Raw genomic sequence first — 144,179 nt, forward strand, 5'->3', positions numbered from 1 at the left:
CTAACCGTATCTCTTACCCTAACCCCGTCCCTAACCCTATCACGATCTCTAACCCTAAATATCCTTAACCCTAACTCTGTCTCTAGCCCTATCTCTAACCTTATCCCCATACCTAACCCTATCTCTAACCCTAACCCCATCCCAAACCCTAACTCTATCTCTAACCCCAGCCCCATCCCTAACCCTATCCTTAACCATATCCCTTTCTCTAACCCTAACCCCATCCCTAACCATATCCCTATCTCTAACCCTAACCCCACCCCTAACCTATCTCTAACCCTATCTTTAACCCTAACCCCATCCTTAACCCTATCCCTAACCCCATCCCTCACCCTAACTCTATCTCTAACCCTATCTCTAACACTAACCCTTTCTCTAACCCCATCCCAAACCCTAACTCTATCTCTAACCCTATCTCTAACCATAACCCCATCCCTAACCCTATCCCTAGCCCAAACCCTAGCTATAACCCTAACCCCATGCCTAACCCTATCTCTAACCCTAAACCTATCCCTAACCATTATCCCTAACAATATAGCTAACCCAACCCTATCCCTAACCCTATCGCTAACCCTAACCCTATCCCCAACCATTATCCCTAACACTATCGCTAACCTTATCCCTAACCCTACCCCTGACGCTAGCCCCAACCCTTCCTATCCCTTACCGGGAAAGCGTGGCTGTTGTGCTTGAATATGGGAATGCTCATTGTCGTGAAAAAAAAACCAAGCATGCATTAAAGCACCTTTGAAAACAGTGAAACAAAAGTTGAAAGCGAGGTCCACTGAGACAGAAAGGTGCATTTGGAGAGTTTTTATGAAAACAAATTAATTGTAGCTGTCATTGAAATAAAAAGTTGCAAATTCAGATTACAGATTAAAAAAAATGCACGTATTCAACCTAGAAAATTACCTTGTTAGTTTTGCGCTCAGGAAATATAAAAAACACCCCCCCAAAAAAAAGAAACCAGAAAAAAAAAATTGGTGAGGGCAAAATCTAAAAGTTATGTGGTGTTGACCAAGCATTCAGGCGCACGGACCCCTGAAATTCGCAAGAAATCGCAGTTACCGGCTTCCATATAGGACTCTTCTGGGATCTCGGCCCACCACACTTCCTCCCTGCCCATCCATTTAACCCCAAAAAGAGTTCAAGCGACCATGCAAGGGAGGAAACGAGACAAGCCCCTAAGCCCTGGCCGCCGAGTCGGCCATACGTCTCGAACCTGTACTAAGGCGCTCACCTGGACTTCGCGGACAGTCCCAGCAGAAGAGCTTACCCCAAGGGCTAAGGTACTGCTGGTATTTGGCGGGGGTGAATTAGAGCCTCTTATAGCTACTGACTGACAGCAAGCTTTGGGAAAATAAAAGTCACCAGTGGGATTCGAACCCACCGTCTGACGATCTGAAAACCACGAGCTTAACCAGTTGACAATTTCAGAGAATTGCTTCTTGTCGTTCTTAATTTACGTAGATAACAAATCATTAACCAAGTTATACCGCACAGAATTTGGCTCTGCAAAGACTGAGTGATTACAACGCTACAATAGTGCATCATGTAGCAAAATGCGCGTGGGGCTAGGCACAAATCTCCCTGACAGCTTCTCCTCAATTAATTGGTAAATTAAATACGCGCGCATCAATATGAGAGAGTTCCCGGACTACACGTACGTCCGGACACGTCTGAGGGTGCACCTTTGCAAAAAAGCCTAAAATGTGTACGCCAAGTTCCTTAATAAAAGTTATACACTCAAAATATTCTATAGTAGAGTCCTGAGAGTCATGAAATCGAGGAATTGGAGAAATATGGCACTGAACCTCGAGCCCGGACTTTGGGCTTGCAATTACGAGCAACTTGGGTGCAGTCGGTTCCGTAAGTGGCACTATTTGGCCGTTTTTCAGAGGGATGGTTTTTCCAAATGGCCACTTTTCTGGGCAGATACATTTTCTTCATTTTTAGAGGTGGTCTGCTTCTGGTGAAAATGTCTCAAAACATCACCGGTCAACCCCACAAAAATTGAAAGGAAAATGAAAGGGGACATGTCGATCATCGTTTTTCTGTGCAGCCTGGACACCTGTGAGAGTTGTGAGTAGTTTCTAAATATTTGTGAAGAGTGGGGATTTATCATTGCTGTCTGTGGGAATTTATTTGTAGTGGTGCAGCCCTGAACTCTCGCAGGTTGCACTACACCATAATACGTGCCCATAGAAAGCACACACACACACAAAAACAAAACAGAGCGAAAAAGCGCCGCCTGTTGACACTCGAAGGAGGTTTGTCTCCTTCCCCCCCCCCGGAAATTCAAGATTATGGCCAGAAGATCACTTTTCGCCCGGCTCTGATTGTCGCCGCCCGCCTCTATCCAAATATTCCCTCAATTTAGGGCTTTTGCGAAAGAAATAACCCAAACTGGAAACTGTCAGTCCAAAATTCGGGATTTATAGAAATGTTTCTGTGATCCCTCACTCTACTGTCCCAAAGCCTATCCCTAACCCTATCTTAAATAAGCTCTGAAGGCGAAACAAAAAAAAATAAAAACAGGGGCTTGTGTTTGTTTCATTCATAAACACACAGTATTCAGGCGGGGCATTTTGCTGGGATTAGACCAAACAAAACAAGAAGAGGGAGAAAAGGAACAAGTAATGAAATGATTGATTGAGTTTAGCGTGAACACCTAAAAGTGCTCAGATACTTTTATGATGATAAAATGAACTGTATATATTTATCCTCATGGCCTTAAAGAATGCTCAATGAATCTGGTGAATTCCATGAACCGTAGGGTTTCGTTGGCGAGCTTATCAACTAAAAATTGTGTACTTGATAGGTATGAGAAAATATGAAAAAAAATATTAAGAAAACCACACTACAAAGTGGAAATTCAGGTCTCGTGATCTCTGTTACTTCACTTTCAATTTCGCAACTCTATGCAACTTCCAAGTAAAAAAAAACATTAAAAAATGCGATTGCGTTTCCTCTTATTTTCAACAGCCCCAAGAGTAATGGAATTGCAAATGTGCGGAATCATTCATTATCACCGATAAACTCTCAGTTTTTGTATTAGGCATATCCCGCGAAACGTTTCAAATTACATTTAACGATATCAATATTGAATCTTTATAGAAAACTATTTTACAAATACTCAGAAGTATCTCAGAAAGGTGAGTCATTTGTATTGTTGAGAGCCCCTCGTATGACAAGTTTTTAAAGGTTGACAAAACACCGGTTTAAGGGGTCTATAGCTAGAAGGATGCCTTAAAAAACCTGTGCTGAATTGTTTAAAAAACTCGATACGTTTTCATTTTTTGAGTTTCGGATTGAAAAAGAGCATTGTTTTCACAATTTCCGTTTGGAATACCAGTTGATTGCAAAGTTGCCATTTCATTGGAAACACTAATTTGGAAAAAATGAAGTTAATTTCAATAGAGTTTGGTTTCTTCAATATCTGCCTTGCATCGCGAGATTCTGCTGTATCTTTAATTAGTAGGTTGGTTACCTTTGTATGTTGCTTGGTTTTCAAATTTAAAAAAATGATATTTTTCTTGAACCTCTGCACGCATTGTGTTGCGCGATTTGTTATATTTGGTGGGTAAGTCATTCTTACAGCTGTGGGGCTAAATTAAAAAGGAACTGGTCAAATCAGAGGCATGTATAAAAGTTGCCCTGAACAGCTGCCAGATGACACATCTTTGCCCACAGAGCACAGCCATGTATCGTACGAGTTGAGGTTTTTGTAGAGGGATGAAAAACAGAGAACAAAGAGAAAACGTTCTGGGAACCGAACAGTATTTATGAACTCGTAAATGACTGTTTCAATTTCAGGAGGAATTTATTTATAAAGAACAAGAAACAGGAACAATCTGGTCTATTCAAGTCAACTTTTTTAAAACAACCTTGTAAAAAACTACTTTATATGTCAAAAATGTTATTTTTCTTTGCTCTTTCAAAAGGTATTTTGTGCTTTCATTGCGCACTTTCACGTGTAAAAGCCTTTTTTTTGGTGAGCAAAGCTGTGATGTCATTCAGAAAGAAAACTTCAACGTTGCATCCTGCTGGAACTTCGGATGGTTTCCTTTCTTGAATTTCCTTTTCGTTGGCGATTCATTGTTGTGTTCCTCACGGCAACAATCCAACTAGCAAAATTTCCTCAAGAAAGTTCCTACTAAGTATATTTTTGGTTAACAATTAACAATTTTAATTTCAAAGAAAAACGAAACGCAAATTGACCATGGCCCTACTTAGATGACACCACAACAGCAGCTAGTGTAACTCAAAAATTGAAATGGTGTTTCTTTCCTCGCCTTCCACCTAAGCAGCCTCAGTTCGATTCGATTATTCGTATTTGGAATACAAATGAACACGAATGGTGAAAGTTGGATTCTATGTGATCACATGGCCAATTACCGGTAGTAAACCCCAAACTGTCTGTACTATCTGTACTATCACTTGCTGTATTATTAGACATTCTTTACAATAATAAATCGTAGATATTGTCATTGCTAGTGCATGTACTGGATATACTAATATTTTACAGACTACTAAATATTCCAAAATTATGTTTTCATTCGATTTTTTAGTAGGGCAAATACAATGGAATTGACAGGTAAAAACTCAGTTTCTTTGAAACCACATTGCCATCTTAAAGTTAGTTCAAACCAAAATCGAGATGGCCTTTTAATCTTTGAATATATTACCTGAAATCACGTTTATCAAATTGCCAATCGGCGAAATCATTCAGTCAGTGTTGCTTTTATTTACAAACCAAGGTCGAAACGCTAAGCGCTTAAACACATCTTTCATAGATAAAGAAGTAGGGAACATTTGTTTTAATGGGTTTTTACCCTATTTATACAGCAATTTATGTCAGCATTTCTACTAAAAAATATGGTGAAACAGGAAACAGTATGTTACAACAATAACACAATGAATCCACTTTTCAAAACGAGACTACATTACCCTAACGCAGACCTACCGATATTACTCAAATATGTTGAGCTTTACTACTACAAATACAAGTATTGTAAATCTTTGTGCACTGAATGAGTTATATTGTGCTTTCTGGCATCTTTGACAGCTAATATTTACGGCGACGAGCAGCACCCATGAAATTCAATTGACTACTTTTTATCTGAAAGTGCACAATGCCGAAGCTTCTACCAATACGCACCTAGGGCATACTTTCAATGGCTCAACTGTCTGCGTATATAGTTTCAGTCTGTGAATGTATTTACCTGGCTCACAAAGTGGTAAAACACCCAAATAACTTAATCTGTTTATAGCCTGTAACTTCAACTATAAATTGGCAGCTGCCATTTTAACTTGGAACCAAGTTAAAAGTCCCGGTATTGACTATACATCCATGTTTACGAATAATCTGAATGCTCCTTAAAAATTACACATGTAAATTCTACTACGACTATTTGCCCAGTATCATGGAATGAACTGTTTCCAAGGATTTGGTCTTCATTTCAGTTGAGAAACGAGCCCCTTGATTGTTGCGCCGACTAGCCAAGGTGGTGTAGAACGTGTACATGTATGGATTGAGGGACGAGTTGATGGGTAGGATGAAGACGACAGTCCATGCGTACATATCCAGACTGATATCCACCACTCCGGTCTGGGACAGGATTCCCATGATGATCACCGGCATCCAGCAAGCAAAGTCCGTGCCTACTATCAGCGCCATCTTGACAGCTGTTTTGATCTCCTGGTCGCGGTGAGTCATCCGCCTGACTCTGGAGGCAGTGCGCTTGACCTTAACGAAGATCGCGATATAGCAGTACAGGACCACCAGGAAACACAGAAGGTTGACACCAAGAAAGAGGATGATGGAATAGATCCAGGCTGGTTCCTTCCCTCTACCCACAGGGACCTTAATCGGGTCGAGATCTGCTCGCATGTCGATTTTGTTCTCTGCTAAGTCGTAGCTTGTTGGCTTGGTGAGCAAAGGCAGACCAATGCATACATCAGATAGGCCGTACACTCTGGAGTCAGAGCTAACAAGGACAGTGGGGACGACACTGAGACTCAAAGCTAAAAGCCACAGACTGGCGACAGTGATTGCAGCCGATTTTTCCCCAAGTCGGGTCCGACTGAAAGGAAATACGATTGAGTAAAAGCTGTCGAGGCTAATGAGGGTAACGAAGAACACTGAAGCCTCACTTGAAAGGACCGAGATCACCCCCGCTATCTTGCAGATCGGGCTCGATCTCCACTCGCGGGCCTCGCGTGAGTACTTATTGCCAAAGTAAACGTCGGCTCCAGCTATCATTAACATATACACGCCCATCATAAAGTCTGAAACCGCAAGATTGAGCACGAGAAAGGAGTGCTTCCTTTTCCCGCCTTTTTCCTTGCCCTGGCAACACCTCCGAATGATGACCGCTGCGTTGCCGACAAGGGCACTCAAACCAAGAATCCACATAGAGACACGTAGGAAGTTGTTACGCATCAGGCTTCCGCAGAGATTCAGGGGAGGCTGCCGTTCAGTGGTGAGGCAGTTTGATACGTCAAGGCCAATCGATGACTTGAACTCACAACACAAACGATGATCGTCCACATAGCTAATAGAAAGATGGAGAGAAGTAATTTCAGAGTTGACTCAACATTAGTTCTATGCAGACCCGAAATAATATTATAACAGAGCCCCTTTTCCTCTTGGACAGGAGGAGTCGAGATTATAACCACTACAGTTTCATCCAAGGTTTACTTGTATTAATGTCCCTGGAATTTTCCGATTAAAAGTTACTATATAGTTTATCCATTTTCATTAACATTTTGTAATTAAAATACTTCGAACAATATGACTAACTTTAATATTCACACTGTATTCCTTCATATAATATCATCATAAATATACACTTAATTTTTGTGCGTGTGAGTTAGAAAGATTTGTCGTGCCATGAAGGATAGATTTTCAAAACATTATGATTTTTTTTTTCGAAGTGCGTTTGTATAAGATGTTTTTTCCAACCTCTTTTTTTACGAGACACTTGTTTCACAGTTCGTTTCTACTGGATATACAGTTAACAACATTCTTAGCCCCCTTACAAATTTTAGGTCGTTTTGCGTTTTTCTAAGGATTGAAAGGTGGGCATATAATATATGGGTCATCATTGAATACTTAAGCTGTTAGGTATAAAATTGGTTTTACCTCATTTCGATAACAAAGAGAATGCTATTCTAACACGTTCAGAATGTTCGTAGTCTTTACAATGAGGGTTAATATCACGGTTGTCAATTGCAAAGCCCTTGTTCTCGACATAGTCAATTGTAAAGCCCTTGTTCTCGATGACAGCATCCAGGCAGTTTGTGAGGCTGTTCACGAGGGTTTGGTACAGTTCGACGGGAATCTTGGCCCATTCTTCCTTGGCGAAGTCCTCTAGCTCTTTCAGATTGGATGGCCCGCGGCATGCACCTTGGACAGGTTTTCGATGGGATTAAGGTCTCGGCATTGGCTTGGCTGTTGTAGCACCTCCACGTTGTTCATAATGGAACAAGTTTTTGATTGCCTTTTTCGCACGTTTAGGATAATTGTCCTGTTGGTACCAGTACATGTATGTCCAGTTGGGGCCGAGAATGGGTATTTTCTGCAGGCTGCTTGGCATTGTCTTTCAGAATCGGGATGTACTACTCCGTTATAATTCCTACAACATTTACGAGATTGCCAGACCCAATTACAGAGAAACAACTCCAAAACATGATGCTCCCACCTCCAAACCTCACGGTCGCCACAGTGATCGCCACATTTCTTGCGCCAAACGAAGGAAACCACCTTGTGGCCAAACAGCTTTGTTTTCGTCTCGTCTGACCGTAATTATAACTGATGAAAAGAAACTTTGATCCTTGTCTCAGTGCCCGCTGGCGAATGCGAATCGAGCTTTCCGATGCCTGTGAGAAAAGAGAGGGGTCTTTCTTGGACGACGCCCATGTAGCTCTTCTTTGAGCAGTGTGCAGTGGATTTTCTGTGTGGAAACCTCGGTGCCCATCTTACCCAAAGTGTCCTGAAGTGCCTTGATTGTTGTTCTGGGGTTGGAAAGGACACTTTCCTAACCAGACTAAGATACACCTTCGGCTTCTGTCCACGCTTGTCGATGTTCTTCACCGTACTTCTTTTACTTTTGGCGATGCATTGTGAAGTGGAAATTGGTACTGTGAAGAGCTTGGAAATGGCTTTGTTGCCTTTCCCGTCTTTGTGGGCATTCACAATGCTCATGCGGAGATCTTTGCTGAGTTCAGTAGTTTTTGCCAAGTTCACAACAGCTGACGAAAACTCCACGACTGTACTAAAATTAATACTTCAGAATTAGAGTACTGACAATGGTATTCCACAAATTAATTGCAAAAGATGATATTCTTAGTGTCAGATTCGTAGAGAATGTATGCATTGTTGCACATATTCAAAACATTCAGAATCTTACGAATGTCAGGAGAACCAAAGTGTGGCCAAATACCATGACATGCAGACGGGTGTGAATAATTTCGAGCATTTCAGAATGTAGCATTCTCTTTCCTATGCGACTGAGGTTAAACAAAGCCATTAGTCATTGATGATAACAATAATATATGTGTTATAGTAACTAATGACAAAATATATAATGACATATACCATTGTAATGATAATATTAATAATAATATGTGCCCACCTTTCGTTCTTTACAGAAAACACACACACACAATTTACGAATAATTTTGTTAAATGTATATTCTCCATTTCGTTTTTACGAGGTATTTGTTCTTAGGAGGTCTACACTAATATACACTGTTTCCACTTATCTTAACGACTTACATTTTGGAAATTCTTTTTAAAATGATTTCGCTTTCATAACCCGGACGAAATGTCCCAAACCATAATTGATCAAAAATTATCTTTTGAAAAAACACTTTTAATAAATTTTCATAAATATATGAGTTAACTTGAGTATATTAAAAAAAAACACATCTCTTTGATAGAATTTGAACAAATTCACCTCATAAAAACAAACCTCGAAAGTAAAGGGCCGATACCCAACTTTTCTGGCAATGACACTTCGCGCCTTTATCTAATTATAAAAAAACTTGACTCTTGGTTGAAATTAGCCCAAACAATAGAAAATTTACAAAGAGTCTGTATTTCGAATTAGGTCAGGTTAACTTACAGTTTTTCCAAGCGCACTAAGTCTGTCAGTGCGCCATCTTTGACATCAACAGCGGACTGGCTGGATAAACTACGTCTTATCAAAACCCTAGATAGTATGAGACGTGATAGAGTAACTCCATGGGATCACATTTGAAATCTTAAGATCTTTATTTCAGGCGCGTTATTCTATACAGAATTGAACAACACAACGTCTTGCTACAAACTGTACAAGGTTTTTGTGGTCAAGAACTGTATTTTATTTCATCAAGAAGAAAAGATTCTTTTGTTGATATTCAGAGGGACAAGTTTTGCTGTGTCATTTTATCGAACAATGGAACATACGATAAAAGCTTAGATTTGTTGGTTGATGAGTAGACGTTAATAACATATGAAGATTGAATTTATTAAAAATTCTAGTTTCATTGCTTATGTCAAAATGTTACACGGAAAAAATGTTTATAACAAATGTCCAGATTACTGTAATCTGAAATATATTTAAATTTAAAACATATTTTCAATTTTACTTACAACAATTGAAGCATTTTCAGTCCATCAAAAGCCTTCTCTTCGATAGTTTGAAGGGAAATATCCATGGCAATCCTGATAAGGAGGTAATGGTAAGTTGCAAATTTGAAGGTTGTTACTAAAACTAAAACCTAAGCGTTGTTGCGTACCAATAAAATTTCAGATACGTTGATATCGTTTACACACACGTCAGAAATTTAGTCGTTAAGCATGATAATGCCTTGCCACGACATCAATTGTGCTCTATAGTTAGTCTGACATGAAGAACAATTGTGTGATTTTACGAGCATGTTTCAGAACTATGGCTTAGATAATGTTTCGATAAGTGGAACTGCTCTGAAAGAGTCCACAAGGAACCAATTTATTTTTGTAATTTGAGCAAGTGTAACAGGTAAAAGGGAATCTGAATGATATCAAGATATGTATATTGAAGAGCAAAATTGGCTGGAATTATTTCGGCCTTTTTCGCCAAATGGCTGTCAGATACCCTATTTGGTACAAGGACCCAACTATTGCAATGTGTTTAAGGCTAAAAGGAATCTGAATGGCATACAGATAACATGTAAAAATGACAGGAAAAGTGGCGACAATTTTCAAAATGGCCGACAAAAGGCCACATTTGGCAGAGTGGACCTATTATTGGGTGTAATCTTTTAAGCTTCTAAATACATTAACTTAGGGCTCAAAAATGTGAACTTAGAGGAGTGTGTTTCTTATTTGAAGTATGGGGGTATTTTTGCAACAAAGATGCATAACCCCAAGATTGGGCGAAATATACGTGTTACATGATATAACACGTAAATATATGTTTTAAAAAATGGAGGCAAGTGATCTGTCTGACCTTGTTATTATTAGACAAGCCGGGCCTGGCAGCGTTAAGCTGAGACCACCTTTTGACCTGTTGAGACATGTGAGAGTGGTCTGGCGGGGAAAAAAGCAAAATGACCAAACCCGCATCCTGTGGTGCCTTTTGCCATCCGTTGGTTTGTGTTGTCTTCAGAAAAAAAGCGTGAAAACGTCATGGGTCCAAGATGCAAAGTGCCTCCTCACCCCAATACGAGCCACGCCCCCAAAAGGACCTTTCCCCCCAAAAAATGCAATTACAGCCGGCATGATAGGGTTTCCATCGGATTTATTCAGAAGGAATTGGGAAAATATAATTTATGAGTCCCACTTTACTGCAAATGTGTGACCAAAGCATGTCCTGGGTGCTGCATATTCTTTTTGTGAGAAAGGTCTCACTACGATAGTTAGGTCCATGTGCCAATTATGGCATTTGGCCGCCATATTTTCAGCAAATTTTGCAATAAATTATATTTGAACTAAGCAAAAATGAACTTGACTCTTCAACATATATATCTGGCTGTCATTCAGGCTCTCTTGAGTCAAATATGGTATTTAGCTCGTACGTACGACATATAAGTCGTACGTACGAGTTACCTTAATGAGAAAAGAAAAGAATACTTTCACCGGAAATAGAAAGCACGACAAAGAAACACTGGACCACGTGAGCCAATGGGCTCGAACGCTGCATAAGCGCGCTGTGGACGTGTATCAATGCTCTCTTATAAATTTAGTAGCGTTTCTACATTCGCCTGCAATAGCGCATAGAAGCTTGGGACGGTTTGCAGTATGAACAGCCCCAGAGAGCAAACCACTGTGTTTGCATAAATTCCATTTGCTGAAAGGAATCCTGTTAATGAGTTTTTTGTAAATAGACCAATGCGGTCAAGCATTACCAGCGTCCGAGCCTCTCACTAATTACAAGGTGATGGTGAGCTAAACTGATTCTTTTCAATTTAATAAAAAGGGCGGAAAAGATATTAAATGACTTACAAGACCTCCAGGCTATGCAGTTCCAAAAAGGAGTTAGCATCAATGCTCGTTATACTGTTGTTCGAAATATCTCTAAGGTTGGAGGACAAATGAGCACGTAAAGACACTGATAGTACACGTTTGTATATGACAGGCTCTTTTGATAAAAAAAGAAAACAAATAAGACTCCTGAAAGCTCTGATGTACATCAACTGCCTTAGGGGAGGCGTTTTCAAATATTTGGTTCAATCATCATCTCAAGTTTGAGAGAGGATCGACCATGTAAAGGCTGTACTATGTGCACTTTCGCATATGATAGGCCAATTGAAAGAAGTCAAATTAGAATTAAGAACCAAATGCGCAAGATTCTGAAAAAAACTCTGAAGCACAGCATCTGCCTGAAGGAGTTGTTTCTATCTGTGCATGGCTCAATAATTGATTCAAATGAGCCAAATGTTCATTACACCAACAGCATAGAGGTTTCGGAAAAATCGGTATTAATTTAAGAAATAGTTAGCATTTCTTCGGAACTTCTTCCCTTAGTCAAGGAATGTACCTGTGTTGTTTATGTTTTGTTTGCGCTTTTAAGACAGAATCTGGCAACAAGTCTTCAAAAGGCAGCTCACTCAACCAGCCGACTGGATTCTTCAATGATTTTTAACGGATAGCGCAAAAGTCACCTTCCCCATTTTGAATAAGAAAATTCGAAATGCCACTAATCTCAATAAATTGGTTAGTTGACACAATTAATACTTTTTCCGTTCTTTTTCTCTGAAACAAGCTCATAAATACATCTTTCACAAATTTTGACACCAATGATAACTGTGCATTTCATCTTCCTTTCAATATAGGCCTAGTTAATACATACACAGATTGTCCAAATTGCCAAATTGTACCAGTGAAGGATTTTAAATCATAAACAGCACATGCACTACAAAGTGAATCGAGAACTCAGAGATTACTTACAAGGAAGTCAAGCTCGTCAGGCCAAGAAATGTCCCAGGCTTGATAGAGTATATATTATTCTTGTTTAGCCGCCTGCAAAGCAACAAAAGCAGTTTGTTATAGCTGCTAGCAGCATGGAGCCTTAATATTACAAAACGCTGGACGCGTTGGGGTAAGCGCACGGTCTAAATGACACGAACGCCAAAAACACCAACAGCATACTAGCAGTACATGCGCACTATGCTGTTTGTGTTTCTGGCATTCGTGTCATTTAGACCGGTTCCCATCCAGTACGAAGTCCCCAGACGTCTTACAGACGTCCTCCAAAGGTAGGGACTGGTAGTAAGCGATGCTTCCGGAGAAATCAGCCAATTTCATTTTTCCACGTACCACCATTTTATGTCAGCATCAAAGTTGTCAAAACAACATGTACCACTCCACCACCTACTTGTAATTAAAATCCTGTGACTACAGGTTATTGTATTTGTTGCAAAACACATCTGTTACGTTTGTGTTCATCATAGGTAAGGGTGACAAAATTTGGCATGCAATTAACAAATGCTTTGGTGGATCAGTAGTAATCTAGGAGCAGCTTGTAGAGTAGTACCATGATTAATCAGAATTGCATTTGCAATAATACTGCTGGTAGACAGGGAAAAGTTCTGACTAGGTTTGTGAGACAGTTTGGAGAGAGATGCACGTACTGCATCATTGAAAAAAATCATTCAAACAGCTCAGTCTCGCAGTACATGCACATGAATGCACATGCGCCAAGGAAAGAATGTTTCATTTGCTCTGTACTAAGTCTATACACAATAGGAAAACAGTTTTTTTTTTCTATCTTTTCTCAGCCCTAAATTAAAGTCTATTGGGCATTCCTGCGATGGAAATATGAAATGTAATGAAAATTGTGGCGAACCAGGGTAGCTCTGCAGACTTGTGTTTAGTCTGGGTCATTAATAATTCATGCACGTTTAAATCATGCCTTAAACCCGCATGCGCCACTAATCAGAAGCGCGCATTACCCTAGGTCTGGGCGCTGGCTGCGTGGGTTGCCAGGACTTCTCAAGATGGCAGCTTGCTAACAAGAGCTCTGCGGAGTTGTTGTTGGGGATCTACCTCAAGTGTACCTGGTGTGATGGGTTAGTGTGGTGCTTGTACTCATTGCAGGAGCTACCGATTATATCAGATCTCATTGAAGAATGGGGGATTGTTAGACAGTCTTGTTTATTTAAGAAGTGTTCGATTATAGGGCTAGGGAACCCGTGTGAACCAGTTTATTGGGGAATTAGCGAAGAAGGATTGCGTGCCGTTGTTCCACGCTTGTTGGCATAACGACGGTTGGTTGCAGTCCTGGTCTGGGAGTTTACTTTCCTCCTCGAGATTTACTAGGTGCAGGTTAGAGTCCGTTAGAGTCTGGTGAGGACTATTATAATCACCTTTTTAAACAACTTACCGGTGTTATTTCATAATAACGTGAAGTGGGTGAGGGTTTCTTAAATCACTTTTAACCTTGTTGGAGTTTGGGAACTGCTTCGTAAGGCAGTAGAGATTATTGTTGTAGTAGTCTACACTGTTGTACTTTATAATTACGGAGAGCGTCTTTGCTTGTGTGGTCAAGACTTATCAGTTATAAGCCATCGGTAGATTATTTATTTAGACTCGAGGGTTACCTGGTTATTTTGAGGGTTATCCTGATCACTGTGAGGGTTACCTGATCATTTAGGGTTACCCTGGTGTAGGGTGAGGATAACTAATCACGTTCGTGGTGCAGTTGACCACGTAGGAGTACCTACCCGTGAGGATCATTTGTACATAATTAATTACTTTTGTATTTAACTAAAGGAAAACTGCAGCACTGATATTGAATAATCCAATCATATAAATGCCTCAGAAACCACTGGTCACCGTGAGTTTTAGTTCAGTCCTGTATCACTTGTATTGAAACCTTTATTGACATTGGGATCAATTACCTAATCACAGAGTGGTTGTAAACTTCCACTAAACGAACAGCCCCGAAGGCTTAGTCCACCGTTCGTTAACTGATATCCTCCCTTGCGTTTGGATACCCGCTCATTCTTGCGTGAGGTTAAATAAATATATTTGTGGGGTTAGGCCAGGTCAATTTCATCTCCGATCAGGCCAGTCTACTGGTCAGCCACAAAAAGGTGTCAGTTGTCCCGCCACAAAATAAGTAAGGGGGAAGATGAAGCATTATTTTTGTATTACGCATTACAGCACCACTGTCACACTGGGCGGTCAAAACAAGCAACATGACCCGAGACCCAACCACTAACAAAACGTAGAAGGTAGCAATCCCAGAACAAATACACGTATGTTCAGAATACTGCTCTGAAGAGACTCAAAATACACCACGTACATTTACTATCACAAACCAGCTGCTTATCAAACCACTTTGGTCAGAATTGGGCCACTTTATGTTCATTGTTACACTTCTGAGAAGTTGCCACCGAACACCGAAAAATTCTTAGCATGCAAGTGACATTTTTTACACGTGGGTGTACCCTGACTCACTTAAGATTGGATTTCACATACTCTTCCAGACGGCACTAGGCTGATAATTTTGGTCTCTCTTTCAACATGACAATTTTTTAAATATTTTTTCACACTTAAACCAATTTTGCTTTTCTGGAAGATTAAAATCCGATTCATTTTTTTCGGGCATTCTTTGGAGTCAATAATGATTGTTATTAAATTCATGAGTGGGCGATTCATGCGCTGGGAGGAAATGTTGACTAGATCACGCTGCCATTTCTTAAATTTTAATAATGAGGTAACTCGTGATGTATTAATTAATGTCTCCTCGTACATCAGAAAGAGGTCATGGAAAAACTCACACTTCGTTCGCATGTGAAAAGTTTGGCAACCGATAATCCCTTGCATGATTTAGAAAATGTTTATAAATACCTTGGAGAGTTTCCCTATTCAATAACGCCCAATGTGACCGTTTATTAATATTTGATAATGCCCGCTACATGAAAAAGATGCTGGCACCTGGATACAGGACAGTTTAATGCATTCCTATTGGTCAAGAGTCGGTGTGTGGCGCTGCACACAGAATTTGCACTGCGAGCATCAAGCCCATTTAAGGAGATCCTGCTGCACTACTTGCACAAGGAATATACAATTAAAAAGAAAAAGTTGTTTGGCAAAACAAAAGTAAAATTCTTGAACAACATCCTTGAAAATTTATTGTATAATAACTTCTTTTGACTCTCTGACTAAAATGGCATTTTTTAATGGAAATAAATGTTTGGTTAGTCTTTAATGTTTTAAGAGAGTCTCTGGAGAATGAGCGGTGATAACGTCTACACCTGCAGCTCTGAAGTCCATCTGCCGGGCTTAAACGCATCTGTAGACCGACCAAGCAAATGATATTCCCTACCGTAAAACGCGATCAATTCCAATGATCTATTCATATTTTGTGATAATTGCGAAGGCAAAACTGAGCTCAAATTTGCATTGCTACTTGTCAAACCAAAAATATGTTGATCAACCGTTCCAAGACTTTATAATACCACTTTTGTTTTAACTACTACTTACAGTGACTTCAAATATGTAAACTCTTTGAAGACTCCCATTGCTAACAAATTGCCATTTCCTTCGGAAATCTCTCTGTTAAGGAAAAAGGGCCTCTCAATCAAATAAAAAGCGAGTACAATAAAATGTGATATCTCCTTTCCAAAGCACTACGCATGATTTATCTTGAAGTTCAACGATATAGGCGAGGGATTTGAGCAAACAACCTATAACAGCCTACATGTAATTGGAAAATGCTGTGCACGCATCATATTAAAACATAATTCAGAGTGTGTTATTGCTATCAACCAGAAAGCATATTAATTATGTATATACTGGGGATACCCAAAATGGATAAAGGACAAAACTATTGGGAGTGAGACATTGCTATGCCTCTTCCCTTCATCTGATACATTAGGCGCCTCACTCCCCCCCCCCATTGCTTCCCCTGGCCCTATGAAAGCCACAGTGTTAGATAACGGGCATTTTCCTTGTGAATCAAAACTTGGCGACGACAAACCAGTCAATAAGTATTTGTCCCAATGAACAGGTATCCCTTTTCTGGTACAACATGTGAATGACACGATATTCCTAAGGCACTTGTATGCTCGCGTCATCGCATCTGTACGCACCACAAACTTTGAACAGAATGTGTATGCACAGACCGGTGACATCCCAACGGATCTTACAACTCCAATGGCTCCATCTTTTTAAATAATGCTTGGGATATTGATAACCGAGAGCACAATTCCCAATGGAGGCAACTAACAGTTCTTTTGTTCTTTTGACCACGTTCGCCAAGGTGGACTCATTCCAACCATGCTTGCACTCGACTTCAATACTACCTTCGTCTATGTCACACTTGCAACCACCTGGGCAGCGCAGACCTACATGTGAACGAGAAATAAAACCCAATGACTTTTAAATGTTTGCTGTTGCCAAATATATTTGTCCTCAATTCCGTTCGTTTCGATTCAATTCAATTGCTGCAACATATAAAATGAAGGGAAAATTATTGGAAATACGTTGTATGCATTATGAAAACCCACCACATTGACTGTCTGCCTCGTCGTCTTCCATTGGACAATCAGGCTTACCATCACAGACCAGTGGCCAATGGACACACTTGGAAGAGTTCTGACAATGGTAGGACTCCGAACAAGAAATGTTTTCTTAGAAAGAATGTAATATAAATACCAATTTTCAAAATTCAGTTTTGAAGTAAACCTGATCCTGGTCATCTTTAATAAACTCAATCATTTTTCAAAGAATATCTTTCGAGGAAAATATTTCAAAGACGTTTTCATGTTGTTTTCATTTAATTTCCTTTAAATCTGGCTTGCTGAAGCATTTTTGACCTCGAATTGTCTGTCTACTCAAACGCTTCAAACAGCATTGGCCTGCGTCGAATCTTTGACATATTATTTGCCAACCTGACGTTGTTTATAACGAGTGACCCAATTTTTCTTTAATTAAGCTTTCCAGCCTGTTGCTTTCTACAACCCCACTGAAATTTGCACACATAGGTACTGTTTTTAGATACTTTAGGAAAACTATCTAATCGTAGATGAACAAATTTCCTTTTGTTCTCGAGATTGTGTAATCACAATCTGCATACAAGCCCGGCTGTCGCCAGTCGCCCTTATAAAAACTCAAAAAAGCAATTAAGGAATGAATTACCGGTAATTGGACTGACACGAATCAAAGTACCGAAGGAAAATTAATCCAATCCATTTTAGGCTCCTTCAATTGTGCTTTCAGTGGTTATCAGTCCATTTTCAGTAAATCATAAGCAATTTGTCTTTTTAAAGATACTGTCGTACATGATCTTAAACATTCTTAGTTTATAACAGCTGGAAATCGAAAAAAAAACATGACTAAGCCTTATTAAAATCGAAATGCACGCACGACATTCCAGTTCGTCTAATTCATTCGTCTGGCAATCTTGGAACCCATCACATCTTGCGTCTGGAGACAAACACGAGCCATCACCACAGTCAAAGTGTGAAGGGTCGAGGCAGGGTGTGTCTTCTGTGACATTTATAAAAAAAAAGCATTAAGAAACCTATTTCATAAGTCTCTAAAATCTTACAAAGGCATTGGAAGTACTGAATAATAATCGCTACTACCAAACCCTTGCGAAAACGTATGTCCTCTTCTAAAGACCAATTAAAGTTCATTTCTAGGACAAAGTTGTTGTTAACCAAGGTCGACTTTTTAAAACCTTGGCCTTCACTGCAAAATGGCGGTAAGTGTTGGTAAAGAAATTGGAACGCCTGTTAATTTTGTTTTTCAAATTCACGTATTTCAATCTGGGCAGGAGAAGCATTGTAGGCAGAGGTTAATATGGTTAATAGTGTCAACGGAACGTATTACTTGCAGTTCAATCGAACATCTTACAATTTGAGCTCAGGCAGGATGTCTCTGAGGTGTGTACCATGTCTTGTTTTTCCCCTTAAGGGGTGAGGGTTACAACATGATTAAGTAATCTCAAGCAAACAAATACATTTATTTTTTACTTTCAAGCTTTAAAAAAAGAGAAAATGCTTCTTTCAAGAGGCCTACCACATTAGCTCTCCAGACCAGGAATTAGTTCTAAGCTTTAAATAGGATTCATTCCAGTAAAATTTCATCGTTTCTTTATTTGATGTCCACTACCGGTAACCGTTTGTAGGTAACAGTCGTAGCAGTAACCCAAATTTGCATACTAAGCCACTGTTTTCGAATCCTTGTAAGGAAACGTTAAAATCGTAGAAAAAAAGAAATGTAAAAATCTCATTTTCCCATCGAGATTGTGTGATCACAAACTGCATACAAATCCGCTGTCACCATTTGTCTTTATGAAGAAACTCCGGTTGTTGAACTGAACAGAATCAAAGCACCAAAGGGAAATATGATCCAATCTATTTCAGTTCTTTCAATTCTGCTATTAGTTGATATCAGTTCATTTTCAGTAGATCGTAACCAATTTGTCAGAATATTCTTATACGTGATCTTCAAACTCTTAGTTTATAACAGATAGAAATAAAAAAGTAGTACTGAGCTTTAGCAGAATTGGAGTGTACGCACGACATTCTTGTTCGTCTTTTTGGTCCGACTGGCTGTCTTTGAACTCATCATATCTTGCGTCAGGACACATACATGGGCCACAGTCATCGTGTGATTCATTGATGCAGGATGTGCCATCTGTGGCATTGGTAGAAAAAGCCAACAATGTGGTTTGCAGGCGAACATCAATACACTATTGTTCTGCATAATTAGGTTTTTTCCAGTGACTGGTTTGCAAACTAGGACTGGCTGTTGGCACACAAAATCACGGAAACGCCTGTTTCATTTTTTTTTCAAATATAAGTATTTCAATCTGGGCAGATGGAGTATTGTTAGGCAACTGGTGATAAACAATGTCAAAGGAAAGCCAACTTGCAGTTCAACGATTTGATTTCAGACAAAGGGTCTTTGTGGTATTTATTTTGTCTTATATTTGTCTGAATGAGTGAGGTCTCAACATTAGTAATCTAGAACAAAACATTTTTTTCAATTTCAAGCTGTTAGAAAAAAGGGAAATGCTTCTTTCATGAAGACTAACCCGCCCCCTTTTTTAATCTTTTCTTTTTTTTGAGGTGCAATTACTGTTTGTGGGTAACAGTCGTAGCAGGAAACCCGTATCTTCGACAGTTGAATCGGTGGTAAAGTTAATGCGCACTAGCGAACAGAACTCTATGGTTCTGAATTTGGTGCTCCCGTCCATTTTGAAAAAAACGGGTTTTCCGTCCTGGGGCGTGGTGCCTTCAAATCGCAGGATGTCCCGAGAGGTTTCAGTTGCAAAGCTGACTATTGATATCAGAAATCTTTCTGTAGATTTGATTTCCCAATGGCAGGCGACGTCTGGGGGGTAGGCTTGTGGGTAGCCAGGAGAACGGAGATCTGTGCTGTTTCCCGAGAAGTCAATCACGCCACCGCACCCCTCGATTTTATCTGAGACGTAAAAAAGAATGGGTTTGGAAATTGCAAAATGAGCCTCAACCTACAATAAATGGCGTATCAAGCAGTGTGAGGAGGCAAGTCACGTGAAATATGTTGCCAAATTTCTTTATTTTATTTATTGATTTTATTTAGGAATTGAAAGCACCACCATTTTTGAAAAAGCAAACTGTCCTTACTAGAAAATAACAGTGCTTTATTTACTTACCGCGATGAGGACAGAATTGTATAATGTCTTGCTTGGAGCTGTTCCTAATACAAATCAGATTTTGTGTTTTGCAGGGAATTTCACCTTTCCCACACGAAACTGTTGCAAAAGGAAATTCAATATTAACTTTTATCATCCAATAGACGCACATCCTGATAACAAACGGCCACATGGATACCACGCAAAATTCCATATTAACTTTTATCATCAAGCAGACGCACGTCCTGCTACCTTCACGCAAACTATCTTGTAGATATTAGTCTACTGATTTGTGAGAGTTTTAAACAGTAACACTTTTTCGAAAACTAAATATGAAGTTTTCTACTGGAAATTGAAATTGAGTTTTTTTTCCGTGAAAATACTACTTTCGACGTTATAATTTGACTTAGACTGTACTGAACCAACCAAACACCAAACTTGACTGGATCTAGTAAACCTTGTGCAGGATCGAGTATCAAACGTGTCTTCATGCAGGATCAAGTGACACGTCTTCAAAGTTTACATTTTCGAAACCCAATGTCTCTCGAACAACAAGTTAGGGACCATGGAAGGTATTAACACAGTAGGTACTGATGGGCCGAAAGAACTCTGTTCCTATTTCAGAGTTGATAAACATAAGTTGAAAGGGTTAAGGTTAAAAACTACATGTAATTCAAGTCACACGAAATACCTGTTTCTGGGAGCTTCTGCTGAACGTTTAGTTGAAATCCTCTTTTTTGAATGATGGGGTCAGAGGTAAACCTAACAAACATTGTATTGTTTGTTGATGCAACCATGATTGGAAACCGATTCCTGAAAAATAGATACCAATCTTTTAAAATACAAACTTTTTTCTCTGTTGTATTTGTGCAGTGAAAACAACCAGAAACAAAAAGACACTCTTCGGCTAGTTTTGAGGGCATTATTGAATAACCTATGTCGCGAAATGTCCCTAAATTGAGAAAATGTCATTCAGCATAATAAAAAACGAAAACAAACAAAATGTCATCACGACAACAAAGTGCCTCCCATCTAAGGTATTCTTTTCGAACTGATGTGTAATGTGTCAATTTGACATACACTCAACATTCTATATTAAATATAGTGACGTCTTTTCTCCAGTTAAAAAAGCTCTTACAAACGAAAATGTTTACAATGAAGAAGAAGTGAAAAACAAAGTTATAAACAAAGTTATAACTAAGAAAAAATAACATTAATTTTTTTCTCACCCTGATAATTGTAGAAAGGCGTTATTGAAGCTGTCACCGTTACCACAATAGAGAAAGTCAAATGATTTCTCTAGGACAAATTCCTCAAAATACAGCACGATTTGGTATCCTGCTTCAGCCACCAATAACCATAGGCACTGTGTATGTGGAGGGTAATTTCTTAGTGGCCAACCAGGTGAAGTCAGTATCTTCAACTCACCGCCAGATAAGTTATAAAAGGATCCGTCGCAAGGTCCTGGTACAAAAAAGCAAAAATATAGTTGTCAGAATATTTAACTTTTTTCATATTTGCAAATAAGGCCTTCTTTGCTCAATTTTGTTTTTTTTTTGGGGGGGGGCTTTTCTGCAAGTTACAAAAAAGGCATTCTTTTTGTTCTGACTTTTTTTCCCTTCAACTTCTCCATGCTTTTTCTCTGCAAAAGTCCGTTCACTTTGTACTTTTCTTCTCGCATGGACTTTAGTCCCTTTGCACTCTTTTATTTAAATTAAACTTACACAAACCAAAGAAATCAAGGCACAAATGAGATTCGAAGTATGATGCCATAATGACGTCATCATTTTATTTATCAAATTTGGAGTAGTTATGTTTGCCTAATGAGTTTGTACACAATATTAAGGTGGTCTTTTTGTCAATCCAACCATGGAGCTATTAAACACAGGGAATAAAAATAAACAGAGATCAAAAGGGTCAACGATGGCTACCGCCAGCACTGCATGCACGTCCTGCACGGAAAAAGGAAATTACACGCCGCTTGCAAGCTACAAGGAATGCTAGAAGTTGCATTTGCAAAGGGTTGTGGGTACCGCGCATGCGTCTCAGTGAACTTCCGCACGGGCAACATGGCCGCAATTGAGACGGGAACCTCCGTTATTGGAGCTTACATTTCGACAACTTTATTCATTATTGTGATATTCCAACGATAATGAAAGCCTAGTTACGACTTTATATCCCCAAAACGTCTCTCTGAACAATAAAATACATGTAGTCTTACTGGCAAAAACAAATTTTCCAAAATACACGACAAGACACCAAAAGAATGTAGCTACTCCAAAGGAAAATGAAAAACATACAAGAACATGGGAAGATTTGTTGTCCTTTCTGTCATTGTCCGCAACTGTCTCGCCATGAAATCTTGCCACGTTGTCAAATGCATTCTTGCGACATGTTTCAATTTTTTTAACCGTAGGAAACCTAAAATTACGAATTATGATAGAAATATCGCAATTCATATTTTGAGTACATGTCCTCAACAGCCAGAACCGCAAAACGTACTTTAAAAACCTCCGATTTTTACCAAATAACCACCGTTATTAGATGTTTTCAAGCACACCCTAAGGACTACTCCCCAGTCCTAAGGACTACCGTAGAGAACTGTGCATCATCTTGGTGTATCTTTTCCACCATTTATTTATTCCAGAATGCAGCAGCAAAACACGCACAGTCTGTCGGTTACCCGGCGATGACGATCACTATGTACAAAGAATATCTTGGTTCGTCAGCACTACGGCTGATAACCACGCTCTGTCTATGGAGCTGACGGTCTGTGGGGACTTCGTTCTAACTCCTTGTGTTTAATAGCTCCACGATTCAATACAGGACTTTTAGTAAACAGTTAGTAAGAGTTCAAGACAACATGTACTAGTCCACGGGCATTGATCACCACAGAGGGTGTTTATGCTGATGTTTCTATAGGAGTGGCACTGCACGAGAACCGTATGCTTGATATAACAAAATGGTTTCAAAAGGAGTGCACAATGTCATATGGAGTGCACCTGTGAAGGTCCAATGTGTAAAAGCTATGCAGTAACGATGTTGGAAAAATGTAGAGGGGCCAGATTCCACCCAAGGTTCTGTTTTGTGTTATCTTGGTTCACTGCAAAATTGTGTACCTGTACTGGTTCTAGAGATAATAGAGAATAAGCAAAGAAATAAGCGTAGACATGAGCGCCCCGCTTGGGAATTTAGATAATGTGTCAACGTGCCGGTACCTACCACATCCCATCTCGTCTGACAGGTCTGGGCAATCGTTTCTGCCGTCACAGACACGATAAAGTGAGACGCATTCGTACCCCAAGCGGCAAGTGAACTCATGTTTTGAGCAGTCTCCTTCAAATATGGAAGATGTACAAAGAGGATGATAGTAGATTAGACCGAAAGACCCTTCACTGGAGAACCATAACAAAGCTAATATCTTCGGTGAACAAATGCACTGTTCAAGCCAGACGTTTACATAGAGTTTCCCCTCATCATTTTTGGACTCTTTAAATTCCTCAAAAACCGTTTCCTCTCCATGTTTTGGTAGAACAAATGATGGAAATCTTTTTCTCGCTTTTACACTTAGCATAAAGTTTAAGGCTTCTTTGAAATAACGCGATGCTCGATACTAGACGAACGCCTCCAGGTATTGATCACCACTGGAAAATGTAAAGGTTACAATAAGACTCAAAGTTTGCTTAAGGTGAATTTGAATTTTGAACCAGTAGATTTCCCCCACCCAATAAAACCTTTTTAACCCTACTTTTTGTTTTATTGCTTGTGTAGCAAGTGCTTTATTATTACAATGAACAACCATAGAATTAAAGTTGCTCACGGAGTCCAAATCTAGACCTCTAGATTTTTTTTCCGTCCCTGATTTTTGAAGAGGGGGAACAGAGGGACAAAGACCTCCGGCCAGGGGGGGGGCTATCACTTATTTCCTCCGTTACCCCGCTGCTGCCACGAAGCGTTTAAGCGCCGTGTTGTGACCTGTTCTTGGTCTGAAACTAACCACAATTGATCTCGTCCCCAAATTCTGGGCACTCAGCAGTCCCATCACAGCGTGCTTCTTCTGGGATGCACTGAAGGCCTGAGGCGCAAATGTGTTCACCTTGGGAGCATTCTGTAATTGTTATATTGAAAGACCTCGTTTTAAACGGGAAAAGGTGCATAATTTTTGGCGAACAAAAGGTCGTAACAATACAACTTATATGTTGGACTGATGGGTCGGCCTATTTTAAAACGCGTCGTATAAGAGGCAATTGTCTGGTACACTCTTTACACTGCGGAAAAAGTATGGTAGCCTCATTGTGTGTCTATCGTCTTCAAGGGATATACATTCTTAAACCTTTACAATCAGAGCAGGGTACATGGCCATATAGCTGTCACGTGTCACTTTGAATTCAGTCGAAGAAGCAAGTTGCGTCCGCGAAAAAGTGTGATCTTTTTAAAAATATATTAATTGTTTCAAAATAAAACTTTAAAGATCCTTGGGGTTCAGTAAGTAACGACGCTAATACAGGAGCGAGATACTGAGAGATCGAGATCCGTCGGTTTGAAAGTCAGCTTTTAAAACTAAACTACCGAAATGTTCAGCAGTAACCTTTTTCACCCGATATTAAAAATATCTTGGTGGTCCTGTGACTAAGTCTCCTGAGTCGAAAACGAAAGCTTGAGAGATCGAAACCAGTACGCAAAAGTATCTTAATAATCATTTGTAAAGTTAATTTCAATAAAGAGAATCGCAATCTATAATTTACCCTCGAAAACAGAAAAAGGTGAAACTTGAACTAAAATATTTCCGAGCCGATCATTTATTGGTTCTGGGAAAAATAGCGTTTGTGCTTTTACGGTCTTCCCTTTGTACCTGCTTTGGGAAAGAATTACAATATGATGTACTAAACAAAAGATTTGATTGGGCAGGGCCCCGGTTTGCTAAACCCCTACCACTTTCCTGCCCTGATGTACCTAGGTTCGAATGACAACTTTTAGCATGTTAAACCACGATGACTCTGCAATCCTTACCAACGTTTCTATACTGATGAAAATCTATCTGTAGCTCATCAGCAGGCCTGTGGTAGCGATGGTGTATTGCTTTGATCCACATTATAGAGTTGTTCGTTGTGATAGATCTTGGGTAGGCATAATAGCTCTTTACTATCACTTCTCGTAAGACCTTCTGGTTGACAGGGCTAGTGGTATCGTAACTTGTCCCGATGGTAACTGCGAATGCCTTGTCTAGCTGTTGAATTCTGGCTTCAATTCGCCAGCCTGGCTCGGCAGTAATAACCCACATGCAAGGTGTGTTGTGATCATCATGACGTAATACGTAATTGTTTGTACTAAGATAGACAGTTTCGTTCCCACAGAATCCTGATATAATGAGATCAAACCAAAACGTTGAAATAAATGGCTTATTTTCTACCATTAACAATGAATCATTAAGAAAGTGTTTTCCAAGTATTTGATCTTTTGGGCACTTTGGGAAATATGCTGTGTTTTCTCCACAGTGCTTCTGTGCCGTATAAATCTGGCTTACCACTAAGGTAGAATAAATTTTTCCAAGGGCAAAAACCCCTCAACAGTAGTATCGGTCGCAACAATCTTCCACAGTTCACGAGGGTGTGGTTAAAAACTGGACACGGAAACCACCGATTCCATCCCAAAACTCTCTTAATTTTTTTCCCCCTTTGTCTCAGTTCTGGCATTTTGAAACAGGTTTTCCGTGATTTAGCTTGTGGACGAGCACTGACTTCCGGAGCGAAGCTCAACACATGTGGCTGGGCTACTGTCACTTTTGCCGTCATCTTTCTAATTTATAGCACTATCATAAACACGTTGGTCTTTTTTTCAATTAAAGGTAAGGATCATGATGGTAAGATATTAGACGTGTAACTTTGCCACCATACCTTAATCACGTGTGTGCTTTCCTATATGGCAGTGCTGGGGGCCACGATCTATCGAGCTCACTTGCAGATAGATTGCGCCCACGTAGTCACGTGACCTATGGTGGGTATCAAACATCAGCAAGCGTAGCGTCCTCCCACAGCAAAGTGTGTCATAATTGTCGTTTACCAAAATTAAAGCCGATGGTCGGTAAAGTACTCAGACTAATGATGTGCTGGGCACTATGCCCTAAATCAGCTTATTTTCTATGGCAAGACGCCTTGTTTTTGATGTTTGATACCCAATATAAGGCATGCTACTTAGCAGGTGCAATCGGTCCATAAGGCGCGTCATTATTTTACGTCTATTCTATCGAATTACCACACATCATTTCGTCCGAATAGTCTCTGCAATTTGCCTTTCTGTCGCAAATCTGGTGTCTCGGCACACAGGAGTCGGTCATTCCGCATCTGAATTCATGCTGGCCACACACACCTGTAAAATAGCATGGCGTTACTAACATATTGTGACGAAACAGGGGTAGGCATGAATGCCAGTCTAAGTCATGAATTATTAAGCATTGCGTTGACCAATCAGCGTTGCGTAGAGCACTAGGTCTGGGCGCTTGCGGCGTGCTTAGAGCGCGCACAATCAGTTAGAGAGTTTCGCTGCTGGGTCGCAGAGTGGCAGGATCGTGGAGGACGCTTTCTGCCGTTCTGTGCTGTGACTGTGCGAGGTATAGTGTGGACGTTGCACCAGGGGCACTTCGTGTAGTGACTATTACTGGTAGGTGTAGTAGCGAACCGTATTGGGTCTAGATTACTTTAGTGATAGAGCTGAGTGTCGTGAACCTCGGCTGGGAGCTAGTGGACTTTGCTGTTGGATTGCTTGTCGTCTGTAAGCACTGATAGTGAGGTGACGGCTGGAAGGCAATCTTGTCATTGTGCTAGCTAGCCTTCAGGTTTACTTGATGTACTCAGATCGCTGTGAGGGTAATTTCCCTTCCGTTAGATCGACCCTGTTTTGCATGACACTCTGTGTTATTTGTGTGAGGGCTATCACTATTTAGTGGGTAACCCTTGGGTTGTAGGCTAGCTGTGTTTAAGTTAGTCGGGTGGTTAGTTAACCACGTGAGGCATATTGTATTGCCTTGTGAGGTGTATTGTGTACATAAACCTTGCGTGATTTATATACCTTATTGATTTTTATCGCAATAAATCAAATACTTGATTATTGTCTTTGGAAATCCTGTGTCACTGTGAGGTTTATTTAGGTTTCCCTGTGCTTCATTACTGTATTGCCAGATAAATCCAGTCTTTCCTAATTGGTGGTAAACTTCCACCCAACGAACTGCCCCTAGGCTTAGTCCGCCGTTCGTTAACTGATATCCCCCCTTGTGTCAGGGTAGCCGCTCATCCTTGCTCAAGGTTAATAAATATATTTGTGGGGTTGGGCCAGGTCAATTCCATCCCTGATCCGGCCAGTTACTGGGTCCACCACGAGAGGTGTCAGTTGCATTTACCACAATATCATCACGTGTAGGCCTATTGATAACTTTTTCGCGCAGTAAGTCTCATGGGCCTACAGGCCCGCGAACGTGACTGACAGCTCTGAATTAAGGAAAGACTGTCTGAACCGCAAGAGTATGACGGAGGTCTAGGGGTCTATACGCGTGATATGGCGAAGTTTTCTTGCTATGAAGGTTCTTTTGGTGGGACCTGCGCTGCGGTGATTCACGAACGACGTATATGAAATACATGTCTTGCCATTGCATCACTACCAATAAAATGAACACTCCCCACTATTAAGGCTCTTTTCAATCAATGTGGGGTAGTGCATCTCAAGATCATATAATGCGCCCTTAAGTGCTATTGGGTTAGTAAATTCAAAGATGCATACCGCAATTTATTTCATCCCCGTATGCAGTGCACTCCTTGCGTCCGTCACAAACCTTGGAGGTGTCATCAAGGCAGTCCAAACCAGATGGACAAGAAAAGTGACCCTCCTCACACTCTACAAAAACAATATATTAAAGTGTGCAATTCGCAGTATCTCACAGTGTGCACAAAATCTCGACAAACGGGACTTTTTTTACGATTGTTTTGAGTGGGAAATACCAGGCGATAGGCTAATAAGATTTCCGGTAGATGATATCACATGATTCAGTTAATTGTCATTGGCAAATTAATTTGATCTCATCATTTGTTCAAGATAACGACTCTGACAGGGTATGTTAAATGACAAAGTCAAATAAAAAGTGGAGATTCCACTTCTGAAATTTAAACAGAATTTTTTCCCCGAATTTTCATGTTTTGAGGAAAACTGTACTTGTTCCTTGTTAAGATGTTCGGACTTCAGACTATTTGACGTACGGTTGCGAACTTACTAGGGCTATGCCAAATATCTGAATAACCGAATATTCGCTCGATTGTCGAATACTCCATCGAATATTCGAATATTATTTTTCGAATTTGAATATTCGAATGCAAAAGTCAGGAAAGGATGGGAAATTGTTCTTTAGTTTTAAATGAGAAAAATTGTACTATGGAGACTTGTTTCAAGCTGATTCAAATTAAAAGCGTGGGATATCTTACAATGATTTCAAAATAAATATTAACTTTAAAAAATGAAAGAAACAGACATTTTCAACAGGACAATAAATATTGTTTGTCTCTAAATCTTGCTTAATCATGGCTGGAGATACTCCCACACGTAAGAAGCTATTATAGTGATTATAATGTACAATTGTGTGCGTCATTGCAGCTGATTTGTATGGTTTGTTCATCAACAATCTACTGGTCGGTGTGACCGAATATTCGGATACTCGATCAAATTGCTGGACGAATATTCGAATAGTGAATCATTAGAATTGACTCAGCTCTAAAAATTAAGAACTTGTAACACCACTGATCATGGAGTAATTTGTCGAAAGTGTACCATTCTGTCAAATTGTTCGAACAGGATATCAGTTCAAGATGTACTAAAGTATCGACAAGAAAGATTTCATTTTAGCTCCCTTGATTCAAAAGAAAAATAATACAATTAATATCTATATTTAAAAAGAATCAAGCTATGACGTTTCTTTTCAAACGCCAGGACACCAGCCCGATTTGGTGGGTAATTACGTTAAAGGAACAACCAGCCTACCAATGTTGGCGATTGTTTTTACATCAGCGGGTCAAATATCATATTGACAGCAAAATAAGTCTAACACCTTGGTCAACGAAAATGTTTCTGAGGATTCTTGCAGGTAGACTCCATATATTTGGAATAATGGTCAATTTCAAAGACAGACGTAAAATAGCAAATTCTAACACCTTAACGGTGCCTTGGGTACATTGTTACATATTGCCTTCACGGTACCTGTGCCGACAGACGTCCGACTTTGTACATTGTATTCGTAACGTACCACACGACCTGCTCCTTGCATTGCACAGGGTTGAAACCGCAGTCTGTTTAGTGTGATTTTTATTTAATCAAACGACAATTCATTTCTAATAAGATAATCATCATCACCATCATGGTGACGCCAGCGCACGGGCGTTGCTCAGTGGTTAATATAATTAATTGTCCGTTTCCATTGTTCGTTCGAAGTGGATTGTTGTAACTGATTGAGGCTGATGCCAACAATCCTCATATCATCAGAGAGTTGTTGGTAGATTTGCATAAGTGCGCCGCCTCTACGGTATGGTTCTGTTGGTTGGTTGGTTGTTTCAGACGAACAGATGACCAGATGAACAGACCCATATTACCCAGTCATATCTTATAATTTGTTTGCCTGGGATTGACATTCATAAGCATTTTGGACCAAAGTGAGGCTGGGTCTAAAAACTAGTCTTGTGCTGCAAGTGTCCTTAATCAATTTCCCAGATATCTGGTTTGTTTCTTTTCCTACCTCCATGGTTTTACACAATATGTCAATGTGAAAATATCAAATTAGTCTTAACTTTGAATACTGAAAAGCAAAACTTACCCGTGATATTGTATGCTGTGAATAAAAGCTTCAGTTTGATTTTGTGTTCATATTCCAAGTAAACCGGGTATTCTGAATAATCAGAGTAATCCCAGTAATCCCAATGATCCCACGAGTAATGCCAGTGCCAATCATCCCACGGCTCTATTTCCCATGTAATCCACACCCCAGAATCAATGGATAAAATATCCATTGGTAATTGGGGTTTCGAGATTGAATTGATGACTCGTGTCAGGGTAGAAGTTGTATCACGTCCATTTCTAATCCTCATGTCACCAGAACATTCTGCCACTGTGATGTGGATCCGGGTTCCCTCTGGTTCCGTGAGCCGCCAAACACAACTCAGCCTTGACACGCCCTCTGTGTAGCTGCTCACAATGACATTATCAGACAAAGTGGTATTGGGCCGGGATCCCGAATCCCCGGTGTATATCGCAAAGTAGCCGGTCATGTACGGACCGCCAGGTGCTGGATTGAACTCAAACTCGCTGCTGATGGTGAGTACTTCACCAAATTGTACATCGATGTCTGATTTACCGCAACGGTCTGTTGAAGTGAAAAACAATGAAATAAGGAAATTAGTACGTGCTGGCTGGCTCACGAGTAACTGATGCCACTAATGCCCTAGCCTGCGACCGTTCTCCTGAACCTGTACATGTATTACATTAAGAGCTGTCAAGCACATGTTTATTATCATTGATTAACACCGTTTAGGTCCTAAAGTTTACACAATTTAAAATGGACAAATCATTGAATGATTTTGTTCATCCTTTCACTTAAATTATTAAGCATTCTTCAACCATGATGGTGCTTGATGTTACAACTTTGGCGAGCGAGTGGTGCGCACTACGTACGTTTGAGCAGAACGCAATGCCTAACCTTGAGAGGAGCCACTCATTTGACACCAGCATTCAGCAAAATTAAAAACAATTTAAAACAAAAATCAAACATAACAAATTACGAAAGCGATAGCTGACTTTAAACAAAGACTGAAAAGAACACTAATGAAGTTAAACACAGTGTTATCATTAATTTCTTTTCCAAAATTCTAGTTTTTATTTAAACCATACACCCATGAAGCGGACGAGCACAGCACGTGCTCTTCCTTTCAGTGTCATTTTGTTGAACACTCACCACAGCTGCCGGCCTCGTCTATGTGATTTGAGCAGTGAAATTCCCCGTCACAGAATGCTTGGAGTGGGATGCACTTGGAATCCTCTTGGCACAAGAACTGGCCCGACTTGCATCGAACTGAGAGGGAAAAAAATACTTAAGCTCAGAGTCTGTTCTGGTCTGTTCAAAGCAAAAAATTTACGAACGCAAAGAAATGAATTGAACAAATAAAATTAACAAAAGTCTTCAATGTAACACGGATTAGTGTTGATGTTTTATTGTCTTTTAGACGCCTACCTGGTACCGCTTGTGAGCGCGTTGTGGTGTTAAAATCCACAGCAAAACACCCTGTAATCGTCACTATTTAAAAGCGTGTTGATAAATTTAAACACAATGACACGTTTGGGTTTTAATAACAATACACAAAAACACGTTTATCCAGAGGAAACTACGGACGCGTCTAAAGGACATGACTAAAACCAGAATTTGTTCCTGCTATTTCGCCCTGGTGGAATAGTATATCGCCCGGGCGGGTTAGTATTTCGCCAGGCCCAAAGTTTTTTTTTTACTCATGCCCTATATACGCTTCTGTAGGAAACACTTCATGACGACCAAAGTGTGTTTAGTATCAAACAGGTGTATAAATCTCTACAGACGCGTTAGTAATTGGTGCGGGTTTTACGCTGATAATACGGCCTTTTCACAATAGTGCACCATCAAGAGTTTGCGACGCGTTTGCCAATCACAATGCACGAAATTTGTCGACCCAATGCTCGTTTGGAAAGGGTCGACAAATTTTGCGATTTATGATTAGCCAACGTGTTACAAACTCTTGGTGGCACACTATTGTGGATCACCCGTATTGCAAGTAAAAGGCTTCATATTGGGGCATGTTTTTGCTGCTCCCTTAATTTGCAGAATATGCCATGTACAGTATTGAGAGTCACAACAGGTTTCCAACAAGCAGTAACGCACGACAGTCCAACAATTGTTCGTGTAGATTTCGTATGCACACACTCATAAAGCAAAAGTGCTGAATACCCTGGTGTGTGCATCTGACGTAAGAAGGTTAACTCCAGTAGTGTTACATTTTCTCCTACCGAGTAGGGGTGCTGAATAGTGAGTGCTGAAATAAAATGGTGAATAGCGAAACTTCCGTGACTGCACCTTAGGTGTAAAAATAACACTCCTTGCGTTGAAATGAAAATACTGATTAGCACCTTGTTGGTGCTGCGGAAAAGACTGCTTTTTAAGTCAATATGTGTCAGATGATCATGACGGAAATCCGACTTGCCTAAGCTCGCCTGCTCATTATATGATGATCATGCATCGACTGCGAGATGCTTCATGACGTGATGTATGGCAAATACGCAATGTGCACACTACTGCACAAACTGCACACTATCTGACGAAGAGCGGCTATTTGATGATCTCTCAGTTTTGCTATACCCAACGTTTTTGCTGCGAATTTGACAGTCTCATCGAAAGATGACTGTTCGGCCATTTCCATGACTGTAGTGTACGATGTACACAAACTGTACCATGCACTATGATTCAATATCTGTTTACTGTACGTGCATGCAGCGCAGTACATCCGGGGATCAGACATATGAATATGCAAAATTGAATAATTTGCAAGATATAAACGCATTCAGCATTATATTAGGCAGAGTAGGTGCGCGCACATAAGGGAAATACCCGGAGATCACCTTGACGTTGTTATCGCGTGCATGGCTAGGCTGTTAGCGGATCGTGTGTAGGGATTATCGCACGTCCAAATGATAACAACGTCTAGTACCTAGACTACCCAAGATACGCTGATTGGTTACTGGCGGTACTGCAATTAAGCTGTAATGACCTGTACAACGTCTGCAAAGGAGGTGCACAGACTGCTAGAAGTTAAGTTCGCTGCTCCACGCATGTTCGCGCTGCCCACTCAGTTGTTTCTATTGTATCCACGTACTGGACCCCCTGTCACCTTACATTACATATTCATGAGTTAGGGTCGTTCTTTTGTTATCTTACTTTTGGTTCAAAAGGTTTTATAGTCGCAGCGCATTCAAGCTTTAAAGTAGTCTTTGTACAAGCATGATTTTCTTCCTTTTTATGTTTTTTGGTTTTTTTAACCTTCTGAGTTTTTGGAATAATTGAGACCTACGAAAGTAACGCCAGTAGTTTCATTGAACACCTCAAGGTGATTACCTGAGAGCAAATTTTTTTAAGATTTATAATTCTTAATTTTGTAGTGACACAACACATTTTCCAATATAACACGAATTGCGTACATTTTCATGGATTCTGGAAATAAAATACTCCATTTATTTATAACAAAAATTGTCCACGGCTAATTGCAATGAGTTTGTGTGTTGTGTGAACTCTTTAGAAACCTATTCTGAGTACTGTTTTGCTGAGCATAACTGCGGGAAAACTCATATAATATAAATTTTCAGGCTTTTTTTATCAGTGATATTAACTGAGGCTGCATTCAAATCATCCGTCTTGGGTTGGGTCTAGGTCTCATCCGATTGGGGACGCACTGACAATAGACGGACCCGCAACTCTGAATGTATGCCCTTTTGACATGCACTAATGTGTAAGTGTTGCTCCAAAGTGATGAGACCAATACTGCGAGAATGCAGCTATCAAAGTATCCGAGGGAGGAACAGCGACACAGCATTGATGCTGTCACATACTGGAGGAAAGACGGGGAAGCAAAGACCAAGCCCCTATCACTACATGCCTTAGCCGAAAATGTGTTCTCCGTGCCAGCCAGCAGCGCTCCAGTTGAGCGCATTTTCAGCAGGGGAGGACTAATCATGCGGCCTCATCGTGCAAGGTTTTCCCAGGAGATGTTGGATATCCTAATGTATTTAAGATGTAACGAGCATTTTCTTTAAGGCTCTCATTAGTAACCTGCCATTCAGCCATTTGACTTCAAAATAAAAAGTAATACATCTAACAAAATCTTGACCTGGTTTGATAGGTTGATGGATTTGATTTGTTGTTAAGATGTATCCCAATAGCTGGCCTCGGCCTTGGTAGCTGTGGCATTGGCCTTCGCCTCGGCCTCGGGGTTATGGCCTTGGTCTTGGAGGGCGTGGCCTCGGTTTTGGCCTCGGCCTTGGAGGTTGTGGCATTGACTGCAAAACTGGAGTCAAGGTGAAAAGGCTTATTTTTCGAAAGGTTTTCAGGTCTGTTTTGTTTTGTTTTTTGGGTTTTTTTCTGTGGAGTTTCCTCTGATTTTCTTTGGTTTTAAAAATAAAGTAGGCTCTAGAACCTTCCACTTTCTGTCTGCAAAGCTCAGGATGTTCCTTTGGGTTTTTTTTCCTACAAATAATTATCCACTGAATGACTGCGATCCTGTAGTATGACCATCAGTTGTATAGGTTGTTCTTTATTTTTTGGTCTAGTTTTGGAACATTTTAAGGTGATAGAGAGCACCTGCCCGCCATCTCCAGCCAGTTTACTCTATGTCCAGACTTCGGAGTAATAAGCTGCAAGTGATGTACACCATGCCCTGCGACAATCACAGTGGTCTTTTATGACTGACCTTGAATTGGCAAACTTTGCTACCAACCTTATTTTGAGAAAGAGATGCATCTCTCTTTCTGTCAAAGTAAACGTTATTGATTTTTTCCTTGCAATCAGACTTTCACCATCGAAAATGTTTCCTTGTCCTTGCCAGTTTGTGGTGGCCAATTGTTGCCATCTTGTCATCTTTGGATACAGTGTTGAAATCAGTGAGTGTAGCAGCTGCCACAGCTGTGCAGGCTCTGTAAACTCGTCACAAACATGGGTTACTTTTGTGTTTATACGCTGTATTTTCACGCAACGGTGGGGCTCAAATTCAATATTACCGGATTACTTACTGCTCTCTGTCTCTATCATCTCACTCCTTGGTGAGAATGAAGGGCCTGTTTGATGTGAAGTACATGCGGATGGTATGCTTTCGGGTTCCTTTTGGGGTTGTTTGGTGAGTCATTATTCGGTGTTATATTTTCTCTCTTCATTCTTCTTTGTTTCCAAAAAACCTGAGCTTCTTAGTCCGCAATCTTATTTTTGCCACAATCCAATTTTAAATGGACACAATTGCAGTCTTTTTTCATTTATCTCTATGATGGATTGTGGTACAGTTGTCTCTGCAATCAGGGAGACGGAAAGTTTCATAGTTACATGTGCAGATATCTAGACATTTTTAAAGATTGGGCTCATACTCCTTGAATTTCTTAATTTAGGACCTGACAGCATCAGACATGTGGCTGAATTTTAATCCCTGCTGGTACCCATTTCTGATGTTCTTTGCAACTGCACCAGCATTGGATGTTTTCATTCATGTAGCAGTACACTGTCCAATCACAATCTCTTCAGTTGCCACTTGAAAATAAATATCACTCATCGAGAATTTTATCTGTGGGGAAAATTTCACTTCACCAGAGCTCGGTTTTGGAGTAAATAACAGAGTTTGTAGAAGATATGGTTCTCTTTGCAAATTGAACCATCATGAGGAGAACAACTAGTAATGATTACTTCGCAAACTACGTTTTAGTTTCTAAAGAGCACATGTGTAGATTGCATGTACTGATATGCTTTTGTACATCCTTGAATATAATGCTAAAGGCCACTTGCCCAAGCTAAAGACCACAAAACATTAGTAGGATTCTTTGGGTTTGTTTATTCGAAGGAGGGACAGTGCATTTACTTTAAAGGGAACATGACTCTACATGTACAAAATACCCAAAATACCACATTTATATTTTACCCAGCTCTTTGGAAATCAGGCCCAGGGACCTAAACCTACACAAAGTTTATACCTCAATTAGTAATGACAGATAAGGTTGCTTTTATACCAAAAAATGAGGAAAGTGTACAATGTGACTACAATAACGTGTAACTAACCATGACTCGGCACTTTAAAGAAAAATGCCAATCCACTTTTAGGTTGGACAAGGTTTTTGAATTGATGGTTTCAATATGGTAGTCGTAGATATCGCCAGAACATCATTCTAGCCTATTCAGACCTTAAAATTAAAACTTTTTTGAAATTCACTACACCCTAATGTCGACAACAGGTGCCACCACGTGTCGCTGAAATTTCACCCAATCCGACTATCCACCGCTACTTATAAGTAGGGCTTGCACACCAAATAGGCAATGCTATAAACAGGTGGCATCATAGATCGAGGCGGGAGTACGTTCACCACACTTCTAGGCCTAAGCATGGCATGAGAAGAGCCCCCACTTGCCACATAACCAAGAGTTACTGCTGCGGTGCACAAGCTAAAACTGGTCTAGCTTACAAGTGTGGCTACGATTCTATGGTACCGACCTACTCATAGCAAGGCGTATTTGGTGAGCAACCCTGCTTATAAGTAGCGGTGGGTAGTCGGATGGGGTGGAAATTTCCTGAGCAGTTTAGGTCCTTTCTGACAAGTATTTGTGACATGTGCTAAAGACAGGTTAGTGCCTAAAGTGACTTTGACGGCTGGAAGTACTGTATATCTTGTTCCCTAGGTTTCAGTTGTTGTTTCGGTGTTCATCAGTTTTAAATCACTGAAACTATGATATTCAGTGATTTTTTTTAACTTCTACAAAAGTCCAGTTGATTTCGTGTGCTTGAATGTATTATCGAACAGTTTTGATACAGAACAATCAATCAATCTGTTCCAACCAAATTCAGATACAAATCACAAGTAATCTTGATTTTGTTTCAGCCATCAGTTTCAAAGTTTAGAGGCACATACAGAGGGGGGGTTGCGGGGTGAAAAAAGACGTTTGTTCGTTTTGAGGTTCATGTGTTGTGGCCAAACGTCTTAGCTCTTTCATTGTTTTGATAATAAAGTTGCGTTTCAAAGTGAAACATACACATATTTTGCTAAGTGATTTTGTTTGCGTCCTGTGAGTTCTTTCAAATTGCAACTGAAGTGTCTTAGTTTAGCTCTTGATATATATTTATCCATATTTCAGCGCCTAAGTTACAGAAGCAACTGAAGTGCTTTTGTGTAGCTCTTGAGGGTGTTACTTATCGTAGCACCTCCAAGGACAGTAGTATGTTTAAGTGTTTTAGTTTTACTCCTGAAGTGTCTTGGTTTAGCTCTTGTTGAGTGCTCTACGGTAGCACAGTGCCGGTGCTAAATCAGAATGGCATGTGTAGTCACTATACGAGCACCAAGAAGTGCACAAATGTAGGTCTTCAAGTGCTAAACTATCACATTAGTCTTTTGAGTGGAATTTCTGTGCTCATTGGCGCACGTTAAGCTCATTAAATGAGAGGATTTCTGAGAAGAGGAAGTATAATTGTTTATTCCATACCCCTCGATCAGAAACGCCATTTGTGAGTCGCAGGGCTGGTAGTATTGTAGGTCGTATTGAATAAATGGTGGGTCTATTCACCTTGAGGAGAGGCATACCCTCAGCCATGTTGGCTTAGAACGATTATTAGTTGGCAGTGTTCATTTGTTGGCAGCGATGCGACTGCAGCGCAGGCCTTTCATTGTCATATGTGAACCAGCAAAGTGGAGTTCCCAGTAAATGCGCCCAAAATCCTTACCTGTACCAGTGTAGTTCTCTATCCGCAAAAGGAGCTGCTGTGTCGGCGGGTTGTTCTCGTCATTGTGGAGAGAAGAAGTGAATGTAATCCAAAGGTAGGCCCCGATAGAGAAAAGTGAAGAGCCTGTCTGGAACATTTCATTACTGTTGTTTATCTCTCCAAATACAGTTGATTCATTGGCACTATTGTGACCTTGCCCGAAGACAAATCGTTGATTATAATGAAGGTTTACGTTCAACACATCCACGAAAACGATTGCCTCAGATGGGCTGGTAATCAACCACAAACACTGCACGCTCAAGTGGTTACCAGGAATGGAGACGCTAATAAGGCGCTGGTCAGTTAGGCTGATATTTTGGGGGCCACAGAGTCGCTCCGCTGCAAACAAAAGGTGGACATTGATTGTCACAGCTAAATGCAATGAGGACTTTTTAATTTCATCAAATGCGATCCGTCAGTGGGACTCATAAAAAAACAAACTGTAGTCTAGTCCATCATTCGTCGTCACAGGCACATCACACGTGTGTCCTTTTGAAATCACCGTTCATATCAACTGCAACCCGACATTCTTAGCCTTGGACGACCTGCAACTGGTTGCAGTGATTGGTCTTGAGAAAGGATTTGAGACTGGACGTTGGATGGACTCGACTGTGGCATTCGAAGGCCCCACTATGAAAAGTGGAGAATACCACAAACACGGTCAGAAAGCTAGAACAGAGACTAAATTACAACGTCAAGCTTGAGTTGTCATGTGGCATTCTTCTTTAAGTTTTTATATTGACAAGTGTTATGGGTTTCCATGGGATGGTTTAAACAGCTGAGTGTTGATATTGCGTTATCAGACACTGACTGCCCCAGAAGAAAGTACAGCTTTTTGCATTTTCGAAGATTTAAAACCAGGTGGAATCTTTGATGAAAAGTTGTAATTTCCACAAGCTTGCAACCTGAAAGTTCATCAATTTAGCCGTAGTTTAGCACATGGCCCTGTGAGAGCGTGTGGCTTAGTGATTATGGTTGGTAGTTTCCGATTTCGGGGGTTAATATCCAGCTGGTGGTATCCTGTCGTAATCTTGGGTTAGTCAGTTTTTATTACAGTGTTTGCCCTTACCCAGTTTATGTATTCTCAGTGCATGCCCAAGAACTTGCAAAACAACAACAACAACAACAACAAAAACACAAGTCCACTCGGGTTAGACTCGACACCCCCAACCGCATGTCTACTATCAGACGTCTTAACCGAGTAGAGTAAACTCCATCTTTTTAGACAGCATTTTTGTTAATTTCTTGATTAAAAAAAGTACGGCCAACTATAATAACTTTCTGTGATATTCTACCTCTGTTCATGCTGAAAAGCCTTGTTTAATCACTGTAAAAATAGGGGATTCCCCTCAACCAGAAAAAATACATACTCCAGCCTGAGTCTGGCCGATTCCCATGGCAATGTGTACAAAACATCTTCCAAATGGCGGACATCAAGGATTGTATACATCAACGGCTGCCTGGCTTTCCCAGGCCTTGCCTGTGACCCATAAACGACCTTCTGAAGCTGTCAGAGCCTCTTTGAAGCTTTGTGGCTTTCCAGAAGGCACGTGCCTAGGTTATTCCAGACATGCCTTGGCAGCAAAGTCTAAGGCCATTGCATGTGACTTGTTATTGAAAGATATAACATCAGTTGGGTACAAATTTAATACCCTTTTCTGCGATTCCTTTGCGGACTTAATGCTTTGAGGGTGCATAGGACATCCATACAGGAATTTAAAACCATTTAGAACAATTTTTTGTTCCCCCCCAGAAAAAAATCCACACCGTTGCAACACCTCTGTCCAAAAAGGACAGTGCAATTGATTCAATAACAAACAAAAGACCAACCGACCACCTGATCTTCTGGATATTGCTATTCCATTATTGCCATGCAGCTTTTTCTTTTTGTCTGCTTTATTTTTTCTATACGTATTTTTGTCATATTCCATACATAACCATACGGAAAGAAATGTCGATGTTGAATTGAATTGAAAAAATTGCCGGGGTCATATACGATGTGGCAGCAGGTACCGCATACTATTTGGACGAGCACTGAGTATACGGTGTTTGTATATTTTAATATACGTCGGGTAAGAGCAAAACCTGTAACTGAAACTAACATCTTACCGGCGCAAAGTAGGCCTACATCTTGAAATAATTTGCGGTATACCCACTACTACATCTGACTTGGAACGGCCTGCCAATCACGGCGAGCTCGGTGGCCGAGTAGTTAAGTCTGCATTAGTAAGCTTGGAAGTCGTGGGCTCGAGTCCCACCCGGGTAAGCCAGTGGATCTTTTTGCATGCTCTCGGGCAAGCACTTAGTATACAGTGTTGATAAATACATACGTCGGGTAAGGGAAAAACCTGTTATCAAATTAACATCTCGACGCAGGAGTAAAATAAGTCCCAATTGGGACAATATCGTTATTATGTTTAGCCGTTTGCACTTGATTTTGTAGCATCGGGCTCGCCTCAGGTTTTAGAGAAAGTCCAGATGATCCAAGCCCAATGTGCAAGGATAATGACAATTTATCAGCGTCTTTGAATTCCAGATAATATATACCTTTTCTAGGTTTAAAAATAATTTTTTTAGGATAAAAAAATTACAAGCCATGTGTTTATATGATATTCATATACACATAAAATGCAAATTTGGTAATATTTATTGTCCACAACTTCCATGATTTCCAAAACGAGGCGTTTGGTCACACTGGGTCACAACAATCAACATTAGGGGAGAGAAATTGCTCCAAATCAAATGAAAAAGCCCATCTTTGTTCAGGAATCTTCTTTCGTGCAAGCAGATTGAGGAACCATAAAGAAATAGTAAGCCTTACCATTTTTGTCTGTTACTGGTCGAATCTCACAGGTCATAAACGTTCCTTGGTTGGATATTCTGGCGAACATCAGAAGGATTCCCGAAGAATAGATCTCGACAGGATTCCACCTGATGTAGTTACCAAAGAACGACCACAACCGATGGGGCAAGTTGGGCTTATCGCTTAGATAGAGGTGCAGCATGGAGTCAGAGACTGTTTGCCTGTATTGGCATGTTGCTTGAATTTGCCACCAATCATGAGTTGTTATATTCCAGCAGAAATACGAGTCCGTGGATGTTCCACCATTGATAAACGCTGTGCCATTCCCCGCCAAAGTAGAGACTGGCACGGTCTCATTAAGGTCTACCAGAGAGATGTTGCTGCACTGATACGTGGATTCTGTGAGTAAAGGAGTTGTAAAACGTGACTTTACTGCAACATCGTAAGGAGTATCGACCCTCTCTACAAGTCGAAAACCTACACTGACTTCACGGAGTTTAGTATCAAACTAAAATATCGAAATGGAATTCCACTTTGTATTCCGCTATTCCACTAATATTACCAGCAAATACCAGACAAACTTAATAAAACCAATAAGGGGCTTTTTACTTTCATGTGTAGTATTATTCCAACGTTTATAACATAGACTGTTTCGGCGAGGGAAAATTGAACCCTTCATGGATCGCTGAGGTATGGTTAGTTTTATTACAATATGAGAGAAAAACAGGGGAAAGCTGCTTCATAACAACACTCTCATAAAATTGTTTGATTTTAAGTGAAAGGTGATTTAATTTGATCGAAACTACTTTTAAATATTTGTTGAAATTTTCCAGCACTTTTCAAAACTAGTCTTTACAAATCTTCAAATCCACCGCTGTAGCATTAGTCTTTCAGCTTGTACTACCAATGCATAACTTGCACAATAGTATGAATTTGCATACAATGCCGGTGGTCACACGTATGTTACTTTGGTCGTTATACGGGTGTAGTTCTTTTCTGTGCATTAGAAGATAGCTAAGAAAAGAAATGTCAAGTGTCTAGCTCTTGACCATTCAAAGAACGGGATTTGTGGGTGATGTGAGGTGTTATAATAACAAACATTGTCCTGCAGGAATAAAGCTATACGACGCAGCATTTGATCGATGCAGCCCACTTTTAATGTCATACCTAACGAGAGTGCTGATTGCCAAGAACATACAATCTCAGTATTATATTTAAAAAAAATGCTACCAGGTTTTCACATCCGTTTCCCTCTCCTTCGTTTAACTGCCTTGCAGGAATTCATTTGATACTGTGATGCCGCACACGAATCCTATACCGTCCATTTGTGCAAATAAGCTCTGTTTTTGATTACCAACCGTATGCATGCGGAATAAGCACTTCATCTGTAATACGAATTTTCCTGGACGAATTCCCTTGAGTTATCCCCCTAAGAAATGGTTCCCCGTTTGAAATCAAAAGGAAGATTGGGGGAGTGGGAACCCATTGGGATACTTGCGGAAAATGTGTGCTGACAGAGAATTCGCGTTTGTGCTTTAAGCGTAATAATTAATACACGAGTGTGGATCAACTCATCATTTGTACTGAACCACAGCATCTTATTGTGAAAGCTACCAATGTTTTGAGATTTTTAGCGTTGTTATAGAAGTAACTTAACAAATTAAACTATTACATAATTGTGGCTTGCAATAAATGTTGTACAATGCGATATCTGATTACACATAAACATAATAATCAAAATTTCCACACTAAAAACATTGTCCCTATACTCAGTGATTCGGGTCAAGCTTTTGCCATCCCTGGAATGGACGGAGTTTTTCCTTTGTGCCCTCTTGTCCATTGAAAACAGTGTATTGGTACAAGGCGTCTCTTATGTAACAAAGCAAATGCTTGCCCGCATCGTAACGTATGGCAATATTGTGTAATAAAGTATGGATAATTCAGATGTTTATGCTCACGGGAATCAAAAGACCTCAGTGCACGAGATTTTATTTGAATTTAACTCACAAAAGGCGTATTCAGAAAACTGAACTTCACAGAAATAAGCAGGACCATGTAGACGATATATTGGCTCTGCAGTGAAACGCTCCCTCGTCGAGGCAAAACGCTTATTCATTCGCTGTTGTTGCGCACACTAGCCGTAAGTACTGACAGCGTATCCCAGTGCTCGCCGTTGGGGTATAATTTGAGTACGATAATTTCCATTTCTCATACGCCCATTGTTTTAAATCTTCCAGGAAAAAATTCCACCATTGGCAACGGTAATATTGTGCCTTTAACTCTCTTGTGATCGAATGCAACGCGTCTGTGTCAGAGTTTTAATGACTTGTCCCAGCTTAGACGCTATCTTTTCGCATCTTGTTTCGACTCGAGTCTGGGACAGCTAATTGACTCGATGCGACTCAGACACTCAGACGCAAATACCTCGACTCACGTCCTTCATCAGAAGACCCAACTTGAGTGAAAAACAATGTAACGGACAGTTATCTATATTTGTTTGTCGCCATTTAATGATGTTGCTGGCCGAGAACGAATGGCCTCAAGCCGTGCGCCACCGGAGGAGCGTTCTGATCTGTTTCTTTCATATGTATTGGGTGGGAACCAAAATAATACTTGTATTTTGGGATCTGTTGTTTGATCAAGCGGGAAGCGTTTGGCAAAGTCCCTGGGTAGGAGAAGTTATATGCAGGTTACTGGACACAGTTGTCGGACAGCCCCTTGTCATGGGATCAGCCGCAGTGTTTATTTGTTAAACCAGAGATTCACTTCCGGAAATGTAAGTATTTCCCCCGCCCCCTTTAGAAACCCTCAATTGAATGACAAAAACCTGATAATTCACGACAAATTAATAAGACTACTGTTCCAAAAAAGGCAAATTGCTGTGCAAAAAAAAATACCATTTCGATGACTTCCATTTCCGGTTTAGAAATTGCCATGTTATTATCATCAAGAGTAACATGTGTTGTGTTGGCACATGTAGAAACCTTGATGTCAATTAAAAATGTTCAAATGACTTTTCTCGCTTGATTTATTTATTTTATGGTGTTCAAATTTCGGTAACTCGAATGGACTCGAGTAAATACTTAACTCGACTCAACTCAAGTCATTACGTTACAATAACTTTGTTATGTAGTGTGTTACGCAGGCACAAGTTGACACGATCTACATGTTTTAATTATGCTTGTGTTCGTGTGGGTCGACTCGTAGCTTTGTGAGTTCGTAGCCAAGCCGTTATCTTCGATGCTGTTACCCTTATCCGCAGTGTTACATTTTGATGATGATGTTCTTGATAATAAATCAGTGTAAGGTGACAAGAAACTTCATTCGACTCGACTCAAGTCACAAAAACTAGTACTCATTACAACTCTGGTATGTGTGCTACTGTCCTTAATCTTTCAATCATAAACTGTGCTCAACATTAAACACAATGATTTTTTGTTTAATAGTAGGCGTATTGTTCGCTGGAGAGGTAACGCTTGCTATCCTAATTGACGCCAAGAGGCCCCAAAAGAGTGTTTGGAAGCTCCGTCACCGTCGCCCCGACATTCATACAAGTGGGTGTATATGGATCCTCTTTGTTCCTCTCTTGTTTAGACATGATGCTTTGAGTACGATTATCAATTGTGGGGACGCTATTGTGCTCTATTTTTCAGGATCCCTAATAAAATGCAAACTAAAGGGACAAAGTCACTGCTACGTTTTGTTGATAATTACTTACGTGGTTTTGCCTGGAGCACAAAGCTCTGAACCATTAGCACACTGTAAAGGACACACAGGAACATGTTTAATCACTGCCTTGGTCACTCCGCTGCAAAACAAAACAAAAATACTCAATCCAACAGTTTGCTTGAAACGTATATGACACAGTGATCTCTGCATAATGACTAAATAGTTGGCAGTCTTGGCAATGCAAACGCAAATCTTTTACACCGGCACAGCTCAATTTTGGAGACTTCAGAAATGGCCGTTTCCGCAGTTGGCTTGATAGTATGGCAGCCAAATGCCACTTTTTTCCCGATTCCTGTTTTGGGGATATTAAGCTCGGAATCTGCATGATTCCCCCCGCTGGATACTTCACTGTGCCAAGCTGTATTTAGTTGTATACAACTTCGCCTTTACACCTCTCTAACTTTGCATCTCATGTGCTGCACTATTATGTTAATTTACACCTTCGAAAACCACTTATGAACTTCAATGAAGTAAGAGCAGAAGTGAGAGCAATAAACCAGCTGTCCCTTTGACTGTCACCCAAACCCGTGTATCTCGATTACTTTACAAATTGCTGACCGACAATGTCACGTCCTGTGTGAACAGTATTTTAAAATTGAAAGTCCGTAAGTCCATGTTACCAGAAGCCTGATACTTAGGCAACACAATGCAACTCTGGTACGTACGTGTTGCATTCGATCACAAGACATTGATGGGCGCAATATTACCATTTCCAGCGGTGGAAGATTATTTAGTGGAAAATTTAAAACGATTGTTACATGGGAAACAGAGATAATCGTACTCATTTTCTACGCCAGCGTTGAACGCTTTTATACACCACATAGGTCTAGTATCCGCAACAGGAGGAAGTCACCAATCGTTCTGCGTCGACGAGGCAACGTTTGAACCGCACAGTCAATATCTCGCTTATGTGGCCAAGTAATCGTAGGAATATGCCTTGACCAGATATCTGTTAGAGCACCCTCTCTTGACTACTGGTGTAATCTCATGGAAAGGGTACATGGAAGCAGCCATCTTGGAATAAAGTAGTAACATTGTATAAGTAAGCACCCTCCGCACAATGTCTGTCAATTCCACCCAAATATTACATAGTGGCAGCGGTTTAGAATACAAAACCACATCGTGACCATTTAACTAATGACTTAAATCCCTGTGCCAGGCACGATTGAAGTTGGAAACAGGCCAAACCACTGCGTATTGTGGCTTAAATGGATCAGGCGTTTTGGACGATATCGGATCCCCTCTGGACTCAATGGATAGCCAGACCAGGAACAGTTGAGCACATTCTATGGGTGACTGTGAATCAGAAGATTTTCTTCAAAGTCAACAAGGAATCAGCAACGTACGATCGAGTCAAGAGGGCCCTAAATGAACATTACAAAGGCAGACAAAATGTGACTGAAGAGAGAGCTCGATTTAAAAACATAAACAAATGTGGGGCGAGCCACTGGATGACGTTATCTGCCAACTGCCAAGATGAGGAGTTCAATGAAAGTCTCATCAGGGACACAATAGTTGTGGAAGTGTTGGATGACAAACTGACACCTTACAGTCAAAAGCAGACCTGACACTCGACAAAGTGGTCCATGTCACCAAGACCAGTCACAAAAGGAAAACCGTGACATTGTGAAGGGTGGTACAAAGTGTTAACCAGGTCAACAAACGCAAACCTGCCCAACCTAGACCCCGTAGCCAAAAGCCAAAACGTTAGCACCAGCAGGCAAACAACCCAGACAAGATTCCGCCACCGGAATATGCAAATGGTGTGGCCGAAAATGTTATTCCCGCCTGCACTGCCCTGCCAAAGAAGCCGTGTGTAACAAGTGCCAGAAATGAGGCCACTTAAAGACAGTTAGAGTGCTCCTGCATCAAAACGCAGCTCTACAAAAGTCCACGATGAGGAGGACATTACAGAAGACGACCTTCCGTTCATTGGCGAAATCTTTGGGAACGACGACTACTGGAGTGCACACATCGCCATGAATAGACACAATACCCATTTTATGCTCGACACCGGGGCGACAGTGTCTGTCATCAGTGACACAGAACCATGGCTGGCCGGAGTACAACTAAAGGAAACAAATCAGTCCCTCCGTGGTCCAGGTGGTACCCACTTCCAGTGTGTGGTATGCTGACGGCAAAGCTGCAGTATTGCCTGAAGGAGATAACTGACCGACCTTTTAATACGCCATTCAGAACCAAAGATGTTTGTTACTCAGCAAACGAGCACGTGTCGACCTACGCCTAGTGGCAAGAATGAACGAGGTGAAACAAAGCTCAAATTCCAACATCAGAGCAGAATGTCCTGGGTTATTCACCGGCTGGGCGAAACTTTTGACACTATACGACATGCTTATCCCTCGGGGCAACCACGCCCAAAAACCAAGGGTGTTGTCACTACATGGAGATTCTCATCACTGGTCAGTTCCCGGTCCTGGGTGAACCTGTACAACTGTTTTATGGTAGCTAATACACCCCCAGGTCCCATCTAACTACACTTCACCGGGCTACTGTGAAAGTATAAGTAATACCAGGTCACAACCCAAACAGCCGCGACCAGTCAGCACATGTCTGTAAACAAAAAGATTCAGTTCCTGATAGAGACCATAGTGGGCTCATTAGGGGTAACTGATCTTTCAAGAATTTTAAACATACAATGGAAAGTGCCCCCACTACCCCACGAGGAAAAGGAGATCCAGTCCATGCTTCAACAAGAGGTCATTTCTCCAATCACCGTAACAATAGAATGGTGCTCAGCTATGGTAACAAAAGTCTCGCTAGCTGGGCCAGAGTAAAATCTTTTCGAAACTCGAGGAAAAAGATGATTTTGGCAAAATTGGCGGAATGTACAGCTGTGGAAGGGGCGGAGGTGAAATGTGTAGCGGCCCATGTAACACCCTCGCAGGGTGCGAAGATTATAGGAGATTCAGTTCAGGCTGGACCGACACAGGCTAGGCAAGCTTTTTATTTTATAAAGATCAGAATCCTTTACTTCCGTTGTCGGTATCTGCTTCAACCGGATTTTATTCACGAATATGCTTATAATTATTTGTTATTTTATAGGCAAGTCAAAGACTTGATTCAAACTGCAGTAGACCAGTTAGGGGCTGACAACCCTTCCTTGTCGGTCGTGAAAGCAACGTTTCCCAATGCCACCTCTACCATCAACAAGCGACAGAAGTTGTTCACATGGCTGATTCCAGCACATATTGTTGGGCCACGGTTACGGAGCATGAGGAGCACGAGCTGGCCGTAGACCAGGATGATGAAAACAAGACTATCCGAGCAGAAAGATGAGCCGCCAGAAAGATTAGGCAGAAGAGGGCAGCAGAGATGGCAGTCAAGCAGGCTAAGAAGTTGAAGAGCTCCAATGAACGCCCTGCTTCTACTTTTAGTCCCTCTGAGCAGGCCCAATATTACAGTGCCCAGGTCAACAAGCTTCGAAGTTTCGGAGGATCGCGTTTCGTGTGCCTGATCTTCTTTCATTGGAGGGCCACCTGCCCCAAGCACAAAGACCAAAGTGGATGTGCAGGCTTGAGCCAGTAAAGTTAAGTACGACTCCGAGTTGTCTTCTGGAACTATTCAATCTCATGTTGTTGACGATTACTATGAATATGAAGAAAACCCATCCGCCTGTTCCATAAGGGTTGTGGGTCGTCCTAAAAAGCATACGGCCTTTGGGGATATATTGCACCCACCAGAATGTGTCTTCATGTAGTAAGCGAAGGTTATGTATTGCCGTTGACCTGCAAGCCTTCTGAAATGTTGTCCACTAATAACAAATCAGCGCTAGAAAACAGTGGTTTTGTTTCAGATATTTCTGAATTAGTATCGGTAGGCACTGCAGAAGTGTGCCAGAGTTAGCCTGAAGTTGTGAATCCGCTGACAGTATCTATCCAGACCAACTTCACGAAATGACTCATCATAGATTGAGACTGGTCAATAAATACCTTCAAAACCAATCAGTAAAGTGCGAAAACTTAAACTCCCTCAAGAAAGCTGAGTACATGTTCAAGTTCGATTTAAAGTAAGGCTACCACTATGTAGCTATTTGTCCACCCGATCATCGGGAATTTCTGGGAAAGGAAATCATTGTCTCTTTATCGATTAAAGCAGTTGCCGTTTGGCCTATCAAATGCACCTTATATTTTCACCAACGTGATTCGTCGCCTAGTGAAGAAGTGGAGGGGCGAAGGTAAATCAATCGTAGTCTTTCTTGACGATGGGCTTGGGTTTGCATCTACACGACAAAAAGCACAAGAACACACCGAATAGGTTCAATCAGACATCATCCGGTCTAGATTTGCTCCCCATGTTCAGAAAAGCATTTGGGATCCATTAGACAATTTGGAAAGGCTGGATATGGCATCAATCTCAGTTTAGGTACTATCGGAATTCCCTACAGGCGAATTACTGCTATAAAACAAGGTATTGAAAATATCGCCAAGCCAAGTAATACCTAACGGCCAGGTCAGTAGCAAGTCTAGTGGGTAAGGTAGTTTTTACTAGTCTGTTTACTTGGCATGTGGCAAAGGTCATGACCAAATCATTGCATGCGTGTGTAGAGATTAGGAGGACATGGAATTCATCTCTGAGCATTTCACCGCAAGCTGTTGCGAAAAGTTAACTTTATCGGAAGAGCGAGACGATTGTCAGGCCGCGTGAGCGGAACGCAGAAAATCAGTACCAAATGATGGCCGGATAAAGGACGGTAGGGAGTCTGTTTCACCACCTTTTAAATTAATCTTTTAGTTAAATGAGTAATTCATATAATTAGATAACTGATCCTTATAAAGAGTGATTATTTAGACACCAAATTCCATTGCGAAATTTCATAATCCCTTACTGTCGGAAATACATGCCGCTCCTCGATCATCATTGTACACAAACATTGTTGCACCCTCTACATTATCTTACCCAAATGCATGTACTTGTTTTGTGTCATTTTTTCTATTAGAACGGGCTAACCAGGGCTATCCAGGGCTAACATGGGCCAACCAGGGCTTCCCATGTTCGAATGTCTATGCAGAGATAAGAATAAACACAACCAAGACAGATATTATGTGTACCGTGTCCGTGCCCAGTTTCTCCAACGGACATTTTTGGTATCCTACCACCTCGTTCCGCAACACAAGCCAAAGTGGAATCGCAATTCTGGTTTGACAATACTGATAAGGTCAATGAGGCTAATACTGGTACGCTTCCCAAACACTCTACAGAGTGTATTCGGATGCAAGAAACAAGGGCTACGGTGGCTATGTAGTAGTAGTTGGGTATCGATAAGGCCCAGGGATCTTGGGACAGTAGCCAGTCTAGGAAGAGTTCCAAATCGAACGAACTCAGACCAGTTGACTTAGTTTGAGTCGTTTGAGTGTAAACTGTCCAACCGCCGGTTGTCATAGATAACCACGAAGTTGCGCAATAGCAGCTCATGGAAGTATGAACCCTGAAATTCAGGAGATAGCCTTAAGAATTTGCCTAACGGGGTGGATTCTAGGGTCCCAGAAGCAGGAAGCCGATTGCTAAGTAGGCAAATGGATTGCAACGACTGGGGTATATCTGATCAAGTATTCTCTTTTTTCGATGAATTACGGGGGCCTCATACGGTTGACAGGTTTGCCACTCATACAAAAAAAGTCGCGAAGTTTAATTCCAGATACCATAATCGAGGTTGTGAAACAGTTGATGTTTTCACTGTAGACTGAAAAGGAGAAAACAATAAGTTCTGTACCCTGATCGCCTGGATACCCAAGGTTATCAAGCACATGGACAGTACCAAGGCAGATGGCACCTTGATTTGCCAATGCTGGTTTTCAGCACCACACTGGCCAATCTTATTCCCAGATGGCTATAATCCTGGGAAAACAGTACGACAAGCATACGAAATATCTAGAAACTGGCCGATATTTGTCCCCGGAAGAGGTGGCAATGCTAAGTCTACTGAGAAAATTACTCGAGCAAAATACTTGCATTAAGATTAGATTTATCATATGTCTGAATTTAAAATAGTCATAAAGACACGGTTTTGTTTTCTCTCTGCAAATCATATTCAGCAATAGTATTTGGGCTTCCGGATTGGAAGAGAAATCGCCAGAATTGAGGCAGTTAACAGCTCCGCTTCTGATTGTGATGCTGGACCCAAAAGACGGATCAACCATGAAGCTGTACTCGGGAGCTCTCTTACGGTTGGTGACGTTGGGCAAGGGGTCTTGGAAAAAAACACATAAACGCAGACCCCTTTGGTATCGATATTGAACTCATTTAAGTCAAAACTGTATTTTCCAGGCACCAATTTATTTTTAAGTCGGTAGCATCCATACCATGGGCAGACAAAATGGCTTGAATTGATAATCCCATGGTCTTTTCACTGTAAAGCTTACTCTAGAAGCCTTAATTGAAAATAAAAAGCCAGTACCTGCTTCAAATCTGAAGGAATTTGTAGATTCTTACTTGTATAATGCAAACAAAGAGGCAGATCGTATGACCTTCGGATCACTTAGAATGTGTCTCATGGCATCTTGTCTTTTCTTTTTTTCATTTCTGAGGGTTTTACTCCGCTCAATCTGTCAAGCACAACTGACCAGTATCACGGGGTGGAAAACTAGTCATAAGCAAGACAAATTCTAAGCATTGTACGGTAGGGTGTTACAGAGATATTTATCCGCAGCTGACGTTTCTGAATCAGACGCCTTTATATTTCGTGCTCTGTCAAAAGTTAAAGACGGGTACAAATTGAGGGGTATGAAACTTAATCAGCCATTCTCGTATTCAATAGTAAGGCAAGTTATCCTCGAGGCTTTCGCCCTTTCTGTTGCCGATGTTAAGTGTGTTGGCTTACAAAGCCTCTGATCCGGGGTAGCAATCGCTGCTGTCCAAGCGGGAGTCTAGACAAGTTATTTAAAAGGCACGGTCGATGGAAATTGGAGTTGGTAAAAGACGGGTATGTTGAGGATCCTTTGGAAGATTTGTTATCGGTCTCCAAAGCTGTTGGTTTGTAAGTGTCGTTAGTTTGCATAAGGGCAGTCCTGTCTGGGGTGTAGCTATAGTATAGTAGTGTAGTATGCAGCAGACCTATGTTTCTAATCCTTACATCAGGGTGAGCTTTTCGTAGCTGGCGAGTAGCGGTGACCACTCAATGCAAAGACAAGGAATTAATCTGATTAATGTATTGTCCAGGTGTAATGGTATTGTATCGGCATGTTTTGCTTCAGAAGGTACGACGGCCTTAGCCTGCAATAAACCAACGCCACCGCATCACTGTGTTTTCAGTTTTGTTTCTTGGGCCATGGAGGGTTTTCCAGAAGAAAACTTCACACACAGCTACCAATCATTCTATCAAAGTTAGAGCCTAGAGTACAACCAGAGCATCACCAAAAGGTGAGACAGAAGGGGGGTATCTATCAAGACAGCGAGAGGTGCAGTTGCATGTTAAGTAGTTAGTTGCTTATAATCCCCATAAAGTCTAAAAAGAAGAAAGAAATAAGGAAAACGCACACTCCAGCAAATTCAAATGTTTTCGTCAAGACTCTGCTTTGAACACTGATATGACAAAAAGACTGAAGCTTATGCATGAATGATTTCTGAAAGCTTTGCTCATACCTAGGTTTTTATTCAATCTTAAAGCACACTTATGTGTGCTTGATGGGAGGTATAGAAATATGCCTTGACTAGATATCCGTTATAGTGCTCTCTCTTGACTTCTGTTGTAAGCACATGTAAAGTGTACATAGAAGCAGCCATCTTGGAATAAAGTAGTTAGGCTTACATAGTATAAGTAAACAGCCGCTTCACAATGTCTGTCAATTCCACCCAGATATTACAGTCATTCTTCAGGACGACAGGGCTCGATACATCACTGACCATGTATATCCTGGAATGACTTTAAATGCATGAGAGCGAAGAAAACCTTTATTTTTGATATGCGCAGTGTTGCATGGATAGTAAATAATCAGGGAATACACGTTACCGGAAAATACATAATTGAGTGCAACCACTAATTGCCTGCTCTCTCCCTCACTATTCTGCCAAACTGTGAATTAGCTTTGCAGTTGAAGAGAATCCAAGGATACTCCATCAATTTTATCCATCAATAATTTGCATCGTTCACAAATGAAAGGCCTGCGTGAATATATCATGCAATTTCGTGAACCACACCGGTACGCAATTTTCCCTTGGAGGCGATTTTGTTCTTTACACAGATTGTTTTATCTGATCTGTCAAAGACCTTGATGCAATTCCTCAGGAAATAATTTTTACTGTCTGAGACCTTTTATTTGTATTTGGGGTTAGAGAAACAATCTTCAGTAATTTGCCAATGACACGTGAAACAGTGAACATGAAGATACGAAGACTCAGCCAAATCTTTTTGTTTATATGAGTCACCAACACGAGGTAATCAGGCGATATGGACTTCCGGCTTGATGACGTCTCAGAACTTTTGACAGCATTTGATAATCTATTTGACACCATTCTTTCTGCAAATGACATTTGTTAACTACACGGATTGCATATTAACCAATAATCATTTCGAAATTTTGTTTTAAAACGTTATTATTTTGAAATTTCACAAAATAATGCTTCCGTATCTAAGCAGGTTTCTTCCGCTTTCATGTTAATTTTGAAATTTTTAACTTTTTAAAATGTAGCTCTCTTTGCAGTGACTCAGTATCTACGGTATAAGCTTTATATTACATATTTATTTGACATTGACATTATTTTGACATTTTGTCATTTGGCTAGATGTGAGAATGATTCGATACTCGTTCAAAGGTCCAAGTAAACAAATATCACAAAATACAGTTTACCAGAAAGCGAAAAAATAAACGCAGTATGTTATTCCCTGCAAACACTGGTTTAAAGACTTTCTTACCCTTTTAATCCTCAAATGCGTGATGTCTGACATTAATTTTTAGTAACGTCACATAACGTGCACATCTTAAAATCAAGGTATATGTTTGTAGATTGTTTAATGTAATATGTTGGACTGTTTGAAAGTTACTGAGTGACGGTAACAGACGTCAGGCGACTTCGGCCTCGGGCCAAAAAAAGATACCCCACTCAAAATTTATCAAATCCCATTGAACTTCAGCTGATAGAGAATTATCAGTGGAAACAAATCTCTTATAATTTTGCACTAGACGAAGTTTTTGTGAGGTCTCACTTGTACGCACATCTCTGTGAGAGGTTTAACGTTCTTGCAAAGTTTCCAGCTTCTGTGTTGCTGCGGCCAGGGGAAGAGTCGTGTGGAAGAGGAGAGAGATGGACCGCCCACCCCTCCAAAAAAAAAATTCAATTAAAAAGTGTAAATATGGACACTGCCAATTGAAGATGTACACATTTCAAAAACGTCCAATACGTTAAATATTTTGTGAATATGTAAATTGTGCAGTGTATTATCACAGTACAGTATATTATCTTCGAGTGAAATTGAGGAAATGCACAGATTCTAACGATGTTACCAACCACTAAACAAATAACATTTGGTGCTTCTGTGTTCTTACTCAAAATGTTCCCTGAAGTTGTTGTGTTGCTGAATCAAGTGATTTGCCCTCATATCCTTTATAACAAAGCGTCTTTTATGCCAGTTTTTTGCCAAGTAACTTATTTACCTCACCCTGAATATTCAAGTAGCTTTCCTGGGTACTAGGCTCTAACATAGTAAACAAGAATTGCCACTGTGACATGGCGCATGTTTGTCCTGTAATCAAGCCGAGGTTCAGAAGTCCTAAAGACTAATACACTAAAATAATTTTATTCACAGATTAAAATTAATTTGTCTGGGATGTTCTCCCAACTCAAAATGAGTTGATAATGTTAATAACTATACACCTGACGAAGTGGTAGCCGTCGTATTTCAACCAAAAGAACTAAACGGGAAAAGGGTATTACTTGAATAGGAAAACCAAAGCGATCCCAGAACATCGTGGAAAAACTTACAAAACGGCACTCGTGTGGGGATTTCGGCTGGGAATAATGAGATTTTGCGTGCACGTCCGTTTGCGAAGTAATAACGGCGTATAAAAGATAACTACCTCGATTGATTTAAAACCACAAAAAGTGAGCACCATCAGAAACTCAACCATCTGCCTAAAAAAGACTGCACGTCGAGAAGCAGATGCCACAATTTCTGTAATTTTGTCAATTTAGGCTGTTTTTATGCGATTTTTTTTTTCAGTAGTGCTACACACTCTTAGCCTCCTGCACACGCTGGCCTGTCAGTCCATGATATTGCAAGGACACTCCGGAGGATTGCTGCACAGAAATTCGTGAAATAAAAATATCTGGTGATAGTCTGCATTAATTGGTAAGAGTCTCCACTGTGAAAAACATTAAGTTCCCCCTCGAAAAAATCAGAACCCCCTTCAGAAATTGAGAGGCCCTATGCCCCTACAAATCTTCCCCAGCTATGCCCCCAATTTTCCTGCCAATGGTGCCATGACTGTTAGCGAATTATTACTTGGATAATTGATGACTTAAGTGACCATGGCAACACTATTACAAGAAATTTACAGCGCATGTTCGGCAATGACGATAAGCATTACGATAACTATTGTACAAAAGCACTGTTCCGTGACAGTCGCTCCCTGCGAAGCTAAACACAGTTCTTTGCGATATGATTAAAGTGAGCCATCGGCAATCTCCTGTAAAACGTAGCTAGTTTTGTTTTCAAGACTTCCATCCGGAGGAACATAAATAAGAGGTGGTGGCTCTCTTAGGTACTTGTGAAGGATTAGTTACTACCTGTCCATCTTGACCACTCTAAAGCAACATGTAACCGCACAGAGAGTCCAGTCCAGGCACCTGACTCACGAATTAGCGTCAGCGTGATTATGTAGGGTCCTGGGCATAATTAGAAGGGAAAAGGGAGTTGGGTCGAACTGGCTTCTACTCGGTAGTAGTCAACGCAAAGGATGAGTATTGATGATGGCCTTACAGAGGAATGTGTTCAGTCTTTATTTCTGTTGGGATGTATCCATTCTAAATGTTTATTTAATTTACCGCCCAGTTTTTATTCCATTTCGTTTCATCTATCATTTCATCTCATTCAAAGGAAAACTGCTCACTTAAACAACTTCAGCCTGGCTTTTTAATGTGACATCCCCATCATATAACATATATACTTCCATGTTCGGAATGGTGGCATTTTGCTTGGCCTATTCAAAAACATTCGTAGGTAGAGTGGGATCATGTGGCTGTGTGATATCTGATCAGGTCACTGTTGCTCTCAGGAAAACTACTGCAAGGGGATTAGGAAAGAGTTCTCCATGAACATCAAAACGTTTAAGACCCAAATAAATGGTTTACAGGCTGCATGGACACGTCTTCAGTGCAAAATGCATGCTGAGGTGTAATTTGGTTTGTCTGGTGCAAGTATTTTGTGCTGTGATGTATGCGTCCACCGGGAAGGGGGGAATGAGGGAGGGGAATCGGAGGGGGGGGCTTGTCGGCTATGGAAATTTGAATAGCTGGGGGGGGGGTTCCTGACACATGTTGACAATATTTGGGGGACCATGCTCATAATACAGATAAAGATGTACACCTGTAATGTATATTACGTTCCTGCAGAATCTGACATCTGAACGGCACAAGCAGGTTTTTGTTCTGTTGTCTCTTTTTATATTCATTAATTCTAAGATTAATTAATATTCTATTAATATTTAATAGATATGGAGTGTAGGGATGTCACAATCCACCTCAATACAATCTGTCAGCACAAAAATGTATGGGATTTTTCAATAGCCCATCCCCTGTTCAAAAAGTGAAAGGATGTATATCTACCCCATCCCAGGATTTACGCCCATGAGAACGAGCATGCCTAATTGCTTGATACGGAACTCTCCCCGAAGGGATGGGGGTTCATTACAAACTAGTGTACCGGATCTCGTTCATTCAGTCTGACAGAGCTGAAATACGTTATCAGCCAAACTGCCCGTCCCCAACTTAAATTAAAAGGGATAATGTTTAATTGCTTACAAACGTTAAATCAATAAGTTAGTCCAACTCAGATTATTAAAATAAGCCCTTGTCTCAACTTTGATGTCGAACTATGCATGCTTTTGTGACATCGATGTGACGTCATCAATTATCATCTATAAGTAGTTTAACTGTAACAGAGTCAAGTTCTTTCTGCCAATCAAACAGCCGCGCCAATTGTCTTTAAAAACTTAGTTTACATGTACACACAATCTTCTCGTTACAAATTTGAAGTGTTAAATCAATCGGACGTATGGTTTTGTTGTTTGAAGAAATCTGAAGTTCATGCCTATGTACGTGCCAGTACGCCTTCATAGAGCACCGCAGTGGAAGAGATACACACTTTTGGCTGACCTGTCATTAATGGGTATATTGATATCTGCATCAACAGTGTCAAAATGACTGCAAATAGTTACTCTAAAAGTCCTAAGGACTCTGCGGCACTGCGGCAATATTGGAAAAATATGTCCGGGAGGGGGCTGATTCCCCCAGGTTTTTTTAGGATTAAGGTGAAATGTTTAAAAATAACTCTGAATTGAATGAGGCATCAACTTCATACCTAGAGACAAGATGGCAACAGGAAGTAACATGACTTCAATTGCCTGGGAGGCCGGCAATATAATAATATGGGACCGTAATTCAAAAACGACGGACTTTTCTCACAATCAGACTAATTAGTAAAAGTGTTCACTCAGGTATGCTTAGCACAATACAAGGATTGTCGACATCATGGCATAAAAGAGTGCCTTCACCCAACAAAGATATTTACTTTTTTACATTTGACATCTGTTGGCAATATTTCATGAAAATGTCCCAAACCCTCTTGATAGACATAACCAAATTTTTCGTTTAGCTTCAAAATGGCGTCATTATTTGAGAAGTTATTGGAGGCATAGTTTCAAGATAATAACATCTTCCTGAACGTAACAATTTATATTTGCACAATTTAATTTGCATGCAGTATTTGCTCAAATAACAGCATAAAGTAGACTACCGATAACTTGCGTGAAATTCTGTGAACAATATCAAACTAAGTGTTTGTAACTACAACAAACACTTTCTGTATAGTTTTCTATACAGTTTTACTTCTCCACTATTTTCTCTCTGTTTCATCTACATCCCTGTTTCTCTATGGTTTGGTAGGCAGATGGGAAGCATCATGCATTGCCTGGGCTTGCCTTGCGTAACAAACACTCTTGAGGCAGAACAAAAGACCAGGCTAACTGTTTCCCTGTCAGAGATATTTGCTAATAAAAGTCATGTAATATGAACACTGGTTTGTATACCGTTGCTAAGTGATGAGAACAAAAACACACGAAGCAAATGTAAACTGTTTGCGGTGTTGGTCTTATTATATTGTTTTTAATTTTTCTGCCTAGAGAGTGCTACTTTGGCTTTAGATTTCAAGCGCATTTTCAAACGACGAGCTTATTCTGTATCCGTCTGCATCGATTACAGTTGTTACAAGTCGTTTTATTTTGTGATTCCAGTCGGGAGAAATGTAGTGACTCAGTTTAAGGCATTACATCAATTTTGCTTGCACTGACTTCAGTCAGGTAACACCCGTTTAGACCAAAGTAATGTTACCCGATCAGATATTGTAACTCGATTGAACTCGAGTGGAGTCATTGGCGTGAGTCATTTCAGCTCTGGTGTAAATTTGGCAGTGACATCTGCCACCCTTGGTTTAGCGATTTTCATCTTCTTAACTATTTCAGTGTGTTACTCACTGTTAGTCAATGTTATCTTTTATTGTCTTGGGTATTAACATTTTTGACGTTTTTCATCTCACCCTGCTTTTAGGATGCGGTCACTATTTTTTTTTTTTGCATTTTTTTAAATTTTTATCATTATTATTTTGGGGATAGTTTCTTGCTATAGTTTGTGCAAGAGTAGCCGAATCAAGAAATATAATGCATTGGATTACCAAGTTAATTACTGGTATTAAATTACACTGCGTTGCATTATTGCATTATCAACGTTATCTTTTGACACGTAGAGGCGGACCCAGGAGTTTTTGGCCGGGGTGATCGGGAGATTGTCGTCGTTGGTGATGCCATTTAAAATTTTATTGTCCTGTATACGCAACGTAAACCCTACATAGTAAATTCTTGTAAGAGGTCTTCGAGTCTTTCGAAGTATATAGGCCCCTTACAAGGAAACTAGATTGGCAATGAGCAGGGGGAATGTTTGAGACCTGAGACTCCTCCCTGGATACGCGCCTATAATAGCAATTTTATCAACAATGGAAAGCAGACCTTACATTGTCTCAAAGTTTCTGACTGTTATAAACACAAGACCCTGCGTGATACATTACAGCAGTATATAGACATTTCCATTTTTGATACAGTCAAAAGATAAGGTTTACATATTACCATGCGTGATTTTCTCTTGATTGGACTAAAGAAAAAAAGTAAAAAACTAAATTCAAAAGAGGTGCAAGTGTAAGATGGGTGAAATCCCATCAATCAATCCTACATGGAAAACCAAAAAAACCAACTGTTATTTTTAACCATGACTGTGCCGTCCAAATGGTGCCTCCAAGTCTTTAATGTTAGAGACGAATCACAATCAACATGTCCTATTACTCACCTTTAAATCAAAGAAGTTTTCCGCGACTTTCCTCGAAAGAAACGCATCGTGCAACATACCACGAAACCGGTCTGGCTGCGTCAGAGTGTCACTTTTTCAGGGAAGGAGCAACCACTGTAAAGGGATGGTGCGTGCAATATGAGCGCCGTATCCAGTCTGCTACTGAACAGAAGAATGAAACTGATTGGACGAGCGTCCCGTAATGAATCATTCCAATACTGACATTCTGCATAGAATGTAAGCAATTTCCACGAAAGCGATACGCTGCACAAGCATAATGTACAAGACAAGATAATGTACAAGTTTAAAAATAAAAATCTACAAATATAAATATAATTAACATATAAATATGTATATAATGTCCCACATAATCAAAACCGGAGCGTTTTAGTTATCTTTTCTTTTGTGGACATCTCCAAAATGTAAGCAAGGGATATTTCTTTTGTTAAGCATTGAGTGCGTGGAGGTACGCTCTTTAAATTTAAATCTTTATGATTGACGAACCATTATAATAAGATATTAAAAGCTCAATATTGTTAAAACCAATTGACGAAGAACAATAACACGAAAGGTACTTTGTTAGTTCCAAAAATACGTCCTTGTGGTAATTCATGAGTTTGGAATTTTAAACAAAAAGTTTTGAAATACGAGTTTTAATATATGTATGAATAAAATATATGCTTATTCTTATTACAAATTACAATCCTGAATGTACAATCTCACCTCAAGGGGGGGGGGCGTTTCAGTGGGATGTTTTCCTTAATCTGAAATTTTGCAGAACTATATGCTGGACTTGCATGATTCCGACGTTTTTGTCCCAAAGTTTCTCCTCAACGACAGTTAACACAGACTGGTCAGTAGTCACCTTTCAATAAAATCCTTCACGTGTGCACAAGTTGAACAACTTTTAAATAAATTACCCGCTATATCTCGCTGTATTTGCTAATTAGAGAAGGATACACCCCAGTGCAGTGTCGGGGGGGGGTCAGTTAATCCATCCAGGGGCACATTGTTTCTTTCTTCACTTGAAAGGACCTGCACTTTTGAATGAGATAATGCTCTTTCCTTCGAAGGGGTTTTTATGGATAGGAAAACAAGGACAATCATCAAACAGTCTCCGTCTCTGACCACACACTCGCCACCAATGCAGTCTGATTGCGAATTCAGCAGCATGTCCTCTCTAGATGTTGCGTTCAGGCAGACAGACGTTTTGGCGAACTGTTTTCTGGCGTCCTGACAGAGAACTATCCCTTTGGCCACGTGATTAACATTATGTCAACACGTGCCCATTGTCTTGTGCTTTGTTCCTGGGTGGCAACAATTACCAGTTCTGTAATAAATTCAAATGTATGTGCACAAATGCATAAATGGCAAGTGGAGGCAAAAAGCTCAAGTAGAAGCAGTATTCTTTCTAATGATACCTTGATGGTATCCCTCCTGTCATGCATGACTGAACACCATTGTCTTGAAAATGGGCCATCCGAACTCAGTTGTAACACTTTGGATAAACCAGTGAATGAGGTTGTCCTCTGTCATGCTTGTCCTGAATAAGATATCAGGGGCACACCGATTATTTACACATTACGTAATTCACAGTCAATTATGCACCAACACTTTCCGCGTGTCCGCCTTCCTTTCAATGCAGAGTTCACAACGGCGGCGGGTGTCAGCCACAGCTCGTCTCACCAATGCAGGGTCATGTCGTAAGATGTCGACCTCCTTTTGAATGCGACAACGTAAGTCTTGGATGTTACGTGGTGGACTGGTGAAAACTTTGTCCTTAAGATACCCCCATGAAAATAATCACACAGGGTGAGATCCGGAGAACGGCGCGGCCATTCAATTGTGTGGTTGACGATTACTCGATCTCGGAACAGTTCCCGCAGGAGATTCCTCACAGTGATGAGCCTGCGTGCCGGGTGCCCCGTTTTGGGCCCACCACAGATGTCGGAAAACACCATTTTCATGCCGTTGAAAATGCATCTGGAGTTGGGGTACCACGTCTTGGTTGATCACATTCAAATACCTTTGACTATTCACATTCCGTTCGAAAAAGATTGGTCCAATAATGACACCATTCCCACACAGTCCTACCCAAACGGTGACCTTCTCACGACTCATGTTGGTTTCAAGTTAAAAGTTGGCGGTAGCCCCTTCGGCGCGTATTCGACGTTGTTGTGGGTGTTAACTTCTCCATTCATCCCAAATGCTGCCTCAACACCGATTGTCAACCATTCAAGAAACCTTTCATTGGTCTGACAGCGTTCCAGGAGCCACTGAGCAAACTCCCGTCTCCTCCTTAGGTCTCCACGCAAAAGTTGGTGGCGGATGTGCATTCGGTATGGATGGAACTGCAGGTCTAACTGCGCTTGCAGACTTGCTGTCCTCCTTCAAACACCTGTCAACACTGCACTGGCCTACCCCGGGGCAAGTCAACACATTTAAACCAGATTATTGCATAACTTGAAAATGACAAAAGGCAACCTTCCCCCGTTAACGTGACCTTTTGTTGTCACTTTCAACCTGGACAAGCATGACAGAGGACAACCTCATTCACTGGTTTATCCAAAGTGTTACAACTGAGTTCGGATGCCCCATTTTCAAGACATTGGTGTTCAGTCGTGCATGATAAGAGGGATACCATCAAGGTAGAAAGAATACTGCTTCTACTTTTCAGAGATCCTTATACAATATAATCATATCTCATGGTTTGGACATATTAAACCCTTTCCTCAGGGTTTGGTTTTTTTCTCAGACGCCCTGTATAACATTATTAATTATGTAAACATTAACGAAACATCATATTCATAGCATTTCGAGATCTGGGAAAACTAATCTTTGGAAACAAAGTCACGGGACCTTCCACGTCAGTTAAAACGTGCAGCGATATTTTAATGTGATTTAGAGGACGTTTGCTACTATGACTAACCGCTTACCTTGTGTTTTTATCTAAAACACAAACAAATTCCTAGTTTGACCTACTACTTTTGAACTTTTAGGCAGAAGGCCTATATTTTTTGTATATTATCCCCTTGCAAATCATTAGTGTAATATGGTTTCAGATTATGATATGAAGCTTCATAAAGCTAAATAGAAGTTAGAACGTGGTTTTGCCACCCTTTAGAATGTCAAAGACAGCAACCATGAAAATAAAACTACAGTACAGGGAAAGCAAGTACTTGACGGATTTCTGTAACATTATTAACGGAGTCCTTCTTTCGGGAAAACATGTACACAAATTATTAAAGGGTGATTTATGGAGAAATTCTGCGAGGCAGGAAGCAGGCAGTTAATGATTAAACATCTCAGTTTTACTGTCCGTATTAGTCATGGTTGCATCACATGCACATGTATCTCAAATAGGAAAATGGGTTTCATAATAAGCCTTTTGCAGACGCCGTGCTACTTCCAAATTTATTAAATTGAGGGAGTGAAGAATAAGGCGGTGGTACGGCGGTTGCAAACACGTCAAATTAAAAAGCAGGTGCGACAGTCGAGTTGAATGCTGAAGCGTGTTAAAATTGCACTCATTGATGTTTACCTCTATGCCTTTGGACATTTGGAAGAATGAAATGGTGTTATGAATTGGCCCTTCCTTGGCATCCCTGCTGCGTGTAATGTGATGGCCCACTTCGTGTAAACTCTTTGTTCGACGGTTTTCAAAAATTTATTATTAAACACTCCAGGCCCTCGCTGTCTGTGTCCATCAACGTAACGCCAGGTAACTCAGGCCCCCGAATTTGTATATTTCTGTAGACCGAATGTTTGACCGAATAAAGTTAGATATTTTTCTACAAAATATCTTCCTGTATCTTATTAGTTGTCGGTGTCGATCCCGATGGTTTGCCTCGCCATGCAGTCGTTACGGATGCGACTGGCACGCAACGAAGAAAATGCATCGTTATCAACACACTCTGATTATTTTCTATTAAGCACTTATAGTGAAACGTGTCTAATTCCATTTAAAATAATCAATTCGTTAAATTCATAAAACCTCAGACAGTTTACTCATTTCTGTTCCTAAATAGCTCGTGGAAGGTACGACTTATGGCTAGAGGGGCGTTTGACAAAACTGAAAGAGAATTGCTCAACGGCCAATATTTGACTCCAGACTTTATTACAAAAATAGTGAAGCTTTAAGAAACGGTCAAAGAGAGGTTTAATTACCAACAATAGTATTCCTATTTGAGCTGGGTAACATTTTTGGTGTCTAATTGATATGTTGGCTGGTTTCGTATATTTCTTGACTTTTTTGTATCATAATAAAGGTATTTTTCGTCCCTCTTCTATTTGAACTACGATGCGCAATATTTGTTTAATTGGGGCGAGTCATTTGTATAGCAACAAGGCTGAATGAAAAAGGATGTTGCCAATGTGGTCGAGTCAAAGGTATCCGTATCTATGGTGTTCCACGCAGCCGCCAGACAACCCATATTGGACCATGGAGCACAGCCAGATATGTTAATTAAGAGACAATAGCTTTTGTCGAGGTATGAAATTCTGACAAAACAGAACCAAAATCTCGTGAAACAAGACAGAATCTACGAATACTTCACTATTTAGGATGGGGTTTTAAAGAATTTGTTTCCAAAGAGAAAGAAACACGGAAAAAAACACAAAAGGGTCAATTCGATGCGACCTCTCCCAAAACAATCTTGTAAAGCAACTTTGTTCAAATAAAACAGATTTTCAATTTTTGATTTAATATTTAATATATATTTAATATTACGGTTTTTTATTACGCTAATCGTTTTGTTAGTCCGAATATTGTGTATTTATAAGGAAAGTTGCGATGTCATTCCAGGAAAAAATCAGGAAGAAACAATGATTTGTCATCATATTCTGCTTGAAATTTAGATAGCTTTTGCTGTTCTAAATTTCCTTTTCCTTGGTGAAGCATCGCAGTTTGGCTCACGACTATTAAGCAGTGGTAACGCTTTCTCAAAAATATTTCACAGAGAAAAAATTGGGGATTCACAAGTTGGAGACTTGTTTGGGTTGTTTCGGCTTGTTTATTCCTGCGATTGCTTGTTTGCATTATTTCCGTCTTTTGTACACTTGTATGCTGTTTACTTATTGTGATTATTTATTGCTAATCTTTATTCTATTTAATAGCCCAATAAATGCATATTATTATTAATTACATTGCCAACCATATGACAGATATCATATTTCAAGTTGTTGCGTTGACTCCATTATCCTATGAAACAGATGGATCCAGGATTTTTCGAGGGGGAGATCAAGAAATGTTTGTTCGGGCAAGGGGTTTAATATAGGTTTTCCTGGCCAATTTCGGAAAATGCACGATCTAATTTGTATAATAAAATTTCAATTTAGCACGGATTCTGAAACCGACTTAAAACTTGGTTTCATTTTCGCAATAACAAGCAATTGACTTCATTTTGCATTCTTCAAATAAATGAATCTGCATACGTTTCATTTAAAGAGGTTACAAATACGTGACTGGGATTTCGGATTTACCTATTCCTTGCCAATTATAACAAATGTGCATTCATATTCGCTGAAAAACTGTCTTTCACCGTTTGTCTTCGGAAGTGAGTATTCATTTTCATTTGTCATAATTTAAAATTGCAAATTATACGTTCAATAATCATTGGAATATACATACATTAAGGTTTCAAAATCATGACAACACTTTGTCATGTTACTCATTTATAGTATGTTTGTTATCAAACTACAAAAAATAAGGTTTCTATAATTGAGACGCAGCACGAAAAAGAAGGTTGTTGGTGTTTATAGGTTTCCTGCAATAATCGGTGTTTCCAATGACAGCATGACTGGTTTAATTCAATCATGAATATTCAAATATTTAGCCAATCAACTAAACATTTCTAAAAATGTAACTTCTGTCAGTAAACATAAGAATTCTAATTCTTGGCCAGGCATACCTTAAACAAGTTGACACACAGGCGAAATCGCCTGCACAGGTTGCAAAATAGCTTGAGTTCAAATTAAGATGAATGCAGGATTGCAGATGCATTCAATTTCACCTAAAAATGAATGTGCACATGCTGAACCAGTGTAATGTCAGGAAGTTGACCGCTGACTCTATACGACTGAATGCAAACTCCTTGAAATAGAATTTGTATCTCTTAAACAGAAACGGGGTATGAATGTTCACTCAATTTCGTTCGAAAACGAATGCAGCTTTTACTAATTCAATTACACATTTTCCGAAACAATATAAATCCCGAACTGGTTTACGCATTTTAAGGGTATCCAACCTTCAGACGTGGGCCCCTGTAAAATAAAATGGCCATGAGCAGGGGAGGGTTTGATCCAATGAAAACAGCGTTCTTACCCAGTCTCAAAGTTTCCCAATGTAACTAAGCAAGGCCAAACGTGAAACAAGACCCACAAATCAATATATATGAATCAATAATTTTGCATAGAGTGAAATGATACCATTTCATGGGCATAAAATCTTGGGTGGATGGCAGTAAATATCACCCCCAACTTTCTGACTGGGTGGATGGCTTATCGTCCAACACATACATTTTCGTGGTAAGATTCAAATAAAGCGGAATGTGAAGATTTTTAGGACTTCCCGATAACCAAAATGTACCGGTATTCATTTGTCTCTCAAAAAAGTCCCTCTTCACCAACTAACCAACCAACCGATCAATCAGTGAACCAATCAACAAACCGATCAATAAAATCAATCAATCAGTCAGTCAATCATTCTTTTCTAAGTAAAAATCGTTTAAAAAATCTCCAGCAATGAAAGTGCCGTCTATAGCCTCCAAGATTTCACTTTTTGAAGCAAAGTATGGCCAACATGTCCTACTGCTCACCTTTTACATCAAAGGAGTTTCCGGCAACTTCCCTCAAGAGAAACCGCACCGTGCTACTGAGACCTTTAGAGTTTGGCGGCGTCCAAGTGTCGCTTTCACCGAGGGAGCGACGACTAATACCGATGCGTGCAGTGCGACACTGATTATTAAACGAATGGTTAATGTACCGTCTATATGTCTGAATTTGCTGTTCATGGAGGATTCACCACAGTGGATTGTGGGAATCCCTCCTGGGGCGTTTTTTTTTGGGGGGGGTGTTATGTTGTTCCGCCAAATGTCCTCCTGACATATGCGTTTAGGAAGTGAGACTTTCGGCAAAATGTTTTTTGGCCACGTGATTCTCATACTTCATTGTCACGCCCCTTTTCAAATGATTTGTGCCTGGGCGGCGAATATTATTTAAACAATATGCTGAGGAACCCGAGTTGAATAACGGCTATAATCTTGGATCTGGAGGATATCATTTCAAAGGGAAATAAAGTCTGACATTTAGACTGGAGAAGCCTCCACAAATGGAACGACTAGTGTCATCTATAGCCTAATCGGATTAGACGCCATAACTGCGGCGGCACCGCACTCACACGCACATTCTTCAGCTTGACGCGCGCGTGCATTTGGCAAATCACGATACCCTATTGATCAAAGAGGCATGTAACGCGCGCGTACGACCTGCCCGAGAGCATCATGCCACCGCAGTAATGGCTTCTAAATCTGGGGGTCAAATGATACGATAGGCTGACACGAGGTGTACCCCCAAACAGTAATGAAACAAAAACAAAACACGCTGCCTGGAAGGGCCAAAGAATAATGAAGTTTCCAATATAAAACATGAACGAAACATCATGCTCACATTTCGAGATCTGGGAGAACTAAACTTTGGAAACAAAGTCACAGGAACTTCCACGAGTTGAAGTGCTATGGCATGTAAATGTGACTTTAAAAAAAATACGTTACTTTAACTAACCAACTTACCTAAAGCAAATACAAAGCCCTGGTTTGACCTACTTGTTTTAAACTTTCTGGCTGAAGACCTATGTGTTTTCATTTTTTATATACAACCTCCTTCCAAGTCAGTAGTGTATTGTTGCGGATTAAAATATGACGATTTATAATGCAAAATAGAAGTTAAAACCGATGTTTTATTACCTTTTTAGAATGGTTAAAGAGAGCAACCATTAAACAAATGGTAAAGCAAAGTTCTGGATGATTTCTGTAACATTATTGACGGAGTCCTTCTTTGTGATAAAAATTGTATACAAATTACTAATGGGTGATTTATTGACTAAGAAATCGTCTCTTAGGAACAATAGGGGGTCCCCAGTTGCAGGCAAATACACACTGCTGTGTGTGGGTGGGTGGGTGGGTGGGTGGGTGGTTGTTTGGGTGGGTGGGTGGGTGGGTGGGTGGTTGTTTGGGTGGGTGGGTTTGTTGGTGGGTGGCTGGGTGGGTGGGTGGGTGCGTGTGTGGGTGGGTGGTTGGTTGGTTGGTTGTATTGCGGCCACAGACCAACTGCTAACACTTTTTCATAGATATTTTACCGAGAAAGTTTGGGTTTACAATTAAAAAAGGAAACCAAACTGTACGGTGCCCTCCCTGACATGGCAATAACAGCTTCTGTTAAAACAAATCGATTAGATTACTCTTTTGTGGAAAAGCCTTTCAAGAAATTGAGACGTAAATTCGGTTTCTTTGTAACCAGACTGCATTCTTCGAGGTGGTATACACCAAACACGAGACTATCGATTAATTCAGTGCTACCGTGCCAAGGTGATTTTCAGGAATCGTTGGTTCCTCACAACAAAGATGCAACAATAACAGCCATATACATTCTCAATGCTTCAAAACGAGCAATGTTTAGTAACATTTAACCACAAAAAGATGTTGTTTTATATGGTTTGAATACGAGTCTAAAATTACCACACCCGTGCTGAATATACGAATTTTCCCAATATTTGATAGGTTACCAATTTTTGTATTATTTATTTTCATATTCTGTCGCAGGTGGGTGATATATAATAAAATTGAATGACAAACACCTGAGTCTCTTTGTACACAAATTACACTCTTAAAGGTAATATACTGCAAACACTAGACTGCCGATGCTGTTATTTGAAATTAAGGTAATACTATTATCAATATACAAAACCTTCAAGCCAGTAACGCTGTTATTTTCGGAGCAAAAGGTATTTCTGCCTTCAAATACGGTTTGTTCAAATACCACAGACGTTAACAGGCGCCTCATTTAAATGTGTTTCCAAATAACAAACGCTATTTACAAGCAGTAAACCTTTTTAAAAAGACTACACATTCAGGCCGCATTAAATTTTGTGTGATGCGTCTAGCTTATACAGGTGTCTACATGAACAGATAAACAATAACAGCTGTCAAACGGATGGAATATGTAACGAATAAATATGCCTTAGAGCTATATGTTTACATTATACAAATACATAAAACATTTATTTTTGATAAACTAATCTAGATCGATTCTAAGCTACAAAGAAAAAAATCTTCATGCCAAAAAGTCATCGTTTTCTCCTTAACCTTGTGAGGACAGTAGAGTACCACAGAGCAACATGTGTGCCATTTCCTGAACTGTTTCTAGGGGACGATTGTTATTTCAAGACGTCTAGCCTCTCGCTTTCCCCGTCACATTTTCATTTTGGGGTAGTTTACACCGCATCTGTCAATTCAGAAATGTTTCCGGTATGCACTGAGAGCATGTGGACCGTTTTTGACAGATGTGACATGAACGCATGGCAGCTTGGGCATTTCTCTACGATGGAAAAACACGATTCAGTGTTTTCATTGGACGAATTTACAACGGTTCAATGTTGAAAGAAACACAAAACTTCAAGGTACAGTTTGACCCGTCCCAATTTGAACTGGAGAAGGTCCTGGTGGTTTTCTGGCATATGGCCAAAGTTAATATTGCCGAGAATAATATCTTACTTACGGTACTTTGCCCGTCGTTTTCTGTTCTCATGCTATAAAGCCCCCTTTGCAGCTGCAAGGTTAAGAAACTCTGGGGGGAGCAATATTATGACATAATTGAAGCGCTTGATGTGTTTGTCGCCCTCATTCAATCATTTCTTTCACTCTGAGCATTCTCTTGATGGAACAGAACTTCCCAAATGACGGTTTTTATTGTAAAAATGTTACAAAAAGCTGCCATGTTCGTCATTTTGTGGGCAATAATGACAGATTCCCAGGTTAAAACCCTTTTTACATAATAGCGATGTCACTGATCTTTAATTAACTGTATATTGTACACAAAAGCCATTATGAAAACGTAAGGTGTAGTGCTTGCGTTGAAACTACCCACCATGAAGGCTGGCACTGCAAAACGATGCTTTCCCTCCACCCACCCCTGCTGCCAACACTTTTCCTACACCATTTGGTAAATAAACAAATAACTGTTATATGTTTTAAAAAATTTAATTATTATCATGGGCAATCGTCAACGATAATGAAGGGGAGCAAGGCTCAGCTATATTTGATTGTTAAAAGATGTTTTATAATTATTCAAATGACAGAAAAATGTTTAGTGGTCATTTTACGAGTTATATACCGATAGTCCTGAAATAAAGTTAAAAATTCAGTTTTTGTATAGTAAATGTTCAATTTATTCATACAAACAAAATAAACATTGTGGACTATCCAAGGTCTATTAATCCAAGGGATAATAACCCTTACAGGAACCAGAGCGCTCCCAGTAACCCTCAAGGCAGGCCAGTTCAATGATACCCGGATCGCAACCCAGCAGTCACCCCACCCACGGTGTTCACAGACAGCAAGCAATCCACAACGAATCACCGTACCACTAGCTCTCAGACACGGGTTAACAACCTACGCTCTAAACTGTTCCCACACTAACCAAGACCCAATAAACAGTTCACTACTACATGTACTACTCCACCTACCAGTCGATACGACGCAGCGCTCTCCAGTGCAGCGTCCCACGCTACCTCACAGTCGGCGCAATGTGCAGCTCACAACGCTCGGCGGCGATCCTGTCACTCTGCGACCCAGCAGCGAAACTAACAATGCATGCCCTAAGCACGCCGCAAGCACCCAGACCTACTGCTCTACGCACTGCTGATTGGTCAACGCATGTATTAATAATTAATGATTTAGACTGGCATCCATGCCCACCCCGTTTCGTCACAGTACTAACAATTCCACTTAAATTAGAAACTAATAGAACAAACGATTTAATGGGATATTCACAAGAGAAAACCGAACAAAGTAAGAAAACCTGAGAGAAAATTATCATCGAAGTGGCACCCCTGTTCAATTTCAATGGCCTGCTCACACTTCTCACCTCCAAGGCCATTTGTGCGCTTGCGTGCATAGTTATTAATTTATTAGTGAAGAAGTCTGTACCAAAGAGCTTAAATGCAGGGCATTCACTCAAAGAGCACACTAGACTCACTATCAGTTGAGTTTGCAGTTGTATTCAGTTACATTGGGCAGGTCGCATGTTATCAAGAACTACAAGTTGAAAATAAAAAAATGTTATACACTAAAGAAAAAAAATGAAAGAAATCAGTGAAAGAAATCAGACCTTAATATATATTTATTAGCTTCGTGCAAGGATGACTAGCTACCCTGCAGACGTAAGAAGAGGTATTTGTTCACGAACGGTGGACTAAGCCTATGGGACGTTCATATATGCCACCGATCTTTGATCTATTGATTCCGATCACAGGAGAGTTAATCTAAAATGTCACAATGAATCTCAATCAGCCTCACAGTGACAAGTGACTCTAAATAACGATTATGTGAATGGTTAGTTCTCGCTATAGGTTTCAGTGATTGGTTATATACAAGCTGATATGTACAAATGATCCTCACTTTTAATTATCCTAACGTGGTCAACTGCATCATGACTTTGACAAGCGATGGTCACGTATTCAACCACACCATAGGTAACCTTCACACACCTCACGTTCCTCTTATACACAGAACTAATTAAGGCAAATATAGTGATCCTTAAGGGACCCTAAAGAAACTACGCCCAGTAAACCTCTACGTGGAGAGCAAGCTCATACACCAGGGCTGCAATCAACAGCAGCTACGCCAACAAGTCTCAGATTCCTTGATTCCCCAAATGACTGGTTCATCAACATAATCCAGACTGTCACTTAACAATCCACCCCAAATCTCAAACGGATCTTAATGACCTGCAGTTCCAACTAACCAAAAAACTATGCTAGTGCTGCACTAACCGATGGCAGTGGAGCACACAAAAGGTTGGTTTTCCCGCTCTTCTGTAGTCGTACGTCAACAGACTGCAATGCACTCTTAGCGACTTCACAGAACTCCTCTCGCCTTGCTGCCGTCTCACAAAGTGCCGACCAATGTGGCCCAAGCCCCAGACCTAAGACAATGCTCTCTTCTGATTGGTCGTTTCTGGGTCATGGTAATGTATAAAGTAGATGCGCATACCCTGCTTCGCCACAGTATCACTTGAGGAGATTGTTTACCTCTCGACTGATTGTGATCAACTTTCCTCAGCAGAAAAAATGTCTATGCTAGCCACACTGGCCATCTCACGGCGTATCAAAAACCTTGATGCAAGTCAATGCTTAAGCTTGTTGCAAGCGCGGCAGCTTTGTCAATATACGGCTGCAGAAAGCATGCTTTATCGTGTGAATCCGTTTGATATCACTAGGAAATGTGTTTTTACTGGCAACCTCACACAAACCAATCGTTTATCGTTTACAGGACAGTTTAGAAATCTGTTCCTTTTTTGGGACAAAATATCATATTTGGCATCGAAAGATACACAAACATGCTGTATATAAATCTGGATACGGAGGCACTTCATAACGTTGGCCCTTGGTAGCTGAAATTTTGAAGGTATTCAATCAAACTTGCAGCTTTCCTGAATGGTAACTCGAGAAAAAAAAACTGCATATCTGCTGAGTCAATTAAACATCTCCTCTGCACTGTAACTTTGGCAACCAAGAAAATTCCAGACTACGATTTTTTCTCTCTGACATAATTCCTTGTCTGTCAATTTGATGCTGGGTATCAACACGTTTTTCAACAGCAGATATCTACACAGTTTGAAAAACGGCCTTTAGGCCTATAAGATCATCATAAAACCAGATTTTGGTCTAATGTGTGTTTTAAAATGAGTTCCTATCCCAATAAAGCAGACACAGAAAGTAACTGCCTTTATACGACTGGTTCCAAAATAACTTTTTTGAAACTTATAAGAAGCCCTGTACCCAATGGATTTCAGAGCAACCTCAGGTACGTAATTATTTTAGAATTTACAAAAGTGCCCATTGGACGCAACATAAATGTAAAGTAAAACTGAAGGCGGCAACTGATCAGCTAAACCGGAATACAATTGACTACTTTTTGATCGAGTGGTGCAGTAGCTTTTTTTGGTGTTTGGCAAATAAATCTTGTTTGTTTATAATTCCCCGCTATGAAGATGAGAAGATGAAGTGAGCCACGATTTTGCAGTATAAATGAAATCAACCTACAAGCTACCCTGATACGAAATCAATTGCAAGTAACCTAATTGCAAAGGAGCAAAACGTTGACTTGTGACGTGTGCTGTGTCAACGCCTAATGGATAATACATCATCAATAATACAATAACGGGAATGTACACCAAGGAGTGAAGCCATTAACTGGTTTTTTACGCTATCCTGACAAAGCTGAACTAATTTCCCAGGTGTAATGAAACGAGATATACTCCAATAACTCATTAACCCTTTACCCCAGAGGGTGTATGTAATATCATATTGCCATTAGGGGACAGAGGACTGTTATGGTTAATAAATTGTGTGACTCACGAGAGCGAAGCGTACTTATTATAAACCATGCAGGCAATATCATGGATCTAATCGTGACTTTCCACGTCCGGTATTTTGCTGCATTACAAATTACAGTACGTGGAAATCTTAAAATGGTCTGTTAAAAAAAAGCTTGAAGCGATTTCTTTCCGAGTAGACTTTTGAAAAGTGTAGCAAAAACATCTTCGTGTTTGCGTTATCAGGGTTATAAAAACAATGGTCAATGGTACGCAATGATGACATGCAAGGCGCTGCAGCTGAAGATATATCTACTCTCAAGGACATGAAGAGGTCAAACTCACGCCTTGTGTTGATTTCAGTAATAAACACGATGTGATCGATCATTTGATTGGTCCCTTTATGTGTGCAAGCTGACACCTCTAAGGTCGCAATATATGGCATGCACATCAAATAACAAAGTCAATAGAAAAAAAATAACATTTCAAAATCTGGGTTGATTACGTCAGCGTTTTGAAATTTCACACAACAATGCTGTCATTTCCAACTTACGCTTGTTTTTTTTTTTGTTTTTTTTTGTGAAACCATGGGAACAAATTTGGAATTGTAAAAAAGAGCTGTCATTGATATTTCGCTAGATAGCCCATTTAATGCCGTGATGCCAACAACTACTAGTTATTTCCCTATATATCACTAAATACGTCTACCAGAACGCAATCGCTAACGCAATGTTTCATTCAACTGAAGAAGGTATATTTGGAAAAAAAAATATTTACATTTCGACCTTTGTTTCAGATTTAATTTGATATCTTCAACCATTTGGAAGAGTGAACGATGTTGTCATCTTAGATTTTTGAAACATTCAAACGCTATCAAGACAATAACCTTCCGTTAACTCCAATCAAATGTTGGGCGGTCTTGGCCTCGGGCCATAAGTGATGCCCATTATTTTATCAATCCCGGGGTACTTGTACCAGCTCATGAAAAACAGCTGAAATGAGATAGTCCTTTTATAAATAAAGTCTCTCTCAGTTCTATGCATAATGACAAAACCGTAAAGTCACATTTGTATGAATATCTAAAAGTAAGAGCTGGTTTTTCAAATAAAAAATAACGTCAGTGTTCCTGCGTTCGTCCACAATATTTCCCGCCGTGGGTAGATGGCTCAACCTTGGGATAGTCCCCTAATGTCCGTATAGTAATGGCTTTTATGCCACTTCAAATCAATATACATGATCAACCAAATCAATGGCGTATCCAGCGGGGGGCGTGGGCAACTTCCCCTACCCCGACGGATTTTGTGTACGTAATTGGTATATTTATTTATCAAATATTAGCACTAACCCCTAAGATACAACCGAGGATGTTGGGACTGCGGTTAAGGCTTTTGGTATTTTTCTCCCTAAACGTCATGTTGAATGAGCTCAAAGCTACATTTGCCTTTAAATTTGCCGTCCCCCCACACACACACGCACCAAAAGCTTGGTACGTCTGAACGCCATTTCCCTGGACAGATAGGTAGCTTTTCCAGGTACCCAAACTCCAACATCCAGTAAATCAACATTCTCATCATTTGTTTTTTAACTGTGCCTCGTTCATAACTAAGTCCTGAATGTTAAAAAGTCACATTATCTTTCCCTGATTCACAGATAAAAAAAAAAATTCTGTCGTCTGAGATGTTCCCCGCTTGGAATCTCTGTTGATAATAATTACAGCTAAGCACATGACGAAGGGGTGTTACTGCACTCCAGGAGAAGGAACTGCCTTAACGGGACGGGGGTATCAACGGCAAAATCAACAGCAAAACCGACCCGATCCCAAATATCCCATTAGTCCAATACAGAATAGCACCCGCCCAAGGATTAGGGATTGCGGCTGCGAGTTATTGGAAACTTAATGTGATTTTTTTCGTGTATGTCTCTTGGCGAGGTAGTGACTTATTCAGGTTTTAGACACACATGCAAAAAAGAAATCTTCAGTAGGTGAAAACAGTAAAGTCCTCGCTACCGAATCTATACTACTGACATAGTTGCAATAGGTTATCAACCAAAGTGACCTTCTACAACTTCAAGGTGACAATGTAAACTGGCCATCAAGTCATTTGTATATCTTATCTACAAATTACTTGATATTTGCTTGGCAATGCTCTGTCATCAATTCACCCGCCTATAGACAATAGTCTCTCCAGTCTGAGCTTACTGCACTTGAATAAGAGTTATCTCAATGGTATCAAATGGTATTAGGTTTAATATTGAAAAAAATGGATCATAAACATATCTAGATTCCGAAGACCCAAGTATAGTGAGAGCGTGTAAATTGAAATTCGACTTTCTGTTGTCTATTCAGATATTCCCGACCACTCAGTAGAAGGAGGTACGATTCCTTCCATTATCTTCAAGCAAACTTATAATCAGTTCTGATTGATCGATCCATGGTAACGGTGTGATATATAAATTTATCTTAGGGCAAACTTGAATTCTCAGTTCTGATTGGTCGTTCCACGGCAACAAGCAGTGTGATATATGTAACAGTTCTGTAGGGTTCATATCAAACCCCGCGTAATGGGCTGTTAACTCAACGCATTGCGCTATTTTGACACTAAAAGAAAACGCACATCTGCATGGCCGTAAATTCAAAAGTGGCGTGTGTCTTGTCAGTGGCTGATTGTTGTGTTTAAATGCGCGTACAATTCTAACACCTTCCTTTCTTAGTGTAAGCCCTGTTGCTATCATTGTTATTGAAATAAATTAAAACGCAAATAATTCCCATGCACCCTAGATAAAATTGCAGAATTGTGGTACGTCGGTGTTACCGTTTTTTTCTGTGCGCCGTATGATATCTTTTGTCTCCTTTTTTAATATGTAAAGAGCGATAGGCCCCTTTACTCTCTTTACTGCGCGTCAGGTTTGCTTGAAGATAAATTCGTTATCGCGGCCGCACTCTTGGAACAAGGAATATTGTCCTACCTCTGTCTTGGATACTGTCCGTTTATTGGCCCAGAACGATCACATGACAGGACAAAATATCCCCATATCACACTCACTATGAGAAATCTTACACCTCATAAATATTCACGAGCAAATCGGAGCGCGTCATTGGCCGATTTCACCTCGCGCATGTGAAGTAGAAATGATACGCGAACAGGCGACGTCATAGTATCCACCTTGCTGCCGTGTGGTAGTTTTTTCTGGTGGCATCCAAAAACCCTCTTGAACCCGCCGCGTAAACATGTAGTCTATGTCATGTAATCTTTACGGAACCAGTCTAGAGTTGTATCCTAATAACTATTGCAGTAAAGACCCAAAACGTATGTCAGCACCAGACTATTGAAGCCTGTTTCTATGCATATCCGCACTCCACTATCGTTACATGGAAATTTAGCAGCTGAGAAACTACATGGCGTCTGTGAGTACAAGTAACGTGAGACTTCTGTTTGAATATTTATGAAGTGTGGTAAAACAAATACAGCATAGTGGGAATTACTGGTCCCGAGGTGTAGGTCAGCTTGACTACCTCCCGACGGTACTCGAACTCAAACATCAGATGTGTATGCGATTGTGGCGACAAAATTACGTCACTGGATGTCAAATTATAGCTAGGCGATTTTTTAGAAGCGTTTTAAGAAAATCCTAATCAACAAGTCCTTCTACTCACCTTTAGGTCAATGGAGTTTCCCGCGACTACCCTCGAGAGAAACGCACCGTGCGACTTGCCATGAGACCGTTTGCCTGCGTCCGATTGTCGCTTTCTAGTGACCGAGCGACGACTGTAATACTCATGCGTGTTATTAAGCATGCGCCGGAAGAACGGAAGAATGAAACTGATTGGACAAGGTCCCACGTAACGAGTCATTCAAGTAATCATGTTCTGGCTAGAGTTTGAGCAATTTCCAAGAGAAAGATACTTTTCTTAAGCAAAGTACCGTAGAAAGTATTAAAAATATTGGCCTAAATCTAAAAATCACATATAGTAAATGGAGAATCAGTCCAGTCACACTTTCTTTTTCTTCTCATAAATGCTAACTCGAAATGTGAGCAGTGAGAATATTATGTCGTATTAATTAAGCACAAGGACGTGCCGTCTTGAAATTTACGTCTAAACCCTAAATGAGCCAAGAATCCACCCTCCCCCTCGACTTGACTCAAGTCGGGATCTCTGTGACGTCTTTAATCATGCTTTGGATTCATTATCGAGACACCGCGCCGTTTACTTCTTCGCGCCCTCTGGTGTTTACTTATACTTATGGCCGAGTTCGGGCGGCTTGTTCTCGTATGTTCACGAACAGCTTGATTTGCTCGTGGGTCGGCCGCTCGAACGCCGGGAACGTACAAACAGTTATCGCTACTACTTATTTGTGCAAGCAACATGCAACACGGCTGCGTCCTTTGCATTCTTTGAGAGTTAATGTTTGGATAACAAATCCCGCTTTGACTACACAGCGAGTGGGCTCATTCACCAAAGTGGTAGCAGTCAATCACATTGCCGGACTTGTTTTTACGTCCTTCATACGCACATTATAATGAACGAGTTTATAAGTCTAACTACTTTGATTGGTGGAAATTCCGTACACGGTATGCAAAATCTGTTGTTCGTATGCAATTACGAATAACTACATATTACCGACGGGGTCCCATTGGCTTATCCGTCAAGCTCCGGACTGACTGACCGGTGACGTAAGACACACGTTGTACAATAAAGGCTATCCTGTTCCAAAAACAGCGTTCTTGGGTCAAATTTCAAGAACAGCCTGCCCGCGCGGCGGCGCTATATCTTGGTCTGGATCCGCGTGAAACAAACAGGCCAGGTCTCAGGCACTAATAATTTAGGATCATATTAAACCCTTTTTCTCATTCAGTATGTCCTCAGATGGAAGCCCAATCAACATGATCAAGGGGTAGACCCTGGTGAAAATTTGCATCTGGGCTGTGAACCCTACAGAATATTCTGGTCGGAGACAGAACATTTATTTAAAAGTCCTGCAGTTTGATTGTTGGGACACGGTCTGTAGCACACTGGCATTCATGAATATTGTTCCAGGGTCAAGAAGACGGCAGTTCTAGTCTGCATGTACAAGTCTACTCATTAAAGACGACTGAAGGACAGATACAAGTCTATGCACCATGATAAACAGCGAACCCATGGTGGCGCTGTAATACGGACGTTGTTTGGATTAATCCGAAACCGAGTTACAGTTCTTTGTTTTTATTGGCCAGTAATTGCACATTCTGATTGGTTGATGCCAGAATCCTTCCCGCTTAAACAAGAGGTATATAAACCCGCTTTAGCTTCAAAAATTATCAAGCAACTTCAGTGTGTTTCTCCAAATATTGATCTTCTAGTCTCCGAAACTGACAATGTCTGGACGTGGTAAGGGAGGAAAGCAACGCGCCAAGGCCAAGAGCCGATCTGCCAGAGCTGGTCTGCAGTTCCCCGTGGGCCGTGTCCACCGTTTCCTGCGCAAGGGCAACTATGCCGAGCGTGTGGGTGCTGGTGCCCCGGTCTACCTGGCTGCCGTCATGGAGTACCTGGCCGCTGAAATCCTCGAGCTGGCCGGAAACGCCGCCCGTGACAACAAGAAAACGAGAATCAACCCCCGTCACTTGCAGCTGGCCATCCGCAACGACGAAGAGCTGAACAAGCTTCTCAGCGGTGTCACCATCGCCCAGGGCGGTGTACTGCCCAACATCCAAGCCGTTCTGCTGCCCAAGAAGTCTGCAGCCGGCAAGGGCGGGAAGAAATCCTCGCAGTCCCTGGAGTACTAAACGACGACCGGCCAAGCCCGCTCCAAAACCAAACGGCTCTTTTCAGAGCCAACAAACGACAAAAGAGATTATTTCCAAGTCTGCGTGGTGTTCCAAAATCAAACAAGCTTGCGGTCTTAACTGGGCCAGGATATGTGCAGAGTGGAACTTGACACAAAACATTTAGGCCTAGGCCTACCATACAATGCCTCGCCTGAAATGGCATTGTACGCCTTTGGGGCTGTTTCATTCGATACTGTGACCCAGCAGCGTTTATGCAGTGAAATGAATTGAAACTGTCCTAACATTATACAATTCAATGTCGTCTTACTCGGGGTTTTTTTTTTGTTGTAGGCCTATTCTCATTCCTATCCTGGGGTATAGAGAGCACGGATTTCATAATTTATAAACTGTGGATTTGGGGCAATGAACCCCCCCCCCAAAAAGAAGAAACTTCTCTAAAAATTGAAGAGATGATATTTCCCTCCCAAAAGCATGCAAAAAGCCCCAAAGTAGCTTTCCCCTCAGGAAGGACGAAAGGTTACATGAACAAATACATGTACATAACTGTATGTACAGTACATGTATGATTTCAGTCTCCCCCCTCAAGAATTGAAGATGTGGTTTCTGAATTCGCCCTTGACTGAACAAAAGCTCAATCTCAAATACCTGTATGTGCTTTCTAGTCCTTCAGGCTTAGCCACCGTCCTCATCCCAGGCTTAATGTCCAAAAAAGACATTTTACTAGCATTAAAATCAGTAGCATAGCTAGGGCTATTTGTCCAGAAGCGCCTGTGGGTGCACAAACTTTTTCAAGGGGGCATCACAAGAAATAATTTCAGCTGCATATCTGTACAAACTCAAAAGAGATTGTTGGCAGATTTCAAAGGGGGGGCACGGGCATCCCCCCATAGTCTGTACAATTGTGTGTGTGCCCATACATGTACAGATTTGGACAGATTACATGAACATACATCAAGTATAAAAAACAAGGGAGGATTTGGACCTAAACATTTCCTTATAAGCAGAATGTTGTATTATGTGCTCACAATATATACAGTGGCACACTGTTATGAGATAACATGGTCCTTGGGACTTCACAGATTACCTCGTTATAATACCTTGTATTATCAGTAATGAAAAACAAAGACTTGGGACCATGGACATGTATACAGTATGTTGATAACCCAGGAAAGTACATGTACGAGGTAAAAGCTTATGTTCGAAGTCAAAATATCTGGGCAAAATGTCACGGGCAAAAATTTGGTTCGAGACCAAATTGAGGGTGTAAGGCCTTAACGGCCATCGACTGTTCAACAGCATGCAAGTGCAGAAGCTTAAGTGCATAATTTGGAAAACTCCATGGCCCTCCAATGCTACGGTCTGTACGTAATGCGCAGGGATAATGGTAATAAGGGTGTAGAGACATTCCGTAATAGGCGCTATACAGTATAAGAACTCATCAGTGCTATTACATGTACATGAACAAGACACTAATATCCAAATTGGATACTTCATTCAACACTTGATGTTCAATCATGCCGAACAACTTCAACAGCTTTGAATTGATTTAATTTCATTCAAAATAAATATGACTGTTGCGATTACAAAAAAAGGGACCCGTGTTGCTACTTTGTTCCCCAACCAAATTCCTTTCTTATAGTTCAAGAATATTGCATGTTCATTTTTTCACCAAACACAACAAAGACGGCACATTGGAAACCTATTGCCATAAACCCTGCTTAGCCTCACTGCTTATGGGCAGAGAATGCGAATGATAGACCTCTCAGTACACACATGTGCATGTATCACAAACATTTTGGCTAGATCTGGCTGTAGCAACAGTCAAATCTCCACGTTGTGCAACCTGTTGGATCAAGTACATGTACAAAACTTGTGCAACCTGAACTTGTGCAACCTGTTGGAGCATGTACAAAACTTGTGCAACCTGAACTTGTGCAACCTGTTGGAGCATGTACAAAACTTGTGCAACCTGTTGGAGCATGTATAAACTTGTGCAACCTGTTGGAGCATGTACATGTAGAAAACTTGTGCAACCCGTTGGATCAAGTACATGTAGAAAACTTGTGCAACCCGTTGGATCAAGTACATGTAGAAAACTTGTGCAACCCGTTGGATCAAGTACATGTAGAAAACTTGTGCAACCCGTTGGATCAAGTACATGTACAAAACTTGTGCAACCTGTTGGAGCATGTACAAAACTTGTGCGACCTGTTGGAGCATGTACAAAACTTGTGCAACCTGTTGGAGCATGTACAAAACTTGTGCAACCTGAACTTGTGCAAAACTTGAGCATGTAGAAAACTTGTGAGACGTCTGTCGGATCAAGTACATGTAGAAAACTTGTGCAACCTGTTGGAGCATGTATAAACTTGTGCAACCTGTTGGATCAAGTACATGTAGAAAACTTGTGTGACTTGTTGGAGCATGTACAAAACTTGTGCAACCTGTTGGATCAAGTACATGTAGAAAACTTGTGTGACCTGTTGGAGCATGTACAAAACTTATGCAACCTGTTGGAGCATGTACAAAACTTGTGCAACCTGTTGGATCAAGTACAACCTGTTGGAGCGGGTGGAGGTTGCAGACACTACACAGAATAAAATAATCATGAGTACAGTTGAACACCGTCATAACAAGGTCCTTGGGACTTACCAAATCAGCTCGTCATTAAGGGTGGGACATTTACACGTTTACACGTTTCAACATTTAAATGAAACAATTTCCAAATCCGTTTACAGATTTTCCCATTAATGTTTAAACCCTGTTACATGTAAGTCAAACCTCAATAAAAACAGCGCTGTACAAATTCTCCTTAAAACAAAGAAAATTTTAGGTCCCATTCATTTATTTTGCACTTTCATTCCTGATAAAACGTGTACAAGATTCCTGTTACATGTTCAATTCAGGTACATGTAATCGGCCAAGTCTAAGAGACCTCTTATTGATAGGGTTCAACTGTATAAACATGACAGTATTGCAGTCGAGACCTCTTAAACAATCCCAAACCACACCAGACAATCACAAATCACCCAAGACCAAAAGACCAACATAATACCATCACAAGACCTCCAGTCTCAATAACATTTTTTCGAGTTAAATTTGAATGAAATCTGGTACACTGAGTTCTTTAAATTTACGTGAACCTAACAATTTGAATTCTCCATACTAAAGCCACTGTTCCTATACCTCATGACCTTTTGCTTAGTTACATAAGAGACACCGTGTGACAATACACCGTTCTCAATGGATAAGAAGGGCACAAAGGAACCAGTCCATTCCGGAGATGATGGTCGCTATGCAAAGGCTTGCTCCGAATCACAAGGTATAGCAATAGTCTCTTTTGTCTGGGGAATTGAAACTGTATAAATGTTTAAGTGTAATCAGATAACAAGGTGTACCAGATATTACATCTACATGTATTCAAATTTAACTCGCAAAAGGCTTATTGGAGTCACAATTTATTCAAATGAACTGCAAGAAAAGCATTCCTTGGTCATTGTTCACACTGTTGCTTGTGACTGGTCTCATGATTAGTCTTGTGTCTTGTTTTGTGCATGGTCTTACGAATGGTCTCGTGATGGTCTCGACTACAACACTGAAACATGACTTTGAATTGTCAGTGCTGTCCCACTGTTGTATTCAATACGGGCGATTCACTACAGTGCGCCACCAAGAGTTTGCAACACGCTGGCCAATCATAATGCGGGAAATTTGTCGACCATTTCCAAACGCGCATTGGGTCGACAAATTTCGCGCATTGGGATTGGCCAACGCGTTGCAAACTCTTGGTGGCGCACTATTGTGAAACGCCCGTATTATGAGTCAAGGTGCACAGGAAATGCAGCCCTCCCTCTGCATATCTTTTTCTGCACGAAAAATTGAGACTGGAGAAAAACAGCTTTGAATCAAACACGCTGTGAGTTATCGGGTCAGTGTTCATGGTGAATAGATATTACAAAAGTACCTCACTTATAATAGAATCCAAGATTTTACAGGGCCCTTAAGCCGACCCGGGCCCTACACCCCTTGCCTCTTTTTGCTCACACTTCCTTCTTTTACATACATAGTGTGGACGTTCCTTTTAGTCTCCTGTGGGTGCAAAAATGATACTCCTTCCAGCTGGCTTTTGACGATTTCCTGAACCGTTCCTCTTTATTTTGCCACAGATCATCCAGACCCCAAAATGCTCTGAAGCTGTTTTTTCAGAGACGAGAAACAACGCGTGGACTTTTTTGATGCGGAGGTCCACCTTGTGTGCGCCGTTAACCTGTCATTCACTTCAATTAATTTATTGTCCAATAATGGGAAATTCTTCTTACTCGCATTTACATTTGAACATTGTAATACAAACAACACAAAACTATGTCATCAAAGACTTTGGGTTTTTGGGCAGAAAATGGAGTTGCCCTGAGCCTATGGATCCACAAATACAGTTTCAGGGAAGACATTTGAGACTTTCTATGTGTCTTCTGATATTCGTTCTCAGGCTGAATTTTCAGGTGTACTCGCATCTTTGGAAAGAACAGGTAATGAAATATCACCAGCGCATTGCCAGTCTTTCTATGATTTAAACACTTAAAACTTTGCCTCTTTTTGGAATTGCCGGGGGGGGGAAGCCCCAAGGGGTTATTGCAGCAAGATGACATCTTCAAGCACTCTTCATGAAATGGATGAGAAAGGTGAGATTTCAAAATCCCAATGGTCTTTCCACGAAAGCATTAGTGTCAACATCTAAATCTGATCTGCATTCATTCATAAATTAAATAGATTTGTTGTGGCACTTCGCCCGGATCCTGCTCCGAGTCACCCGATTCTGGTATGAGGACCACTGTTTCCACGGCAACATCCTCCTCCGTGGCAACAGTCTGCCCGCCAGGCTGTGTGGCAGACGCCGAGGCCGGCTCGTCCCAGACTCGCTGCACGATCCCCTCACTGCAGTTCAGCCTGTATCTGATCCCAACCTCGCCGCCTCGGCTGTCGTCGTCCTCCATCTCGCAGGAGTTGTCAGCCTCTCCAGGGGAGCAGCTCTCCTCCGGCTGAGGCTCTTGCTGCTTCTCTTGGTGCTGGAGCTGTTGTTGCTGTTTTTCCTTCAGAATCTGCTCCGTCAGCTCCAAGCTCTCGAAGCGCACCGTCTGCAGGCGATACAGCCCGTCCTCTTGCTTCTTGTACCTACATATTACAAAACACACAGTCCATTGCAGTCACCTCTTGTGACAAAAAGACCACCGGGTTTGGCACCTTCTTGTAAATGGACTGAAAAAAGTGAAGGAAAACCATGTTACATTTGTCACAAACGCTGAGCGTTGTTTGGGCTACTTTTTGTGATACTTGTTTGTGGTATGTTATGGTCATGCGATTCACTCAGACATGTGTGCAGCTTTTGAAAAATAGACCGTATTCGCGGCGTCCCCAATTTCAGTTGTATTCCTGAACGTACAGTATCAATTTGATACCCGTAGTGGGGTGGTACCAGGTGATTTGGGGGGTCGGAATGAAATCGTAGAATATAGTCGGGTTCTTTGAATTTAATGTTTTCAATAAATACACTATGTTGAGGAACGCCGCTGTAACTTTGACTTATAACACAGTCCAGCGTATAGATATGCATGGTAATATCCGATCCAATCTGATGTACAGTTCCACAGATATTTCCCTGTGGATTGAAGAGGGCACCCATATATGGCATCACATATCGCGTGCGCACCTTTTACCATAATGTAAAATATAAAAAAATACAATATCCTGGAATATCTGGTGTGAAAAAAAATTCCAATAAGCAAGGAGAGAAAACAAAAGCTGTTCTGGCTTTTGTGTCAAAACAGCTAACAAGACGATGCCTGAGACTTAAGACTTCGGAATTGTTCTCTGTAATATTATTTTGTTACATGAGAGATTTCTGAAATCATTAGATTGGCTACATGTACATCCTATGGGCAATAGTCTACTTCAATATGAAAACATGTTCGAAAAGCCATTGACGGCACAAAATGTTTGCAGTAAAATTTGCCTGCGTTGAAATAATATTGATAAGATCAAAGCAATTGTAAGATACAGAGATATCTACCAGTACTTGTCAATCAAAGGTCAGGTGCCAATGCACTATTATCCCTGCAATATCCAAATATTCCTTAGCTCCCTGGGGAATATTCTTGCCTGACGCTGCCACATCAGTCACAAACGGCTAAACATGATAACAATATCTGCCCTCACAGGTACCCACTTACTCCTGGATGGAGGGAGGCAGGAAGGGGTAAAGTGACTTGCCAAAGATCACAATATTATGCTACCACCAGCTGGATTCGAACCCTTGACCCTATGATCGGAAGCAGTAAACCCTAACCACTAAGTTACATGCCCCTGACATGTATTCCACTTCTGTGATGTCCAGATTCTGCATTCGTGTTCGCTTTCACTGTACAAAAACATGCCCTCAAACATGGAAATCTGATTGATTTGCATATTCTCCGATCAACAGAGTACCCTCACCTGAATCTACTGTGTCCAGACGGCCACTTAAACTTGTGTTTCACCTTGAGATGTCTGGTGAGAGTTGCTCCGCAGGAGTAACGCATCCCGCAAACGTGGCAAGCATACGGTCGTTTCTTTTCATTCTGCATACCAAAAAAATGAATCAATTTAAAATCTTGTGCTCAAAGCTGGGAAGTGCTTTGGTCAAAACTAATGTACATGTTACGCAACATCTCTCAGATGGTGAATTCAAGATTGGACATGTGCCCTCTTTCCACAAAAACAAAATGGTCAACTTGAATCAAGACTAGTACATGTGTTCTGTCAGTTCATTTGCTTAAACTGTGGCATGGTAACACATGCCTATCTGTTTCCTTCAGCCCGAAAACAGACAGATCAACTTGAATCAAGACTAGTTGTTCCTCATTGCCCGTGCTTTATAATACACTGAGGCATTGTAATGTCCCAAGAGCTTACCAAGAGCTCCACCCACTTACAGTATGGCATCGTTTCATGTGCCTGCGCATGGTGGTCATGGCATAGGCCGTATAGTGGCAGCCTTCCTCGTCACACATCATGAGGTTATCGGGCAAGTGGGTGGCATGATGCTTGCGTAGAGCATTCAGCGATTTACAACTGGCAAAATAAAATTAGAAATGTGTTGGTGATAATTGCATCTGTTGCAGCTGCAGGTGAGGCTCATACTCGTCCCCAATTTTGTGCGCATGCAGAGGTCATTGACAAATAAACGTCTTCAAAGCTACACATCAGCTGCACGGCACCTGACTAAAATGAACACCATGGGCAAATCCAGCCCCTCGGTTACATTGAATAATACTAAGCACAGTTGAGGAATTCCAGTCTTGAAATGCTGTGAGACTATGCTTCAATACAGGCGTTTCACAATTGTGCACCTCCAAGAGTTCGCAACGCATTGACCAATCACAGCGCACGAAATTTGTCGGCCCAATGCGCATTCGGAAAGGGTCGACAAATTTCGCGCGTTGTGATTGGCCATCAGTTAGTTACACTTATAGAGCCCCTGTTTATGCACAATTCCATTTCATGGGCCACGTCTCTGGAATGATATCAGTGGGACTAAGGACGGTGAAAACACAGCCGTCAGTGGGCTGCTTTAAGAAATCTTACAAAGTGGATTTGATCTCCGATTATGTAGCATAGCTTCTCTTTTTAATCATTATTCTAGCATTTTGTCTTTTTCTGGCTGTTGCCTCTTATTCCCACTTGCTTTAGCGTGCGCGTACTGCTCATTAAATATTTCATTTTGTTTGTTTATCTCTGATAGTTGTTTCATGTTTCTTGATCTTGGCATGGCAATATAAGCCCTTGGCTTCTGCCTATGCCAACATATTGCTCTGTATATTATCTTTTGTGTTCCTAATCTAATTCATTTTCTTTATTACTTGTTACATAATTTTATGATCCTCACTTTAGACGATCACGTTGTGTAACAAACCTTTGGCCTTACTTTCCTTTTGTAATTTTCAGAAAAATGGAAATAAACGTGTTTGTGAAGGAATGAGAGTTTGATTCTTGGCAGTATACAAGGATCGGAGTAGCCCGTAAGGGGATTCTCTCTTTCCAAACAAGATTGTTGAGGGCGCGAATGGGTATAAAGAGCTGAGTGTCACCTGTGGTCGCAGAGGTCACACTGGAACGGCCGGTCATTGGTGTGCTTCCACTTGATGTGAGCCTTCAGCATAGAGGGATTGGTGCATGTCATGTCACAGTTGGGGCATTTATAGTGGTTAACTGCAACGAACCGTGTAAAAGACAGGGTGGTAGGAAGCAAGGACAGGGTGGGGCGAAGTGAGGGCAGACTGCCCCAGAATTCCCCCCCCACGGGTTTAGGTCCCCCCATAGGCATGCATTCAGTGAAGTCACTTGCCACACAAGTCTCTTAAAATGTGCCAGTTGGGCGGAGGGAGTTTCCCCCACCGTTTTTCTTTGGACGCCATACATTTTTTGGCTCCTCCCCGCAGACACGGCCAAGTGTTCATGCCATGGACCTACTTGTCTTCCCCAACACGCTTCCAAAAACCTCCGCCCGTGCTCTTACTCTCCCATTTTGAGTTTTGAAAAACTCAACATCCTCAAACAATCGCATCAACAAGCAGCAAAGCCAGGAAAATTAAACGGGTTACACTTGAATCACATACCGTGATGCCTCATGTGGTCTCTTAGCAACCGCTCGGAGGCAAAAATCTTGGAGCAATGAGAGCACTGGTAGTTTTGCACTGAAGAAAACAAAAGCAACGATTGTAAACAACGCTGGGTTTGATTTGACAAAAACCCTGAGAGAAAACAAGAGATATTTCACATGCTGATAGTGTCAAGTTTGTGTGACCTCTGGTCGACATACGGAACACACTAGTATCCGCTGGGTGTCATTTGGAACAGATGTATCGGTGGCAACTGTTGCTATGCTTACTACGCATCACTCAGTGAATATGTGCCGCTCTCGCCCATTTCAAAACCTTGTAAAATGGAAAAATGCGGAGACATGGCTGCCATTCTTGGGGGCACTGCTGAAATTGTTTAACCCTAACCCCAAAGGGAGTATGTAAAATCGTATTGAAATTGGAGGATTTTGGGACTGTTGGGGTTAATGTGTAATGTAACGCGATCCCAAAGAGAAGAATCCGCTCCGAGAAGAACAAAAAGAGGGCATGTTTTTAAGGGAAACAAATAGGCGCGCCATGAGGCGCACAAGTATATGCGCGTTTGACACGGAGCACGCTGAGTGCACATAACTAATTTATTCCGGCATGTGTGGTCTTTGCGTACACGCAGAAGGCGTGCAAGAACCCGCTTGTAACCACCCGTCTTTCTTTCGCTGAGTGATGGTGCACTTCAGCTTGGGGCGGAGTGTAAATACTGTAGTCCATCATTGGAAAAGCAGTCACATCTGCCTGCTCAACACCTCCCTTCCCAACCCAGCCCCCCCATGTACATGTAGATAAACCCCACTCTAAAGCCAAACCTGGATCCACTCCATTAGAGAAACAGCGATTAATGGCACATTCAACTCATTTTGTGGTATACAGTGACATTTGACTGTGGGCGGACTGAAGATCATTTGCAATTTTGAGGGGTCCAGCGTAGGACCTTTTCTCAGGTCTACTTTTGTGAATCTTTATATTCTTCTTTAGCTCCGACTCCTTAGGGTGGGCGTAAAATCGTACTGAAATCAGGCCTGTTTGCAATTAATGGCACATGCTCTGTGTCTCGCAGAGCTCAAACGATTATCCACACATATATATATATATATACATATCATCTGCGAAGTGGGGGTGTGTGGCTTACACTCTATGGCGATCTGTCTCGCGATGTGGTCGATGAATTTGGCCCTGTTACTGAAGAGGCTGCCGCACTCGGCGCAGGCAAATCTCTTCTCCTGGGTGTGACTGCGCAGGTGCTCGGCCAGCTTGTACTTGGTCTTGGTCACAGAGTCGCAACCTGAGACAAACAAGAGGTTGATTATAGAAGGCAGAGCCTGGTTTTTGTACCTGGGGAAGTTCGATCAAGGACCATGGTTTACCATAGTTCAACAAACTCTGATCGAACGGACGTCAGTCAACGACGGTTCAACCAGTCTAGTCAACTATTCGTGACCAGCCTACTGAGGTAAGTGTTCCATGTACATGTATATACCATACCATACACAGATCTGCCTTGTTTCATATTTCATCTACTTGTCCACGACCAGGCAACTTCTTTTAAGCCATCCACGGACCCCAGCACAGATTGACATCACTGGTTATGTTCGAATTACATGGTTGCAGCTACCAACAACACATGCTCATTAATGATAAATGGCTACAGCTGCTTGCTAGCTCCGTCCATAGATATTCATAGTGTTTCAAGCCGTAGCCAGGTAATTCTAACACCTTCCGACACTCCAAACAGCCTGCCACACATACATGATCAGTGTTGTCACCAGCTTTTTATGTTAACGTAGGGGGCAAGCTCCCATGGGGGGTGGGGGTGGCAAGCCGGGGACTGGACATTTTTGGACACCTGGGGGCGCTGTTTAAACACTTCTGTAACATGTGTTAAAAGTTACTGTGTTAGAGTGAGCTAGCTACCGGTACAATACCCTGGCAGTAATGCATTTATCAACAAGAAATTGAATAGTAATTGTTTCTGTTTTATCTTTTGCAATGACAAATCAATGACATTTTTTTTTATCAATGAATATACGACAGTACCCATCCCCCTTCAATTGGAGGTACTCAAGCCATTTACATTTTTGGGGGGGGGTTAAAATAGGTGTTTATTTGTTGAAAAACTTAATGATCTACAGTGTGTGCACCGGCAAAAATATCGCTTAGCAAACTGCTGAAAAGCATCCAAACCACAACATCAAATTCACGCATTAGAAAAGAAAATGCCCACAGGAAGAAGGAAATGAAATACTGAGAACTATCTCTGGAATTTCAGCAGCTTCTTTCTGACATCATTTTGTGTTTTACAATGAACAGAGAAGTACATGTACAGTGTGAACCATGCGGCATATTTTCACGACTGACTGGAATCTTGTGTAGTCTGGCCCAGATCATGTATTGTGGGGTCAACACATTGCTGTATTAACGGAGGGGAACCAGTCTCCATCATATCACGTAGCAAGCGCAGCACGTGGTTTGTTTTTTTCTCCACTGCAAAGTATGTCGACGACGCGTCTTGTGCGTGACACGGGCGTCTATTTGTGACACTGTGCCCAAATACATGCATCGTCGTGGCAGGTGCGACTTTTGTTCCGGTTTTCGGTGCACTTTGCTTATATTTCTGTGCCTTTGTACATTTATGTGGCTGAGGGTTGTAATTTCTAGCCACACCCAAGGTTCTGGAGAAATTTGCTGCAAAAAAGAGTTATCTTCCTGGCCAGATTCTAGCATCACAGCCCAAAATGTTAGCGTCAGAGCGACCTACGCTAAAATGCTCTGGCAAGAACACTGATGGTGTTGTGGGAAATAAACGTGACTGATTCTCAAAAAATACACAAATACAAAAACTGCCGAACTCTTTCATGGCTATGGGGACCTAAATATATGAAAACATTAGATGGCCTGATGTTTCAATCCTGGCAGAAATTTTCTGAAGGGCAAAACATGATTTCATCAGACTGAGCACAACCAGAGTGTCTCCCATAAAGTTGCCCATCTAGTAGTGCACAGAGAGATTTAGAAATAGAAGAGATACATACCTTCCCAACGGCAAGGGTATGTCTCTGTTTCCCCCACCATCACCGGATCCTCAATCATCCCATGATTGTCGGCGTGGCGGTAGAAATGCTCCGCATTATCTGTATAAAACTACAGAGAATAGAAAAACTGATTTCCCGAAAATTTTGCAACCACTCAACAGCCCCACGTGGCTCATTCCTGAAAACGCAGCTGTCTTTTTCAATTTCTGGCTGCAGAAACCATGAAATATAGTCTGGTCAATGCCACAGTCATCTCAGCCAGCCACAAGAGAAAACAAGACCAAGATAGCTCTGACTCACCTGACAGTCGCGCCAGTAGCAGACAAACCCTTCCGGTAGCTCGGGGATCAAGTTTCGCGTCGTCTCTCCCAGGATGCACTGGCCAAAGTCATTTTTAGACTGCTCCTGTTTGGCCCACCACTTGATCTTGGCATGGTAGGCATGGAAGTACAGGTGCCGGACCAGTGTCATTTCACCATCGGTAGTAGTGAAGTTACATCCTGTCCATTCACACTGCAGCTCGTCTTTGGCAGGACGGAAAAAAATGCAAACGACAGAAACAAAATCCAAAACCAAATTACTTTCAGAGTGGTAATTAATTTGTATTATCTCAACCTTACATCTCAAGAAGTTGTAGATCTTTCACGCACAAGCATAGTTATTTGGCCAAAGACAAAAATTACTGTTTAGTTGAGCACTCATTTTTTTCATCAATTTTTTAATTGGAAAAAATTACAATCTACGTAACTGGATTGGCGGAAATGTAATAATTTGTTTGGCTTGCCTACTGCTACTGGTTGCAACCATTCATGACGTAGGCTTTCCTTTGCCATAGGTTACCAGCGTAAGGCCATGCAATGAACATTTTATGTGGCTGGTTCCCGGCCAACACTTGGTCAGCCATGCTCTTTGTTCTGCAATGCAATGTACTTTCATTCAAACGGTAGTCTTGGTCCCAGATTGGATTTAGATTTTATTCCCAACTCGGCCGATTTGAAAGGTCTACCTGCATCTGAATCACACACAGGAAAGCTCAATCATCGATCGGTGCACTGTAAACATTCTTTTTACTCAATGCACGTTATTATGCTAGCTCACACATGCGCATGTGTAGTGCACTTGGAATTTCTTGAGTAGACATGCCAAATATGCCAAGACTGAAATTGAATGGACTTCTTGAAAGTGCCCTCTGTTAGTGAATAATTTTTTTTGCAATGACCAGGTATCTGTGCGTGCAAAATGTCGAGGGGGGGATAAATTCCAAATCAAACCGTACCCTGGGTTGGTGTTATTTCAAAGTTTTTGTAGTTTTCGGCATTGACGCCGTCGGGCAAGATAAGATTGACGTGGTCGTTGACGTGGAGCAGGAACTGGTCCATGTGGCTTTCTGTCACTCCGCAGCTCTGCCATTCGCACTGCAGCATCATGGGCTTCTTCTTCAGGTCTGGGGGCATACTGGCTCAGAGTGGACGCCGCCGGATCCAACCGGTTCCGACTGGTTCATCAAGAGGATATATTGGAGCTGTTTCAAAGCTTGCTAGGCCTAAAGATGCATGTCCAAGATTCTCCACCGGGTGCCTGTGAAAAGTGATGTACATCACAGTACGTGTACAAAAAGTGGGACTTGTCCAGTAAGTGCATGCTTGCAGGGGAAGGGGCGGTTGGTGATGAACGAAGGCTATCCCTCTCCTACGACCCCACCCCAGGACCCTATTCCATCAGACAAGATCACCTACCCTTCCAACTAGAAATTCCAAGCTCCTCCAACCCCCTGTCCCTGTCCCTGCCCGGATCACATGTCAGGCCATGAATTTGTTTCACATAGATGTGGATCGCGATCAGTGATCAAGGCTGGTTGGCGGTATCCATTAGGTGGGTTCTGCTTTCAGGAAACCAACGACAGCTCACTGATCGCGATTCGGATCCGCTTGAAACAAACATAGCGGAGGTTTGGTCGCACTCTTCAAACACTCCTAAAACACCCACTCCTTGCATTGCCCGGATCATACATGTACATGTATGTCTTGGTTTGGTCGCACTCTCCAACCCCAAGAGTGAGGCTTTGGGACACGCACTAGAAGTATTGTACATACAGTCAAGACCTCTTCTGACCATCACAAGACCCAACAAGACGAGCATGAGATCCCCGGCCTGAATTGAAATCAATGTATGACACTTTTTTCACCATTTTGCTTAGTAGATGCAAAGGCAACTAGAACAGTGCGATCGTGGAGGAATTCCTCCCTGGTGCAACCCACCCATGGATAATTTGCCCAAAAATATTTGACTCAAAACTTCATTTTTTCTCCTCCCTACTACAAAAAATCACAACCCCCACATTTTGAAGTGAAACCCTTGCTTTCAGGATCTACCTGTCATCAGTTTTAAGTCTCTTGACTGACAATGTTCTTTATTTGGAAAATCATTTTCTTAAATAGGAATTTGTGATTAAACCTCGTCTTTTTTACACGCTGTACATGTAACTCCTCTCTTTAATTTCCAATTTCAAAATTTTGGAAATTTGAAGTGAAGCCAGCATTTGATTCATTGAAATAAGGCACAAATAACATTAAGAACAAAAATTTTACAAAAAATTAAAAAGATGACTTTTGAGGTTTTCAGTTAAAATCCAGACTCACTTTCTTATACAAAATAATCACAGTTTGCTCTGCATTACACGTGTACAAAAAGCATCTCAAAACATCCCCACTTCAAATCAACTTTCTTCGCTGAGTGGGATGGAATCCAAATTTATATCAAAATATAGCTCAACTGAGCTGAGTGGAGAGTTGGTATTCTCTTATCCAGTCCAAAATTCAAAGAGGAATAGTAACTCTCCGATCAGTAGAGTTAATCAAAATTGTTTTTCTTACGACAACCTCTCCACACTCCAAGATCACTTCAATTATTAAAACAGAAAAAAAGGTTTGAAAAATTTATTAGCCTCCCTTCATGTACAACCAAAACAGAATACAGTGTAGGCCTAGTCAAAATGTAAAATTTTTAATGCCCTCCAAAATATCTGAAACACGACACAGCCTTACAAGTTACAGGTAAGTACATGTACCAGGGCCCACATCCCTACATGTACATAGCCTACTAACTTGGCAGTATTTTTCATTAGGCCTAGTAGGCCGGCCTAGTACTATACACAATGTATACTAGAAGCAACATTACTCCGAGTAGGGTACAGAGTATTACAATATTATTAGCCTTGGGTAGTACTCCTACTCCTAGAACTTGTAGAAAGACCATTTTTAATTTTATAGCTCCATGGTATAGTAGGACAAGCTTCTGAACTCTTCCATTCGACAAAAATACAATTTGAATCTCACCAGTGAAAATGGTTTCCAACTGCGAGCTCAAAACCGCAAGATTCAAGAAGACGTACAAATAGACTGCAGACCTTGGGTCGGAACATACATGAACATAATGTAGGAGCCTAAGGCTATGCACACTACACAAATTCCCGAAATAACGCGCGTTTATCACTTTTTCATTATATTGTAAATATCAAGTGCGCCCTCTATTGCTGAGTATCATTGGTGCATCAAAAAATTTCGTTTACCCATACTTTTGACCTAATTTGTAATAATTAATAGTTATTCCATGAGGCTATTGAAACACAATTGCCGGAAACGTTAAAATAAATGATTTTGTGTACAATATTGCTATCTTACTCCACGAAATTTCACTTTTTGTTCTCGGATTTCAAAAATTTTTAAAGCGATTGCGCGCCGATTGTCAAAGAGTTCATGCTTTAAGGTGTTGTATTCTTTGTGACACCGAGATCGGGAAAAGCGTAGTTTTAGCGGAAAGTAGCTTCGACTCACACGAAAAAAGTGTAGACGACGGCGTTAATTTCTCCGGTAATCATGGAAACAGAGGGGGGAAATCAACAGGATCAGGGAAGCGAAGACCTTGAGCTGCTTTGTGAGTTATTTTGAAGGCCTTAACTTTTAGAATTATTGCTATTTTTCAAAATCTCATGGACTTTTACGAGCAACGTTACGCCATCGGGTTAGGCTAGGCCTGGGCATGTACGTACATGTACACATGTCCATACGCCACCACTGTGCATGCGATCGACCATTGACAAAATGATGACATGGTTGACATAGGATGGACAGGTTCAATCAATGACCAGTTATTAACCAGTGGTTGGTTCGTCACGTACCTAGCCATGAACAGTAAAGTTGAAGTGCGAACGACCCTACTCCTGACCCGATCCCCACTATGCCTAGTCAACCGTTGTCGGGTCGCCGAGCATGCCGAGGCCGAAGGGAAGAAAAAGTGGCCGAACGAAGGTCAAAATAGGCCTACCAAAAATAAAAGTGAAAATGGTCGTTAGAAGTGACATACCATGGAGGTAGGAAGAGATGCATACTGTTTGTAGTGAGTGTCATTTTCTTATGACTGGTCGATGGTCCTCTAGACTGCACTGTGCTGTTAAAAATGGTTTATGCGACTAACCTCAAAAGGCTGATCGTGAATACTAGTTGACCAGACTAGCTCAACCATCATCGACTAGCTTATGTTCAATCAGACTTAGTTACCATGGTTACACCATGGTTAACTGTGGTCCTTAATCAAACTTGCCATGGGCCCGTCGACATGGTCGATGCTGTGTTCTGAGCAAAGCGGCGGAATCCATACCTTTCAATGCCCATGATCTATAGAGTTCAGTGGACATATTCTTGAAAACTATGGCCAGTCTTTCTGTCTTCAAGCGTAAATACATAAATAAATTGTTGAATGATTATCTCATGAATGACTAAGTTCTGTGGTTTTTACTTTTTTCCAGGGGGTTACAGGTCACTATCAACGACTACACATATGTGTGTAGCACTCCCTACTCACTTTTCGTCACATGGTTTGAACTTTACACACTGGGGCCTACTTGGATTTTTAGTCTATTATTAATAATCATAGCTCAGGATTTAGCTGGTTACAAGTGGACGTCGCCCTCTTTGACATGTATACGTGAGAGCCTATAAAGGTTATTCAACATGTTTGAATTTACTCTAAATTTGAGGAGGGTCTGTGGTCTAATGGATGGTGCAACACCTTGAGATCACATGACACACTTCCAGCTGGATTCAAATCCCAGCGATTGTCTTTTGTTTTTCTTCCCCCCCCAAAAAAAAATTAGGAATGTTCTTGTCTTGTTCATTGTACATTGACTCCGATGCTTGAGTACAGAGTTTTGCATTTTCTTTTTCTGATTCGTGGCTCCGAAGGTTTCTCTAAGGGAAAAAAGTCCAAAATTGTAAAATGGTCGGATTCCCACCTCTTAAATACAAAGTTGTAATGACTATGCTGACACTGAGCCAGACTAAGATTTGCCCTGGTAAGAATTTCTAAGTCCAAAAAAATACAGCTACAGCGCATGTTCCGGCAAAATATCGTTTAGTATAAATTTGCCTGCACTGGGTAAATATACATGCACCTGTACACTGCCTTTTTGAAATCACTTCTCCCGTTCCCGTTTCCAACTATACTTGCGCATATCCTTCAACTGCAGTCATTTCAACTGACGAGTTTCTTTAATTATTAATCATTTGACACAGGGTGTATCGACTGCGAGAAGTGCCACGGTCCAGAATGTCCCCTCCAGCAAGGCAGCGCACCCATCCTGATCAGCGACACCCCAACTATCTCCCGTGCCGTCGCTTCGCTACCGGGGATCTTGGATCTTCGCACCATTAGCGGCACGAGGCAGGTCATTGCCAACGACAGCATAGCCCGGAAGACAGTGTTTGGTCCACTGGAGGCCCTGGAGACTAGCTGCGATGGGCAAGACGAGGGATTTGTCCTGAAGGTAGCGGGAATCCAATCAGCATTTCCATCATCAGCTATATAGCATTCACAAAGGATTTGACCGTTTTGGGATCTTTTGAAAGTTGAGAGCTTACATTTAAACCTGTTTCAAGGTTTATATAAATGATATCAGACACATTGTACACCCGATGCTAAATGTTGACTTTTATGCGTAGAACTAAGAGCTGACTCTTTGACATGAATAACAAAAATTGATGGTGAGAAATTGCAGACTCTATCAAAGTAAAGCAAGAAAAACAGTGCAAGAGGTTAACCCTAACCTTCCCCAACCACAAAGAATTACACGGTAGTAAAGTGTTTAATTCTGGGGGGATAGGTCAGGTAGGCCCATAACAGCTAGCTTTTGCATTGGGTTTGGCATACCTCAGAAAAACAAAGTCCAACAGCCTCTGTGCACTAAGTCCCATATGGGTGTTTAATTAACTTAGTTTGAATGGGGAAGGTTAGGGCCGGCAACCCTTGGGGGGTTAGGGTTAATGTGAATAACTATTGGTCATGACCATTTAGGCAAAAGAAATGTTTCCTTTGCTACAAGCACTAAATAGCTGGACAATATTCCTGTGTCTACATGTAGGTTTTCAAGAAAGATGGTGCTGTGGTCAAGCTGGACACATCGGACGAGCAGCGGTGCAACTGGATGACCCTTGTCACCGCGGCCACCACCAAAGCCAACCAGAATCTGATCGTCTACCCGTTCCAGGGTGCCCTGTACTTCACTGTCATCAAGGACATACGAACTGGGGAGGTCTTGCGAGTCTGGTATGCCCCCAACTATGCCGCCAAGCTGGGACAGCCGCTACTGAATGGTAATCCTCGTATGAGTTGGATTCCGTGAGCATTTGATGCGTTGAATCTTCCTTTGGATGATTCAGATGTCAGGACCAGTACGCGTCCTACCCTTGAAAAGCACCGAACATATGTACAGTTTTCAAAATCAACCCTAACTCACTATGGCCTTTTTTCTAGGGCACATCCTCAATCCTCCAAAATCCTCCAATTGCCCAACTGCAAAAACGGCAGACGCCTAGACCACTCAACCACTGAGCTTGCCGGGGTTGGCTGGCCAGTCCTAGTCAGATGTTGCAGCGGGTACCACAAACTATTTCCAAAGATGTTGTGTCAAGGAGATGCTATTTTTTTGGCTTTGCTCCTGTTCTCACAAAAGGCTGACAGTTAATAGGTCGTTACAATGGTCCTGCTGCAAATAATTGGGCTTATATCGGAGATGTCAATTCATTGTTGCTATTACAGAGTGACAATCTGTAATTACAAATGAGAACTCTAAGATTTCCACCTTTTGAAAAGTGATGTTGTCACTTAAAATCCACGTCTACTTAAATAATCATCACATGCAAAATTCCAGATTTACTAATCTGTATATTTTCCAGAATGTCAATATATCAACCGTCTTTTTATAGATGTCAATTCGTTGCCACTATTACAGAGTGACAATCTGTAATTACAAATTAAAACTCCAAAGACGTGAGTTCAGAATCACGCTCAGAGAAGGATCAAGCAACGTGTATCCAGGGGTTTCAGAGTGTGACTCCGTAGCTGACTTTCTTTCTTTTTTTTTTCGTGGTCTTGCCCAGATACATGTACTTCAAAACCTTTGGATGAGACTCCAACAGCAGGTGCATCACCTGCTGAAGACACCGGTGTGAATGCACTCTCTGATATCAGCACAACCTTGTCCTCCACTGATGCATCAACACTCGTCAGCAAATCAGCAATAGCATCTGCAGGGGCGGAGGATACGTCCATTTCAACACCCTGGAGAGCCCAGCGTAGGATAGTCACGCGATCAAACGCCCGGGCCCAGTTGGCATCAGGCTCTTCCAGGAGGCGACAGAACCGAGCCAAAAAGAGGGGTCCCGTCTCAAAGAAGCCAAAAGCAAGTCGTCCTTCCAAATCCAAATCCGTGAAGGATGTGGACGCTGCAGGAAATGATGATGAAGATGATGAAGAATTTGATGAAGCTGATGAAGAAAGCGAAGAAGAAGAAATGGTACCATTTACAACTCTCTCCATGAGGGGTCGACCAGTCAAGCGCAAGTATGTAGTCAGTACATTGTTAGGTAAGGGCAAGAAGGCAAAGATGATCACAACGAGTAGAGTGCAGTCTCAGTCCAGTGGCGACATCACCGGTGAGAAACAAGCCCGGAAGGTGGTAAAGAAGACACTCAAGAAATACTACCAGCTGGCGCCGAAGCGCAAAGCAGCGGGAGCATCCAAGCCAGCCAGGCAGACAGACAGCATCGTCGCCAAACCTCCCAAGAGAATCCGGAAGAATTCTCACCTGCCTGAGAAAGAGTACAGACAAATTGAGGAACGCATCTGGGATGAGAGCCAGCGGTCCTGCTACAGTTGCTCGCAGGTGTTTGATGACAGCACCCAGGTGAAGGAACACCTGCAGAGCGAGCACCAGCAGGAGCCCATCCCTTGCCCTGACTGCAAGAAGCTTGTCCTCACCAGCGAACAGCTCGCGGAGCACACCGCTGCCATCCACCGGGAACCCCCAGATGCCTCCGTCGACGACGCGCCCACCTACAAGTGCCCCCTCTGCGACAAGCAGTTGCTGCACCGCCGCACCTTCCACAACCACCTTGAGTTCGTCCACAGCAAGACCTTTCGCTGTGACACCTGCGGCGGGCAGTTCTGGAACCGCTCCAAGTTCCTGCAGCACGTTGGGGAGCACCGACTGCAGGGCGAGAACGTGAACGCCGAGGAGATGTACACCTGTGACAAGTGCAAGCGGGAGTTCACCTGCCTGTCAGGCCTGAGCATTCACAAGGCCTTCGCACACAAGGAGAAGTCCTTCTCCTGCTCCCACTGCGACTACACCACGCGCTACGAGCTCACTCTGCAGGAGCACATCCTGTTCAGCCACCCGGAGAACGACCTGGGCATCCCGGAGTCGCAGAAGCTCCGCTGTGAGGTCTGCGATGCCGTCTTCCTTCGGACTCGGACCCTCAAGCACCACATGATGAACCACAAGAAGCGGGAATTCAAGTGCAACAAGTGCGACGCTGTCTACCGCCGCAAGGAGACGCTGCTCCATCACAACTGCCTGACGGCGCGCCGCCGCACCGTGGCCCTGGACGTCGTGGACCTCACCGAACCGACAGCGGGCACCTGCAACATGTTCGAGTGCCAGCAGTGCAACAAGATGTTTGCCAACCAGGCCAGCCTGAAGCACCACGCCAAGACGCACCAGGACAAGAACTACACCTGCAGCGTCTGCAACAAGGAGTTCCACAAGCGCTTCAACTTTGACCTGCACAAGTACCAACATCTCCGCGTGGCCACCAGTGAGGATGGCAGCCGGGAGCTGATCCAGGTTGGAGAGGAATCAGTGGAGAAGCATAACTGCCACCTGTGTGAAGTTCACTTCACCAAGATGAACCCACTTATTCAGCATCTCCAGGTAAAGACTGGTAGCCCCAAATGTCCAGTGCTTTCCAGAGCTGTCCAGAAATGGAGCGTTATATAAATTTTGAGTCCAGTGGTGACATTTTTCTCTCCCTGTTACATGTGACCTTTGCAGTAGGACAAGGAATATATTACTGGAATTGACTTTGCACTGTTTTTGTTTGTTTGGCAGGTAATCTGCAGTACCTTAATCAGTCTTTGAAATTAGAAAATGTGTTCTAGACTTTCATGTTACGAAATCTTGTGTCAAATGTAACCGGACAAGAAAAAAATTGGACTCTGGATTTATGGAATGGCCCAAAGGTATTCGTGCTTGCTGGCTACAGAGACCTGAAAAATACAAATTGAGAAAGTCAAAGGACCTGACTTTTTATCCTAGCAGAATCGTTTTGGAAGATTCTGCGAATTAGTTTTGAAATGCCACGCCCTCCAACTTTTTCAACTTCTGTCGCAAAAAAATGAATAATCAGTCATCACCCAAATGTACAAAAAGCTTGTGGTTAGTTGTCGTATTTGTTGAGTTACAGAGATCTATACACGTTTACACAGAGCGACAGTTTGTTCTCTTTATGTTCAGGAACTATAAATCCACTGACAGAGACCTTTTTTTGTTTACAAACCTTGCCCACCATTTTGTATGGGCAGCCATTGTTGTCCACAAGATTTGCCTCAACGTGCACATTTTGCTTCCTGGATGTAACATGAGAGGCATATTAGTGGAAATATTTGTTATATAGTGTTTTAGTAGTTCATGAAATTTTGTCATACTTTGTGAATTGTTTTCATGATTTTGTACTCACTACCTGTTCTTATTCTTGACAGAGCTACCACAGTTCGGCCATTCCAGAAGTTTACGTCTGCACACCCTGCCAGAGGTTGTTCCTGAGCCGGGAGGAGCTCTCTGCCCACGTGGCCAACCACACCCGCATCACCCTGCCCAAGGGCGTGACCCTGGACTCCCTCCACAGCTGCCCCATCTGCGGACGGGTCTTCAAGGCGGCTGGGAGCCTAACATCGCATATGAGCCTGCACACGGGCGACAAGAACCACATCTGCGAGGTGTGCGGGAAGACGTTCCGTCGGGCCGACTCACTGAAGTCACACCGCTTAGCTCGGCACGACACCAACAGCAAGATGTACAAATGCAATGTAAGTTGTCAATGCACAAATAGCTTATTTCTTACGAGCTTCTGGGTACTAGACTATGATGCATGACAAAAGTACTGTAAATTCAAGAAAAGCACAAGTTTCGAATAGGTTTCCTTTGAGCCCTTGTTATATGGCACCTGTGGCTTTCAGAACTTCAGACTGATCCCCTTTTAAGAAAGACCCTGACAACTGTGTGTTGAGGATAACAGGAATTGGTTCAGATGTGTCTTGCGAGTTTTTGTTGTAGTTTGAACTGCTAGACCCAAGTATGAAGAGCGAGTGTCAAATCATAGAGAGTGATGCTGGCACAAGTAATATTCACACCAAATATTCCCCTTTGGATGACTATGGGGGATCAACATTCCCCCTTGGATGACCATGGGGGATCAACATTCCCCCTTGGATGACCATGGGGGATCAACATTCCCCCTTGGATGACCATGGGGATCAACATTCCCCCTTGGATGACCATGGGGGATCAACATTCCCCCTTGGATGACCATGGGGATCAACATTTCCCCTTGGATGACCATGGGGGATCAACATTCCCCCTTGGATGACCATGGGGGATCAACATTCCCCCTTGGATGACCATGGGGATCAACATTTCCCCTTGGATGACCATGGGGGATCAACATGTGGGACCTTGACTTGACTCTGCATCCTTCCTTCCGGCCCTTGGCTTTCGTTGTTCTAGATTTGCGACAAGTCCTTCAAGTCTAACTGCCTGCGGGGTCACATTCAGTTCCACACGGGCCAACGCGACTACCAGTGCCCACACTGTAACCGCACTTTCAGTCAACGGGGTAACTTCAACAGGCACGTTGTCCTGCATGGCAAAAAAGTGAGTGGTAACTTAATACATTGCAGAAAAACGTAATATTGGTGAATACGTAGACTAAACCAAGAGACACCATAGCTGGGGTGGCACTGCACTCTTAGCAGTTGCTAATTTGTTCTACGAAAAAATGATAGTTTAAATGATTTTCTGTGACTAACGTAGCCAGATTCTGCAGTCTTCTGGATCAAAATAACATTGTTCTGCTGTGGATTTGGCTTTAAAAGAAAAAAAATACTTGGCAGCATCCTTTTTGGCCAAGTACAAATGATGAGATTCATTTACAAAGAACAAAGAAAGAGAACCACCTGGGTTAGGGACCAAAATATACAAATAATAGTTAAATGCAATGTCACCGTAGCCCACCTGTTAGCTTTGTTTTACTGCCAAACCTGGTTCCCTACGGCTACAAAGCAACCTGCGGTAATAAGAACAGATTGATCCTCAATTGCCAGTGGGCCAATCCTGCCACCAGTGACGCAAATGCTGGGGTGAATACTAATTGCATGGAATCAGTAGTCTTTATCGGGAAATGACGCGTTTGGCTACTTGCACTGCATAAATGCAGCTGCTAGTTTAATAATAAAAAGGCATTCCAAGCTACCACATGCTGACGCACATAGGTTAGCTTGACGCGCTAGTGCAGTTTGCAAATCTGGACACCCAATTGGTCACAGAGGGAAGTAATTCATGTTTCCTGTCTGACCATGAGCATTGATCCACCACAGTAATGGCTTCTGACTCTGAGTGTCGAATTACTTTATGGCTGTGCTTTGTCAAGTAATTTTCAAGTACCACGCAGCTAAACTGGAGACAAGGGACACTGGATGGTGTCTGTCAGTTGGTATTTTAAGCCTTTGCGAGCGCCGCCAAACTTTTTGATTCGATTTGCCCGACTTTGTCCATGGCTGCCCACCACTTGAACATCTTCCCGTGGTTGGAATTTACACGCACAGAAACAGTACAAGTGCCCCAACTGTGACCGGGTCTTCAAGCACGAGGAGTACCTAGAGCGCCATCAGCTGGTCCACGGGAGTTACGACTTCGTCTGCACCACCTGCGGGGGGAAGTTCTCCACCCAGCACTTCTTGACCAATCACATCCGCAAGGTGAGTCCAATGAAATGGTAGGTTTCATGTATGTATATACTCGTACATGTCATTTTGTTTTCTGTGTGGCCTGGAGTATGCTTTACATATCCTCAATTGGGTTTTAGTTTTAATGTGCTCGTTGATATTTCTGGATATTGTATGCTCACTGTCTTAGATCTGTTTTTATTTTGAGGCGATCTTGATGAGAGGAATTAGACACTTTTAACATAATTTTTAATTGTACAGCACTATGAGCCGCCTTGCAGGCATTGTGCTTAATAAAACGATTTATTAAATACACTTACTCTCCAGTGTTGAGATGTTTCAGGTTTTTTCTGATTTGAGGATTTTTTGGTCAGGATTTTCCTGATTCCATTATTTTGCAAACAATCTTGTTCAAAATCTGGGAAATCCTGGTTTACCATTGTTGATGTTTTTCACACAGAACTCAAGCAATGGGTTTTAAGGGATTCCTTAAGGCAAACACGGGGACCCTGTGCTGCGGTGGGATCCTCCAACCTCACGGCGATTATTTTGTGGGTACTTCGTTTTCCTCCAATCGCACCCCTGACTGTCAGAAAAACATTTCAACGTCGTTTCGATAGTAACCTCAGCCGTGCAACTTTTTTTCCGATAAATTAAAAGCAACGAAAGGGCATCATGTGCTTAGTGTTGTTAATTACAATAAGTATTACAAACTCCTGACATTCACACATTTTATTTTGGGCTATATCCAACACACATGGACGTGGGCTGAGTGCTATAAATACCTAGAAGGGGACGTTGATGGAAATTCTTAAGGTTCGTTAAGGTTATCCGGGGTTTGAAGTCATTTTTCAGTTGCTTTTGTTTTGTTTTCACATGCTCTCACGAGTTTTGACAAGTATTTTACAAGTATTCACAATTGCGTTAAGTGTACTTCACAAGTATTCACAGGCTCTTCATACTCACACCAGTCTCAACAAAAGCTACAAGCCGTCACTAAGGCTGAATCTGTCCAAATATTTGAATATTCAGTTGTAACAGATTCCTGCAAAAGCTGGAATTAAGCTGCCGTTATATTGCGTTTTGAAATATGCCCTAGAATGCACTTTTGTGCCCAAATAATTCCATTTTGCCCAATTTTTTGTTGATTTTCACTGCGGAATAATCAATTTCAAAACTACATATCCAGATCTGAGTATTTGAATAATTGGCACAGCCCAATTTTTCACTCGTGGCTTAATAGCAAAAGTACTTGGGATGATAAGTGGAAAAATAAGCACTTGACTACGACTCTGGATGTTGGTGGGGTTTTAGGTTATTGTAGTTAAATACTATTCATAAATATCTCTGACAGTCTCCCTGTTCAACAATGTGCAACTTGGCTGTGTAGTAACATTTGATAATGCCTGCTGAGAAGTGATAATGCCTGCTACGTAAATCACTTGCTGGCACCTAGATAACGAGACAGTTTAATTGATTTTGATTGGTCAAGAGTCCGTGTGCACGCTGTTCGCCAAGCATGCACCAAGTCCACAGGAGGAGATTCTATTGGATAAACTTGCATAAGGAATATACCATAAAATGTATGGGGGTGTTTGGGAAAGTGAAGGTAACATTCTACCTCTTCCAAATTTTCCAGGTTGGGAGGGAGTTTTTTTTTTATTTTTTTTAAGGGTAAAATGTCAACAAACCTGATGAAGAAACATGCATGGTATTCATGGTCAGAAAACATGTTACATGTGTAAGGTACAGAAGACCGCAGAAGCTATTAAGCTAGATAGTTCCAACCACTGGAAATTTCAGCAGATCTTCTCAATAAACCTAAAAGCATTAAAATAAAAAATCAATGACTCACACAGACACAGTGGTGACTTTTTTCAAATTTAATATGGTAGACGTTTTAGCACACTGCTTCTAATACAAAAATAATTGTTTTTTCCCCTTATTTCTGTAGTTTTAGGTAAATAAAAAACAAACAAAATGCAGGTCGGGCGGGGACGCTAAACAAGTAATTTTTTACGTGGTCCAATGACAATAACGTACGGCTGGCTAGCTCAGTTGAGCACTTGTACGTTATTCCAGAGGTTCCAGGTTATTCTCCTAACCTATTCAAATCAGATTCTTTGTTTATCTTCATAAGTACAACATAAGCACATCGTCTGTTTCCCTTTATTGTTTGTTTGATGGGCTTAAGAGAACAGAGTTTTTTTTGGTTATTATTGTGACATCGATCTGCTTCCATAGGTCCACGAAGCTGAGGAGGCGTGCCAGTGCGAGTACTGCGGCATGAAGTTCAAGTACCTGCAGTCCTACCGTAGCCACATGCACCGCAAGCACCCAGAGGTCAACCGCAGTAACTACCGACCAGTCACTGAGTACTCCGCCGACGTCCAGACTTTGGAGGGCATCGTGTCCTCGCTGATCACGGTGAGCGAGGACACCGGGGAGGAGGGGACAACCACAGAAGTCCAGCAGATGCAGGAGTGAGGAGAGGTTAGAGTCCAGGTCAGAGCTTTTTAGCTGAATTCAGCTTTTTTTGTGTGCACCTGCTGTGTACAAACGTATGGGGATTTATTTCGTTTCAGCTTTTTGCTAGCTGTTTTCAACTTTAATTTTCAGTGGCCACTCACACCCCTGTTTCATGAAAGGTGTGCGTGATGAACGGTTTTAAGAGTTAGCCGAGGATCAGTTAACTATGCTTGCTCTTGTGACGGGTGCTCATATCCTCAGTAGGCACACACCTTTCAAACAGCAAAAAAATAGTTACTGGCATGTGATGACAGATGGACCGGTGAGGTTAGGTCACGAATATGTATGAGGTTTTGACAGGTACACCCACCTGTCAAAACCTTTTCTCACATTGCATCCTTTGAACTATTTGCAATATTTGATTTAGCAGTTATTGTGATGTCATGAATTTTGAATAATTCATCAGCCTTCCACTTTATTATCCAGCAGATATTCTGTATTTTCAGTTGTATGTAGGTTGTAGAGATAAGAATGTTATTTTTAGTATATCGGAAAAATCCAAGGCATAACCACACAATTACTGGATTATGTTCTGTCTTTTGCTTGGCTTTGACTTGAAATTACACAAGTCTATGGTAGCGGCTGCGGCTATTCCCCATAGAGTTGTTTGTAATTTCCAGCCACAGCCAAGTAGTTGGAACAGGGCCTGACTCAGGAATTGTTTTAAGCACAGAAAGTAGTTGCTTTGAGAAATGGGTACCAGCCAAAACCAAATGCATATGATTTATACTGGCTACCTAACTGAATTGTGCTCAGCACGTGAATCTGGTAAGCAGAAATGTTTGAAGAGCAGTTTCTCACCTCAGCAGAATAAAAAATAACCTCAAAATATGCATGCATGCATACTTTGTTTTGCTTGACAAAGAGGGCGCCCTGTGTTTGAGTCATCAGCTTTCAACGTGTTAGGCAGGTTTTGGGCTCAACAAACACCAGCAGAGAACCTGCAGGTGGACGTGGATGGACACTAGCATTTAGGCCGGTAACCCATTCTTGCTAAATAGATGTTTTCTTTGCTTTGAAATCGGCCATAGTCCTCAGAACACCCAAAAGACCACCTCCTTTCTTATTTGTCTGTGATTGTAAACTTTTACTTCATTGTTTTCCTAGAGTTAATTTCTTACCCGTGTAAATACTTTCCTAGGACTTTGGCAGAGAATGTTTGTTCAGATACCTGTTTGTGTGGGTAGCAATGAAAGAGAAACCATTTTTCTGGCAATGTGTTTTTAAGAGATTTTTTGTATGCCTTTTTTCCTTCATGGAATTGTATGAGTGAATTTTTTCACGAGAGGCAAATTGTCTGAATAAAAATGCAAATGATAAAGGAGATATGAATATACTATACACATACTATACACACACAGGAATCAAGTTTTAGTTGGTATTGATTTAGATGGAATTCTTTTACTTGTACCAATTATGACCTTTTTCCTTTCATCGAATTGTCGCTGGACTGTAAAGACTTGTATAAGTTTAAATGAGAGACTAAGTGGGACTTCTTATAAAAAAAAAGGAACCTTGGAATCTTGATAACCTTTTTTTTTCTTTATTCTAAAATCAAGCAAATGAGAATAGTTACCAAAGTCAGGAAATGGGCCAATGCGAGCAAGTTTCATTCATTCATACTGCACATTCCAGGGTCTGGTCGTTTAGCACCTTGACACCTGTGAATACGATCTTCATTCTGAATCAAAGTTATGATTTCAAGGGGAGCTGCACCACAGTAGCACTTGCGAAGAATACAATGGGACTAGAAAGATTGGCCAGTTAATCCTCAGCGTGGATTTGTTATGTTTTTATTTCAATTGTGCCCATTCTGTTGAAAACCAAAACTGAATACATTAACCCTCCTATGCTGAAGTCACTCTTTGGGTCATTTGGTAAACACCTCAAAGAAGCACAGCTGTGTTGTGTTGTGCACTGCACTAACAGTCCCTCACAGGAATATCAGATTGCACTTTTGTGCTGCCCAAGAACTGTGCTTCACTGTTTCATGGGCATAATTGTGCAGTAAACCAAATGCAGTGAAGAGGACTGCACAAAAGACCCTGGGTCATTTTGTGCTGACAACCTACTGTGTACACACTGAACCTGCGCATGTTTGAGTTCCATATATATAGAAACTACATGCTCACCAGTGACTGTGGGCATTTGTGCACATTTGTGCTGTAAAACCATAGGAGGGTTAATATCTAGTTACAAGTACACTTGGGGCTGGTACTATACACAGCAAACCTTGTTTATAGGCCTCTCCCACAGCCTCATTTGCCTACTGTATCCATACGGTGGCCAATGTTTGCAGAAATATCACTCTTTCTTTGTGTCAGGTTTTGACTCAAAATGGGCACTGAATCACTTTCAAAATGGGCTAAATGTCCAGTTAGTAGGCCTAGTAGTAATTATTGGTGACTTTGCATCGTTGTGGCTTATTGCTGTGCTTTTTTGCACTGAGGGCTCTCGGCAGTTAACAAGCCACTGGTACCCTAAACAAAATAAAACTGACAGAGGAAGGGCTAGAGATTTTTCATAAAATCTTGTTTTTTATTCCTTTTTTTCACTTTATAATTTCCATTGTTGTTGGATAAAACAAATTACCTCAGTAACTTCCAACTAGTGGCTGGAGTAAGCATTCAAAGGTGCACTGTGTGCATCTCTTGGTTATTATGAAGAATTTTGGGAATGAAATTTTCTGCTTCCTATGTGTACACTTCCATTTTTGCTAATGTTATGGGAAATACTAGTACCACTTTCAGTTTTTGGACCAGCCACTCGGTTTTCATAGGTTCGGTGACATATACTTTGGTTCAATAAAACTTGGCAGCATTCTCTGGGTACAAAGAAATATTTGCATTGGTGCGCAAGATGTTACATCCCTGCTACCCCTGCTTGCCGGGCCCATAAACATTCCCAAAAGCCATCTCAGTTCCCTGAGGGATTCTGATGGCCAGAAGCAGCCATTTTAGGTTCTGACGGCGAGTCAAACACAAGAAGAATCTCCACTCTCACATTTACTCCTGATTGGGGAGAAGCAAATAGTGTCAAAGTTTCCTGCTCAAGGACACAAGCAGCGTAGCCCCCAAAGACTGGACTCGGAACCCCAAGTGGGAAAAGAAGAAAAGTAGGAATTTAAGATGGATTTGGACTCCCAACGAAATCCCACAAACATCAGTCAACTCAACACTCGTCTTGTGACAGTTAATCACGCCAAATGCCTGCTTGACGTGCATGTACCCCCCCCAAAGATGTGGGACTTGATCATTTGAAATTTAATTTGTTATTAAAACAATGTCTACCGTGTTTTGTGGCTTCTCGGATTCAACATCACATGAACTACTGCTGTAACATAATGCATATATAAATAAACAGAAGTAAAATCTTTTGCAACAGAATAAGATTAGCCCAACAGAAAGTAATCCTGTAGTGAATTTTGACCAATTTATTTACATACTGTTGGTGTATTCTGATATCCTGATACTGTACTTTATAATTTGACTATACATGTACATGTACATATGTACAATATACAGTAATGCCCTCCGGAAAGCACAGTATAATCACAGATAATACAAAAATATACTTGAGATATGAAACAGATAAAATGATGAGTTGAGTCTAGGTTTCCTTTTTCGTGGACATTGCAGGATCAGAAAATTTCAATTCTGGAGTTTGAAAAATCTGTAGTTTTCTACACTGGAAGGACTGCATGGAGCTAAACTCGGAAAGTCTGATGTCGGGTTTTAGCTGGCTGCAGTGCCACATTTTGACCGGCCAAGATGCTACCTGTATAGTGTCAAATATTGATCGGCCAAGATGCTACATGTATAGTGTCAAATATTGACCGGCCAAGATGCTATAGTGTCAAATATTGACCGGCCAAGATGCTATAGTGTCACATATTGACCGGCCAAGATGCTATAGTGTCAAATATTGACCGGCCAAGATGCTACAGTGCCACATTTTGACAGGCCGAGATGCTGCAGCCCCAAACCTTTTCATTGTTTGCATGGAGGTAGACACTTGAGGAATAATAAGTTTAGTCCTCATTGGTACATACAGGCACCAATATTATGCACTTGAATCTAGGTTGAGCTTTTTAATTCAAACACTGGAGTTGCAGACCCAAACTCAAAGAGGTGAACTGTCCCTCAAGTCTTGTCATATCCCACAGAAGACAACTCAGCAAAACTTCAGTCTTTACATCTGAGTTATAAAGTTCAACAATATATGTATGACCTTTCCAAAAACAGGGCTGACATTGTTAGAAAAAACCTTAATTTATGGACTATTTTATGTTTCACATCAGGACACAAAAGTTGTTTCTCCCTTTGCTTACTAAAGTATTCAAACTGTTGGTGCATAAGACTGTCATTTTTGATGTGATTGACGTGCCAAAGTAGAGTAATTACTACAACTAATGGAAGACCTACTTTGACCTCATTTTAGGTACTGGATCACAGTTACATGTACATTGGATGTTTTACCATGGTCATTCCATCCAGTTGTCAATCTCTTCGTTTTTGTACGAGGACAAGAAGGCTGCTTACCTTTCACTTTGTAGCAGTTACCTGAGCAGGGGTGAGATATGTCAGAATTTTTCCTCATTTCAGGATTTTTTCATCGGGATTTCCTTGTTTTTCAGGATTTCACAAACTATTGGAAAAATGCTGAGTTCACCGTTAAGGTGTTTTTGCTGACAAAAACTGATACCGAACACAAGAAATGGGTGTTGTTAGGGGTATCTAGAGGCAAATACAGATGGTGATAATTTCGTGGGTTTGTCACTTCCCAGCACTCGCACCCCTGCCTAGGTTTGCTCTCTACTCTATCAGGCCTACTCTGGCCTAGGTCCTGTTATAGCAAGACATCTAAGAAATAATATTCACTGTAACGTGGGTTTTATAGATCGTTGCCTGGCAAAATCGTTATTGACTTTTGCCTGTTCTTACTCTGTTAGGTTATGAATGTCTAAGTAACTTTGTAAATTGTCAGTAGTATTTAACTTATGCCACTACAATCCTTCAAACGGAATATGCCAACACTTTCAACAAACATACTGCAGTCCCTTACATAAGTCCAGAACTTGTACAATAAGGGACAGCAGAAATCATCTCTTAGAACCAAAATCGCTTCAACCTCAACCTGCTCCCCCCCCCCAAGAGGAGTACGCCGGGACAAGTTTGCTACAATGCCTTCAAGATAAAATAAGAGAATGATGCTGCTACAAAAACGAGGAACAAAAAGCAAAATCAAGCAAAATGTGTGAAAGAATTCTCTCTCCATTTGTATACATGTCAGGCAGTTTCTGACAATCTTTGGTTACTCCCTTGCCTCTGAAATACAGTTTTTTTCCAAATACACATAGTTCTAAATCAGAGGAGAACTTAACAAGAAAAAGTGGCACACCCTTTCGAGATGAAAGTTTAAAGGCAAATCCATCTCCACCGAGTCCTGAAAAAGCTCATTTGAACTGGCATATGTCTTAACAGATGTGCCAAAAGCGAGCTGCCAAAGCGTGCAGTCCATTCTGAAAGACATTCAGTTCATTCCAGAAGAAAGGGGCTCACGCTGTCGGTCATCATCTGTGCTTGGCTCTGTCGCAAATCAAATAGTTGTTTTCATACCTGGCAACAAACAGTGGAAAGATTGTGACACCAAAGTGATGCAACTGCAGGACGAATGAACAGTTCGGGCACCAGGTTTGCAGTAGTTTCGGGACCATGGTGCTGCTCAGCAGGCCTCCGTGGTCCATGGTGCTTAGGTTTCCCAGTTTTTCTTGCATCGTGAAACTCGATTTCCCAGAATGCTTGGATCACATCACCATCCCAGTATTAAACCAAACAGAGTGTTCTCTCTGCCTCTCTTTGTCTCCAAGTCACAACTTCAAACTCCCATGATTTGTTAGCCACTGATTCCGTTTACTGGTGTCATTACGATCATTTCCTATGGCATCAGTTCTTTGCCTTACTTTCCCCCCTTATGACCTTTCATTTGACAGACTATAACAAAATCACACGTTAGCTTTTGATGTCTCATCAAGCTGCTGTCACTGCACACTAGGCATAAAGGTATCCGTTGAAATCAAGTTGTACAATACAAAATCCCAGCTCAAGATGCTGACATTCACTTGCTGCCCATCCCCAGTACGGTACTATGATCCCGGCTCTTCTTCCACTGGTTCGTTTTCTCTGAATCCCGGTAGGAGCTGAAAGGGGGGCTCCAGTCCTTGCTGGCTTGTGCCTTCGGCAGCGTTTCCAATCTCTTCTTCCTCCTTTGGTGCGCATCCCTTACAGAGGGGATTGTCCAGGAAGTAAGGGTCCACCTGCTCTCGTAGCACTCGACCCTCCTCCAGAAGTGCCTCTGCTCTCTCTCTGAGCTGCCTGTTCTCTCCCTCCAGCCGCTCAATCTCCTGTGAGTCAGTCAAACAAAGATTATCGCTTTTGCATCTCTGCCTTGTCTGCTGCCCTGGAGTCTTTGTCAGTACCGCCCCCACAATTTCCTCATCTGCACCCCTGGCTCAGAGCTGCAGAGTACCCATGTGACTCCCTCCCCATCCTATCATACACCCTTCTCTCAAATGCCTTTTTGATGCATTGTATGTCATCTGCATGACATCCTCACTTATGCAGTATAATATTCACACTGGTTTGGGTTCGGTGCCTCTGGCTACATCACAATTTTGCTTATGAATATGCAAATTCGTGTAGCAGGAAAAAGTAAAAAGGTCCCCTCATACGGATAAAATTATAGCAAAACAAAAATTAAAAACAAGGTTAATTGAAAAACGAAGGTGAAATGTCAAGGATTTTAGTAAAATATTTCTGTTACATACTCCCTTGAATTCCCACTCAATGGCTAAAAACCTGCTCCCCTTTAAGTCCCTCCCCCTTACAGTTTGGTTTCGTTCGTCCTCGTCTCTCTTCCGCTTTCTGCTTCTTGCAGATGACTCGCGGTTCTTCTCTCGCTTTATTTCCTCTTTGCTCTGTGTGAGATTAAACGAGAAATACCTCTGTGCTTTACATAAGTCAAAAACACTGCTTTCTTCCAGAAACGCACATAACCACAAGAAATATGAATGAGTTATGCCGCCAGCGGGTAGCGTTTGGATGGGGAAAACAACATTATCTAAAAAGTGGTCCCAATGCCCCAAACGCTTTTCTCAGCACTTAGAAACACAGCTGTGGTTGTGTGACAAATTGTTCTCTCAAACGATGCTATGAATGTATATTAACCCTAACACTCCTCAGTCCTCCAAAAGGTGAAGGATTGAGGAGGGTTAGGGTTAAACTGTGGTAAACATGTTCATACACCCGGAACGAATACCCTACACAAATCAATATATCAATATATCTCGCTTTTTTTTAATCGCTGGCAACTGTGGCGCGGGGTTTGCTCGTCGGTCAGAATTTACAGAGTTTACATCTTTCTTAGAGATTTATTTGCACATGGATTTGGTCTATATAGTACTGAACTATGCAAATAATTTTTCCTCCCGAAAGTCGTAGCAGGGAGAGGGGGGGTCCTGCGAAAGGGGTCCTCAGGTCACAGCCCCCCACCCCCACCTCCCCATAAGCCACCGATCGTCGTACCCGATTTGCCTACGAATGACCACCTGTGACACTTCACGCGTCCCTTGTTATTTTCAACCTCGCGCCTTGACCCGTTGTTTGCGGCTCCAGCTAGCTGCATGCCACCGATATTGCCTGGTTATTGGAAAACCCCTCCACCGAGCAACGTTCGTGCGCCTCTGCCCTAGCCACGGAGGGAAAAACACCGACTTTTCGTCCATCCGGTTCCGACCATTGTTGGCGGCCACAAAACTGCAGCTTCACTGAAAAACCGGTGGTTCAGAATATAATGCGGCAAGTTCATAACTGAAGCATCCTTACATAATGTGGGGTACAGTGTACATCTATTTCCAACGAGATCCATTTCGAAAAGGACATGATGATTTTTGTAGGGTATCTAAAAATCACGATGCCGCGGCTTCCATCAATTTAGTAAATTGTTCCAGCACTAAAAGAAAAACAGATTCTGGACAACTGTATTCGGAGAGGGGAAATATTTATAAGGGAAGGGCCTAGTACTGAATGACAGAAAAGAAGAAGTTTGTGTTAGAAGGTAGGGTGGGTGAAGAACCACGTTTTCACGGGGGCCAAATAATTCAGAATTTCTGAATTTCCGGGTAACATCTCATTGCCTATTCTTGAGTTTCTTTCTCAGCAAATGATGCTAGATTTTAGTACTTTTTACACGTTTTGAGAAGGGAAGGAAAAAGTTTGTCCAAAAATCTCTGTTTCTTCATATTTCAAAACTAATGTGCCCTATTGGCTCCTTCGGATCCATCAATAGCTGATTGTGGTTTTTACACGTGAACAAAAATTCAGTGATTGAACAAGACTCTGGGTGTTCTTGTATGTTAGTCTTATGGCCACGGTCTTTCATCCCGTATGTCTTAGGCCTGAGTGTGTCGAGTTTGATCGTCTTGATCTTCATCTTGCGTCGCATTTTAAGATCACATATTTAGTTGTCACTGAAAAGCACTGGTCTTTCTTTTTTCGACGACGCCATGTTTTTGCTGGAAAATATTTGTTTGATGTGTTAATGTGTTACAGGATTACTGGTAAACATCTTGTGTAAGTCGATCGTAAGCCGCTTCCAGTGTTAGATGAAGTTTCGAGGACTGTGGCAAACTTTCGATCATTATTCATCTGACGTGAATTAGTGCATGGGCTGGCTTGCGACCTTACTTAGCTGCTACAGACTAGGTTAAAGCTAGCCAACAGATCTACTGAAAGCTTGAGTGTGTACGCATGTAGCGGCCCTGTGGTGTTCATGTTTTAACTCGGAAGAAATTTACTGCAGGACTGCCTGGTTCTAAGTGAGGTGGAGCGTCAGGGTAGGTTGCTCCCCGTTGGTCTTCATGAAAAATGCAAAAGTCACACTTCTTTCGGACTGAGCGTATTGCTCGTTACTTTTGTACCTGAGAAAATGACCGACTAAAAGAAATTGGAAGGCATGGATGTATATTAACCAAATTTCACCTGATTTAGGGACATGCACGAATGAGCGAGGGCGCTGTTTGTTTGGGAGGTCATTTTCTTAAATAGGAAACTGTGATTAAAATTTGTCTTTTTCTGCTGGCTTCGGCTCCTCTATTTAATTTCCAATTTGAATTTTTTTGAAATTTGTAGCTAAGCAAGCATTTAATTCATTAAAATAAGGCACAAATAAGAACAAAACGTTCACGGAAATGTGAATGTTAAGCTTTTCAGTCAAAATCCACACTCATATTTGTGTACAAAAAAATCAGTTTGCTCTGCATATGCATCACACACGTAGAAAAAAAAACATTTCTTTGCTTTAAAGAGTCCGCTTGAATCCAAATTAATATCGAAACGTTTCTTATGACATCCTCTCCAAGATGACTTCAAAAAGAAAACAGAAAAAATAGTTGAAACATTTATGAGCCTCCTTACTGGAGGCAAAATTCCACACAGGGGTTCCTTAGCCCTGAGTTGGAAAATATAGTGTGGTTTCTCGTCGTCTGTTTAATAGTGATAATGCATCGCAATGTGCTTGAATCGAAGTAGAAGTGAAAGTGTGTGCTAATGCACAAAGTCACTTGAGCTCAGAAAAAGAAACCACCACAAGTTCATTCACATAGACACAATACACACTTGGACTGACGTTACAAACTCTTAAAGAATTGCAGCGCACGCATCGCAGTTAGAGTTCGAGGCGAAGTGGTGTTTACACCGTCATCATTATAATATTACCTTCTTGTCCAGCTGCCGGGAGGTGGAGTCGGGCTCCATAGTGAGCACCATGTGATGGTAGCCCACGTTCATCAACCCATCAACGACGAGACCAGACACTATGAGCTTATCCATGGGATCACAGCGGGTTCGGACGGAGAATCACACCGGAGAACAGGCGGCGGAGACGGTATACCCAAGTGGACCAGATAGCAGAGAAACCGATGCACTCTCGGAGTGGGGATTCCCAACAACCTGAATAAATTATGAAGATACGGTGCCTGGTCAAAAACAGATGACATATTAATGCAGTCAGTTCCCGTATTGAGTCGCGCCACAGTCAAAGTCCTCTACAATGTCATGTTATATCGCTTGGAGCGTGTGTAATATATTGTCTCTGTACGGTGTGTATATTAAAAGGTAATCACCTTGTTATTGTCTGTGGAGGATCGCTCGGGCGTGGATTAATGCGAACTGTCTTCAGCGCGATCCTATTACTTCAGGCTTGAATCGCGTCTATGGGTAATTCCCCCGTTATGCGGGGATTCCCCACTTTCTAATTTTACCGCGCCTGACGCGCTCAAGCTAAATGTACATGTACATTCTCACTAAAAGTGACAGCTGTAGTACGTCCGATCGTATACATTATGCTTATTGTTTTACTTCATTGTAAATATTAACAGCGATTATTGGTTCGGGCTCGAAGAGGTTCTTTTTAGACACGCCTCCTGGGGAAAAAGCCAATGATACAGTTGGTGCATAATTGTACAGACGCGTTGAGATTTGGATGCATGCCAATATACGGGGAATCCCGATTTCCGGGGCCAGCGTGGCATGCATCCATACATGTGTAACATTATTTAACGGGTATACGGTGGTATGATCGGCATTGGCATTAAATCTGCCCAGGATCCGCTAATGTTGGATTTCTTCCAACAGTTTGGAAACCCCCTCATTAACATTATTACCATAACAGACGCCTTGGCTAGGAATTGCAACTTGCCACTGCATTTTGCTCTGTGCATTTGTAATGTGCATGACTCGGTGCTTGTTGCAAAGCTGCAATGAATACAGGAGCACATTTACGTGCATGTATAGCTATTCGCACAATGCACAATAAGCAAGGGCCAATTTCATAGAGCTGCTGAAGCACAAAATTTGCTTAAGCGCCAAAAACCTTGCTTAAAAAACAAAGGTTACCAGCTCAACATCTTGTCAATCTTGTGATTGTCATGCTAACCGAAAGACAGATGAATACCATTCCAAAACAATATGTACATCACATGGAGTTTTGGCTGGTAACCTGATTTGTCAAGCAAGGTTTTTTCATGCTAAATTTAAGCAAATTTTGTGGTTAGCAGCTCTATGAAATTGTGCAGAATGTTTTAAAGATTAAAAACGGACAAAGTTACTGTGACTGCATGGTAAAGAATATGCGCTTTATGTAAAACGTGTGCTTTCAAATCACACACACAATAATGTTTCACATATTTAGTGTGGACATTCTTTTATTAGAAAGAAAACTCGGACAAAATGCTCGATCCTTCTTATCCCACTGCCATAATGTCGAGCTTAATTTTTGATGATGTTTCCTGGACTATTCCTCTTCATTCTGCCACAGATGACCCTGACCTCGGCATGCTCCTGAGCTGTTTTTCAGAAACAGGAAATCCCCGTATGGACGTGAGCGAGTCCACACAGCGTCATGTAACCCAACATTATGTGAGCTTTCGGCTGAATCTGAATCTCTTGTCTAGAGCTGGGTCTGGGTCTTCGCTCCATTGGAAATGCGTGCAGACGCGTAGACGATAGACCTAGCCGTAGCTCTAGAAGTCCGTTTCGGACACGGCCTTCTTTTGTGCGGAGGTCCAGACTGTGTTTGTTACGCTTATGCACTGTAAATCCACGATGAGCCTCGAGCTGGACCAAGAGACGGCGCAATTTTCTAAGCACTGAGCGGAGGCATTTTTGGTCTGGACTGAACTTCGCTGGTTCGCGAACGACAATGAAATGCACGCCTCACGGTCGCATCGTTACCAACATGATGAACATTCCCGACCAATATGGGCTCTTTGCAACCGACGAGGAGGTGCTTCTGCCCGAGAGGGATAATTACTGGGCTAGCTGTGTTTATGTGACGATAAAGAAAATACAATCACTGCAGTCCTTGGTTTGTCCACTTAAAAGGTGAACTAGAACAGACTCTTTCAAGCAGTAACTAGTGATGAAGTCTTTGGGAGGAGGCGGAGATGCAATGGAAATCAGAGGCGGAACCAGGGTGTTATAATGGCTTGAAAGAATATTTCTAGTCGTTCACAGAAGCTTATGGTTGGAGCTGAATATTCGTTGCTAGGAAAAGAATGAGATGGATAGCAAATGTAAAGGGACTTTACAACTTTTAGTGTTGGTTGGAAGTGCAAGAAGTAAACCTAAAATAGACACCCTTCACTTTAGAAAATAGAGGGACTACTCATTTGGTTTTTTTTTAATAATCCTCAATAACTCTCTGTGTTCCGTTAATACTATTTTCAATTTTAAAGAAATTGTGCTGCCTATTTGGTTTTATTCCACTGTGTAGTCCACACTCATGAACAAAACTGTGATGTCATTTTGGGCAAACACCTCAATACTGCAGCTATTTCAGCATAAACTATAATTGCTGTAATCCCAAAACTGAACCCCGCTGGGTTGATTTATTCATCCCACGACCCGTAAATAAGAAGGGAGAAACATGAAAAGGAAAGATGAATACAATACATAAAATAAATAAAAATGTGTATATTCAACAAATCTCTCAATTTATATCTATTGTAAATTAAACCTGGAATTCTAGATAAGGACGTAAAATCATATTATTGATTTCCCACAGGTCGGGAACTTTCGGAGCGTTATTATAGGCGCGACACTGATTAGAAATTTCGGGCTGTGTAATGCCAGCAGTATGTACTGTTTCCCAGAACATTCGACGAAGCCTCATCATGGACCTGAGACTCCGCGCCCTACTACATAAATGAGTCCAAAAGGTACTGCGCATAGATTATAAGTTTTAAACTCCAGCCAGAAATTACATGTAAACAATCCTGTGGGTACAAAATCGATCCCCCATATTTAGGGCAGGCCTGCATGGAACCATTATGCATGTACTGAACTGATATCCAAAATAACCTTCTTCGACATCAGAACCAGGCCTTGTACAGTGAGTTTGGCCAACGTTTCCTTTTAAGGAATTGTATATAAGCAATCCCCACCCAGTCGTATTTGTGGGTAAATATTGTTTTAATTTATTCAAAATGTTTCTTATTATTGTCCCTGAAGTCCAAAGAGCCTCCAAAGGAACTCTTGCCTCAATTTAAGGCAAAATACTTCTCCGTTAAAAAGACAAACAAATCATAAAGTATAAAGAGGGCATGAACAGTTATAAAGTTGACACTTTATTTTATTTTACATGTATAGATTTCTGTCAGTTTACTATATTAAACTGACAGAAATCTGCACGTGTAAAATAAACAAATAATGTTGCAGTCGAATAAATTATCGCCGGTCAACTACAAGTCGGATCAAGCTTCAATCTGATGGGTGGATGAATAAACAAAATAAAGACTGCTTTTTTCAGAGTTTGTTTGAATTTTCTTTGATTTGTTTTGAGACGAGAGCTGACTTCTGATCGACTTGCGACCCGGTAAGAACGCGCGATACTCTCGATTTCAACACCGATTGGGACATGCAAAATTATTTTGACGTCTGACCTTGCAGACATAATAAACTTGAAATTTGGTGTACTGTAATCGAATACCTAATCGTCCAGACATGCAGAGATAACGGAATTACTCCTTACCTTCAACACGAAACAGCGTGGACGTCGTACCAGGCGGCTAACCGGGGAACCCCCGTATTCATGAAGCGAAAGTCAAAACACTTCTCGGCCATCGGAGCTTTTACATAGAGAAATCTTTTCAATTTCTCAAAGCCAAAAAGCTATTCCATGATTGACGCACAGGTATTCTTCTCTTTAAGTCTAAACCTAGAATGTTCCCTCGCTCCCTGGTAAGACTGTGCTTTATGTGAAGCCTTCTTTTGATTTTATAGTGCCGACGAGTTTCCCAATGACGGTTCGAAAAGTATGTGTGAGCCTTACTCTTACGCAATCCACATGATTGAATGCCCGGGCAGACAAGCGGTTGCCTCATGACAGTCAAATCCAACCCGCGTACCTTGCTGTTCGTGAAACCTACCGTCTGTGATGCATACATGCACAAACGCGGAGGCGAATAATGTAAACAGAAAATAACATGGATCCATGGCCGACAGGATGACGCAGCATTCATCAAGCGGCAATTGGTCAAACTTGGGCATGAACATGAAGTTGACACTTTATTTTATTTTACATGTATAGATTTCTGTCAGTTTACTATATTGAACTGACAGAAATCTGCACGTGTAAAATAAACAAATAATGTTGCAGCCGAATAAATTATCACCAGTCAATTACAAGATTACAAGCGACAATTGGTCAAACTTGTTTACCTTCGGCACAAGAATTTAGTTTGTTGCCCTTGTTCAGTGTACAACCGACATTGTCATGACGTGCTGCATGTTATTAAAAGTCGTTACACTTGAAGCCAAGCAAATGTTATCTTGCACGTCATTTTCGTCCATAATGCAGGACTGTGCAATGTTTTACATAAAGATCTGCATGTACGCGAAAATTTGACATTGTACGATTCCAAATGACATTTGGCAAATAAAAGAGATCATCAAACCCTGTTTTTGTGACTTTTTGTCATTTTCCAAGAGCTGTGATATAAATGACAGCACATAATACTATGGCAACGGAAATCTCTTTTCAATGTGTGAATTGAAGCTATTTTGTGCGCATTCATTCGCTGTTGGACTTAAACAATGTAAACAATGTGGTGTTTCTTTCACTCATTTCCGGACAAGCGCTCATCCTGACGCCCCCTTTTGTTGTCCCTTCTCTGCCAACAAAAAAATCGGTAACCTTGGTTAAATGTCATTAAAAATGTTTTGTCTCTGAGTAACAGGACTATTTTCAGCGGTTTCGGAGACACTTTGCTTTGCGTTGTAATATGTTTTGCTAAACGACATTTCGCGGCATGGGTGTCCTGATGCTTTTTTGTTCCTTTGTTTGCTTGTTTTAAGGTTTAACAAAGATTTTGTAATTTTGTTTCTTAGCATAATGTTGTTCTTTTTCCACGTCAAGTCACAAGTCATTTTTTGCAAGTCCAAGTCAAGTCACAAGTCATTTTTTGCAAGTCCAAGTCAAGTCACAAGTCATTTTTTGCAAGACCAAGTCACGTCACAAGTCAAAGCTGGTATTTACAAGTCAAGTTACGAGTCACAAAAATAGCGACTCAAGTCCGACTCGAGTCCAAGTCACATGACTCGAGTCAGCAACTCTGGCACTAGACAGTTATTCGACAATGAACACATAACATGATTTTTCAGGATTGCACGTTCTAGAAATTCCCAATTGCCTAGCAATACGCTGGGACTCTACCTATCCTGAGCAATACGTTACCCTGGGGTTCTTTGCAGGGGGGGGGGCTACGGACCAGATAACAAGGAGAGTTTGTCGAAAATGAGCGAAGCAAACACTTGGACTTGTGGTAATTACTGGAATTCCAGATCTTGGAATTTGGTATTGTAAATGGACAATGGCAAGTGTTCCCTTTGGTCTGTAGAATATGTGCCCTACGGACAATGGCTGAACGTGATCGGTTGGAACCTTTGGCGACAAACAGGGAAGCATGCATACATGAGGGTCATTCAACTATTTTGCATTTACCGCGCACGTTCAAATCGGCCATCTGATGCCTACGTACGTTTTACCTTAAGAGCAGAGTGGGCGTGTTTGGGTCATAGATGGAGGGAGGGTCATAATCGTGGCTGGGGCCACGTTGATAGAAGGGGAGAGGTCACTGTTGAGATGAGGTTAAGCGACCGCCTCGACCTTCCTCCTGACCCTTCCCATCAATCCAGCCAGGTAATGCATAGTTAATGCATTTGCACTGACATGCAATTAATGCTCACGCGCTATCAGTAGGGATAACCATCACGAAGTCAATGCAGTATTCCCTCTTGTCCCGAATCCCCCCCCACGCCTCAAAGCGCCCCTCCCCCCAGCTGAATAGCTGGGCCTGAACATCCATTGCTTCCGATTTCTCACATCCACTGATTTCTCGCATTCAACCAAAAATACCCTAATTATCTTATGCATGACTCGCTAAGCCCCCGTGGCTGAGTTCCGCAGCCGCTATTTGTCGGAATCCGGCACCCTGGCGCACGTCAGAGTTCACGGGTGATTGTGGGTGATTATCCCGCTGTATTTCTCACAGGGGGAATCCCTACTCCGAGACATAAGCCATTTTGACAAGTCATGTGTACGCATTATAATACGCACATAACATGCACATTACGATCACCACACACGACTATCTGCTCATAAGTTATATGCACGGGAAAAACCACTTCATTTTTTATGTTACTTTTGGTAAAAACCGAGTCTTCATTTCATCGAAAGTCGTGTGCAACGTCGACCACGCTTGTGAATTCTCTGGACACTCGTACTGAACCTACAGCGGATGTTCGGTCCCTGCAGAAGTCGCACCATGTGTTTGCAACCGGTGATGGGGCGATCTGCGGGCCTAGTCTACGGTACACCACACGGCTGCATGCACACTCAATGACATTCCTTCAGACAGAGCCCAGTGAGTCACATAATTGTGCACGTATCGTAAGTTACAGCAAAGTCCGAGAGATTCTCCCCATTTGTACTATTTGTCAATGGGTGAATCTTCTTGAACGACTGAAGAATTTCAGAGTATAATCTGTATTGTTTTGAGTAAACAATCCCGTACATTTATCTCAGTATCACACCAGTATAAATCTTTATCACACCAGTATGAATCTTTATTAGCCTAATAATACTACTTGTACTCTAGGCTGTTTATTGACGATACTTTTATTAAAAGATACATTTTCAATAATTGTGTCTGACAGGTAGGACAGACTTTCTTATATTTTTCAGATCTTATTTGATTGATGTTCGTATCAGTTGAGTCAGATTCTCGCAGGTCCAGTTTAATAATGATTTATCTTGCGCTTATATTTGATTTTATTTGTTCATTTACTGTTAATGTTGTATTTAACTTTATTGATTTGTTTACTTTTGTTGTGTTTTTTGTTTGTGGAATTTTTAATTTTTCTTTTAATCTTCTTTGTTGGTGTGTTTGATTTTGGTTGTTTGAAGTTTGTTTGGTTTTTTATTTCTGTCTGTGTTGTTAAAATGTTGGTGGTGTTTTTGTTTTGTTTGTTTGTTTGTTTGTTTGTTTGTTTGTTTGTTTGTTTTTCTTTTAGGTTTTAGGGGACTTGTTTTGAGATATTTACTTCATTTTTGGTTTGGTTTTGTTTTGATTTTTGGCCGTTTCTAGTTCCTTTTTTAGGAGGGTTTATCATTTTTTTCTTTTTATAAACTGGAGGTGAGATTTTGTACATCATGCACCGTAGCTGATTTCACCTCACAAAACCAGTTGTCACTGGTCCGTTTGTTATTCAAGAGCTAGCCCTGTTGTGGTACTTTGCATTGTGACATCGTGTCACGGGTCAGATGTCACGTTTTCATTTTCATGTTTTATTTAGTCTTCGCGATTTTGTTTTTCGATTTTCGTGTGTGGAAGTTTGTTTTTCTCTAGCAATTTGCGATGCATGGGCATTTGGATGTTGCTTTTACATGATAAGAAGCTGACAGAAATCCCAATTTTTCGAATATGAGCAAATTTCATGTGGCATCGACAATTTTCTCAACATCTCAAACTTACTATTTTAGTGTGATTTGTTCCTGATAAGTGCATGTTGTTGAAAATTTTGAGCTTGAAGCCCTAGGCGACCGATTTCTTCAAACAACATGTCTGTTTACGTTTTCATTTTTGTGTTCATTATTCATATTTTGTTTTTCATTTCTAATTTGTGGAGTTGTTTTGACAGCTTTTTGTCCTCTGAGGGATACGCCTATGTCGTGCTCTGGGCTCCTTTACTAGTACATGAACCAAGGCAGACCATTTTTGCTGTATTTTTACTGTTCAACTATTTCAGTTGGAAAATGTTAACCCATCTTAAACTGTAAAAGGCGTCGACATACAAATAACAAACTCACAATGCACCACATGGTCAAAGTCACTTAAACTTTAGAACTTCCTGATTCAAATCCAGTGAATATTTTCTACCATACTCGTGGTGCAAGGGGAGTATGGACTGGAGTAAATTTTTCAAACTTCAAATTCAGTTTCTGTTACTTTTTTATGTCTGCGTCTGTCCAAAACATTGTTTCATTGTTTAAAAACTTCCACGTACATGTACATATTCTCAACATTCTCCGAGGAACCAATGGTGTGAGCTAAGACACTGTTGTACTCTAACACTGATTTGCCAAGGTCAGTTTCGATTAATTATATCCATATAAATTGTGCTGGAAGCCAGAAGTGTATCGGACGTAAAGGAGAAATTGAGAATTCGTTCGCTGTCTCTTAACGCCAAGCCCTCCACGTCGAAGGTACGGCGTCGACAGTAGAACGGCCCGTGTACACACTTTGAGCGGTACGGTGTTGCCCGGCAAACCGCACGAAACAAAATGGCGGCAACGTGAAAGCAGTACGGTCGACAAGGGACAAATTGCCTGTGGCTAATTACAAAATGGTTGCTGTTAACACGGAAACTTGCCTCGAACTGATGAAATGCAATGTCCACCGGTTAACTCCACGGACGAGGACCTAAACTTCAGCCGCCTTTGGAGTCGAAATCGGTCATTTGTTGCTGAGTCTGTTGCCAACAACGCCGGCACACTTTTGTCTAGAGTAGGCCTACGGTCGTTGTCCCCTCATCACATTTCACTCCTAACGTCTTCCCCAATTACTCCACAGACAAACAGGAAATTGATAGGTTATCTTGGCTAACTGCTTTGGGTATCAACTGTCGTTGGAGAGCCACTTAAATGACAGAAGCCTCCACATAAAAAATTACAACTGATGCACCCCATAGCCCTCTATCTGTACAGGGAGCGTCAATTCCACCGAGTTGGGTACGCACGATCTGTCAAACGGTCATGCCCACAGTTCTTGAAAGCCCCACTCTTCAGCTCCAAGCTAACATTTTTTTCAGCTAGATAGGTTTTACAACACTCTCTATACACTTCCTACTCGGTAAGGTTTACTTACCTGCCACCCCAGGCTGTACATACTGGTCCGGATTTGCTGGGGGAACGGCGCAAGCTGGCACGACCTACCCCATCGACTCAACACCGCGAACTGACTGGTGTACTGAGTTCACTAGGGAGTGAGCACCAAGTACAATGCGTTTATACCAGCCCACGGTCCACAGTGACACGCCCATGACCAAAACAACAGACAGTAAACCCATGTTTCCCGTGGTAACCTGGAAGTGACAACACTCACCCTAACGATGCACACACAAAATACCTTTTGTCACTGAGACCTGAACTTTTAGTATCCGATTTTGAGAAAATCAAGAGACTTAACATGGATTTAACTTTAACTTCTTCATGATCGAATCAGCTCAATTGATTGCTTTCCGATTTATTATTAGTTTTCTTTATAATTCTTATTATTTATTCGAATGGTTGCTTCCTATCCTACTTCTAAAGTCACTTTTCCTTTTCGGAATAAGATATCGGCATTCGTATATAAAAATAGTTTACGTTTGCATGATTTGGACAGGGATTGTAAAAACTTTGAAAAAGCCATTAAATTCACAATCTTAAGGTATATGTAACATAAAGGATTTGCTTCGACGAGGTAAAAAGATGAAACCTGAAGCTATAAGCTTTGTTGAAAATACTTTCATCTGTATTTCTAACCAGAATACTTTGGGGGATAATTTTACAACTCATCTAAGAATGTGAAATCCCAGCAATGGGCTGAGATCTTAATGGGCACCCGTCCGTTACCTCCCAACCACCGCGTGGGCTAGGCAGGTTGAACGTGGTACTGACCGGCGTGAATAGCTACGCGAACGCCGGGTGTGTGTGCCGCCGGCTGACGTCGCGTTGCATGCTCCGTGCACGTGCATAAATCGTTGCTTCGTTCTGGAAGGTCTTGTAGAAAAATGATTTTGACAGAACGGATCATTTGTCCCCAATTTTCCTTTCTACAGTCAGTCGCCGGGGTCTTATATAAACGCTTGCATGTTAATGGGGCTGTCCAAAAAGATGGAGGGCACTCTATACGATTTCAGATTTTCTTGAACGTTTATATTAAAAAATAAATTGGTTTTTTGGGGTTTCATCGGTTCGTTACTTTGGTTGATAGTACCCATGCAAAAGGTCAAATGTTAGGTGCCAAACATGTACAATTAACTGCTTATTTCTTTCTGTCTTTGTTCAATATCAAGTTGCTTTTTTAAAAGCTTTACTTATATGTTCTTCAGGTACAAGTTCTCGATTACTTTTCGAAGTCTTTTCCCCGTCTCCCTGTTTTTTTTTTTGCAAACTGTTATATTTCCAATTCAGGAATCAGCTCTTAACAGTTTGGCGCATCCCATAGGCCTACCGTACTTTTTGAGAAATTGACGGTGATCAACGATTTCTTGGTCCAAATGTGCATGTGTTGTGGCCAAAGTCGAATTCCTTGGTAAATTCAGTTTTCCAGATTACGAGACTTTACTTGATTAAACAAGGGTTGGGGTATTTCTGGCCGATTGTCCGTGATGATATTAAGCTTAAGGCTGTCGGCATGTTTGCAGTCTTTATAATTCCAGTTTTCAAGGGAAGATTAGACACAACCACGTAAAGGCTCATAATTTGAATCCCTTTGGTGGAAAAGATCAGACATGTAACTGCAAATATGACATTAACATATACATAAAACAATCCCTAATGAACTGAACCCACCCAAAACTTTGGGACCTTGTCGTCGATTGTGATCGAGACGAGCGCGTGACCCGACCCAGGGCCGTCTGCGATCTTGTCGGCCCCGCACGGGACGCGATGCGGTCTAGAGAAGCAGTACGAACAACAAACATCGACGATTGCTCCTTACACACAGTGCGCGGGTCTTAGTGAAGCTAGCTGATCTTTCCTCGTCAACTTGATTGTTAGATTGCAAAAAAAAGAAGGATTTCATCAATCACATTTCCCCTTTTTACTGTCAAGTTCAGTTGAAGAGCATTTTTTGCGTGTGGTCAGTGGCACTTAACGTTAGAACCTTTTTCAGAAATGGTTCATTATCTGAAGTACAAAGATTTTGAAAATCTGTTTCTAGTTTCCACACTTAATGTTAATTTGTTGAAACCTCATATTCTGGATTGTTTTCTGGGGGGGGGAATAGATTTACTTTGAAGGTAACGTTTTACTGTTAACAAAACGACACCATCCTATTATTTTATGTAATTAGAAATACATGTACTTTGGGTTGTCGCTGGCAGAACTTATCATTTTTATGTCAACTCACTTGACGATGCTAATAATACTCGAACAATCGGTGCGGATGTGCCATTTGGCACAGTTACTTCTGCAGTGCTGATATTTTTAAAAGAATAAGCCAGATTGCTTAAAGTTGATTTTAAGAATCGCCAGAAATTATTTATTGGAGATATTTTGAAAGAAAATAACTTTGGTTTTTTCACTTCAAACCAAAGGAATTAAGGGAAAAAATTGAATTCAGAATCAGTCACTTTCAAATATATGACTGAGGCTTAAAAAAGATTTTGAAGTCTTATTTTCATGCACCACATCAGACGAGGACAACGACGTCATAATCTCCCACCTCTACGTGCATGGGATTCCCACAATCGGAATAAACCACATTTAATCCCAAAAAATATATGATTCGAAAGTCAAGTTACACACTTCCAAACAATAAGCTTCACAAACTTTAAATGACTCCAGGAAGTATTTTCATTGAACCACAGCTCTATGTTTCAACACTACACTACAACACTACACATAAGTGCTTCCTCGTTCCAATTTAGAAACAATTTTCGTCTTTTTTTTTTTTTTTTGGTCAGTTTTCAGAACAGTTGGCCATGGTTTGTGTAGCTGAGAGTTTTGCGATCATCGGACACAAGTCTTTTGAATAAAAGGCCTCACTAAGTCTGCGTCGCGGAAATGGGGCTTGGCAATAAGCACTTTTCAAAACACTATTTGCTATCAATTTGTAAGTATGTTGAAATACTAAATTGTTTCAATCAACTGATAGTATTTAGCAATGGGACACTGAAGTTTAAAAACTGAACACAAAATGTTTAGCTGCTGTTTTGTTTACGAAGTAATAGCAAGATTGCTTTCAGTCGCTGAAGTTAAACACAGTTTTTAGAATGTAATTTTTGGGGGTAAAAGTAACAAAATTGACATCTCCTAACTGTACATCAAAATAGAAATAGTTGTCCAGAAATGTCCAGTCATTAATGGTATTGATGAAAATTTGAACCCACATTTTCTGCTCCCCAATTCTGGTTGATCGTTCATTGCCATGATGGGCAGGGCAATGTTGCACGAGTGGCAAGCTAGCAATCGGTCCCGTTTGTCTTAAGTAAAGGAAGAAAAGGTAGGAGTCCAAGAGCAACATAACGCAGATTGTTTAGGCCTTGCAAAAATCCCTGACATAATAGAATTCCATCTGCAGACAACATCACATCACATCTTGTCTGGGGTTGTTTACGATCTAAGTTTACGAGTTCACATTCAGAAAGCTGCACTAAATATTAACCAATATTGAGCCACATCAATCCTAACTTGCTTATTAGCTAATGCACAAAGATCTGAAATTTTAATTTTCGTACGCCGTATTTGGAAAAAAATACATGTAATGTTCATGGTTGCTTTGTGATTTTCATTTAGGGTTGAAGAATTGGACACGAAAATGTTTTATGGCGTGACAGCAACATGTTCCACTGGCTAAACCACACTTTTTAAATTGTCCACATTTTTTGTAAATGAGGACACCTGATCCCTCAACAGTAATCAAAGTGGAACTTGTCAGCTGTAAGAAACTGTAACCTCCACATTTTCGCTGAAAATTGTGAGCCATGGGTCATGTTCTCTGATATGATTGATCCTCCATTGTTCATGGACAGGGTTATGTGATAGGTCACATTTTGCTTTCTTTTTATCCGGGGGGGGGCAACACGATTCGGAAGACAAACTTATACGGCATGGTTGCTTAAGAAACATATAGGCAACAGACTACCCAGACCGACATTTTCAAATCGTCTGATAAACCTTCCGCCGCAAGCTGAAACTTCTACACACAATGTCGTGTCATATCTACTTAATAGTCTGCTTACGTCGTGAACTTCAACGCATCCCAAAAATATCTACAACACCGTTAAGCAAAACGTGAGCCACAGCTATGGCGGATGGCGATACCTAATCATAAAATACTGATTATGTAGGGGGAAAGTAGTGGAAATACAAGACATGATTACCTGAATATAGGAACGACCACAACTAGCCCATGCAAGCAGTCGCCAACCGATCGAGGGAAGAATGAGGGCGTGTATGGTTGCGCATTTCGCATCACGCAACCCCTGCATGAATGCAGGCATCGTGTAAAGAGCCATCCTAACGCATGCGCAGATGGTGTCCGAAAGAAAATTGAAGCTAAAGAACTCATACAAAATAACACTGACACCAGAAATCAATGGGACTCTTGTTTCGTTTAACTCCTACAAGGACATGCAGGTCTATTTCATAAAACATTCAGATTTCATTATAAATTTCCCCGCAGTGAGCGAAATGGACGAAGCATGGAGTGAGCGAAATCACGTTCGTTGCGAAAGTATAACCGACACGTTGTTGAAACAGTCCATAGACTGACTAATATGTTTCGGACATTGCATGTAAATTTTCTCGTAATGTTACAGCCAGTGACACTCGTTACTACTCGAGTAAAGGTACTTTCCAAAAATAACATGCGAGGGATGTCTCAGTAGATCAGTCATTTTATGTCCATTTTTCTTAGCTTCAACTCAGACCTTTTTAAATTTATTTCTTCTGTTACGAGATCAAACAAATTGCGATTTTAATCGACAGATTTAAATTGAGTAATTTAATCCAAATCACGTATATTGTCAATTAATTACCACCTTTAACACTGTCTAAACCCAGTCAAGTATATGCATTATAGCAATGTATGTACCGGTAGACAATTCCCATAGAGACATGACATACAGTTGCCAGAGGTAAAGTAGCAGGTTTTATTTAAAACTTGGACGTTCAGTAGGTCAACGCTCTGTTCAATAACCAGGAGCTGCACCTTCAGGACCAATTTTCTGAAAAATGTGACCGACCACATGCACTGCAAATTTACTGCACGTGCTACATAGATCCAAAAACCTGTTTAAATCAGCCAATCCTGGTCTACACACAGTATCTTTGTTCCTTTTTGTAGTTTTGCCTGACTTTACATTTTGCCATAAAAATATGACATTTTGTTTATTCATTGATCAAAACTCAACACTTTCGGGCAAAACTTCACCAAGTTGTCGACTTTCCAACAAATTGGACAAGTTGAAGCGATTTCATGCCAGGCGGCCATCGAAGATAACCCTGCTGAACATGTTAACCATGCCAAACACATTTAATTGGCCTTTTTGTTCGCCCAGCAATGTTTTAGTTGCAGGCATTTGTTCTTCCGTTTATATTTGTGATTTTTACTTTCGTAATAATTACCCGAATTTTCTAGAGACTGTCCTCGTTATAATGTTGTAAGCTTTGATGTTGTGAATTTTGATGTTTTAAAAAAGAACCTATACCACTATAAGAAATGTATGGTTTGGACATACCGGTACATCTTTTCAACCGCAAAATGGTTGGACATGACGTGGCGCGCCGAAAATCGTCTCTGCGTATATTTAGAGATTTGGGGAAAATGACAGTTTCAACGGAGTTTATTCCTGTCCACATCTCTGTTTCCAAACGAATAAATAACAATGGAAAAGTCGAAGAGTTTCAGTCCTTTCTGTGAGAAAAAAGTACGGGCAAGATGTAACCGAAAATACGACATTGTGTATAATACCGATATACAAAGCAATCTTGATTGAATTTTTCATCCGAGACCATAGGGCCGATCATCGAGCAGGCGGGGCCCGTCCAACGGCCGCCCACGATGGTGTCGAACCCGCCACCGGACGCGATGCCGTTTGGAGGGGCCGCCACGAACAATGAACATCAACCCCTGTGCAAAAAGCTCGAGTCGGAGTGAGCAAACTTGAGTTTTCTTTGTCGTTTTGGTTGCCAGAAATTGCAAAAACTGAGCCTTTAGGATGTCATCTGTTGCATTTCCCTGTAAACAACTCAGATCTGCAGTTGTTTCGTGATTGTTTAGTGCCAAGTGGTGTTGGTGTTCGTTTTTTTTCTTCATTTTTTTCTACAGTGAAAAATTTAATACCAGTTTTAATAAGTCATGCCATATTTTGGTCAAAATAGAAAATCTTTTTAACTGCAAACGGAGAATTTGGAGACTAATTTGATCGATTTTATAACATTTGTAACTTAAGCGAAACAACGTCAACCTCTCTTTAGCAATTTCAACTGTTGTAGGTTGTTTTAATCAAAAACTGCCACTTTTTAAAAATGTAAAAGGGATTTGAATTGCATTCAAGATGTTGTTTGGGCCATTTTTTGGACATTGTCACTTTTGAAGGATGATATTTTAAAAAGTTGGTTTCTAAACCCAGACTGTTGTGTTTAAGAATGAATTAAATGGATTGCCTAAAATAGTTTACATCGGGAAATATTTTGCGAAGAAAAATTACACTTTGTTCTTCATTTCAAGCGGAAGGAATTAAGAACAGTATGATATTCATTCAGAATTTGTAACTTAGTAAATATACAAGTTTTCACACAGCGTATCTAGAGAGACCGATGTTTTCAAGATCGTACATGCATGGATTCCACAATTGAATTCTGACCAAACATTTAATCCGAAAACAAAGTACATTTATAAAGTCAAGTTATACCCCCTTCGATAGAATCAGAACACATTTTCTAATGTCTTCTTTATTTTTGAAAATTATGGGGGTTTTAACATAAGTATAATATTTAAAATACCTCTTAATTTTAAAAGAGAAAAGAATTATTCGTCAGCAGTTTTCCGAACGGTTATATTTAGCCTGGTTTTCTTGAAAATTCTGGTCACACAATTGGGCTTTTTTCCGGATCCAATGTATCATACACTTTGTGACACATTGGGCACAAAAACCACACACACGACCATGCAAACTGCTCAGAGGAAACTGTGCTGGGTAATTAAATACTTCTTGGCTATACGTTTGTTAACATAGTACATGCTTAGGGTATTTGGACACTGACGCTGTGGAATTGGACACATTATGATCTATGGCTTCCTCACAGTCTGTATATACGTGCTAATTTGCTGTTCACACTTTTAATATAGGTCTTTAAAATTCAAAATCTTCAAAGATTATCGAAACAACATGAACGACCCCTATTGAGATTGGGGTGGATCTCGTTAGCTGCAAGAAATGGTGCATATAGTCATACTAATTAGCTCTGCACATTTTGGTCACACAATTAATTAGACTTTTTTTCTCCGGATCCAATGTATCATACATCTTTTGACTGGTTGGGCAATTCATGGTGTATGTGCGGCTATGCCTTGCCAGTTGCCACACTTGCCCCTCTACTTTCTCTTTATCTGATGGGAAATAACATTATTCCCCGAAAGCAAAACAAGAGGAATTGTTTTCTAACCAATTAGGCCACTTACCATCACCATAAAAACTTATAAAACTTCCCTGGGAAAATAAACCTTCATCTGCACACGTTATTTCAGGTCTACAGATGACAACTCTTAATGGTAAACTAAGTCTGAACGGATAAAAATGAGACGAAATGCCAGGCTCAATTACCTGTATAGAAACGAAGACAACCAGCTCATGCGACCTGGTCCTCGACCGGGAGAAAAAGGGATGAAGGCGCGTATACTGCGAGTTTTCAACACCCCTCCCACCAAATGCGTGTGCACAGAGGGAGCCAAAAGAAATTTGAAGCTACGGAGAGCCCACGAAAACTGATACTGCACCAGTAATCAGTGGGGGCACTTTTATAGCTCCGAGTACGTGTCTTTGATACGGACATTCGTTTGAATAAGAAACGTCAGCAGTATATCTGATAATAATGTCAAAGCATTTAGAAGGCTCACAGTATCTCACGGTATTTGTTATTCAAAGGCGTTCATGTTATCTTTATCTCACTGTATAGTGAGAGAAATAGTGGGCTTATAGACAGAACGAAATCGCACCCATTGCATCAGTAACCGTTACATTTGTTTGAAAGAGTGGTTAGATTAACGAGTCTGTGTCGCGGATATTGCGCGCACAGTTTCCTATAGTGTTGATCGACCTTCGTGATTGCTCGACTGAAGGTACTTTCCAAAAGAAATACAGTACGTGAAGGATGTCTCAGTTGATCAATTATTTTTTCCTATTTCCTCTGATTTCAACTGAGCCCTTTTGTTACAGGACCATACACAGTATCGATGTCTCTTCTACAGCGGTTTTGCTTGATTAACATTCTCCTCAAAAACGGATATCTTTGTTAATTTGTTGATCAAAAATCAACCACCAACACTCTTGAGCAAAATTTTCCCCCATGTGTCAATTTGACACACGTTCACGTAGGCAAATCCTGCGCAAAAGTTGAAATTTGGCCGCAATGTCACCGACCTCATCACCAAACGAAAACAGGTGTCTGGTGAAATTAATGTTAATTACTGTATTACACTACCTTTTATTCCGCTTTTCAGTTAGACTTTTTCTCCGTAAGTTACGATTAATGATATTAAAAATATCGTACCGATCATTTGGAAGCTTTTTTTCACTATGCCACTTTGAAGGCTTTGGTCCGGTTTGTTTTCCTGACTTCAAATTCATTGATATTTATCCAGATTTTCTGGATAATGGTCTTGCCATTTCTTGTTTGCCTGGTTTGTTTATATTTTATGTTGCAGTGTGTATATACAACTTATTATCGTAAAAATTGTGCTTTGGTGTGCCTTTTTCCAACCGTTAGTGCACATTTCCATCTAAAATGCGTAGAGTGAAATTATTATCATCATGGATGGGGGTTGCATGTATAGTCAGTTCAATTACAACCCGTTAGTGGTCAGTACTGCTTTAAAATTAGTTTATGACACAAAAATACTTTGCTTTTGTGTTTCAAAATAATTCGTGAAATTCATGTCCATGTTGAAAAGTGTCTGCTCATTGTGCGCCGAATTCATTTTTTTTAGCCTGGAAAGAGATGACGAATTAGGCATGCGTGTTTATTACAGTCTTTCCTTCACTTTTGGGTAAAGTTTGTTTTGTTAACACTGATTCAAGGACAAAACATTCCTTGAAAATTGACAAGTCAATGGTTGAGACAACATCTTCTTTAGAAACTCCACTCCTTGTTTCGTCACGATCCACTTTTCTAAACAGATCAACAGCTGCAGTGATCCATATTGTGTGATATTTGCACGTGAGACAAAATGTGCCTATGGTTCTCAACATGTTTCCCAGTACAGGGGAAGAAACATTGCAAAGCTTTGGTGTCAGGATCAAATCACACACATCATAGGTAATCTGATTAAATTATGTTTGTCAGAGAATGACAGGACAGTTTTTTGCCCGCGGTGAGCACCGAACAAACGTGTCAACGCTTGAAGGAATGTTTTGCCGATAGCATGATTCACGGCAGCATGTGAAACACAACAGGTTGTGGTAAGTACGACACTGAAACGATTTGCCGCACAGTGAAAAACAGCTGTTCCCAACTTTTTCAGATACAAATCTGATAAGAATTCGCAGTCTTGCCTTACCTCTATTTTGTATTATTTTGTATTATTGTTTCCTGAAATCTTTCACTTTGTTATTTGTAAATTATGTCAACGCACGTAACAATTGATTTCCCCAGTGGTAAGACTATGCAGCAGTGGTCAAAAGCAAATTTCAACTTTGGCCTCTGTTATTCGCGAAATATTTTGTCCACGGGACTGCGAAGAATTTGCTGCATTGCGGTTACCAGTTTCAAATTAGAATCCTCTTTTGAACCAGTAATGATACACTGTACTAGTTTTAGTTCATGTTTAAAGGAGTTTGAAAACTGGGTTAGTTTAAAGTAGTTCTTTTAAAATTCCTTCGCTTCTTCTCAACAGCGCATGAAACGTGTCAGAAATAGTTGGCATAGTTGTCATCTTTAAACTAAACAATGAATTCTTCCGATTGTTTTACATTTCTCGGTCTATGTTCTTACCATCGAGATCGAAGTAAAATCCGTGTCCTTTATACTGTCGACGCTGATGTATACAAAGACATGGAAACGCGACACATTTGGCGACACTCGCGTTTCATCCTGATTTTCATAAAACTCTGAATATTTATTACTCAGCTCTGGAGGGCAACTTGCACCTGTACAGTTTTGCACCCTTTTAGCGGGCTTAATTACACTGAAAAGCTGGCTTTTTGTGCCTTTGTGTTTTTCAAATGTGCACATATGAAAAGGATCGCAATAAAGCTGATATTTCATTTAGGGCTTTGGGATAAAATCATGCTGAGAAGCGTGATTGCGTTCCTTCATGCAGACGAAAACAACGCCACAAATAGTTTCCTATCTGTGAGCCTGAGGGACGATTCCAGCCCTTCGCCCTCCCTGATTGTATCACGAAGAAGAAAACTCTTTACCTTCAAGAGACACAAAAATTGCAAAACTGAGTTTAGCGCTTAAAAACTTAATTTCTAAAAACTGTGTGTTTCTGTCAGTTCGCGAACACGTTCAAACGCTTTACCCTTTGTATAGACTATGATGAGTATTTTGTTTCGCAGTTGAATGTTGATTGTTACAGGACGCTAATAATCGGTATAAGTGCGCTTGGAAATGCCATAGCTACAGACTGCATTTAACAACTTACCAAATATCAGTTTTAGAGGGCAAAGCTTAAACTTTCCTGAACATTCACCTGCAAAATGAACCCAAATTGCATGTCATGCTTTTCCGTTACAACGATTTCTCCCAAAAGATGGGTCTTATAATTATTCGTTCCCATAAACCTTATCTTTAACCACTCATCACAACGATCTTCTTTATTAAGTGGATGTTTTTACCTTGGGTGTGAATGTGGACTGTTAATTTGTGAAAGTCCTATGTGCGCGTGGGAGCGCCCATACAGGATGACACACGGCAGAGTCAGCGCTTCTCCACCTCCACCTTACTTGGGTATTTTTAGACTCCACATTCAGTTGAGCTGCAGTGTATCAGTTAATCAGAATGTGGTTTGTGTAATGAATACAGTACATGCATGTCATTTGAATCCGGTTAATGTCCGGTTGCGGTATAAGCCTTGATGCGAAAAAAAAGACAAAGACAATAGCTATCGGCATAACTCAGCAGCTACCTCTGTCCACGGTGAGTTCAGTCCAATCGTATTGGTATTGTAACTTTGCACATAAGATTTACGAAATCCTTTGACTTAAAACAATTGGTTTAAAATAGCTGCGTTTTGGCCTAAACCTGGTTTACCCAATTTTCCCCCTAACTTCGTTCTGCCGTACTTAAGTCGGTGAATTTTAACTTGGCCTCTTGTCGAACAGTCTAATAATTTAATGGTGGTTTTATGCCAGTCTTTGGAGACCAGGATTTGAAGAATTTATGGAAATGTCTGGATTTGGGAGATTTTTCTCTAAGGGAATGTTATGAAATATTAACACTATATACACAAGACGAAATAACCCCTCAACATTTTAGCCTCACCCCACGAAATACCGAGACAGTTTTGTGTTGGAGAGAAAAGCTCTGCAATACAGTCGATTTTAAACCGAAGGAGAAGCATAGATAGTGTATTTTCAAACATGTCGACGGCGTGCACGCAAGTTACACGTTTAACTTTTTTATCTCTCGGGACAGAAAATAATAGCGATTATCGGAAATTATCCACGTCAAACGTGGCAAAAGGAACCCAGCCATACCGATATGAGACACCGGACAACATGGGTAACCATTTCCGCTACGAAAATAATCATGACTGTCATCCCAAGGACTAGTTCGACAAAGTTGGCTGTTGAATACATTAAAAGTGGTTTCAAAATTTTACAAAAACAAATATAATACGAAATCACCTCAGTAGCTGGTCAATCCCAGTTAGGATTGATTATAGCTCTAATTGAAGAACACTTAACGAACATTAGACAGACAGAGTAAGAACTTGATGAGCAACATTTGCCCCGAGTTTGTTCTTAAATTCTCAGCCCGTTGCATTCTGCCCCTCTGCCCCCCCCCCCAGCAATGCTACTGCCTACAGGAAACGATCACTTCACTCTCAGTCATGAGCGTTGGATATCATGAATCCTAAAAGGAAATGCAATGGAAACTCCCCACCCACAATTGTTTTTTGATATCAATGTCTAATGCACTTTAGCGTCAATGCCACTGAGTCAAAGAGCCTTGTGCACGTTTTGACACCAGTTTTGTAAAATTGTAGTTGCCGTTTGTGCTACATGCCGAATACGGGCGTTTTACAATAGGACGCCTCCAAGAGTAAGTTTGAAACGCGTTGGCCAATCACAATGCGCAAAATCTGTTGAACCAATGCGCGTTTGGAAAGGGTGGACAGATTTCGCGTGTTGTGATTGGCCAGCGCATTGCAAACTCTTGGAGGCGCATGATTGTGCAACACCAGTATTACAGCAAGAGCGTGCACAGGGTGTTGTGAAATCTGAAGTATATCCCAGACCACATGCGCACGCGGAATAAGTTTGGATTCACGCAGCGTCGGTAGTGTGCAGCTAACATAATGCTTTGTTCCACTGCGCAAGTCTATGGATTACGTAACGAGCAACAGAGACTTAGCAATCAGTACATGCACTGGCTTACTGAAATGGGCAGACGGGCTATACAACCCCCCCCCCCCAAAAAAAGGAGATTTTATTTGGGTTGATTAAATACATGAGAAAAAGGAACGACTTTTGATTTTCACTTTTTGATTTCGGGGTGTAAAAAGCGCCAGAAATAGCTTCACAGCTTCATACATACAGCATCCCCCAAATTTTTTACACTCCCCAGAAGACAAATTTCTCTCCCGAAATATTTGCTTATGGAACCGCTTATGGAATCTATTCCTAGCCACTGTAAAATAGCTCAATAAAGCAAAAAAAAATGGCTGTAAGAAAAGACAAAACAGCCATAAGCAAAACACCTAGTGGGACGTTTTGTGGTGTTTGTCTCCGCAAAATGTACATGAATTGTGCCTAGATCAGCACATGAAGGACCTGGTAGCCAGTGCACATTTTGAACTGAAGTGAAACTTAATGGAGCCCCTAAGTTTCTGAGCTCCCGTACTTTTCCTATCAGCAAAATTGGAGAGTCTTTTTATACAGATGTCGACGTCTCAAGATGCCTAAAGTGCCTCCAAGAGAGCTTTTTTTTAGCGGGAAATGTTTCACGAGGGAGGCCTTTAAAGTCCACGAAGCAAACTGAACTTTTCCCGAACTCAACTGTTACCTCATCCTCGCCTCGATACATTGATATACCGTCTCTGAAGGGTTGGCCTTTTTGAATTCTTTTGCGCAAAATATCCACGAGGGAAAGTTACCTCCCGCCTCTGCTGGTTATGCCACCCTGCAGGGAGAGGTTTGCTAATGCAGTCTCAGTATCATCCTTGGTTTAGAGGGGATTTACCTAACACTAATCTGATTATCAACCGTACTTAAAAATACACAGGTACATGCATGGGCGTGGACTCGACGTCGTGATTTTGGGAGGGCGCTGTTCATATTTCAAGCACAAACGCACTCACGTTCACATGTTGTAATTGTTTACCGTACAGACGCATCGCGTGAAGTTTTTTTTTCCTGCTATGTCAAACGGTTGGATTCATGTTAACCAAACCAGTTTTTACTGCAAAATTGGCTTTCGGCTTCCTTCCTTTTTCTTACCTTTCCCCATCATTTCGTCTTTTTCTTTGGGATTCGCATGCAGGCGGGCGAAATTGGACCCAGGAATTTCGCTTTTGTCTGCGGTTAAACTCTTGCAGTAATTTGCACTGAAAACATTGGGTTTTTTTTTTAGCTCATGTGTGATTTGTTCCCCGGACCCCCCCCCCAGTTGTTTCACGCACCGCCCCCTCCCCGGAAGTTCCTTGAAAAGCCCATGAGCGCGTACTACACGGAGACCGTGGAGTTGGACGTCCACAAATGTTACATTCGTTTGCAAAATGTGCAGCTTACCATCGCGAACGAAGCCTATGATTTTAAGAACTGCTGCGTCTTGAGGCCATTGTCAATCCCATTGAAGAGGATGAGGTGAAAAGTTGACTAGTTAATTTATTTGTTTGCAATAAATAAAGCATTTTTACTTTGGAAATCGACTGGTAGAAATGGCGTTGAAAAGTAAATTGCTGCATGTAGACTAGCCAATATATATGCAACATAAATGAAATTATTGCAAAATCATATTTTAAATTTAGAAACTGCTACTAAATTGGCATTGGGAAAAATACAAAAATGTCGACCTGAAGAGGGCCTTAAACTTTTATATATTAGTATATTATATTGCGATGTAAATTTCTCTGTCCGTCTCATAACCACCGACCTCGCTTCCCAGTGTATGAGCTGGGAACGCACGGTGCTATATCGTTAAAGGAAATTAATCATTCTGGCCATTTAATGGCGAGCAAATACACAATATCATTAGGTACCATGGTTTACTTACAACAAAATAAATGGAGTCGGTTCATATTCGGATCGGATTCGCGTTCCAAATCAGCCCCAGGCTATCTCTCCTTATGCGCAGCCTGGACTTGAACTCCAAGTCTTGAGTTCACGAAACCATGTTGTAATGCAACTGACCCTGCAGTGGCCGATGCGACTCTGTGAACCGGGGCAGGTAACATGATAGACGGTTAGGGGAGAGCAGACGGTGCGTGGATACGGCTAAATGGCCCCCTACATGCACTGGCGGCAGTGCACTGGTTTGTTTACGGAAGAACATGTAAAATAGTGATACTTCAAGAGGAAACATTTTGTATTTTTGTGTTAGCTATACAGTTTGCCACACGGTGCTGCTGAATTGGATTTGTTCATGATAAAATCGGTTCCGGACTGATGCAGAAAAACTAACGGCGGTTCCATCTACCAGGGTTACCGGAGGTTGTTGGCTTAATCAACGACGGGGTGTGTAGGAACGAAAATTACAGGTGACAACCTTGAGGGTGAAAATTTAAATTCGGAAAATGTTAGCCTCGGATTATATTGCACTTATTGGTGTGCCTGTGTTCATTTAGGGGGTGTGCATACATATAGTGGCAGGATCGGTCTCACAGTGAACACCATAAATTGATAAAGCTGGTAACTTGATCCGAAGAATAGGCTACATTATTGGTGTTGCAAATTATTCATATTTTGGGTTGACATGTTGGAAGCAAAACTGTCTCGCGCCGCTCACTGATACCCCCTTTCACTCCCCCCCCCAGTATACATGGGGCTAAGTTAGTCTTTTATTGGATGCTTTCAGATCGAGACTCAGAATTCATTCCATTGCCACCCTTTATGTTTGAACCAAGGCCCTGAAAACTGGCATTACACTGAAAAAAAAAGTAAATTAAGCACCCTCGATCCACGTAAGACAACACCTGACTGGATACTGAGAGTGCCCATTCAACACAGGTTTTAACTATGAAGTTTTTGCCCAACAAATGAAACCATTCTTGCTACCACTTTGCACGCAAGATTAGAAATTGAAAATATTGTCTCCGCTTCCTAGCACTTAAAATTTGCATTCAGCATCGACAAGTATTTACACAAGGGAAATTTTTTCAAAAGGTTCTTAAAGTATGAATTTTGCAGTGCAGCTTGAATATTTTACGCTGAGCAGGTTGGATTTCACATAAAAGATCACAAATCAAGGTTTTTTTGCAGTTAACTAAGGAGGATATTGGGGCAAGGAAACTGGGTACGAGGAAAAGTTGAAAAGTGTTTATGCCTAAATGACAAAAAATACTGCAAAATATCGCCCAAGGCCCCGAATTTTCAGTGGAGTCATACAGTAAAGAGGTGGATGAAACATTGACAAAAAGGGGGAACGCGCAACACAAACGGTAGGGAATGGGGACAAATGGCGATAAATCCGAAAACATTATACGATACAAACGAGGTGTGCATTAAGAGCAATTGGCAAAGGGCCAAAAAAGGGGGAGGCACCTCAGTCTCCAGAGCAAGAGCCTGCTGGTGTGTCCCCTGAACCCGATCACAAAGCGCAAATGTCTAGGAATTAGGATTTTTTCGGCATTTTCTTGGTGCTTTTCCACATAATTCTCTGCATTGATTTCCTTACTTTTTTTTAATCTTGTCTCTGGTCTGGTCTGTTTCCAAGGAAACGTGTGCATGACATTTTGGGAGATATCGGTGGGAGGGCAGGCCTTGAGAATGAAGGTGTATTTCACTTCAATCAAATTTGCATGTAAAAGAGTTTACAAAAAACAGCAGCGATCCGGACGAAGCTGATTCGCATGGCAATATGAGGAAGGCATGGGCGTCGCGAAGGGAGGGCAAGAGGGGGCCCTTACCCCCCCCCCCATAAAAATGGGGGGGCATAAAAAACCACTATAGACCTAGCTTGTTCTCAGGAAATTCCGCACCCAGGGAAAATAGTCCCCCTCCCCTGGAAAAAAGTCCTGGCGACGGCGATGGTGGAAGGGTATCTCGTCTGGGTAGAGGCGCTACAAAAATGAACTTTGTTCTGTTTTTCTCACTATATACACTAAAGGATGCAAACCTTATGCCAAGCCCACAATTAAGACAACTTTGAATGCATATACCCCGAGACCCGCACTGCAGGGTCGTGTCTTGAAATTTATACTTGTCATGGCCTGCCACTTCAATTATGAGACAAAAGACTGCTAAAGTCCTACCTTGTGCAGCTTCGATAGGTTTGACGAGTTGACAGAATTGTATGAAATAGGCCTACAAGACTGGTAGTTTATCCAGGGCAGAGGTCAGTTTAGGAATTGGAAGAAGCGTCTTAGATCTTTGATGCAACTGAGCGCATGCCACGAGAGGGGCTTCCAGCCAGAGGTCGTCGTAAATCTAGTTCGGTACACCACCGTGGTGGATTATCTGCGGTGAGTGTCTGGCATGCAATCCACCTGTGGAGTCCAGGTGAGAAGTCCTCTCCAGATCAAGCGTCTGAGCTCCTCGGCATCTCAAACTCAACTGATTCCCAGCCATCGCCTTTTCTCCTGAAACCCAACGTACCTGGTCGCGATTTCCGTGAAGCCGTTGTGAGGGCAGTATACACAGAAAAGTCAATTACAAAAGAGCGCAAACAATTATACTTTGAACTCCCAGCTCAGTCGTGTTGGTCTGTTCACTCGGGCGTTTATGGCACCCATTACCAGCCTACAAATGCAAACTCAAGGTTGAAACCAGAAGGTCGCTGGTACCCGACTATTGGGACCCCAAATTCACCTGGATTTCCCCGTATCACTAGTTGTTACATGGAATGCGCGGGTTAGCACATTAGAAACGTACTGGACCACACACTCATACCTGAGCCACGTTGATTGCCGAGAAGGGGCTCATTGTCCACAGTTAGTGGAAAATGTGTAACTGCAAGCCAGAATTGCGTAAAATAATCACTCGATCTGGTATGTATATGGAAGTATGACATGGCAGAATAAATGTCTCAGTAATAAACTCAAAATCCTCGGCAGGAATTCCTGCTAGGCCTACTTATTTAAGAAATGAAACTCTGTTTTGGTGGTTTTGCAATGGATAATGCCACTCGTGGAGTCTGCTGCATGGTGGGTTGCCGACTCGCACCTGTTGCGCACTGTGTAAACTTTCTAGTGGGATAACCCGTGATAGAAACACCACTTTTGCGATGGAGCATCGATGATGGGCAGCCTGGTCCACTGCATTATTTTGTCACATTGCTCCATGTGCGTGTTGGCATGCATGGCATGAGGCAGGCTGATTAGCAAATAGTCCTATGATTAATGGCATGAAATCTTACATGAGACTGTTAATGTCTACGTGATTAAAAAGATTGGTGAAAGGTTGATCCGTTTTAAATCATCGCTTTGCAGCTGGGATTTTGGGATTTTCCTCCTAGAACGTCAGCACCAGAGCTGCAGAGGCGAGCCTTTAAAAAACAAACTGCACTCTCAAAACTGTGCTTAACAACATTAAACAATCTTACTATCACTTTGCAATCACTGCTCAGAAGTCGAATATTACCTGCCTCCTGTATCAATGCTCCATTCTAAACACTGCTAAACATATTTTGTATTCAAACGTGTTCGTACAAAATTGATAGCAACAAAGGTAAGTGTTGAATGCTTTAACGCGGTTTTGGGGTTACTAGCGGTTGTCAGTTTGCTGGCAGACATTAGGCTATAGTGATTTTTATCTCATCTCGGTACCCACAGCCCCCCTCCCACATGTGCGATTTGATCGTCCCGTCGTTGGTATGTCCATGGATAGGTATATAGGTCCTATACTTTTATGCATGCTGTGATCAATCTTGAAGCTGATGAGCGGATGGAATCATACTCAGTTTTATTCAGTGCTACAAGTCAGCCCCGCCTTCGAGTAAATTTAGCCGATGAGGAGAAGAAAAAGCCTTAGGAAGCGAGCTGCTGTACATGAACTCTAAGCCTCTCGTTCGTAGTAACCCAGTATTTTTGGATAGCACGTCAACAACACTCCGGCTAATTTTAGAAAGGATCTACGTCGGCCCCATTGTCCCGCTTCAGCCCACGGACGTGAATAATAAAATCTGGACTCGTAATGCCCTTAATCAGCTTATAGAGTCATTGAATCCACTCGCAGCCATTTTACCGAGCCGAATACAAAGCTTTCCTGGTAATGCCCGCCTTTGTTCTTCCTGACGTCAATAGTAGGGAGCCAACCCACGCCTTTGTATTCGGCTCGGTAAAATGGCTGCTGGTTGGCTTCTTTTTCATACAAAGGCGTTGCAAGTCCAGATTTTTTTATATACGTCCGTGCTTCAGCCGTGTAAACCGGTGTGGCAGTCTCAGCTGTCTCCCGGTCTCAGCGGTCCCCTTTACCAAATATGGTAAAATACGTCATGCCATCTCTGCGCACAACAACGGTAAAGTTGTCCATTTAATGTCCGGCTATTCAGGGGACCGCTGAGACCGGGAGACAGTTGAGACCGCCACACCGGCAAGCGGGGCCTCCAGCGGTAGGGAGTTCTGCGTAAACCCAGGTGTGTTCGCTGGAATGGTACAGGGCCGTCTCGTGGGTATATGTGATTGCGAAAACCTTTAGAAATGTGAGTATGGTTGAATGAATTCCAGGTTGTCACCCATTCATGGACTGTTATCAGTTGAGAATTATGACCTTTCATTGACGCCCACGGAAATATTACTTTACAAAAATAAAAACATGGATAAGGAAACGATGGCACATAAAACAAGTTTCGAAATGTTGAGGAAGGTATCGCGTTTCCTTTACAAGACAGCGGTACTACGCCAAATTATGGTTGTTTACGGCGATCCTGTGTTATGAACAGCATATTTTAATGGATTCGTCAATTTGGCCCCCGTATTGAGCATAAAACGGGTCTCACTAGTGCCTTGGAAAATGTCTGGTGTACACTGTAATCTGCTCCATCAAGCATGTGCCTTGAACTTCAAAGATCCTCTGGAGAGACCTCAATGCAATTAGGAAAGAATCGTTGCGTGTTGCCAAATTCAATATCCCGTACTTTGATGCTTGCACTTCAAGAGAAGTAAATGAAAAGTAACGGGCGTGCTATACCATACTTGCACACTAAAGTTGCACTCTGAAGTTAACCCCCTCAAGCTAAGTGGAACGGGTGGCCAATGCCAATTGGTAAAAATAGCAATTAGAAAGACGAGTATATATCCACATTATACGAGTATTCTGAAGCTCAATCTGACCCTTGTACCTTCGCGTACACAAATAAAGAACTTGCTATCATTCAATAAACTCACTCATGTACAGCTGACATTTCCAAACGCCCTCTTCCCAGATTTCGCGGTACACAATTGGAATGTCAATAAAAACATTCACGTGCGGGCGGTGCGGGAAGTAGGCCTAATGATTGCACACACACAATAGACTGAATAGAATTTCTTGAAACACGTTGAACTATACCCTGGTTGTAATTTCATGTCAGAGTTTGGTAAACCCAGAATTTCTCGGTGTGGTCGCCGCCCCCAGTCTGTAACCCGTTCTGCTACGCCATGTGCTCCCGTCACCGCCCTCGCAAAATACACAAAGGTCATGTGGATGTTATAAAATGAGTAGGGATTCCGATAGAACACGTAGCTAAACGCACGACAGTCAGTTGCAAAAAGTTTAAGACCACCTGGGCCTGCATTACATTGTCTCATTGAATGAATACTTGACGTATCTTTGAACTGGTGCATAGCGTCCGTGAAATGCTACCCATTTGAATGATATTTTTGCAAAGGCAGATCAAGTTGTATGACATTTTGTCTGTAAGGCAGCATGGGTAAAAAAAGGCCAGTCTAAGCAATCAGAAATAAAGGAAGGCATACTAATGGCTGTTAACATTTCAAATCATGGAAATGGTCAAATAGCTGTTTAACCTGTTTTACTTAGGTTACACTTTGAAATTAAACATAAGTTGCCATGATTGATCAGTTTAAGTCTGTTTTTTCTTCAGGTTTACGCATTTTGTATGGGTGGTCCTAAACTTTTGCAAATGACTGTATAGTGCAGAGTGCA

At 41.3% G+C, this 144,179-nt stretch overlaps 6 protein-coding genes across 15 annotated transcripts in view; 3 read left to right on the plus strand and 3 right to left on the minus strand.

Moving 5' to 3' along the window:
* Positions 1–3,782: 3,782 nt before the first annotated feature.
* Positions 3,783–69,632, minus strand: LOC110985962 (uncharacterized). Of its 4 annotated transcripts, XM_087142368.1 has the most exons (27): positions 69,484–69,632; positions 59,469–60,075; positions 58,746–58,904; positions 44,170–44,259; positions 40,470–40,850; positions 37,610–37,987; positions 31,084–31,200; positions 29,950–30,495; positions 27,876–27,989; positions 26,358–26,471; positions 25,116–25,463; positions 24,103–24,213; positions 23,328–23,441; positions 21,335–21,569; positions 20,797–20,918; positions 20,127–20,225; positions 19,568–19,912; positions 19,007–19,123; positions 17,846–17,968; positions 16,987–17,109; positions 16,707–16,824; positions 15,962–16,033; positions 12,419–12,490; positions 11,474–11,545; positions 9,641–9,712; positions 9,132–9,218; positions 3,783–6,557 (listed from the first exon to the last, which is right to left on the minus strand). In XM_087142368.1, exons 4-27 carry the CDS (start codon positions 44,231–44,233, stop codon positions 5,411–5,413), a joined length of 5,091 nt encoding a protein of 1,696 aa, XP_086998494.1. In that variant the 5' UTR covers positions 44,234–44,259; positions 58,746–58,904; positions 59,469–60,075; positions 69,484–69,632; the 3' UTR covers positions 3,783–5,410. The 4 variants fall into 4 exon arrangements, with proteins under 4 accessions (XP_086998494.1, XP_086998495.1, XP_086998497.1 ...); XM_087142369.1 differs by lacking the exon at positions 59,469–60,075; XM_087142371.1 differs by lacking the exon at positions 11,474–11,545.
* A 7,839-nt stretch (positions 69,633–77,471) lies between these two features.
* LOC110985979 (histone H2A-like) lies at positions 77,472–79,692 on the plus strand. Its single transcript, XM_022247525.2, has one exon. It carries the CDS (start codon positions 77,691–77,693, stop codon positions 78,096–78,098), a length of 408 nt encoding a protein of 135 aa, XP_022103217.1. The 5' UTR covers positions 77,472–77,690; the 3' UTR covers positions 78,099–79,692.
* Positions 79,693–82,016: 2,324 nt separating this feature from the next.
* On the minus strand, positions 82,017–93,288 carry LOC110985980 (histone H4 transcription factor-like). Its single transcript, XM_022247526.2, has 10 exons — positions 93,132–93,288; positions 91,073–91,374; positions 90,097–90,320; positions 89,797–89,905; positions 87,897–88,049; positions 86,750–86,827; positions 86,222–86,342; positions 85,067–85,205; positions 84,588–84,712; positions 82,017–83,270 (listed from the first exon to the last, which is right to left on the minus strand). Exons 2-10 carry the CDS (start codon positions 91,248–91,250, stop codon positions 82,850–82,852), a joined length of 1,548 nt encoding a protein of 515 aa, XP_022103218.2. The 5' UTR covers positions 91,251–91,374; positions 93,132–93,288; the 3' UTR covers positions 82,017–82,849.
* A 283-nt stretch (positions 93,289–93,571) lies between these two features.
* LOC110985977 (PR domain zinc finger protein 15-like) lies at positions 93,572–107,174 on the plus strand. 2 transcript variants are annotated; one of them, XM_022247520.2, is made up of 8 exons: positions 93,572–93,729; positions 95,367–95,617; positions 96,212–96,443; positions 97,230–99,064; positions 99,892–100,218; positions 100,916–101,062; positions 102,013–102,165; positions 104,377–107,174. In XM_022247520.2, exons 1-8 carry the CDS (start codon positions 93,672–93,674, stop codon positions 104,617–104,619), a joined length of 3,246 nt encoding a protein of 1,081 aa, XP_022103212.2. In that variant the 5' UTR covers positions 93,572–93,671; the 3' UTR covers positions 104,620–107,174. The 2 variants fall into 2 exon arrangements, with proteins under 2 accessions (XP_022103212.2, XP_086998519.1); XM_087142393.1 differs by lacking the exon at positions 93,572–93,729 and adding an exon at positions 93,847–94,165.
* An 899-nt stretch (positions 107,175–108,073) lies between these two features.
* Positions 108,074–144,179, minus strand: part of LOC110985971 (uncharacterized) — a 37,092-nt gene continuing 986 nt past the window's right edge. Inside the window, exons 1-5 of one of the 5 annotated variants that reach the window (XM_022247509.2) lie at positions 140,348–140,805; positions 138,151–138,308; positions 114,435–114,668; positions 111,548–111,637; positions 108,074–111,064 (exon numbers count right to left, since the gene is read on the minus strand). In XM_022247509.2, coding sequence (XP_022103201.1) covers positions 110,807–111,064; positions 111,548–111,637; positions 114,435–114,548 — 462 coding nt within the window. In that variant the 5' untranslated portion in view covers positions 114,549–114,668; positions 138,151–138,308; positions 140,348–140,805 and the 3' untranslated portion in view covers positions 108,074–110,806. Of the gene's footprint in view, positions 111,065–111,547; positions 111,638–114,434; positions 114,669–118,248; positions 118,550–123,643; positions 123,995–138,150; positions 138,309–140,347; positions 140,806–144,179 lie in introns of those variants that run through there. The other 4 variants (XM_022247507.2, XM_087142394.1, XM_022247508.2 and 1 more) reach the window with 4 other exon arrangements.
* The window catches only part of dnah8 (dynein axonemal heavy chain 8), a 133,200-nt gene continuing 109,864 nt past the window's right edge, over positions 120,844–144,179 (plus strand). The window contains exon 1 of one of the 2 annotated variants that reach the window (XM_087142386.1): positions 120,844–121,141. In XM_087142386.1, coding sequence (XP_086998512.1) covers positions 120,913–121,141 — 229 coding nt within the window. In that variant the 5' untranslated portion in view covers positions 120,844–120,912. Of the gene's footprint in view, positions 121,142–142,614; positions 142,735–144,179 lie in introns of those variants that run through there. The other variant, XM_087142390.1, reaches the window with a different exon arrangement.

Source organism: Acanthaster planci, linkage group LG10 (assembly GCF_054643075.1).
Source record: "Acanthaster planci isolate LZ-2023a linkage group LG10, COTS_SCS, whole genome shotgun sequence".
Lineage (NCBI taxonomy): Eukaryota > Metazoa > Echinodermata > Asteroidea > Valvatida > Acanthasteridae > Acanthaster > Acanthaster planci.

What these genes read in the sequence shown, in the direction of transcription:
- LOC110985962 (XM_087142370.1), bottom strand. Translation starts at nt 44,233, where the DNA reads ATGTTCCTGTGTGTCCTTTACAGTGTGCTAATGGTTCAGAGCTTTGTG. An exon ending in ACGACTGTTACCCACAAACA is followed by an intron (nt 19,124 to 19,567) that starts GTAATTGCACCT and finishes CCAATGCCACAG; the next exon opens with ATGGCACATCCTGCATCAAT. An exon ending in AAAAGACGAACAAGAATGTC is followed by an intron (nt 17,969 to 19,006) that starts GTGCGTACACTC and finishes TAAATGTCACAG; the next exon opens with AAGACACACCCTGCCTCGAC.
- LOC110985977 (XM_022247520.2), top strand. Translation starts at nt 93,672, where the DNA reads ATGGAAACAGAGGGGGGAAATCAACAGGATCAGGGAAGCGAAGACCTT. An exon ending in GGGACAGCCGCTACTGAATG is followed by an intron (nt 96,444 to 97,229) that starts GTAATCCTCGTA and finishes GGTCTTGCCCAG; the next exon opens with ATACATGTACTTCAAAACCT. An exon ending in TGACCAATCACATCCGCAAG is followed by an intron (nt 102,166 to 104,376) that starts GTGAGTCCAATG and finishes CTGCTTCCATAG; the next exon opens with GTCCACGAAGCTGAGGAGGC.
- LOC110985980 (XM_022247526.2), bottom strand. Translation starts at nt 91,250, where the DNA reads ATGCCCCCAGACCTGAAGAAGAAGCCCATGATGCTGCAGTGCGAATGG. An exon ending in AGACCACATGAGGCATCACG is followed by an intron (nt 86,343 to 86,749) that starts GTATGTGATTCA and finishes GGTTCGTTGCAG; the next exon opens with TTAACCACTATAAATGCCCC. An exon ending in TGTGACCTCTGCGACCACAG is followed by an intron (nt 85,206 to 86,221) that starts GTGACACTCAGC and finishes TTATTTTGCCAG; the next exon opens with TTGTAAATCGCTGAATGCTC.
- LOC110985979 (XM_022247525.2), top strand. Translation starts at nt 77,691, where the DNA reads ATGTCTGGACGTGGTAAGGGAGGAAAGCAACGCGCCAAGGCCAAGAGC.